This window comes from Ochlerotatus camptorhynchus, unplaced genomic scaffold (assembly GCF_037179485.1).
Source record: "Ochlerotatus camptorhynchus isolate MF236.1 unplaced genomic scaffold, CSIRO-AGI_Acam_v1.1 ptg000188l, whole genome shotgun sequence".
NCBI lineage: Eukaryota > Metazoa > Arthropoda > Insecta > Diptera > Culicidae > Ochlerotatus > Ochlerotatus camptorhynchus.
The window spans coordinates 972505-1116683 of record NW_027040678.1 but is presented as its reverse complement, the minus strand read 5'-3'; the positions used below and the strand labels follow the sequence as shown (position 1 = coordinate 1116683).

The 144179-nt window shown below is 39.5% G+C and overlaps 1 protein-coding gene across 2 annotated transcripts; it reads left to right on the top strand.

Annotated features, from left to right (window-relative positions):
• Positions 1-28445: 28445 nt before the first annotated feature.
• On the top strand, positions 28446-136997 carry Orai (orai). Of its 2 annotated transcripts, none has more exons than XM_065223255.1 (4): positions 28446-28465; positions 96762-97206; positions 121399-121542; positions 135899-136997. In XM_065223255.1, exons 1-4 carry the CDS (start codon positions 28461-28463, stop codon positions 136421-136423), a joined length of 1119 nt encoding a protein of 372 aa, XP_065079327.1. In that variant the 5' UTR covers positions 28446-28460; the 3' UTR covers positions 136424-136997. The 2 variants fall into 2 exon arrangements, with proteins under 2 accessions (XP_065079327.1, XP_065079326.1); XM_065223254.1 differs by lacking the exon at positions 28446-28465 and adding an exon at positions 39493-40281.
• Positions 136998-144179: the final 7182 nt, after the last annotated feature.

Genomic DNA, 144179 nt, shown 5'->3' with positions numbered 1-144179 from the left:
GATCGTTGCACCAGTGGAGCAGCTGCTGAGTGGATGATGATGCTTTTCCAACCGCCGCCACTGCCGCATACAGATGTAGGTATGAATACGAAAGTAAGTCAGGGAACACGAGGCATCTGCTTCTGGGACTGATTTCAAAAAGTTTCCTTTCAAGGTTCATTGTTTTCCCGTTGGTTGGAAGCATAATGGCTTGCAAGTGACAGGTCTTGATTAACTGGCGGAAGATGTTGCTACACGTTCGTATGCCGGTTAGAGTTCTTATGTGAGTGTGCCTGTGATTCAAACGGTAGATGGCTCAATCTTGTGATTGTAGTACTGACAACCAAGGCAACATGAAATGTTTCGCATATGCTTTGAGTCTTGAATTTTTCACCGGAAAATGTTGGAATATGATTTCCAATGGTAGGTCTATGGGCATGAGTGATACAACCCTGACTCCCACCGACATTCCATATCACCAGCGTAAACGGCGCGTCGACTGCTTCTACGTTAAAGATAGGCACAGCTACGGTTCAGATCTGCTACCCACGCTCCAAAACCAAACACAATTCCAGCTGCAGAAATGTCATTTCCTCACCTGTCGCATTTCCAACCGAATTCCATGCTAATCCCTATCAGGTGCATTCATTTGGACACCACAACATCTACTGGTCAACTACGATGATCGCAGTAAGCGCGCTTGAAAGCTGACGAGTTTTTCTTTTGCTGCGTATTTTTCGTGAGCGAATTAAACATTTTTTGCTTTAAATTTGTTAATTTGTGTGTTAATGTTTTTCTAAATTATGAAATAATTAGATGCCATGATCATATTTTGAATTGGAAGGATACAAGAAGAGGTTGCAAAGAATGTGTTTGGCATATTAAACCTGTTTATTTCACTTCATGAGAGTCACAATCAGCGATTTTTCACAACCTCACTCACTCACTCACTCACTCACTCACTCACTCAGCGATCAGAAAATCGCTGATTGTGACTCATAGAGAGCAAAATTTACAGGTTTTATGTTTCCAACGCATACTTTGTAACCTCTTCTTGTAAGTTACAAGTAAAACATGCCATCATACCATCTTTTGGTTTTATTATTCCGAAAAACATTATTTTAGCTGAAATGAGTATTTGCAACCTTAGTGCTGATATTTAGTTTTAAGTGTTCATAAAGTTATCATTTAGTGATATATCATGTTTTGCCTGTGTTTGCCTTGAATGACTCGGTTGACCTTGAATCTAACTTCCAAAATATACGACGCAGCTTCAGTTCCATTGTTCGGTGTCGGTTTTCATTGCCTCTCGGGAGCCCGGTTCTCCGAGTTCGGATGCTACACTTTCGGCGTATAGTTCTATTAAGAGATCGGTCCGGTTGGTGAATTAGCCCGGGAACGTGTTGACAATGTGTCCGTCGCGAGTGTTGGTGGTGATTCGGTGGCCGACGTTGCCGTGAATTAGCAAGTTTTCCGCTTGCAAAAGAGCTCGGCTGCTGGTCTCTCGCCAGTTCCGGAGATTGCGAGCAATATGAAAGATGCCTCGCTGGATACGCCCAAGACTAGACGAGTGGTAGCTGGTGGTTGCGAACGGGGAAAGCACTAGATTCGAACCTCCTCCCAGATGACCATGGCAATGCAAGAAAATTTGTGTTCGTCCAAGGAGGTATTACCATAGAGGTAACTCTAAGACCAGAAAGTCCCGAAGAAACGTTCTTAACTTTTTGGCTCAGCTCTGGTGCTATCTTCGGTCCCAAGCTAATCGATGCACCCCTCGAAACATTGGAAAATCCACGAACCCCTCATTTTATCAGTCAAACTTTCACAGCGAATCAAAACAAACATAGTGTAGTACTGGAATTTACACTAGAATGGGATACGTTAATCGATTTGCTTGAGACCAATAGGCTAGTCAAGTAGTGAGCCAATTTAAAATCGTTAGTTTCGAATTGATTGTTGGTATTACGACAAAGGTGCATCACGAAATGAGATGCAAAGCGTAGAAAAAATCAAAACTACAGAACCCATGAATGAAGGATCAAATTAACATGGTGAGACCAGTCCAAATACATTTTACAATTTAATAAAACATAAACTAAATACATGCCAGGTTTGAAAAGACTATTTTCGAACCTGGAAGCGAGTATGTAATATCAATATCCATTTGATAACGGTGATGCATACATGCGGGGCTTATTGTAAGTGAAAGTAAACTTGGAATGGGCGTGACTCTGCAGACAATCTGAAATGAGTTGCTGAATCTGCAATAGAGCTATCACTTTCTAACTCCCGGACTAAACCTGTCTACAATTACATCCTTGAACGGAATAAAAATGCCATTCCATGCCATTTAACATTATGAATCATCCTTCATAAGATATGGTAAATCATGCCGTTAATCATGATGATTGAATGAACATAATTTTTGCAACTCGTTCAACAACGACGACGACATAAAAAATTCCAGTGAGTATGTAAATGGGAAGCATCTGCTGGGAATGGAGCTGCATTTTGCACCTAGGATAATGCACAAGGAAATTAGGAAAATCTGTGCCAGACGAGAAGGAAACCGTCCCACGTCGGTACTCCCACGGATCCAGTCGCACTGTCGAGCATAATCAACCGACCACTAGAATAAGTAAATAGCTTCCAGCGGAAAAGGCAAACTGTCGTTCACGCGGAGATAGAGCACAGTGGAAAAGCAAACCATTTTTTTGTGAGATGTAGTCTTTGGATGAGAAGCGAGTGAAAAAAAAAATAACAAAGTAGGGTAGAACAACTAAAATTTGCTCCTAGGGGCCAATGTGCCTCCAATTTTAAGGTACTGATGTTAATCATCATTTTTTTTAGATTTGCCCCCAAAAATTGCGTTAGCGATTAACAAAGATGCTGTAAATACGACGAACGTATTGAAAACAAAATGGTTTCCTACACACTTAATCTAGCTCGGTAAAATCTCCAACAGCCGATTAACTCGCATTTACTTTTCCTGATATCTCTGCAAAATATCTGTTTGTTAGCTGATATCTCAGCAAAAAGTTATTTGTTAGCTGAGGCTCGGCAATTTTTTTACATATCCCCATCAAAATAAATTGCAGAATCGCTCGGCTGTTGGAATCTCGGAGAAAAAAATTAAGTGTGTAATAATCGCCCACAGAAATAAAATTAAATTCCTATAAAATATATATAAAATAGTAAAACAGAGAACAACAGAAAACAAAATGATTTAAAACAAGCTACAAACGAATAATCCAAACAAAACAGAGCTCAGCAGTCATGGGTCCAATCTCTCCAGCTAAGATGTCCCGACGGCCGAAAGAAATTCCTGCTATACCAAGTGGTAAATTTTGGCTTCTTTTAAGAAGGTTACTAGTGCTGCCGAGGCCGGAGTATCATCCCCGAGCAGATCCCTGATGCTGTAAGCTAGGCAGTACTACTCCCGAAGGTTTTGGAACTCCGGATAGTTGCACAGGATGTGTTCGATGGTGTAGGGTACCCCGCAGATGATGCAGCTTCTGCGGAATGGCAGGCCACCATAGTTATAGTAGAGTTTGGTGTGCCCGGTCCGAAGCCGCGACATTACGCGTTGATCCTTCTGGTTGTCTAGTTCACTCCATGCTTCAGTTGGCCCTTTGACTTTGCGGATGAAGGCAGTTCTGTTGCGGAACCACTCGGCCTCCCATGCAGCTCGAATGGTCCGCATGATCCACCGTCTGACGTCCTGTAGGGGTACCTTGTCGGTGAGTCTGGGACCCGATGTCCCGGCTCCGGCAAGGTGATCAGCAGACTCGTTACCTAGCACTCCGCAGTGTCCGGGAATCGTACTAGATAATCGCCTGGATCCATGGTGTTTTGGTGCTTCCGAGTTGATTGCTTGAACGACGCTGTGTGAGTCGGTTAAGATAAGAATCGGTTCGTTGGCTGACGTCGTAGCGGCACGGAAGATCGCTGCAGCCTCGGCCGAAAAAACCGAGCACTGTGGAGGAAGACTGCTGCTTTCTGCAATACCGTCTCCGAAAATCCCGATACCTACTCCGTTTATCGATCGGAAGCCTTCGGTGTACCGGTGTACGTGGTCGGCATAGTTGGGCCCAAGTAACTCGGCGACCGATCTGCGCAGAATCACGGATGCATCTCCTGCTTTGAAGCGGTTCTTGATCCAATTGTCCAATTGGATTCGTGAAGAGTGTCAACTTTTCTCTCCATGCCAATGGACTTTGGCCACTGGAGGAGGACGATGTCAGCGGCCGTGCGGAGGACTCTGTTCCCCTCGTCAAGGAGAAAGATCCTATTGTTTCCGGAGATCTTGGCGGAAAAAGCAGAACCGGAAAGGAAGAAGACCCGCTTCGATGCATGCGGCGTCTGCTGGAGTCGATGGCAGGAGACCAGATATGAAGCGGATGTAGCTGTTGTAGACCGGTGCTAGAGTTTAACCAGCTTCTCGGAGGTGATACAAATAATTTCCGTCCCGTAAAGCAACCTACTGTCGATGATGGCTCGCGCCACCCGGAACCAAACATTGCGGTTGTGAAACCGAGAGGTCGTTTGAACGAGGTTGAGTTTACTGCGGCAGTCTTTTTTGACCTGTTGGAAATGCTGGTCTAAGGAGAGCGTTCGGTCGATCAGTACGCCGAGGACGCGAACTGTTTTCCTGGTTGGAATAGCTTGGTCGTGAATCGTTATTGGGGTGCTATTGACTCGGTGATGAGGCGGACATACGTGGCATCGGATGCTCTTACTGGCGGACAGCTGGAAACTCATTGAGTCGGTACATTTGACGACGGTAGAGACTGCCGCTTGCGCTTGCCGTAGGGTTCGGATCTGTGTGGGACTGGTGGCCACAATCAGCACATCGTCAGCGTAAACAAATATGTAAATGCGCCCAGGTAGTCGGTCAAATACCCCGTTCTTTGCTACCAGAAACAACGTGACTGCGAAAACGGAGCCTTGAGGGACGCCGGTCTCCTCGCTGAAACTTTTCGACCGCGTGTTCGCCACCAATACACGGAATGACCGGTCGGTCAAGAAGTTTCGTATGAAATACATCATATGCCCCTTCAAGTCCCAGTTTGTAAGTTTTTTCCAGGACGGCTGGCGTCCACGTCCGCTTGAAGGCCTTGGAGATGTTTAATGACATGATTTCAACGTGGTGTTCCTGGTCGTAAGCTTCCTTGAGAACGTCTTCCAAAGTGGAAAAGTACGTGGACGTACCGAAATCTTGTCGAAAGGCATGCTGTCGGTGGTCGAGCAAGCTGTTGTTCTCAAGGAACATCTTGAGTCGACGGTTCACCATCCGTTCGAATACCTTGGTCATGCAGTATGTGAGAGCGATCGGCCGGAACTTAGATGTGCCCCTGTCTTTTTCGTTTGTCTTCGGGATGGCACACCCTCCACAGCGTCGGGTAGGTATCTGAGACCCAGAGTTGGTTGAGCATCTCAAGCATGCACTTGCCCTCAAGAAACAGCTTTTTTAAAAGTGGATACCTGAGATTGTCGGGTCCCGCAGATTTGCCAGATGATGAAAATGTTAAGTGTATTACACACGGGTCTGAAGAAAATAAAGAAGAATTTTTTTAAATATATTAAATTATATTTCAGCTGAGAATTTATTTGCTTGCGAGCTAACTTTTGTTACTCAAAGACAAATATTAATACAGTCTGATCGAAAATGCTGTTATTGATGGCAAACTTATAATTTAACATTGCTCTTGACTTTACCGAAGATATCGATATTATCCAAATTGATTTTATATACTTAGAAATAACTAAATTACACGTGACGGAATCCATTTTGACATAAAGGATGAGACGTAAACAAACATGTTCGTTACCGGCGACGGTGGTGTAGTGGTAAGGCGTGACTGCTTTATTTATCACCCCAATGGGTCTGGGTTCAATCCCAGCCGAAGTCGGTGGGATTTTTCTGAGGCATGAAAATCTCTGGTCACGTCTTCCGTAGGAAGGGAAGTGAAGCCGTTGGTCCCAGCCCATGTGTGTTGAATGTGTGCGATATCCTACGGAGGTGTACAAGCTGCCTGCCTGCACATTCAATTGCCGTCAATGGATGGCAATCGATGTCCTTCGGTGATTAGCACTAGATTGCGGAACAGAGACCGACGTTAAATGAAAAAAAAAAATAAGAAGAAGAAGCAAAGTTCGTTACTCGACGAAAAGTACGTTTGAATGAGCTGCATTCCACTTCTCTTATGATTCAATTTTATTTCAATAATGACGCTCATATATGTCATTCCTAAGTACCTAAATTTTCATGAATTGGATTGGTGTGTAGGCAATGGAAGAGGCGTTCGCTCATTTCAATAGGAAAACAGTGAGGATTGATATCACGATAAGCCTGACCAAAACGAAGTAGTTGATCACTGGTAGGCAACGTGGCATCAATAGTGATGTTGATATGTCTAGAAGCTTTATAAATCAACATATTTCTTAGCTCAACTTCAGTTAACAGTAGAGATCATTTACATTTATTTGTTCACCATCTTTGACAGAATAGCCACACACACTGTTTAAAAATCCTTAATTATTATTATTATGTAACTTTATTAATGAGGCTTTCAGCCTTGGGCTGGTTCGCCTCCACAATCCTTAATTATATTATTGCAAACTAGTCTACTAATATTAAAATCAAACACCTCATACACGTCATTATTCCAACTACCTGCCCTTACGTGATGACCTTTGGCTTGACGAGTTCTAAGGCTTGTAGTTGTATTCTGGAAAAATCTGGAATGCTCTGAAATAATCAAACAAACTTCAATTTCATTTATCTCGAATTTCATAGGCCTTCTTCGATATTCTTTGATAGCAGATTGACGTGAACAATTAAATTAATACTGGGGGCAAGACAGCTTTTGATCATGAGTAAAATTTGAGTTAATTTTGAGCAACTCTGAGTAACTCGAGTTGCTCCACAAGCGATGCACGGTAACACAGCAACCTTGTTGCGTTTATTCCCCAACTGTAACAGAAAGACGTTCAACGGTGACCAATTTTCCTAAATTCTGCAGCTTCCCATTGTCGAAAAGTGAATCCTGATGAATGTGGGCGTCTAAGTGGAATAGCTGTATAAATAATGAAAGAAAATGGTGGTTTACACTGGATAATCATCCATAGATAGATCCCATGACCTTCCTACTACTTCGTGCCAATCCTTTGTAAGCCGTTTTCATTCAAATCTAGTGCAGGCTGTTATGGGTCGACGTTGAACATAGCATTTGCAAATTTTAAAATATGATAAATTTGGTTAAATTGACCACAGTTTGAATATTCGAACGGCATCAAAGTTACGACTACTACTTTGCAATAGTATTCTCTTTTGTCTGAATGCCCAAAAATTAGTGCAGAACTTTGAGGCAGTAACCTCATAATTCTGCACTAACTACAAGCATTTATAATTACCACAAGGTTCGACCCGAGATTAATAGAAAGCAATCAATTGTCATCGTATAGCCATATTTAAAATTTTAAGTTTCCATAAAACCAAATCAAGCTCCCATCTATCTTGAATTCTCAACTTATTCATTTCTATTTGAGATGATGAAATTTGCAATTGTAGATGTGCAGAACCTCTGATTTGCCAAGCACGTGAAGGCCTCATAAATAACGTCTAGCTGGGTGATACGGATACATTTTTCATGTTAGACCATCTTCGGATATGGCATTTTTTACCTTATTTCCCTTCAAAGCAAAATTCTTAGATTTCATTTCCGATTCAACACATTGTAGTTTCATTTTTATACCTGTGATCTTGACTTTTATACCTAGGGATGAGTACTTAAGGGGGTCAGATTTTGATAAGTTGTTTAGTGGGAATGACACTGATGAAGACGGCACATTGTAATCGAAATACGTATCTGTCATGGATACCAAAATTAATGAAGTGGAATTAAATGGAAGATAACCTTTTTTTGCTGTTTTATTGAATTTCTTGTGTTATCTTCAGAAGAATCAGATAGTATAAATTTAAATTTTTTAGATACCCTAAGTTTCTTTTTTTCAGTCTTATGCATCAACTCCAACTTATGGGTTAAGCTTGAGGCCTTATTATTCCAGTTAGCACGTGTTATCTTCAGAAGAATCAGATAGTATAAATTTAAATTTTTTAGATACCCTAAGTCTCTTTTTTTAGTCTTATGCATCAACTCCAACTTACGGGTTAAGCTTAAGGCCTTATTATTCCAGTTTGGAGGCCTAAGGCTGTGCTTAACTTGATGAAGCATTGAACCTTCTGTATACACATGTTGAATCCTAGTTCTATTTACTTCAGGACTGTGAATTTCAATCGTCCATGATACTCACACACCAAAAAATTCTGAATTTTACTGGCGATGTAAACATTCATGCATGCAAATATTCATACATGTAATCTCTTCACGTAAACTAGCAGCTTGCTAGAAATGTTGCAAACAAAAGTGGACAGTTGCATACAATGTATGGAATATTACATGACATGTCTCATAAATTTACACGATCTATAATCTAAACTTGTATGATATATGACGCTCCATTTATGTGCATCATAGTAACGGAAATTTACACTACTTTTTTTTTCTTTAACTTTAACTGCAGGAGAAGTGAAATTTTGATGTCATATAGTGATCGTGCACGGTAGGACCCGATTTTCTACGTTGTGTGATTAATTGAAACAGACCGATTTATTGGCCGTCCTGCCATGGCGGAGGCATTTGAACTATATATTTATTGACGACTGTGACAGCCCTTGGAAATTGCATTATTTTTATGGAAATTTGTTAAATTACAGTGCTAGTTCGTGTAAATATTCTATTAAAATTAATGAATCTTGTACAAAACCTAAAAAACTATTGTGATATGTGTCTATCCTAAAATAAAAATTATTAGTTTTCAAATTAAATTGAAAAAACATGCTAAGGTTATGGACATAGTTATGTTAACGGCCATACCACATCGATTAATGTTGATATGGAGACGCCCTAATACAAATGTAATGGTTAATTTGCTTAACGACGTGTTCAAGGTATCATCCAAACCATTTGTGGAATAGTTCAATGATTTAGGTTATCGTTCGTTTATGGTAATTTTGTATTAGGGCGTTAGCAACCAAATTAATAAAAATAGAAGAGCCCCTTTGTAAAATGTATTCCAATGCAGGCACCCGATGCTGGTTGTTGGTTTAATACGGTAGGATTGTATGTATTTGGATAAAATTTGCAACCATCGATCGAAGCATGCAGGGATTTAGTTGGTTTTATCATGTTTGTTCTATGTTTTTTTTTTTTATTTCAATGCTATTTCAATAATTTAGCACTTAAATATCTAATTCTACTTACCAGAGAGATTCTATTTATGCCAGAGAAGAAAGGGTTTCCGTTCAGCTATATTCCTTCAGCTATAGGAAAGATGATGCTTCTGCGGATGGAACAATATATTGTTTTGATTGCTTCAATATGTCAAATTGTTCTAACAACTCACCTCAAACAGCAAAACTAATTGATTTAATTCAATATCCGATGGGATGATCCTGTAGGATTGCATTCTCAGTTTGAATCCTGTAAAAATATTGTTAACATTATTTGTTGATGTTTTGCAGGGAGCAACATATTTTTCATTTTGAAGAAATCTCAATAATTTTGCTTTTAAAAATAAGGATTTACTTACCATTCACCGGCGCTACTTTTCTGTTCATATTTGCTTGCTGTTATTGTATAAAGCAATTACAATAACACGTAAAACATAGTTTTCTTATCACAAACTTGAAAATATATGCAGTTTGACAGATGATCTCAAGTTCATCACCGCTACCGCGGCGGCATAAACTTGGATTTATCAATTGTTTGTTTTTACATACAAGTACAGCACATTACAGTAGATACATGATAAAAGTGACAATTATAGATGGACAAGTTGTGACATCTATGGACAGGTTCATTAACTGTGTTATGCTTAGGGTAAAGGCGGTAATCGTTGCTTGCACGAACATATAGTTTTGTAATACAGTACTTGACAATAGATCTCACTGGAGTAGATCATAAGAAACAAATCCAGACACAATATTTATTTTACCGATTTTCGACAAGCGTGGACAATTGCACCCATTTTACAAACGATGGCAATATTAAATGGATGGGCTTTTATATGATGCAAAAATTTTTAGTCCGTGTTTAATTTCAGAAATTTCATAAAAACAAAACAAATAACAGATGATAATCCATTTAAAAAAAAATCACATTAAAGCTTCTTATAATGCTTGAATAATGGAAGAATTACCCTAAACTAGATGGGACGATGTCATAACGCTTCACAAAAACCACCCTTGCTCATTGCAGCTGTTATATATTTATGAAAAAGCATCTTTTTGAAATTTCTATTTTGTTGATTCCAGATTTCCAGCAATCCCGTTGTTTGCCACCGGTTTCGCTTGGTTCCGGTATTTTCCTCCTATTCGTGAATACTCTACCCATTCATCTAGACATGTAGGTAGATACCAAACTACTGCACAAGCGAGAGAACAACAAATGGCATCCGTCTGTGGCCGCGTCCGATGCGGTTCTTTTGCATACCATTCCATTTTTCATTGCCACATTCCAACCATTCGGTCCCGTGGTCGTCCGTCATTCTGGATCCCCTTGCTGAGAGCCGGGAACTATACTTATGGTGAGCATCACTTTGAACCGTTTTTTTCCGACGACCCCTGCAACAGGCTTCAATCCATACACAAAAAGTTGTAAATTCCGGTACTTATTCTGGCCTCTTTCACTGAGTCCCTTCCACCAGAGATTCACTTCAAAGCTATATTGTTGAATAACTGTCACATCCTGATGGTGTATGTATGTGTGTGTGTATGTGTCCACCCCGTTTTTCTTAAACATCCTTGGGTGCGCTATACCCTACCAACGACGGCTTTATGCTTCGGGATGCGCATTATGCGGTCGGATTGTGAGCCATCTCCTCCTGTTGCTACTGACTGCATAGGGGAGAACAGCCCATAATGCACCCCCTGGGGTAAAATGCTCACTTGTAGAAAAAAAAACGATAACTTTTTCTTAGATGCTTTTTCCTGGTAACGGATTGTGCTTGCATTCTGGAGGTTATTTCAAAATCATCGACCACAATTTAAGCATAAATCGCAAAAGAATGAAACGAATTCACTTTTCGTATATTTTTTAGATGTTTTACTTTATGAATAACATGAGACCTTATTTCTTATGCAAAATAAAGAAATAATCATTTGAAATACCTCATGCCTTTGTATTATCTACTTGCAGGGTGATGGTTTGTCTCTATCATGCGGTGAATTTTACCCCAATGTTATGGTGCGTTTTGTCCATTGTTTACGTGTGTCTCGCAAAAATGTTTTGGTGCATATTGCACCATGAAACAGGCGTTTTACCCGCTATGATTTTGAAATCGATTTAAAAAATGCCTAGAAAATAATGAAAAGCATCGTTTTGGAGTTTTAAATCACTCGATCTTCGTAGAAAGCCTTGTAAAGAACCATCCTCAATTACTTTCTCCATGATTTTAGCTCCCATACGCAAGCAATTGACAATTTTGCTTAACGGTGCGTTTTGCACCATCCTACTCTACATGCAACTGGGCAAAGACAGACAGAGGAAAACGAAGAAAGATACCAAACGTTTGTGCCAACATAAACACCCACCCACCGTCGTTGTACTCAGAATGAACGTTAACAAGTGCTCGAGAATAGGTAGACAACACAACATCTGCATTCAGGCACATACTGTGGGTTTTGCTACACGGCCAATGATAGTACCTCAAAATTAAGTCTTATTTGACTGAAAATTGCAAAACGTGAGATTACTCAGTGAATGAGTAAATTGGACCTAGATTTTCCTAAAAAAAAAACATCTTGAATTTGAGGAAAATCGAGAGACATTGCACTCCGTCTACAAATGCCTAAACGCAATGTGGGCGGAAGCGGAACGGAAACGGAGAATCACAAATGACATCAAGATGCCTAACCGAAGTCGATTTGGGTCAAACTAAAGAGGCTGAATTTATAAAGAGACGACATGTCAAAATTCGAACAATCGATTATCTGTCAAAGTCATAGGAAAAGTTATTCCAATCGAGCAGAAGACCTGTCAAATGGATAAGATGTCACCTCTTTACTCAATCCATTCTCTTTAGGTCTAACTAGCTTTCAATCTGACAAGTAGGTTTACTCAGATGGGGCTATTTCGCTTCCGCTGTCATTGCGCTTGGGCCTTAAGTATAAACCTAAACCGGTTTGTTTTCCTCACATTCAAGCAGTTTTTCCGCGAAAAGTTCAAAAAAATTCACTCTTTCACTGAGTAACGCCACTTTTTGCAATTTTGAATCGAATTACTGAGCTACTCTCATCGGTCGTGTAAGTTATGATCGAATGCGAGTGGGTGGGTCGCTGGGTTTGCATTCGCCTTCATGTATGCATACATATTACCCATCCCTTGCACGGCCGATTAAAGTTAAGATTCATTCACTCAAATTCGCAATTTTCCTCGAATTTTCAGGAATTTTTTAGTTCAAATATGTGGAAAATAGAGAAAGGTTTCACTCAGTGTATTAGTATACTCCTAGACTGTGTAAAATTTTCGTTGATTTTTCTCATATTCGAGCAGATTTTTAAGGAAAAGCGAGGAAAATGTGACTCAATCTATGAGCGACCTACACACTTAGAAATATCTAATCTTACACGTGATGGAATTCATCTTTGACATAAAGGATGAGACGGAAACAAACATGTCATGTAAAATTAAGTGCTCCGAGACTGAAAAGTTCGAAAGTACGTTTGAATGAGCTGAATTTCGCGTTTATTATGACTCAATTTTAAGACAAAATTGACGCTCGTATATGTCAGTCTTAGAGCACCTAAATTTACATTTACTTTTCTAAGTGTGTACGTTATTGCGATTTCATGTGAAAAACCACTCAATTTTGAGTCGATCTCATCGGCCGTATGCCATTCTTCTCGAAATGTTGCCAAGCTTCCGTCCGTTGCGCGTTGGTTGCCGAGTCAGAAGGGGATGTAGATTGGTTGCGTCGGTTGGAATTAATCTACGACTTGGTATAACATAATTAAGCTCGACAAGTGGAATCCATGTGATTTCAATATAGGTACCTAGCATTGTATATTGGACTTGTGAGGACGAGGTGGAGCTTGCGGTATTATCTTTGGCCCGATTCCAAAATTGCATTGCTTTAGAGCCATTAAATGTGGTGCTCTAATTTCAATCTTGCTATCTTATTCCTAATCAAAATGAGGATTAAGTTAAAGTAACTGTATATTTTAATCAGGGAAATGTCCCAAGTCATCAATTTTATATTGCAGCTTGCAAAGCTTTTGGGATATTTTGTGACAAGTCTTAGAGTGTTATTTGTAGAATTGTTATGATTGTACTGTATCTTATGTATATATATATTCCTATGAGTCAGTCAAACGAGTAACGTGATTCAATCAATTACTATGATCGCACTCTTAGGCTGAATGGCATTTTCATAGTAACATGATACGAGAGTGTTCTCAATTTTACAAATTACACGATAATCGCCTCTCAATAATCGTATTATTCATTTTGTTGAGCTACGGGAAAAGCAGCGTACCCGACGTTAGGCATACGGACGTTAGGCATAATGTACGATAGGCATAATGAACGTTAGGATTAAAGGACGTTAGACATAATCTACCCGATGAATTCCAAAAGGATAATAATGGGGACCGTCTATTGATTGCTGACATCGGTGACAATAATGAAAGAGCCTTAATTTTTAGGACTCACGAAATCTTGCGACGTCACTTTTCATGGAAGTATTGCTCCCTCACATCAGCTAGTTTTCGCTAGTTTTCATTCTGATGACAACAAAAAACAGAATCGTAGTAGTATCGAAAAGTATGGCAGGACATCCTGAAAGCGGCAGGTATGTTTTTTTTTTGTTATTGAATGAAAAACCCCAGAATTCACCATTCTTCATTTCATGAGCTGTTCTTTGGCATCATCTTTTATTCAACCTTAGCGTTTTTTTTTTGTTATTGAGTGAAAAGACGCAGAATTCAGCCTTCTTTATTTAATGAGCTGTTTTCTTCTTTGACAATTTCAATATGTGTGTAAGGATATATTACAACAAATGTGCGATTGATTTCAAGATAAAGTTCAAAACTAAGCTGAGTTTTCATTACCAGATTACTCAACCGCTATCGTTAATAATCTTGGATCTAAGTAAATATGCAGCTACGTCACTTATGATATGATAAATAATGGATTCTAAACTGTTCTTATCCAATAAGCTGTGTTTGTATAACTTGTATTATCATTTATTCTACGTTTAGCCCAATTTAAGCATTGTTTACCATGCTCGAAACAGGGTTCTAGAGTTGCACCACAGCAAGGTAATTTATGCCTAACGTATATTATGCCTAACGTCCATTATGCCTAATCACTTTATGCCTAACGTCCGTATGCCTAACGTATTTATGCCTACTGGGGTACACTCGGGAAAGCCAACCATGCAGTTTCAGGAGCCTCTTCTATCAAGTGGCCATAAACTGTTCTGGTGGCACAGCGCGTCGCTTATGACGATGTAGCATACATAGGCAACGACGACGCATTTACAGATGAACGTAGCTTTTATCGTAAATTATTCAATACCCCAGAGCAGGCATGCCTTCCGTGCCGGGTTTGATTTGTTGGATCGTTTTCTAGTACTTTGTATGTGATGTTAACTTCGGGCATTGTGTTACGTTGAATATTAGAGCGTGTTGTCCGAGATACGTTGAATCATTCTTGCACCTTTTAGATGTCGATGTTATCTCTATGAGATGCGTATTTACACGATCGTTATTATCAAGTTGAGCTTTTCAATGACGCGTGCATCAGATATCTATTTGGTGAGATTTGCTTAAACTTTTATCGCCATCAATTAAAATAGGGTATTTCAACGCTCAACTGTCTGCTCAATTCCTATCTATCCAGCACTTGAATGAAATCTTCTATTTTTTATGCACCCATGTGTGCTGATTAAACATCCGTGTATCATGTAACAGTTTTTCTAACCATCATTTAATAATCGCGTGTGTTCGATCGGAGAACAAATAAATCTAGCACCTTTAATTGCGTAACACACTGAATTTGTGGTAAGCACGCTATCGGATTATCCCTCAACTAGTACGAGTTTCTTTATACGTGAAATTCTATCTCTAACAGAAATTAACTAGAACTAATATGATTGAATCAGGTGTGCCAGTTAAGAATTAATTAATTATTATCTATTGAAGAGGGCGATTTGTGCTACACCATGCGAACAATCTTTTCCACACTGACACCGAGCAACAACAACAACAACACCAGCAACGACCCAGTCAAAGACATTATGCAACAGGTGCATCGGGGTCTGTCTAGAGTGATAAAAGGCATACGTTCGTGTGTGCTAGAAGTTCCCACATGTGCTGCCCCTTTCCGATCCAAGTGCTTTTCAATTGAACACACTCCCCCGTAGTCTACCTTACCCAACCGCAAAGTCATCCTCTACGTAGAAAGCTGCAACGTTTAATTAGGTTGCCAACCTCAAGTAATTACAGTTATCTTGAGGGCAAATAGTCAGTGGCTATGTGATGGGAATGTGCACACAAGTATGAACGTAACTACCTGTAAGTTGTTTGACTGCAATTATTTGGGTGGTTTCTCATTATCTGCGATTTACTGTGGTTTATGACACTGACCACACGTGTGGGATAAATACTGTAGACAGAAAGAACGCTCATCAGTTCATGATTGGATGGAATACTGATGTATGAGTTCTAGGGAAAATCACTTAATCAAGCAGATTTACGAGCGACATGCTCATCTCACTTGAATTTATTGTCCTTCTCAGCGGCAAAATGCTAACTTTTCGATGAACACGACCGGATTATCTGTAGAATATTAGAATCAATTGTCATTCTTCCGGCATCCATGCTACATGTTCAACCCACCGCATGTCATTCACGGTCTTTGAATTTGACTCTAAGTTGAGATCCTTTTTCGCAACTTCGTGAAAAGCCATTCCCAGAGTGTAAAAATAAAAAAAATAAAACGAATAAACTTTTCACGTGACCTATATTGTAGGTTGTTAGTCTAGTCGAGTACACCATGAAATAAAATTTGAAATTGTTCTAACACGCTCAAAATTTAAAGTTATTGTTGAAAACCCGATGTTTGGTAAGTGACATTTGGGACGTTTGCAATGCCACTTTGTGACAAAACTTTTAAAGTGCTGTTTTTATTAAACATTTTAAACTTCAAGTCGCAAAAAATAACTTCAAATAGGTTAAATGTTGACCAAAGCTTCAGGATTGCAAAGAAAACAAGATATATTATGGCGAGGAGGAAAGGACATATTTTGATCGCCCTGACGGCGTTTAAAGTTAGAAAAAATGCTATTTGTTTGTAATAAAACCATATTTACTTAGAAAAATTTCCACAAATTTCAGTAAAATCACCATAAATATGTGTATATTTCGAAAGCTCTGAGCTTAACAACAACTTTTAATTGTGAGAGCATTAGAACAATTTCAAATATGATTTCATGGTGAACTCAACAACTACAATAGGTCCCTTGAAAAGTTTTTTTTTTGTATCACCGTGTTTCTTAAGTTGCCATGAATATAACTTGAAAAAAACCAGATCTGTGCTATCCACCTTTTCTACCTTTTTTTTCGCATAAACTAACAAATAATAATGTTGTCAAAGGTTGAACCAACCACACAGTTTGCAGCTTGCAATTTCACCTTCCTTAAAGAAGGGTTATAATCAGGTTTGAGAAACGCTCGTATCTTCGGATAAAAATGTTTTTCGGTTTTAGGAAATCATTAGATCAGGGCTGTGGAGTCGAGGAGTCGGAATCAGAGCCGTTAAAAAATTGCACAGAATGAGAAGTCAGAGCCAGTGAAATTATACCGATTCCAACTCTGACTCCAACACCTTGATCAAAATATTGAATTCAGATTGAACATGATAATATTCTACAATCTTTATGTTTTGCTCTTGAACCATGAAATTCTATTCAGGATATACGGGTGAACGATTGTGCTCCTTTTTTATTCCTCCAACAAGCTCCTTAGTACTTTTCTGTATCTTAATATTTGGTCAAGTATGGTAGGTAAATGATTTCGACCAATTTTCAATTAAAAGTAATAATAACATCATAAGGTTTAAAGATAAAAAATATTTAACGTTTATACGAGTTCAACTATCTATGCCGAATACAATGAATAGCCATTTGATTTGCTTACTTGATAGATTGTTCATCGTTCATCTATTTTTAAAACAATTTCAGACGTCTAATAAGTATCATTTATGACTCTTCGAGAATGGAATTGAAAAATTCAGTAAATCGAATGTATTGTGAATTCTGTGTGTGATTCAAGACGAATTAGCCATTCAGTCATGCTTCTGCATAAATTTTCCATCAGATGTCACTGCTGTTGTTTGCTGTGACATCTATCGGAAAATACGCATCATCTGTTATACGTAAACAATTAACAGAGGACAGTGCAGTCAAAATAGCTAGAAATCTTTTTCACAGACTACAAATTAGTGCACCTGACTCTGCAAAAAATGTCTGGTACTTCTATATATGCATTTAGTATCCCTCCTTTTTGCATACCTGGCACACAAAATACTTTCTAAGTCGCTCCCTAACAGGATTGTTTGCCTTTTTTTTTTCATGAATGGGACGGGGCTTAGAAAGAATCTTTTGTGCCGAGTATGAAAAAAGGAGGGACTTCGGATGATAATCTGAGTGCATAAATAAGGGTACCGACAACATTTTCAGTGTGAAGTACTCTATTCTGAAGCCTGTGAGAGGGAAATCACGAATCGAGAGTCATTTTTCGAGATTGAGTTCGTGAGAGAGAATCTTCTCTCTTGAATTTGAATGTTTTGGCTCTCTGAGGACTGGTAAGAAAACGGGTAAAAAATGTATGGGAAAGAACTTTTTTTTTATTATTGTCGCATGTTTAACAATAATTTCCGGGGAAAATTAAGCGACAATGCCCATGTATGATGTCTTTAGGTTGTTGTCAACTTATTTCCAGCTAAATATGCATCAAATGCGCATTAATTTCACTTCTGCAAATTTATGTGACTTACTACCAATGAAACAAGGCAATTTGTGTCAAAAATAGCCTTAACTAATGGGTTCATTGGAATGACCAAACTTTAACTTAAAATTCTAAGTTCAGGTTCTTGAACAGTCCTGACATAGAAATTTCGTTCAAAGATAAAATTCTAGAACAAATAAGCTTACACAAGATATGCAACCGTGGCAAAAAAAATGTTCTGAATAAATTGTTTAAAGATGGACATTATAAGCCAAAATAGATTTTCCAACAAGTCTCATATTATTTTCTTAATTGTTCTAGCAAGTCTTATTTCTAAATAAAAAATCCCAGGAGTTATTTTTTTGTTTGTGTTCATATTTATAAATATGTATTAACGGCTTTCAGTCTTTTAGCGAGCAAAATGATGTTTTTCCTATACTCCCAAACAGGCATGGAAAATCATTTGCATTCATTTCATACATTCATTTACATTCATTTGCCTCTAACTTTTTTCATCAACAGCATTCCGCAAAATGATGTATGGAGCTTTTGTAGGTTTTGTTATTAGCTACAAGTTTTGCTCATAACTCAAATCTGTATCTCATATGCATCACGAACTACAGCGGGCAGAACTTGTTACTGTTTTTCAGTGAATGTAAAATACATTCACTGAAAAACAGTAGTGGCTTCTGTTAGGTCTGCTTCGTCATGCATAAGAGATACGGATTTGACTTGCTGATAAAAGTTGTAGCTAATAACAAATCCTACAAAAGTTCTATACATCATTTTGTGGAATGCTGTTGAAGAAAAAAGTTAGAGGCAAATGAATTTAAATGAATGCACGAAATGAATGCAAATGATTTTCCATGTCTGCTCCCAACGTTTCAATGGTATATTCCATCTTTTTCAAGGGATATCCCTATCCCTTTAAAATAGATGGAATATACCATTGATACGTTGGGAGTAGAGGAAAAACATCGTTTTACTCGCTAAAAGACTGAAAGCCGATAAAATTTATTTACAAAACAGTTCACAAGTCGATAGCATTACTATAATATAAATATACTTTCATTTTTTTTCCATTTGATCAAATGTTTTTAATAGTTTTTTTATTTTTTATTTTTTTGACATCTGAGATTTTGGAAATTTTGATCGGTCTGAAAATCTTGAAAATCGTCACAAGTCAAATAATATTCCAAGTTATCCAAATGTTCCAACCCAACGATTAAAAAACACAAATACGGTTTCTTCGACATTTTTCTACTTCAAATATGAACTTCCCAAGTAGCAATCAGGGTTTTATGAGGGTTCTGCAGACTATGATTTGGACTTGTAGCATGCTTTAAAACCGTGATAAAACTTGCAATGTTACTTGGGTTGTTATGAGGTATAGAATTGGATATTCAGTCTTTAAATAGATCTAAAATTAGTGTTATATCTGTATCTTACACACTTAGATTTTTTTACCGAGATGGGCACCACGAAGCAACTCGGTATTTTATGTTGCATGATCTCAGTGAAAACTTGTATGTTTGTTAACTGAGATTTCGGCAAAATTCCCGTTTGTTTGCTTAATCTCGGTAAGTTTTTCACTGAGATATAGCAAAATAAAATGCCAAGCCGCTCGGTGGTCCCATCTAGGCAAAAAAAATCTAAGTGTGTACGTTTCGATCCTTTAAGGTGTTTTGCTGTGAAATCCTTATTCTCGTAACCCCTTCTAAACTTTAAGTGCAAACATATTAGCTTCTACAATCCATACCACAATGAAACTGTTACTCCACATTTGCTGTACTGAAGTATCAATTTCAGGTGAAATTGGGCATTAATTTCCGAGATGTGTACGTGGTGACCATTTGTGGACTCTACAAGGAATCAACTTAAGGACACGATTGACAGGATTCGCTTTCCATACAATTTGCATTACCACTTTGCATTTTCACGGGCCCACATCTGGTGAATTACTGAATGTACTGAAGCGCTTGTCATAGGAATCCATATCGTTACATATTTAAATAATAACAAATAAAATCAGGCTTCGATCCCAGCTGACAAGCAATTCTTATATTATTAAAAAAAAACCCACTAAATAAATCATAAAACAAATCTATAGCGGCAAAAACAAAGAAAAATCCGTAGAAAAGTTAAAAAAAAATCATTTAAGTCTTTGAAAATCACCTAATTTCTTTGTATACAACAGAAAAAAACGGATAGACCAATAGCATAAAGCAGAGAAGAATAGCAGAGAATTAAACTACAAAGTGAAGAAAATAGTTATTCAAAGCATAAGAAAACAAAACACTCGTAAAGTTATAGTTTACATCAGGTTAAATAAAAAAAAAACAAATCAAAGCACAGCCCTTTTGAGAGACAACGAACGAAATAGATATCACCAGATGACATGGTAGATCGAAGCGGTATAGATACAGGAGCTCGGCTAGGAAATCATATATCACAGGAATGGAGTACTATTGAATGTAGATCATGTAGAAGGCTGAAGATTGATGGTATCAGGATGGATCAACACAACATAAGGAGAAAGTATCTCACAAACCAAAGTAACAAGAAGTCAAGGAAGAACATCCATTACAACCTTTTATAAACCGAATACGATTTAGGAAGGACATCCATTAGTACCATTATGAATCCAATATGATGCGATGCACTGTTTCATCTGGTACAATAAATCCAATGTACCATCAGAAGAAGAGACCAGAGTGTACAACCCCTTCAAACGAGGATATCGAATTGGAGCGAGAAGCGCTGCATGGTGCATTGCGAAGTGAATGTTTCGACTGACAAGCAGGCGTTATAAGTGCTGATGCAGGTTTAAACAGGTGGAAAATATTGAACGTAAACTCACCAAGACAAGCGTAAAGGAAAGCCAACCGTCGTTTAAATCTAATTCGAGAACTCTGCTGATAAATTCTATTCTGGGTGATTTGACCATTCTGGACGAATCAGCTAGAGATTTAGGACAGATGACCAAGATGATCGAGGTTGTGCGAACCAAAGTGGCCGCGAACACATCATAGGGATGAAGACATCTAATATGCTACAGAAGTCGAGGAGACGGAACGGCGCAGAATGGGAATCACGTGTGAGATGAACGACGGCGATATAGAACGAACACTACTTCACCACACATATTTTTTGACTTGCACCCCAGTATAGTCGACAAAGACGTAGTTTTAGGTGAACAAAAATCGACTATATGAATTTAAGATGTTTATTACCTGGAAAATTGGAAAACCGGGAATCCTCAAGGAATTTTATTGTTCCTAAAAAAAAACTGGAATTCTCAGTGAATTTCATAATTACTCAAGAAATTGTAGAATTTTCTAACTAAGGATTTTTAATGAATATACCTTAATTTACATTTAACCTTCCTTGTTATTTTTATTCACTGATTTAACATAAAAGAGTCTGAGCGGATTTATCTTCAGTAACACAATAAATTTCAAAAAATTCTGAGGCTTGAATTGTTTGTTTTTTAGATTCTGGAATATGGATATTTTTCTCCATTTCTAAATTCCATTGAAGAAATTTTCAAGAACGTATTTCCTAGGTGTTTTCCAAGATCACAGATTTGGAAAACATCAAGAGTAAGAACCTTGCATAATTTTCAAGGTTTATGAATTGGATGATAGTTTCCTAAGGACCTCATTCTAAGGGAGTCCTGGGAAGAACTGTGAGGAAAATATAAAATATCAAAATATCTGCTTTCAAGGTAATCCTGAGGAACTCCAGACTCAATGTGAATACCAATGTAGTTCTTAGTAGAATTCCAAGTTAATCCTAAATAGGATTTGAAGGAAATTTTCATCGAAATTCATACGAATTTCTAAAGTAAATTCCTAAGGAATGCTGAAGGAAATTCAAAGATGAATTCTGAGGATAATTTCAAAAAGTTTCAGGGAGAAAAAGAAATCGGAGCATAATTCCATGGGAATTTTCGGAGAATTCTTCGAAAGTATCATAAAAGGAGGATTACAACCAAGCCTGACAATAAATCCAAGAAAACTTCAAAGGAGCTCGAAAAAAGAATTCCAGGAGAGTTCAGACTTGAATGCCAAAAATGTTTTAACTAGAAAAATATTGGAATTTTTTAGTTCACTGCAAGCGAATTCTTAGGAAATTTTAAAAGTGAGTAGAATTTTCCAAGGGAAGGAGTAAAGTGCAAAGAGCATTCTGAAATGATTTCATTTAAAATTCTGAGAATAATTTCATAGGATATCTTACTGAGGAGCATTTCAAGTTAATTCAGAGGAAAATTCCGTGGGAATTGCATTCCGAGGATGGTTCCAACAAAACGTCCAGGGAATTACACTCATGGTCCGGTGATAATTTTTAGAGGATTCAAAGGAGAGTTCCAAGAAAATTCTTAGGAGCATTTCGAAGATTTAAGCAAATCCTGAGCAAAATTAGAAAGTAATTCCTAGAAAAGTGAATGCTGAGAAAAATTCCAAGTGAAGTTTCCAGTGAAATCTCCGAGGAATTCCTATGATATGCTGGAGAAATATTTAATACTTAATAATTATTATTAATAGTAGAGTAATTGCAGCTTTAATTCAAAAAGTGTTCTGCAGAAGATTTTCAGGGATGCCAGATTTGAAAACATGTCTTCATTTTGAAGACATTTGAAATTCTGTTTCAAAACATGCTGACATTGAAAATGGCTTCCGAAGATTTTTAAAATTTTCACAGCAATAGTTGGTCAAAGAAAAATATTCAGAGGACTTTAGGCTGGAATAAATCCATATATTTATTCCAACTTTTCGATTTTTACGCGATTTTGTCAACAAAAAATGAACTTTTTTATCGAGCGCCGGCATTTTGGTAATTTTGTGAAATTCATAAAAATTCTATATTGATTTTAGATATTTGAATGAAGAACTCAAAACAATAATGCAAGCATAACTTTTCAAAAGGACGTACGTCGCACAAATAAACAAATCGATATTTTGCTTCTAACCGAATATAATACATGCTTCCAACAAAGTTGGAAATTTCAATAAATTATGGGAAATATATTTAATGAACACCTTATGTGATCTTCTTTCATTGTTGTTAAAATGGTGTCCCTTTAATTGACAACATGACTTAACTGTTAAAATTTGATGATAACACAAAAACTGCAGATACGCTCACAGTGAAGCGTCGTATTAAAAAAATAAAGCAACCCTTATCAATCAGCAGATGCGGGATACAAAATGGATCTCAACGGGATTCAGCTACTGCTAGGTATGTTTTTTTTAAATATTCTTGACAAAAACATAGATATTATAAATAATTTGTTTTACATGTTGCCGCCCAGAGATGATGCTGAATTAAAACAACAACACGAACTACATCAGATATCAGCCAATGTAGTGTACGACGAGAAGAAGAAAGACAAAGCGCTTGCCAAAGAAGATCCCACTGTTCGGACCGCTTGTTTCAAGAGACGTATCTTCGCTGCAAAACAAAAATCGGTGTATCTGATTTGACGTATATGAAAACCATTCTGTCAAATAGACGAATCATGCAGGGTGTATGTAACAATCAAGGTGTGATAGCGACGAATCAATCAAGGTGTATGTGAGTAGTACAAAAGTAACAGGTGTATCATTTGTTTTATAAAAACTCAACATTTTTACAATTTCCTTAAACGCAATCCCTTTATCCAACTAATAGCAGAAACAGCTTTAAAAAATTGCAATAACTTTTAAATAGGATTTATAAACTCATATGAACATTGCTATCCAATGTTTCTAATTTCCTATCCATCGTATGTAACCGTCATTTAAAAAGTTATGCTTGAATTATTTCTTTTCTGCGATGTTTCAGTGCTGACAATGCTATCCTGCAAGTGACAAAAACCTGGGGGAGGTGACTGTCAAATACGAGCAATCGTCGCCTACCTCGCCTAACTGGTTTCAAACGACAACAAAGCAATAAGTGCAACGTGTTTTGTTGCTGTTTGGAACCAAATTCACAGATGGAAAATCAATGTGTGTAAACAGGTAAGGCCCAGTAAATATGTCGTCTCTTCCGTTCTCCGGCTGATTAAATGGATGACGTTTGACGTCACACTCCTTGAACCGTTTAAAAAGCGGGAGAACGAAAGAGATGATAAATTCACTGAGCCTTACATATTTCCATCTCATTAATGGATTTTCAGTAGGCCGATTTGATAACATATCCCTTGACAAAAACATCGCTTGTATCTGTCTAGTTGCAGCGCTGCCAACAGCGGAAAAAAATATTTTGGGCTGAAAATTTTCGAAAATAAAGTTGAAATGTTGCTAAATAACATACAAAAAAACCCAAAGTTGCATGTATTCTAATGTTCTAAAACAAATAAAAACACCCTTTTTAGAGCTTTCAACAGGTTTCTCCCCTTAAATCAAAACGTCCAAGTAACACAGCTTCATGCAATTATGTTGAGTAAACTTCTTTACGACCAAAACCTGTGATATAACGGCTATATAAACTTCATGGGAATACTCAAATCTTAAAATCTTAGAATCTTTGAACATTTGGATAGGTACTGAATCTCGGACAATTAGATGTTCTAATGGAAACTTTCATTGTGATTAGAACTCTAGGTGAATTTTAAGGAGAAGTTAATAGTCTTCTGATGAGAATTTATAAGGAATTCTTTAGTGAATATATTTCGAATTCTGAGGATAAATTAAAGGAATACTATACAGAAATCTAAGAGAATTGAACTCAGAAGATAGCTATAAAGAAGTTCTACAAAAAATTAAGGAGAGTTTCAAGGAATTTCAGGAGCAATTCGAAGGGGAAGGGCACCTTTGCTGAATACATGCTTGGCATACACAGTTTTGGTCACGAACTGCTCATTTGTTAATAACTTTGCACACAGTTGACGGAACATAGTTCTTTTTGAAGCAGTAGATAGAATAGAGTGTAAGTTTGTTATAGGTATGTAAAAAAAGTAGATTTTAATGCTAGTAGTAAACTGTATTTGTTTTGCGTTGTAAAAATGAGGTGATAAATGCTCACTACACATCTCGAAATTTAAGTGTTAAATTGATTAGTGTTGATTCAAATGTTAAGCTTTACCTAATCTTCGCATATCTATAGTAAACTATGAGCCTAATCTATCAATTACTTTAAAGAAAAATAAATTTCAACATCTGAGTGAAAAGTTATTACCAAATGAGTAGTTGGTGTGTACAACTGTGCATGCCAAGCATGGCTGAATACATCAACATATTGATTGATGTTTTCAATTTCTTGAATTAGACTAAAAACCAAAGTGCCGTAGAACCAATATTGTTCAGTACAAAAAGCTCTATCATTTACATTTGAAAATACTTAATTATTTCGTCGATATTTAAAAATATGTTATTAAATTTTCAAATATATCTAAGTTGTTCTGCCCCTTGGAGTATTCTAAGGGAATTCCACGAAAAGTTAAATTCCTAGGTAATTCTCGAAGAGTTTCAACGGAACTCCGAGAAGAGTTCCCAGAGAACTTGGAAGAGTATTCCAAGAAAATCTAGAAGAGAATTTTGTGTATTTTTTATGTCATATACTCGAAGATAATATTGGCCAAAACATCTAGGGCAATTTCAGGAGATTTTCAAGACTACTCGGAGTATGATTTCAAGACCATTCCATAGCGACAGGATTGCGGATAGAAAATTGATCAACTTCTTTTGAGAATTGTACAAAGTTCGAAAAGAATTATAGAATCAATACGAAGAATTGTAAAGGGCCACTGACTTCAGATCCGCTTGCGTTGCGTTTACGTACATTTGACAGTTAGGCAGCTGTCACTTTTATGCCTTTACAAATCGGTAGCTAGTGTCATCTGCAAAGTTGGTTTTAATAATATTTTCTACAGTTTTTCGCTAGCAACCAAAATTACCCATTTGCATTGTCCAGAACTATGCGTTCTAAGCCAAATTGAATAGCTAATTTTTTTATCGATGGGTTCTATCTTTAGATGCCTAGGCCAACATTAGAGCTACTTCCCCTACCAACTCGTTTTTGGAAGGTGTAAAATAATGAAGCTTAGGAAAGTTCTATATGAATTTTTTTTTTTTTTTTTTTAGAAAGCGCATATAAGACCTTCCTTTGTCGAGCTTTAAGAAAAAAATATTTCAAAATATTGTTCCACGATAAAGTTCGAGCGATAGGAAATTTCATTTTGAACTGCCCGAATTATATGATCCATTTGAATGAAAGGTCAGATCTCACCACTGGTGGATACGTTCAGGTCTTCACGTTATGATCTGCTCACTTCAATATGTTTGGCAAAGTGTTCTCATGCCATTCGTTGTTTTGCCGTAGCTCGTCAGTCGGGGGCTTCCATACTATGCCGCACCAACATCGCACTGAATATTCAATTAAAGCCTAAATGAAATTATTTGTTTCAACCACCGTTCCCTCCTCCTATTCGTTCTGCAGCCGGCAGGTTGTCGGAAAATAAAATTAAATTGAACTCTGCTGACATTTCATCAATTAGATGAAATGGTTTTACGTTTCTGCCGTATTTTTTATTCTACTGAAAACGCCATAGTCATTCCAAGAATGCATAGCTGATGGAACCTAACCTTCTGAATATGCAGCAAAAAGCGATACCCCTCAAGGGCTCTCAATATGACCAAATCGACGTGGAAATTATTCACACAATTCCCAAACCAGACAAGCAAGTTCAAAAATGAAAGTCATCATCGGGATTCCCAAAATGTGCTGCTACCAGAAACAAGCCAGGCAAACAAACCGAATGAGGTGAGGGAAGGGAACGATATTGGGATTCGATGAAAGCACTTGATGAATGTTCCTCCAAGGGGTCATACAGCGACGTCTATGTGGGGCGCGCGGGAGTGATAAATAAATCAATGGAAGAATGGAACTACGATTGACGGTTATGAAACTAACATCAGTTCGTATCCGGAGAATGCTGTTTGACTGGGGAATGCTCATCATTGTTGTTGCTCGCCGTAAGTGGACTTTCGAGTGTGATTCTCGGGGTCGTTAGTAATTGATCTATTCTCGGAGGTACTCCTTCGAATGTAAATTCATGTTATGAAAATCGTTAATCATATTTAACAACGTAGTTGAGAAACACTCATTGAGATGTTGAACACAGGTGAAAATCTTCAACAGATTGATATGTAACATGCTTGCCGCTTAGCTACTAGCAAAAGCATACGGCTTGTATACCTGAATTGTACCGAAAAAGAAAGCTGATGCGAGAATAGTTGCCCTCCGATAAAGTTAAGTTAAGTTTTCTTTATTAAGGAGGCTTTCAGCCTGGGGCCTCCGAAAAACACACATGCGAAACGTAGTAGTAATTGAACTGAATGTGGTTCTATTCTTGTAACCAGAACTAGCAAACTCGATGGTCAACGTCAGTGTGTAGAGATGAAAACTTTTGCGATTCTTCTACCACTCTTAGGTTCAACATGGGCTACACGCTGTCTTGAAAGCATCCAATAAGTAGTAAAATTTCACCCATTCGAATGGGGGGATAAAACGTTCCCACAATTATTCATTTGTGGCACTGAGTTAATTCGCTTTTGTTTCAAATGGGTGAAACACACTCATTAAGTTGACGGGTAAGAATACTTGAAACATACAAATTTAACCTTTCTAATGCATTAGGAAAAAATAACACAGAGTCTCCAGGCCAAAAATGACCGCAATGCAGGAAGGTTAAGCGAGAACTAAAAAAAAATTAAAAAATATAACCTATGTCAATAAAACAAAAACATTTTTTTTTTTTTTTGTATAATAAAAGCATTTTAAGGTTTCTCTCTCACACCTTACCGTGCATAATTTTGAAACCATCATATTTTTTCTAGGTAGACCAAACCACTTTTTTTTCGTATTTTATTGCTAGCAATATTTGCGAACCTATTGCCAGCCACTTTGTTTACACCAAGCGAGACCACATTTGCAAAGCATCACTCTCGCACCCGCAACTCATTGTAATTTTCCAATCCATTATCAAATCCCGTTTGATTGGCTCTTGACGAGGTGTAGATTGACTTTAACCACAATAAATAAACACAAAAAGATGCCTGCGGTCCCACATCGAATTGTGCTTCCTCGATCGATACATGGCGTGATTTGAAGTAGAATTTATTATGAATGGTAGAAATTTCATTCTGACCACCAAACACTGTTGAAGTTCAAATAGTGCAAGTTAGTGTACTTAACGGGAAGCTTACCGCCCAATAAACATTTATTATTTAAGATGACGTACTCTGCGTGATGAATCCGACTCTCAATTGGTAAACTCATCTGTACCTACCAGAAAATTGTTCTTCGATTCCGGGATGCATCGCAAAAGCAGATAATTAAAGGCACTGTGCTACCTGCGCTCACCATAGTTGTCCCGTCGCGGTCCTCTGGTCAGAAGTAGAGAGGGAGCTACTCTGCCTGGTTTATGAGGTAAGTACGGTGTGAATACAGAAGTTTCTCTTTCTGATACATTGCAGCGGCTTCATTCGTTTTGTCGGATGCATCATCCTCAGCTATTATCTGCAGTTCACTGAGGCTAATAAACTTAAGAATTATATAAGGCATGATTTATGAATCTGGTCAATTTCGATTTTATAAGACACTTATGAATGCTTATCGTAGTAAATTAGATGATTCTTAGACGTCTTCTGCTTATCCTATTTCCCAAGCGCTGATAGCCGTGAGCATCGATCACGAACTCAATAAAATGAACGCTCAAGGTTTGAATCCAGGCTGCTTCAGTTTATACGACTTTTTTATGTTTGTTAAGCTGATTTATGAATTTCCTTTTTTTGACCTACGAATTATATTTCATATGTTAAACTTATAATTTCCATAATAAATCCTTGTGGCGGAAAATCATAACCGGTTCTAATGGAATTCTTAAGTTTATTTACCTCAGTGTAATATTCTGACTTACTACCATAATGTCGGTTGCATTTATAAACTTCAGTGCCAATGAATTTCTGCCAGCCATCTCTGATCTCGATTATGCCGTTATAGTTCTGACAAAGGCATGGCTCTATGGACGCACCATATCTAGTCAGTTATTCTCCGAACATTGTCAGATCTTCCGTTAAAGCAGCCGAGAGGAGCTGACGTGTGTGTTATTGGCATTAAAAGTAATGATTCGCCGGATTTTGAGCACTAAGTTTGTTTTGCTAATCCCAAGCCCCATTCTTTGTGCAAGTTTCACCAACTGAGAAATATATGGTCGCCATCGCTCATGCTCGTGCTCCCATGGTGATCATTATCAGGGTCTTCCCGTTGCAAGCGCAATCCAGCTAGCACCCGTGGGCTGGGTCTAACGGCTTTAATTCCCTTACCAAGGAAGACGTTACCAGACATTATTTCGTCTCAGATAAATTGCAATGACTCCAGCTGGGATTGAACCCAGACAAGACTAGGGTGAGGTCACGCTTTCCCCTACACCACCGACATCGTCAGTAATCATATAGTACAAAAGCCTGCCTGATGGACACAGTCTGGGCAATGTTGATAATCCGAAAATAACAAAGTGAGGAAGTGCGCTATGAAAACTGGTGCGCTCCGGTATCCACGTTGGTGTGACAATAACAGGATGGTGCTAAACGCTTCTAAATGTGCCAATTTGGTTTCTACGTTGCTTGTTCAATTAATGCTGGAGCAGGAGATTGTAATTTAATGAGTAGTTATGAGTTAAGACTACTGTTTAGATAGCACAAATCAATCTCCGGTGTAAAAGAACAGCAACTATAAATCTATGTAGATCAATGCAAAATCACACATCCCATTTGACTGTTGTACAAAAACCTTACTTTCGTTAAGGAAACTTTTATGTAGAAAACCTCGTTGACTTTAGTCAATTTTAGTAATTACAAACTCACGTGTAATGCCTCTAGCATGTGGGCTTGTCAATAACGCAAATCGCACTTTGTCCGGAGATCAAAAATGACTTGGGCGTTGAAGGATTAAAATAGATACCCAAGTAACCATGAAGTCCGCTAATAGCCCGATATGATGATGATAAACTACCACTCACTGTAGCCAAGGTTGCAAATACTCATTTCAGCTAAAACAATGTTTTTTTAATTATGAAATAATTAGATGCCATGATCATATTTTGAATTGGTAGGATATAAGAAGAGGTTGCAAAGAATGTGTTTGACATATTAAACCTGTTTATTTCACTTCATGAGAGTCATAATAAGCGATTTTTCACACACTCACTCACTCACTCACTCAGCGATCAGCAAATCGCTGATTGTGACTCATAGAAAGCAAAATTTACAGGTTTTATGTTTCAAACGCATACCTTGTAACCTCTTCTTGTAGGTTACAAGTAAAACATGTCATCATACCATCTTTTAGTTTTATTATTCCGAAAAACATTATTTTAGCTGAAATGAGTATTTGCAACCTTGACTGTAGCAAGACAACTGTCAGTAGACTGTGAACTATCATGGCTGTTCGACTTGCTCATGTTTAATAACCTCTAATTGTACTTAACCGCCATTGTATGAAGGGCCAAAAACGAAATGGGTGAATCCGTGGGCAACATCGCCTACGTGCATCCAGGGATAAATGAGAATCTCCTTCCAACAACCGGATAAAAAAAAAACGGATAAAAAAACAGGCCATCCAACAGGAGGATGCCCAAATGAGTGGGGAGAAGAGTCTGTCCTCTATTCACGAAATGTTAAAGACATGAATTTTCACACTCGCCATCCATTTCACTTCAACCGGGTGCCCTGGTGGATCCTCCCATACTCAGCTTTTAATGGTTCATATATGAATGAAATGAAAGTTAAGTGGATATGTTGCAAAGGAGTCAATGACATCACGATGATTTCGAAGAGCCGCCAATACTTCTTCAACCGGTGTTAATAACAGCATTCTTGCCTTTCCTTCCTTACACAGCAGCAGAAACCTCCAACAACCACGAAACACACACATACAGTAGCCACTTGATAGTCGACACACTAATCGAAACAATCGATTGATCTCGAACCAAGACTACATGGCTGTAATCTAAATAGATATTTTGAGGTACACCTGTGCATTATATATTAAATGTTTAGATATTGAATATTTATGATGAGCATTTAATTACATTTCACTCTAGATTTATTGATTGATAAACCCTTGGAAACGACGTACCTGAGAGTTTTGGAAATTTTCAAACAAAGACTAGACAATTTACTAAATAAGGACCAAGGAAATGCATATGGCTGGCTTTTAAGACAATTACCTGCACCACGGAGACCACCAGCCCAAACGACAAATTATGTACCTCAATTAACAAAAAACGCGTACTAACTACATAGTAAACATCCTTAACGACAAACACCATACCTGAAAACACAACATACATATATGCACACAGCCTATACACGTTTATAAGGCATGGAAGTGATGTTTTTTCTTTAAGTCTATGGCTAGACACTGAAGAATTTTGCAAGTAGTAAACAACCCAAGTAACAATTTTGGTTTTATGAGGGTTCTTTAGACCATGATTTAGACTTGTAGAATGCATAAAACCGCGATAAAACCAGCAATGTTACTTGGGAAAATACGTATCTGTTATAGTTTTTTTTAAGTTATAGTGATAGTAGTTGAACTATATATTTCACAAATTATTACAAAGCATGCGTTCATAGTCGCTCACATCCGAGCATGCAAATAGGTTTGAGGAAGCTGCTGCTTGAGACCGATGCCAAATGTACTATGATTGAAACGCTATATTTTTAATATCCTTGGTCGCCAAATCTTTGGGACATGATGTTTCACCACTAATTGTTGAATCCTGATAGCTGGTAAATATCACGGCCGTCATGTGATAATGAGAAAACAGGTCCTCTCACTATCAAGAGACGAAGCGACCGATCATTAGCTTTCTTGTCATTTTCCTATGATCAAGCACTCATGAGAATAATTCTTATGCGGTTTTGACATCAACATTTCTAACTGATTTAGATGAACTTAAGCAAGGAACCATATGAAATCGGTAGAGTGAATATATTTTTAAGATTTCCTCGGTACAAGTAACTTTAATAGCAATACATGAGCTAGTAATCACGATGATCACAACAGTGTCACGTTTTGTCATGATAAAAAAATCGATGATATTTTGAAGAAAATCTCTGTCATCGTTTTCTCATCCGATGATAGTGACAGAAGTATCTCTTTAAATATCGCGTGAGATCTTTCATTGAAAATGACATTTGTCAGCCCTGATCCTGATGAATGTGGGTGTTTTAGTGGAATACCTGTATAAAGAGAGAGGGATAAGTAATTTTCATTTAATACCACTACAATGTGCAGACTTCTTCAGTATCTTGTACCAATACTCAACTTTGCTAGGTGCAGTTTTTTAACGACATCCCGTTTGAAGGAAGCATCCACTTGCTTGTGATCTTCTACGCCGTACGGAACACTTTTTCTTGCACTCACTTGCTTCCAATCGACAGATCTCCGAAACGTTTTATGACACGAGAAACAGTAGATTGTTGAATTTCCAACATGTTTCCGATGGCTCGGTGCGAAAGATGTGGGTTGTTGAGTGTGCAAAATTTTTTTCACGCACGCGCTGTTCTTTCGACTCCATTTTCAAAACTAGCTGAGGCCATCTCACCCAAACCAAAATTGATTACAATAAACCCAAAGGGCAAGATGTTCCAGTTTTTTTTAAAGTGATGCGATTTAACTGCGGACACCCTTTACACCTAAGATGGCAGTCCCAACACGGCGGATACAACCCGTGCAAAGTCTGCATTTTTGAAAACTAAATTCTATGTTGCAATTCCATAGAAAAAAAGCTGTAGTGAGTGAATTTCATGAAAATTGGTATAGTTCTTCATAATAAAAAAAATAAGACTCTTATTTTTTATCCCGCCATTATGGTGTGGTCCGAAAAATCTTTGATTTTTTCAAAAAAATGGTTTTATTTTAAATATACCGACTTTTCGATTGACCCCTTAAATTAAATATTTTTTAATGTAGTTTTAAAGAAAACTACGAAAAATTCAAAAATATATGATTTTCTTTGAAAGAAATTACGAAACAAATGTTTTTTTTCACTGAGAGCATCTTCAACAACTTCTTATTTCAATGTTTTTCATTGAAAAATCATTTAAAAAATTCAAGCGATGTCAGAGGAGTCGTTTCGGAGACACAACTTTTTAAAAATAAAAAAAATCATTGTTCCGCATTATATGCACCACATGTGCATGTAAACGATGAAGACGCAAGCCGGGCAGAGAATGAAAACAAAATGAAAACTAAATTTGATGTTTTGATATAAGCGTTCATGATAACATATTTTGTCAACCGCGTGGTCGAGTTAACAGTAATCATAACAAAAATGAGATCTAAATGTTATATGAAGGATATTAAAAATATAACAAATCATGTTTTCTTGAAAACAAATCCATGTATGCGTTTTGATATTAGTAATTTCGTCAATAATAATAAAAAAATTAATCAATATGTTATTATAACTATGGTTATAATGAATGGAACACAAACCAACCAAAATCCAGCGATTCTTGGAAAAAATCACAGAGTATACTCCTTCAAATCATTGTTTTAAGTATATCTTTTTTCCTAGATTTTCGATATTTTTAACATAATGTACAAAGTTGTTTGCCGTACAAAAATACATATTTTGCTGAACATTGTAACATGCTATCTCTTAAAATTAAAATATGTATTCAAAAATTAGACATTTGCAGGAGTTTTTTAGTTATTAAAAAACACCTAAAATATCGCGTGCTGCCACATGTTTTTATAACTTTTCGGCTGTAAAATAAGTATAGATTCAGAATCCTTCCTAGAATTTTGCGCCAATTTGCACCGGAAATAGTTATTTGAGGAGCAAATACCCCTAAAAATATCGATTACTTAAGAATAACTTTTTTGTTTCAAGAGATAATTATTTACAATGTTCAGCAAAAGCATGTGTTTAAACATGCAAAATATAAATGTAAAAAAAAACTAAAATTGTAGGATGCCTAGAAAATCAGTTATACTAAAAAACATGATTTAAAGGGGCCTTTCACGAAAAATGATACATACCTCACAATTTATAAGAGCTAGAAATTATACAATAAATCGCTTTTTTCACTATAGACAAATAACAGACTCACCTCTAGTCAAAAACTGACATTCGAAAATTGTGTACCCGAAGAAAACCCAATAGTTAAAATATGACGAAAAATTTAAGTTTATTAGATCCAATAGCATAATAATAGACGATAAGAATGTTTTAAATTTAGAGTTTAGTTTTCATCGCAAATTCTAGTGGAATTATATTCAAAATACGACACACGAATCATGTAAAAATTAGGCTTATATTATTATGAATGATCAATTACCTTGGCATGGAACATATTTTAATATACATGAATGCTGAAATTTATTTTGTTGTGTGTGAACTGATAGTTAGTTAATTAGATTTATGACAACATATGTATGTTTAAATATGAGCTAAGAAATCGACTAAGCCTTCAAAAGTTAATGACAATATTCGACAATGTATTAGTATAGGTATAGGTAAGACGAACAGGATGAATTAAATTTATTTAAAATTTCAAAATATGTTTCATCTTCTTTCCTTCATTTAACTTCGGTCTCTGTTCCGTAATCTAGTGCCAATCACCGATGGACATCGATTGTAATCCATTGACGACAATCGAAAGTGCAGAAAGGCAGCTGCATCGCACCCATTCAACACACATGGGTCGGGACCAACGGCCTACAAAATGAGTATTCAATTTGATGTTCTGCTAAGGCAATGAAAACAATACTGCATATAACATATTGTTGAAGAGCAAATGTTAAGCAAAATTAAACCAAAATGTGTTATCAAATTTATAAAGAAATAGAGTAGGATTTGTGATTTCAATTTAATTCTACTACCTTTTTTGCTTATCCTTGATAGATAGGCGTACAGTCAAGATTCCTATAGTACGGTTAATAGGGCCCACACAATAACAACCGGCATTAACGAATACACGCAGCATGTGGGATTAGAGCTAATTGGGGACAAACACTTATTGTAGGGTAATTTGAAGAGAACTTCCTAGTGTCTTCTGAAAAGTTATTAACAAGATAGATGATCTCCTTTTGGGACAATTTTGCATCCGAGAAGTCAAAAGTCTGGTCCTCTGGAAAACCCGGAACATCCGTAAAAGTGGTCAATTCATGAAACTGACCCTAGAGCTCCGTGGTTTTTAAGAAACCGCTCATAGACATCTTATCAGAGTGAATTCGGAGTTGTGACCAAAATATGGACACTGGGGACTGCGGGATGGTCTACTAGAAGATCTGGAACATCCGTAAAAGTGGTTAATTCATAAAACCATTCATAGACGTCTTATTACAATTAATTCGGAGTTTTGACTGAGATTTGGACTCAGTGGACTACAGGATGGTGCACCGAAAGATCCGGAACACTCGTAAAAGTGGTCAATTCATGAAACTGATCCTGGTGCTCCGCGATTTTTTTAAAACCAGTCATAAACGTTGCATCAGAAAGAATTCGAAGTTGTGATCAGAATAACTAGTAAATTTAAAAAAAAAACTGATCCTATAGCTCCGTGGTTTATTCTAAAACACTCATAGACGTCTTATCAGAATTAATTTGGAATTGTGATCGGAATATGAACCCTGGGAACCACGGGAACCACTACCAATTCAGAGTTATGACCTTAATTTGGAATCTGGGATCCACGGGATGGTTCACCGCTCAATCCGGAACATCCGTAAAAGAGATCAATTCATGAAATTGATCCTAGAGCTCCTCGTTTTTTTTTTCGAAACCACCCATAAACGTCTCACCAAACTGAATCCGAGGTTGTGATCGGAATATGGAAGCAGTGGACTACGGGATAGTCCTCTAGAAGATTCGGGGCATCCGTAAAAGTGCATGAAACTGATCCTAATGGTTCGCGTATTTTTTGAAACCACGTCTTATCAGAATGAATTCGAAATTGTGACCGGAATATAGACCCTGGAGAACACGCGATGGTTCACCGAAAAATCAGGAACATCGGTAAAAGTATTAAATTCATGAAACTAAACATCTGCGGTTTTATCGAAACCTTTTCAAATAAAGGAGATAACAACTTAGTTGCTCTAGCAAAAATATGCGTCATAAAAAATTCTAAAAGTATTTAGAACAAAGTTTTAACGAGAAATGAACGTATGAATAGATATTCAAAGAAATCTTTTTTGTTAGGGGCCACCTTAACCTGCACCGTTCGAAAAAGTAGTGTAAATTTCGGTTCAGTATGATGCACATATATGGAGCGTCACATATCATATAAGTTTACATTATATATCATGTAAAGCTCTGAGACATTTCATGCAATGTAGCAAATATTGTATACAAAAGCCCATTGTTGTAAACAACATTGTTTACAAGTTGCTCGGTTACGTGAATGAATGTTTACATCACTATTAAAATTAAGAATTTTTATCTATATGCTTGTTTAAAAAAAAACATAACTCGTGAACGACAAGAGTTAGAAATTTGATATCTTGAGCAAAGTTGCTTCAAGTTGATTGTTCTACAACTTTTTGGAACATTGCATTGGTCTACCTCAAAAATAAAAAATAAATGTAACGGGTGTTCAATAAAAAATGAGAACGATTTCAGTGCCGTCCAGCGCTCTTGTGAGAGCATCGCAACTAAGTTGCATCATACGGCTGACCAGGGCCCCTATAATATTCATAGACGTTTTTTGAAGAATAAACATTACGTTTTTAATAAAAAAATACTGAATTCGTTGAAAAAAAAATTCTAGCTATATGACTGAAAAAAATTGCATTTTTTATTGAACACCCGTTATTTTCAATTCACCAATTTTATGAACCACCCTCATTTCACTAACATTAAAGAAACTCCGAAAGATCCGAAACATCCGTAAAAGTGGTCAATGCATAGACGTCTTATAATTATTAATTCGGAGTTATGATCGGAAAATAGACTCTGGAGACCATGAGTGATCATGATTATAGACGTCTCATATGGATCATTTCTAGGTGGTATTTAGGTATTTATTATTATGTGGTAAGCGTGATTACCTCTCAACCCAGCAGGCCTGAGGTCAACCCCAGTCGGCGCCGCCGGGATGTTCTGAGGCATAACATCTCTGATCACGCCTTCCTTCGGAAGAAAAGTAAAGCCGTTGGTCCCCGGTTCATGAGTTGATAGGTCGATAGGTAGGATCCAGGTGTGGGCAAAGTGTAGCAGAATTGTTATCAAATTTATCAATCGCGTAAACTGAAAACAAATTATGAAAACAAATTGATGTTTATGTTGAATTTGATATCAATTTGCTGTCGTTTTGTTTCTACCAACTACCCGAGCAAAGTCTATGATCAAATTGAAAACTAAATTAGATATTGTGATGTCGCTGATAATAATTGCTCAGGTTGCTGTCGTTTTGGTCGGTTAAATTAAAATACCAAAATTGAGAACAACAAAATCTCATTCATCACATTGAACACTAATTCTGCTATCAGTGAGAGCAAACTTAAAACTCAATTTAAAGTACATTTTTCCAGTCGATATCAAAACGAGTATTCAGTTTGATGTTCTGCTAAGGCAATTGAAAAAACTGCAACATATTTTTGAAGAGTAAATGTACAGCAAAATAAAAACAAAATTTGTTATAAAATTTGCAAATCGCGTAAACTAAAATCAAATTCTGATTTCAGTTTATTGTAGATATTAAAATTTGATTCGATTTGCTGTCATTTTGATGCTTAACTTTGCTCGGGCTCTGTATCCGAAATCTAATGTTTTTTTTTCCAGAAACAAACAGAGAAATAAAACATAAAGGCTTCTGAACACAAATTATTGATTCTTGAAATTAAGAGGACCCCTACTTTATTTAGTGTCCCTAAATTACTTTTCGGAAGTGTAAAGCAGCGTGAGCAACTCTCACCCGCGTAAGTAAATACTATAGAAACCAGCGAAGGAAAGCAAACGCGAAAATCATAGCGGTTAGAAGTAAACCCCCAACCGCTAGGAGAGAACATCAAGCTACATAATATAGAAACCAAAACCCACCCGACTGCGTTCTGAGAGCGATCAAACGAACTCACGAAGGCGCATCAGGTTCTGCGGTTAACCAGTAGCCGCAAATCGAATGGTGCGCAGCACAGAGCGGCGAGTATAGGGTAAATTTTCATTTGATGGACTTATACCCCTTAGTGGACCATTTACGCATTCACGGGTTAATTCCATCGGAACGTTATTGGTCAAATACTGTTTAAAACATTTAGAAAAAAATAATAATATGCTTGTTTGTCAGGATCTGTCAAATGAGCAAAGGGTCAACAATGTGGAGCACCATTTGTTTTATAATGACAATTTAACAAAACTGAAAGCAATTTGTTCCTCCTTTCGGGTTGAATTAAATGTGAAAATCAGGCGTAACATTTGATAACGGCATAAAAGCTTTTGTAAACAATATTTGTAAGGCCCTTGACACGCGAACCAAAGTACGCTTACGCAAACCAACAACATCATCGGATAGGGGCAACTCTCACCTTTCCGAAAGTGGTATTGGTTTGCGTGGGCGTACTTTGGTTAGCGTGTAAAGGGCCTTAGAGAGTTTGTTTACAAATGCTTTTGTGCCGTTATCAAATGTTATGCCTGAAATGACATATTATTGATTTATTATTGTAAACAAACCTTTGTAACCGAGGGTCGTCCACGCAAACCAACAACATCATCGAGAAGGGGAAAGCTTCCCCTACAAGGTGATGTTGATGGTTTGCGTTGGTGTCATATGGGTGGCGAAAAAAAGATAAAAGAAGGTTTGTTTACAAAAAAAGGTGTATACCCTTTTCACATGTGGCTCTTGATATATTGTTTCTAGCACAGACAAAAATACATAGCAAATTGAATATGTCTCACTGTAAAACATCGTTACTAAAACACTACACTCAACAGATGGCAATAGTCTTTAAACGTCAAACGCAAGGCAATTAGACTATTAGTGCCACAGGTGGTGGAACTACCACCTAAAACAAATTTAGATTGACCTTTAAATGCGTGTTCGATGAGTAACCTACGAATGCTATGCCTATTTGTCTGTTTCTACCTGAGTTCTTATATTAAATGTGTTTGTTTTTATTCTAGAAGTCCATTATATTCGATTGTTAACCGGGTGGTCTATAAAATATTAATGGTGACTTCCATTTGTAACGCATATTTTTTGTGAGTAAAATAAAGCAATTTATTGGTTGCGTAAATGGCTGAAACTGCTACTAGGTGGTCCTTAATAGGCCAATTTACCCTATTTAGTGTGTTGGTGAGAGACCGCCGACTGCCTGCCTGCCTGCAACAGCTGACTGTTTTGGCGATGATCGCGACTAGCAGCGGTGCGAAGCGCACCCGCCGCCGGTAACGATCGCGATCGCGGCTGAGTGCCGCGTCAGACAGTCTTTTGGCGTCGTCGCTGTTTGACCGAACAAGAAGGCACGCGCGAGACTCGATTTTGTGTTTTTTGCTTTGTGAAAGAATATCGAATATCGTTGTGATCAGCTTTTTTTCTCTCACTTCGCGATCAGTGAAACACGGGAATCCCTTTGCAATGGTGATTACAATCGCATTAGGAGGGGATGATTCAGGGAATTAGACGCCTGAGAAGAAACGACTGTTCAACGGCTAGTGATTGATTTGTAGCATTTCCATGAATTAGAATAGGCAGGCTTCGTGTTCTGAAGTGCATCCGCTCTAGGAGACACAACCAAGTGGAACGCGCGCGCCCTTAGCTCAAGTACAGTCAGTCAGTGGATGTTCGAGGACAACATGTAAGATATAGCACGTGCATGCAGTTCGATCGACATGAAAATTCTAACGTGCATCGTATGTAGTGTCTTGTGGAAGTGTGCTTATCTCAGCAAGGGCAACAAGCAACAACATCAACAAGCCAATTGAGCGTGTGTTTGTGTGTGTGTTTCTCTTCTCACTCTGCGGTCTCTAAACAAAGAAAGTGCTCCTCTTGGCGTGTGAATTTTGCTGCCAAATTGCGACTAAAGAGCCAAGTGTATTGTTGGTGTACAAAGTGATATGAGTGTTGCAACACCGCTGGTTCCTCTCAACAACCGTGAAGTCAGCAATTTTATAAAATTAATCTCAGCCCAGCGCCGCCACCTCCCCCGCAAGCCAGAGCAGCAGGGAAAGTGGCTACGACCAACTACCGAAGCTCGGTCAACAAGAAGATGTTGGACACTGGCAGGAAAAAGAGGTGAGAAATTGGGTGTTTCTGTGCGAAAGGGAGGTCGTCCCGGGTGTTTTTTTTTTCTCGACTGTCGGTGAATCGTAAAACGGTGAAAACATGTATTTTAGAAACTGTGAAGGCAGTGTAGTGTTTTAAAGGAATGTAATTTAATTCTGTTACTAATTATTGTTTTGAATATCTGTTGTTCAAGCTTAAAGGCGAATCGGTCTTCTGCAAAAATAGCGCAATCATTAGTCAAACAGTTTCACGTGTGATAGAGCTTGCAAGTCATTGAATTATATTCGTTTCCATAATAACCGTTCTGCTCCGGAATGAGCGATGCTGTTTTGTTTTGACTTGTAACGTTTTTGCGCACGCTTTACTGCAGCGCTGGGTGGTGATGATTAGCACTTAGAAAGATCACACAGATATTTGCGGGCTGGCGGATTGAAATAAATTTCCTAATCTTTCATGTTACATCGACCTATGGCATTTACGACGGCAGACCGTTAGTATTTTGGAGTGTTGATTATCAGTTTGAAATTTGGCTATGTATAATCATCGTTTTGATCTTCAATGAATATACAACATTAATCGCAACAAAATCCCAGATTCAGTCTAGGGGACAACAGTTACAAATGTAACGTAATTCTTGGATTTATCAGGCTAGATTCTTAGCTCCGTGCTTCCATTAAAATTGCTTTAAAGCTTATCTCCGAAATGGGAATGTTGTGACTAACTCAGCTCAAAACGCGTTGAGCTAACCGGGAAACCAGTATGTGGCCACGAAAGACTAGTTCGATGTTTCAGAGTCCCTCAGGAAACAGCAAGAGATCAAGTTCCCCAAGAAATTCATGATTTGGCAGACGATTTGTTCGTACGGAAAATGGAGCAAGCCTTTCGTAAAAACTACAACCGAAAATGGTCAAATCTACATGAATGAGTGCCTGAGGAAACGACTGCTTCCGTTTCTCAAATCACACAAAGTTTCTACAATTTTTGTCCGGATTCAGCCTCTTGTCACTTCTCCAAAGACGTTCTGGAGAGGTACAAGACGAATGGGGTCAATTTCGTGCCGAAGGATCTCAATCCCCCAAACACACCGATCGAAATATACTGGGCTATAATGAAACACGAACTCCGTCAACATCCTAAAGTTGTCACTACGGAGTAGGAAATGTTTAAATAAGAAAAAATGTCGATTCAACCGTTGTACTAAACCTTATGGGTGGAATTAAGAAGAAAGTTTGGGCATTTGGATTTGTTGAAGAAATAAAGTGAAATAAAGATACGTAAATCAAAATGTTCTTGACTATGCGATAAAAATTTAAACTCTGATGAGAACTCCTTTGGAAATGTCCACTTAAAATGTAATTCCCTTGATAATTTTCGCATATCCTGAAATCCTCTTCACAATCATCATGGAATTTTTCACAGAACTTCCTGAAAATTCTACTCTGATCTCATACAATTGCCTTCGCGATCTAGTTTAAACTCTCTTAGAGTTTTCCAAAACCCCCAAAAAAAGACTAATTATGAGAGGGTTTAGGTAATTCGAACTTGTGACAATATGTGACAGAGGAGGGGGGAGTGCAAATTTTGCGTGACATAATTAATGAACTCTCCCATTTGAAGGCTTAGATAGGTCATTATGGGCCATATCGACAATTTAGCAGAAAACATTATTTATTCTTATATATTAAGTTTTGGTGGATGGTGTTTTCCTGGTGGTTGTTTCAAATTAAATTGTCCTTCTTTTGTTGCAAAAGGTGATTAGAGTGGTCCCATTCAATTTTAAATCCAAAATCTTACTGCTGTTTATTTAAGAAAACGTATAAACAAAAAGTTTAAAAAACTATAAAAAGTTGATGATTTTTGTCCAACTTTAAATTTTCACACAAGATTGCATGCATTATAATCTTTTTAATAAAAAAAAATGAACAAAGTATATTGAAGAGGGTCATTTTATCTTATATAATTAACTTTTTTAAATTGTTTATCTAAAACTACTTAAAATCCTTTACCGTGTATATTTTTCCTGAAAAGCAATTATTGTATCCTACAACTTTGTCTGCGACGTCATTTCAATTGGAATAGGAATGTTATTGAACTATGATTTCGAAAAAAATATCGAAAACGTAATTTTGAAATTTTAAGATACATTCAAAATGGCAAATTTTAGCTCAAATATGAATGATTGAGCATAACAAACAATTAGGCAAAGTTACATACTCGGAGAAGGTCGAGTCAGAAATTAATTCCTTTTTTGCTATTAACGAAGACTACAAATCGAGAAGACTGGCAACTGATCCCTTCTCCCATACAAATGTTAAACGTCACTGATAACAGTGCCTCTGTCAATCAAAGGTGGAACTTTAAAGCACAAGTGTTAGTGAGACTGCTCATAAACAGTGACTGTGTTTGTGACCTAATGTCTCCGAAACTCGTTGTTCTTTCTGTTTTGCTCTACAAAATTTTACGGCAAGTTGTATCCTAATCCCAGCAAACCGGTGGTTTTCCAACTCCAAACCGAAAAACTTGTCATGGTGGATCAAGTAGAGGATTAAATCGCGGATCGATACTTAGTGAAAGTAACTTTTACTTGTGAACGAGGAACCGAAATATTGTTTATTTTGCTTGTTGAAAGCAATCAATTATAAGGATTTGGCAGCTTCCACCACCACTAAGCTGCTGAAAATTCAAGGATTTAAAAAGAAGAAAAATCCGGTAGCTACCTACATCACGATCCAACGGAAGGCGTAGCATGTTGGAGAAAATGAAAATGAAAGGTTAAAGATCTACAATCCCAAACGGTACGTATTGATAAAGAATATATTTCTATTATACATGTTGTCAGAACATGAAACCACCGGATAGTGATCATCTGTATACTTTAACAATTCTTGGAATCGACCGACCACTTCCAGAGAATGATAACAACAGTGTCGGATTGGCCAGTGACATTCAACTGGTCAGCGAGTACTGTGCTAAGTTGCCGAGCGTCACAACTTAAACCCCCCACTGTGGCCAGGCATGCTTGGCATGCACAGTTTTGGTCACGAACTGCTCATTTGCTACTAACTTTGCACACAGTTGACGGAACATAGTTCTTTTTGAAGCAGTAGATAGAATAGAGTGTAAGCTTGTTATAGATATGTAAAAAAAAGTAGATTTTAATGCTAGTAGTAAACTGTATTTGTTTTTGCGTTGTAAAAATGAGGTGAGAAATGCTCACTACACATCTAGGAAAAGTGTTAAATTGATTAGTGTTGATTCAAATGTTAAGCTTTACCTAATCTTTGCATATATATAGTAAACTATGAGCATATTCTATCAATTACTTTAAAGAAAAATAAATATCAACATCTGAGTGAAAAGTTATTACCAAACGAGCAGTTGGTGTGCACAACTGTGCATGCCAAGCATGTGGCCAGGTGCCAAAGCCGTTCGGAACGGGCATGGATTTTACTAATGCACCATACGAATGCCCATAAATGCATCACTAAAGAGTTTAGGAAAAGTGGAAGACAATTCTGAGATAGCAAATTAATGCTCGATGCTCCCACCAACATTGTGAATGGCATCATTGCCATAGTTTTAATATTTAAAACAAATTTACTTACGCATCTTGTTCGCATGAAGCAATCTTTTTACGACAATCATAACAAAACCAATAATTGACAGCTATTTATTTCTATCTATGTGTGTGATCGCACTCGTGAATTAACACAAACCATCATAGACTGGTTCCGCTTTTGCTCAGAAGAGGCGTTGCCGTTACTGTCTCCTGATTTTTGGCAGAGTTGCCAGTCTTCTTGGTTTGTAGTCTTCGCTATTAGGCATGGACATGGTCACATCAAAACAGTTTTCATTTCATGGTTCATTTGTTTGTCTGCAACCGTCTGTTGGAGCGTTGTGTTCATTTCAAATGTCCTTGTCTTTACTATATTTTACGATTCAACGACTAGAAAAACCAAAATAACATAAACATGATCATGGTGGGTCAAGTTCAGGTGGCTAATCACAACTCCCCGCTCCCCGATACTATTCCGATGTGAATTGAGGTTCCCAACAACTGTACCAAGTTCGAACGAATTTGATCGCGATCTGGACTTGTGGTAGTGCTGTAAAGTTTGTGTATAGAAACATGTATGGGAGGCAGTAGTTTCATTCACTTATGCTTTGGAACGCGATCAATTCGAGATCTGATCAAGAGATCTGAGCTTGCGTTCAAGTTGAATGAACGCCCGTGCAGTTCATAAGAAAGAACTCGAGGAGGCTTTGCCAGAACGGAAAATGAACGCTGGATACTTATGTGTTGCTATGGTTCGTTTCACTGTTATTTTGTGTTTTCCTATAGCCACTTCCACTCTATGGATAGAGCTGATTTGGTCATCTTTTGCTGTTGATGTGATCATTGATGGTACGGATGGTGCCTCCTCTGCTGGTGAATGTTCTGTTGTTATCCATATTTTTAATTTTTAAATTGTGGTCAGCTTCCCTGCAGCTGGAATACCCAGCGGCATGACGCTTCTCGTTTGCTGATTTCCATTGGAGGCAATCTGCATTCATATGCTCCATACTGTCACTTTGGTAAATTCGAGCCCTAACATTTCTGGCAAGACTTAGATTACAGCATCTTTCTTCATCTCTCACGGATATCCCGATGACCATCCGTATTCCCTTTCAATAATTCTACATGACTTTATAGATCTTCTGAGCATGAATCTTTGGTGGAAGGTTGAACAGACAAACGAAACATAAGATGGCATTTGTAACGCTGTAAGAGGAGAGGAAAAGGCTGTTAATCTATATGAAAATCATAACGGTCTGCGCCATAATTGAAATTAATAAATGGCAGCCCCATAAAGTTAGAGTTGAGTTCCCACCATGTATTAATGCCCTTCGCACCTACAGTCTGCAGATCGCTTGAAACAATATACAGGCATACTATGATTATATGCACCCACAATTTCACGCACATTTTACCTCGATTTTACGCGCATTTTAATAATTCTGATTTTCCTTTTTTTTAATTTAGCTTAATTAAAATGTTGCGAAAAGTTAGATCAGTATGCTTTACATGCTTAAAATGGTATTTACAATCAATTACTGGTCAACATTTACCATCAACATATTTTCTGGACGTGGTAGTGGTTGTATGTTGTCTGTTGTTAAGTGTGTGCTGTTATTCATTAGTTATTACAGCAATGCTTATGAAAAACTGATAAAAAATGCTGTATTCCAGAACTATGGCATGGGCCCAATTTTGGGGACACTAAGGCCGTCGTAAGAAATAGGTCAGCTTTGTAAAGTTGCCACTTCTACAGATCTTCCGGAAGACCATAGTTACAACCAGATCACGATCCTTAAATTACAAAAACGAGCTATAGGGACCCAAATATCCGCCGCTTTTAGTTCTGGTTCGTGAAGTGGACATTTTTGTGGAAGTTTCGGATCTTCCTGATGATCAGCTCGAGACCATCCAAGGCATAGATTCATTGCATAATCCTTCATTCACACATTAAGCTCGAGTCCTTGTGATTTATAGCTCATCGCTACATTCAAAGTTCTACTGCTTGAAGGGGTTACTTCTACGGATGTTCGGTTTTTTTTTTAGAAGTCAGATCGTGTTCATTCATGGTCCGTATATAGTAACCAATCTTCAGTCCCCACTTTCGCTTCAAGCCGTATCATTTCTACGGATGTTTCGAATCTGACAGAAGATCAGGTCGTAATCATCCCAGATATTCTCAATACTACATGCATAGACTAACTTCGTGTCCTATTGTTCAAATGATTTAAACCAAATCCTTGCACTCGAAGTTCTGCGTCTTGCTGTGGACTTTTTTTTAACGGTTTTCCGGATCATCCGAAAGACCAATTTGTGTTCATTTTATAGTCCTCATTCAATAAAAAAAATCATCAATTTATGCGTTAATCACGAGCCCTTTTGATATTTGTTACATAAATCAAAGTTATTAAAGTTCAATTTGGCAATGTGGCTATTTTCACTGATATTCCAACTCTTCCGTGTGTCCCAATAACGGTCGTTCTGGGTTTGGATCTTGTATATAATTTTCATTGAACACATTTTCCGTTGTTCATAATGACTTAAAAAAATTAAATAATGAATGTTTTTCGTGCTTCGATTTTACGGACAAATCGATTAAACGCACATTTCAGAAACGAAAATGTGCATATAATCGAGGTTTACCTGTCCATAGAAACAGACAGCTGGATTTTAGTGAGCTTACATTGTATGCAGTACTCTATTCTCAAAGTTTGAATTTCGAAGTTTCAACTTGCCACAGCTCGTAACACTTCAAATAATTCCAAGAAGAAATTGCTGGTAGCCTCTCCCAATACTATATCGGTTCATGAACGCCATTCAATTTCTATGTAAAAACTTCAAGTTCAAGAGCAATGCTAAATGTTTGAACGGTGATCAAAGATTGCTATGAGTCCGATCATTTTTTTAATGTGGCTAGCTTGTACTTTGCTCCTGTGCCGTTCAACACTCAACACTGGTTGCATTCTCAGTTGCTTGTCAAAATTTCACACATTTCCGGCGCGATTTGAGATTTGGGCGTAATTGCTTTAACAAACACGTCGATCACCGATCATCGATCTCGTAAACAAGCTATGCCAAATGAAAGAGGAATAATTCCTTCACCTCATAGTGTTATTAGTTTTCGAAATTGAGCTTTCATTCGCGAGAAATCGGCAATTGACGCGTTTGTTTACAAATGCAGTTACGCCCAAATCTCAAATCACTCCGGATTTCTCAATATTACCCATACCTGAGACTTATAGTACGTTCACACTACAGAGTTATAACATGTTATAGCGCTATCTTGATGGTGGTTTCTGTGTTGCAATTAGTTGACAACCGTTATAACATGTTATAACCATAGAGGTAACTCTAATAGTACGTTCAGACTGCAGAGTTATAACATGTTATAGCGCTATCTTGATGGTGGTTTCTGTGTTGCAATTAGTTGACAACCGTTGTAACATGTTATAACTCTCTAGTCTGGACAGCGTTTAAGACTAGTAGGTCCCGAAGAAACGTGATCAACTTTTTGGCTCAGCTCTGGTACTATCTTCGGTCCCAAGCTAATCGATTCTCCCTAAAACCTGAATTGCTTCATATGATGGTAGAGGAAATGATGTCCAACCTTACCCAAGTAACAATTTTGGTTTTCTGAGGGTTCTGTAGACCATGATTTGGACTTGTAGAATGCTATGAAACTTCTATAAAGCTTGCAATGTTACTTGGGTATTTACGAAGGGCATATAATTTAAATTGCTATTGTACTGATTATAATCTTTCTTCGTGCGTGACTTTAAAACAAGACCATACAATGCTGCAATATTCCAGTATTGACGTCACACAAGCAATATATAGTGTTTTAATTGAATATGGGTCCTGAAACTTATAGTATAAGCTCTTGATAAAATCTACTATGTTATTTCCCCTGTGAATAATTGTGTTGTAATGGTCTATGTAAGGTAGTTTGAAATCTAAAGTAATTCCTAAATCACTAATTCTCTCACCTTTGTCTACATTATGATTTCCTAATGCAATTCTAATTTTTGATGTTTTCGTTTTCTACTTAGTAAATTATATTACCCTTGAAGATTTTTTTGCTTTTTTCTACACCATGTTATTCAAATGGGGACTGGGTAGCGGTTAAATTGCATAGTTTACATTCAGTCCCAATTTGTTTAAACCATGTGTAGAATATGTATATTTTTGAACCTATTAAAAGTTTCTAGTTTCATGCCTAGAACCAGAAAGGTCTAGGCTAAGAGATGAGTGAATTTATAACAAACTGCCTTGAAAACCTACGCCTAGATTGTAGCAACACTGCCAATGTAATCAATATAGGCGCTGCGCGATTGGCTCTGGCTATGACAGTTCGTTTAGCTCGAAACAAGCACCATTGCTGCAAAATTTTGACAATACACGGTGATACTCAAAATTCTACTTTGGTCACTCATTTGAGCTAACAGTCATCGTCAAGGCAAACCATGTCAATAATCAATGGCATTTCTCTCAGTGACGAACATGTGCTGATTTGTTTATTAGCTAAATTTGAAATGAAATGAAATTAAATGGCTTGAGCAAAACAATTACATGGAGCCATTTAAGTGAACAAGCATCTACGTCCTAAACAGCTTGGGTAACAAAAATGTGACTAAGAATGCAAGAAATTACACTTTTTGTTACCAGGTGAATCTTTGTCATTGACGAAAAAATGAATGAGAATTGACAAAGATTTTTTTGAGGATCAAGTCTATCATTGACTATGTGAAAAACAATTTTGTCAATATCGCACAAAAGACTGTCAATGACAATGACAAATCTCAGCACTGGCCAGCCAGTCAATTCCTCCGGTGTCCCATTGAATGAAATAGCTGGAAACGACAGTTTGTCATAAATTACTTTACGCAAGATTTCAATACCGCCTTGTGTATTCTTTCAACTGTAAGATATATGCCATCAAACTGCTTGGCTCCCAATGACAGTTCGTGACAGCTTGATTCTGGCTCGGCCGGCGCCAGTGGTATAGTGGTAAGCGTGACTTCTTTCTCACTCCAATGGGTCTGAATTCAATCCCAGCCGAGGTCGGTGGGATTTTTCTAAGGCATAAAAATCTCTGGTCACGTCTTCCTTCGGAAAGGAAGTAAAGCCGTTGGTCCCGGCTCATGTGTGTGTGTTGAATGGGTGCGATATCCTACACAGGTGTGGAAGCTGCCTTCCTGCACATTCGATTGGCATCAATGGATGGCAATCGATGTCCGTCGGTGATTGGCACTACACGGAGATGAAAAACAACCCAAAATTAAGTACTTTTCCCTCAATTCCGGGGTTCAGCCCAATAACCCAAATTTGAGTAAATCGCATATAGTAGTTTCCATTTAACACCAGCAAAAAAAATACCTACTCTTAAGTATATTCTACCCAAAATTAAGTTTAATTCACGTAAATTTGAGAATATGCATTTTACGCAAAAGTAACTTATTGGGGTGAACTATATCGTTGGGTCGAATCTCTTATTCCTTTTTTGACAACAATAACGAGTGCAAGTGAGAGGCTGAAGTCAATATTAAGTAAAAAGAACTCAAATTTTGGGTAGTATTTTTTCTCCGTGTAGATTGCAGAACAGAGACCGACGTTAAATAAAGGAAAGAAGAAGAAGAAGAAGAAGAAGATTCTGGCTCCTTTTGACATTCAAATTTTTTTAGTCTGCTTCTTCTTCCTAGGTTTTTGTGGATCTCGAAAATCTAGTGGCCCGGTATAACGGAATTTTACTCGCTGAAAGCTTATTAACAAATTTGTTGCTTATACCAAATTAAGTTTAAAATTTCACGAAAGAAAACTAATTTGCAATTAGTTTGTTTTACCCTTCACTATATGTCCAATTAATTTAAGCGATTGCATCCATACGGTAATGACCCAATTTTGTCAGCCACTTTTTTGAAAATATATTCTAGTATTCTGCGAAACCCATGCGCTTTTCAGTGGTTTAATTGCACCAAAGTATAGCTTAAACATCCATGAAGATGAATGAGACAGATTTGGAATTACGATTATGTGAAATTATTGAAAAATTAAAGTCTGATGCGTGGAGGGGCTGATAAAATCGGGACATTGCTCTATTATGACAATGTAGCACTCTGTTAGAAATACATCGCCATTAATAGAATTCCTTTCAAACCCTTAATCTTGTTTAAATAGCTCAGGTACTAGCGCTATGCATTTCCGCATGTTAATGTCGACTTTGATATGAGATATGAACCGTTTGCAGCATCACTGACGATCGCAGTTGAACTTACAAATAGCAAAAGCTGATTGAATGGATCCCGATTCTTATATATTTTGTATTCCTTTATTCAACTTGAAATTAATACCAGCAATCAATCGACTTTCTGGTGGTGAATTAATTTGCCCATGGACGTCAGCAAGAAAACATTTTTTTTCTCAGTGCGTGGGCTTCAGGGGGTGGCAACCACCGTGGTACAATAATAACAACAACCAGCAGCTACCTTGTGCAATACGTATTTGCAAATTGGAATCGATTAAAACTGGATCTCGTGCAGTAGATTCGTTCTGCTGGGAGGGTTGGGACAGAGGCAATAATGCGAATAAAGCACCAAAGATGCAAATGCGGCTGATGCATGTGTGCAATAAATCGAACATGCAAGAATGCAACCGTCAATGAAACTCGTGACGCTAGTGGCGATTCTGAAAGCTTGTCAACGGTCTAAAAGCTCGAGCTGATTAAAATGTTGCTATTATTGGATAAACAAAACATGTTGCAGGCACCATCAGTGATGACCGAGAACTGTGATGGATAAGGTCTAAAGTGATCGCCGCCTATTAGACACTACAATGGCCGGTACAGAATTGAATACACGATAGACAGGTGGTGATGAGTTCCGCAAAGGTACCTTTTAAAAGTCTAGCTAATTTGGGTGCATCAAAAGTGTGAAAACGCGTATCATGACACCCATATTATTAAAACTCAATCAGAATCACTTAACGCCATCAAACCAGTCAATCGACCAACTTGGCAAGCAATTAAAGTCAAACTTCTTATAATTCTTTCAAACTGTCTCATCATCATCCCGATTCGCTGAAGCACCGCTTGAATAGTAATTCAAAAGCCGTAATTTTTTTTTACGATCGCTGCTTGGAATGCTTTTCTTTGCGTTTAGCGGTCGCAAATCTGTTGGCGAATTTAACCTACCTAGGACGTTTGACAAAAGAAAACGAATAGTGGAAGATATACAGGTAACATTGGCGAGCCAGGTCACGGGCTAAGTTTAACATGCCGGGATACGACAAGGGTTGTCACCAACTGACCGACCAAATACATTTTCAATGAGCCAAGCAAAGGTCAGGGCAGATGTTCAGATTTGCAGATGAGCTCAGTTGCCCGGTCCGATGGTCGATGGGCAGAAGGAAGTGTAGATGATTAGCCGTTTAGCTGGTTCACATGCCGAAAACGTGGCATCTTCTTTGTTGAACGTTGTTTGCAACTCTTTAATAGGATTCAGTTTCTTTCCACCGCAGTTGTTCGCACTGACATGATCTTTATCAGCTGCCTCAGTAAGTTGAGTGAGAGATGATGGCAGTTTGATTGCAGCAAAACATGAGCAGCGGAATCTGCTTAAAAACTTTTTGTATAGCTGTAGGAAAGCAAAACAATCGAAAAGATGGTCTATAACTGTCTGGAGGAGAGCTTATTTTTAGAATAGTAGTTAGGTGAGGTGACTGGACGAAATGGGTTTTGATTCGGGAATGATGCTAATTGTATCTGCAAATCTAATGCTGCTGACCGCGACGGTGATTCAAGGTTGAAATAAACCATGCACAGTTGTGCAGTAAGAGGCTGGCCATAAACTGACGACACTTGTGGAGGGGGGTTTACAAGTGTCTAAGGGTCCATGTAGCCTTAAGGGGAGGTTTCATTCAAAAATTTTCAAAAAATCAATGTTTTGTTAAAGGTCTAAGTGTCTACTATATTGTGTTGAAAGGGTTTTTCGATCCGCGTACAAGTAAAGTTTCTACAGACGATTGTTCGAAGCGGCGTCCGGGCTGCCATGGGACGCTCTCGGCTCGAGACGCGCGGATATCTCGAAACATTTTTTTCCAAAACTGCGTATAGGGTAGAGAACTACTTCGGCCTAATCGCCCATTTTGGGCTTATCGAGCAGAAAACATCAAATAAATCGATGATTTCAGAGTTAACAAGTCAATTATACGTTTGGTATGATACTTTAGTTAATAAACTACGGAACGAAGTCAATGAGAACGCGTGATATGAACGTTTGCACCCATTATTCCCAAAAGCAAAAGAAGCACTCCGACCGAATCAATTTTTATCTTCATAGGCCGAAGTGAATTCATTGGCGTTTCAATGGCGTTTCAATGCGTTAGCCCGAGTTTAGAATCCGTAGGCCGAGTTTGGCGTCAAGAAGCAGTGTTAGACTTTTGACAATATCTCAACGATTGGTTTCTCTTTATCAAATCTTACGGTACATACAGAAAGGTAAATAAATTTGGAAGCCATCAGTAATAATAACATTAGCGGTGCCGGTGGTGTAGTGGTAAGCGTGATAACCTCTCACCCCAGCAGGCCTGCGTTCAATCCCAAACGGCGCCGCCGGGATGTTCTGAGGCATAGCATCTCTGATCACGCCTTCCTTCGGAAGGGAAGTAAAGCCGTTGGTCCCAGGTTCATGAGTTGATGGGTCGATAGGTAGGGTCCAGGTGTGGGAGCTGCCTCCTTGGCGTCGGTAGCATTGGTGCTCAGCACGGAAAACAAGATCGACGGAAAACAAATCAAAGAAAAAAAAAAGTAGTAATAACATTCCGTTTGGTGCTAAACTGCGCTAGATTAAGAAAGGTTAAGTGCGGGTTGTGCTTAATAGGCCGGAAATGGGGTAGTTAACCCTAATCTCATCTGAAAACGGTTCAATTTAACGACTTCTATCTTTGACCATTCAAAAGAAAACCTTTTTCAATGGAGGAATGTCCTATAAAATCTGCAAATTCTTAGTATTCACTATTTTTTTCTGATACCTTAATGAGAAAAAAAAGGGTGAAAATCAACCAAAAATTGTGAGATTGCAGCATTTTGTCAAATTTGAAGTTTTTACCCGTTCGTAAATCATTCCTCCAATAAATTTAGTCCACTTTAGAGCCTCATTAATCGTGTTGTGTTTCAGATCGATCCTGAGGTACCAGACTGTACGCAGTTTGACAATTCCAAGCGTACACTACCTTACTCAAAACGTGACCACGGGTACCAGTTTGTTTTTTTCGCCTCGTGAAAAATTGAAAAAAAACGAAGTTCTAAGCTTTTTGAATTTCAAAACCACGTCCTTCTATGTTTTTTCATTGGCCCACAAAAAATGACAACCTTTGCTTACTTTTTGACCATTTGAATGAGAACCTCCCCTTAAGGATTTCAGAAATGCTGGAGATGGTGGGTTGGATCCCCGGTCCAATCGAGGAAATTGTACAGTGTTTGCAAAAAGGGTGCAGGCTTTGAAAGCTCTTAACCTTCAAGTACTCGCCCCATTGTACTTTATACAACGCATGTGTTCTGTACGATATCTGTTTGTTGCAGAGTTACCCATCAATGTCTAACTAGGGTAAACGCTCCTATAGTTGCCGTTTGTTAGAAGTGTTAGGTTACTATAGTTGTGCATGAAGACTCAATTCACAACTATTCTGCCGTTAAACGCATAAGAGTCGCACGGTGCATAAGGATTGCATAGAACATGCGACAGTTATGCGTATAACGGCAGTATAGGAACCTATCGCTTCTAACGTACCGCAACTATAGAAGCGTTTACCCTAATGTGTATTCCTCATGTGTGTGCCGCATCACAACTCAAGTCGTCCTTCAGTCCAGGACCCGATGGCGTTCCATCCGTATTCCTGAAGAAGCATATGCCCATGCTTCACCTATTTCGATTGTCCATCTCGAGTGGTACATTTCCATCTTGTTGGAAATGTACATTTCCATCTTGTTGAATTACGTCGTTGAGTGCAGTTTCGAAGTTATTCGAGTTAGTTATCATGGAGCCTCTACTCTCTCATTGTAAGCAGTATCTAAGTGGTGATCAACACGGCTTCACTTCCGGTCGTTCTACTTCCACAAATCTGCTGTGTTTGACATCGTATCTTACGGAAATCATGGCAGAAAAGACTCAAACAGACGTCATATACACCGACTTGTCAGCTGCCTTCGATAAGCTAATCCATGCCATCGCGATTGCCAAGTTGCATAGACTTGGGGTCAGCGGCAACCTCTTGCGATGGTTTCGTTCATATCTCACTGATCGGCAACTGATGGTTGCCATTGTGACAACCGGTCCAATATCTATCTAGCTACGTCAGGAATACCTCAAGGAAGTCACCTGGGACCTTTGATTTTCTTACTCTACTTCAATGACGTGAACTTGGTCATCGAAGGCCCACGACTATCGTATGCAGACGATCTTAAAATCTACCTACGAATCCGCTCGATTGATGACTGTCACTTCCTTCAACGTCAGTTCGAAGCCTTTGCCAACTGGTGTAATTTGAACCGAATGGTGGCTAACTCCACTAAGTTTTCAGTGATCACTTTTACTCGGAAGAAAGAACCAATCACATTTGAATACAAACTTATCGGCACTGTAATCGACCGTGTGAACCATGTGAAAGATCTGGGTGTTATTCTGGATTCTCAACTTACGTACAAGCAGCACATCTCGTACGTTGTCGACAAGGCGTCTAGGACATTGAGATTTATCTTCAGGATAGCAAAGAATTTCTCCGATATCTACTGTTTGAAGTCACTGTACTGTTCCTTGGTGCGATCCATTCTGGAATATTGTTCTGTGGTCTGGAGTCCAAACTACAACAATGGTGCTGAGAGAGCTGAGTCCGTTCAACGCCGTTTTCTTCGATTCGCTCTGCGGAAGCTCCCTTGGAGAGACCCATTTCATCTGCCCAGCTATGAAAGTCGTTGCCAGCTGATTGATCTGGAGCCTCTCCGAACTAGAAGAGACACCTCTAGGGCCCCGTTCATTGGGGACACTTTAAAGGTAGAATTGATTGCAGTGCAATCTTGGGGCAAGTCAACATTAACGTCCAACCCCGTGCGCTACGTAACAACGTTATGCTGAGATTGCCACTTCAGCGCACAAACTATGGCATGAACGGTGCAATAGGTGGGCTGCAACGAGTGTTCAATCGAGTCTCGGGCATCTTCGATTTCCATATGCCTCGATAGCTGCTACGAATATACTTCTCATCGTTCTTTTCAGGCACAGTCAACCGTGAATGATTGTGTGTTTTATTTATGTATTTTATTCTTAGTTTTTATTTTTTGACTTACCTATATAAATTACTTAAATCATCATTGGGGCTATACACAGCCTGTTGATGCAGACAAATAAATAAATAAATTTGAAAGAAGCTAGTTTTGAAGTAAGCAAGCCACAATTTATGATTACAGTTGGGTAGGTGTTCCAGTAATAGTGGTGTACCTATAGTTGCGATATGGGGGTTGACCAGAAATAGTGAGGAAAACCCGGATAGGATTATTTTTCGTCGGTAGCTCTCCTGGAATAAAGCATAGTTGCATATTTCAAACTTTAAATTACTATAGCGCCTCCGAGGAGAATCCCGACATCTTACATGAGCCAGAACCTATCATACAACACACTAAACCAGGCCTGCTTAACCTTTCTAAACTTGCTTTTGTACATGGCTGTATCAAATGACTGACGAACATAAGAGTGGTTCAAAATATCGATTTTGCTCCACCGCTCCAATCGATTTCAAATCAGGTCCTGTTAATTCTACCAAAATTTGAGCTCATTTGGTTGTGAACCCATAATGCACTGGCCTTTTGAAGTTTATATGAGAATTGCTATCGGAAAAGTGAACTTTTTGTTCTGCATCTCCTGGCCTGCCTGGCCTGGTGGGGGACCAAGCCTAATAGGCCAGTGCAGTATAAATTCACAACAAAATGACCTCACATTTTGGGAGAATAATCAGGACCTGATTTAGACCTGATTGAGCTTCGTGGAGTAAAATCTATATTTTGAACCACCCTAATGAATATGTTTCAAGCTGCATTTCTCGCATCACTTCTAAAAAGGTCCTATGTAACAAATGTAAACTAATCGAGCTAAGCGATACAAATTATTGATCTTCTATCATTGTATGTGATACGAAAACACCCATCCAAATTAACTTTCATTTATTTAAGATAATCATAGGTCAAAAATTGATGGGTACATGATTGTACCATAGAGGTAACTCTAAGACTAGTAGGTTCCGAAGAAACGTGCTCAACTTTTTGGCTCAGCTCTGGTACTATCTTCGGTCCCAAGCTAATCGATTCCCCCTCGAAACATCCAATAACCCCTCATTTTATCTGTCAAACTTTCATGGCGAATCAAAACAAACATTGTGTAGTACTAGAATTTCGACTAGAATGAGGTACGTTAATCGATTTGCTTGGGACCAATAGGCTAGTCAAGTAGTGAGCCAATTTAAAATCGTGAGTTTCCACCGGTTGATTGTACTTCGGTCATTTGGACTGCCTAACATGATTGGTGCTCATTTTCTAAAGTCGGGGCCAATGTAAAGTTAGGTACTCTACTTTGAAATCTGTGAAAGGGAATCTTGTATCACGTAGAACAAAACGTCCAATGTAACACTAATTGATTATGTCATTACAACTTGACTAGCCAAAACGTCCTATGAGTTTTTTTAAATTGTGATTTTATCATTTCTACTGAATTTTCAGCGTTATTATTCGCTGACTACATTAAAAATAAGATTGCAAAATGTATTGTTTCTAAACAGTTAAACTAATAATCCGTCGAACTTCAACTTCGATTTTCTCAAAACATTGGTCTATTTGAAAAGTGCGAGATTTGGTTTATTTCGCATTCATTGTAGCCTAAATTCATTACAAATAATAAACTAGGACTAGAACGATAGCATTGCTACACAGCAAAAAAATAATTTTAATATCACATCAAAGTGGATGCACTACAATCATGTCGAAAATTTCATGTAATTTTTATGACCACATAAATAAACAAATTCAGTAAAAGCAGCGTAATGTCAGTTCATGCATTGTATTAATGATAATTTTGTTCTTTTTAGCAAGTAATATTACACCATATATTCGACATGATTGTAGTGCATCCACTTTGACGTGATATCAAAATTATTTTTTTGCTGTGTAAGATCCAGGGACCGGTGTGCCACGTGTTTTGTAGCGCTGCGATAAACGATGCGAAATATCAAGCAGAAGATCAATCACGATCGATTGAGTGCTCAATACCACATTCGACCCATCGGGATATGTTCCGGATGCCCCGGAGGATCTGAAATATGCCAAAATTCATCACGTGACACTTCAAAGCACATGGGAGCCCCAAACCTACACAGCAAAAAATTAATTTTGATATCACATCAAAGTGGATGCACTACAATCGTGTCAAAAATATGGTGTAATATTACTTTCCAAAAAGGACAAAATTATCATTAATACAGTGCGTGAACTTAAATTACGCTACTTTTACTGCATTTGTTTATTTTTGTGGTCTTAAAAATTAGATAAGATTTTCGACATGATTGAAGTGCATCCTCTTGGATGTAATATTAAAATTATTATTTTTGCTGTGTACGTGTATAAATTCAGGTTTTTATTCCAAATCCCCAAACACATCACTCGATTACTTGGTGTGGACAGCCGCTACTGATCTACCGACAAGGAGGTAGTCGAATCAGTTGAAACGGTTTTAACTGAAAGCCGGGTATGCGGATGGGGGATGGAATACGGGTTGAAAAATTTATTATCGCATAGCTTGCAGTCAGGTTATGTTGGACACTTGCCCAATGCAACCAACATACAAACACAACAACAACAACAACAACAACGGTGGTAGGCAAATTGGCTGTGTAGCCTGTGTAAAATGTGTATGTAGGTAGGTTTCTATGTATGGTAGCGGGGCTAAGTAGATTTTTTGGCGAGCACGGGACTTCCCCGCATCGTGATGCAAGAGCAGTTTAGGTAGGTACCAACTACGTGCCCTGACTATGAGCAAGAGTAGCATAGTATGAGAACTGGTCGGTTGTCGCCGCTGCGCTGTTGGGGGAGTCACTGCAACAGTTGGGATTTTTGTATTGTACTGTGCTTCGTCCGCTTATTCCAATAAATTTTGGAACGTGCACACAGATCCTGTACGATCCGCACGGTTGCAGAAGGGACCACTACTGGAGGCCAGTACCCCCGGAGAAGCTGGCTTGTAACAGTACGGAATAATTAAAGAAGTTAATTTATTCATCGTTAAAATTATTTTAATATGCTGTGAACGATGGTGCAAATAATTGGTTGGATGGCTTTGAGGGGAAGTTTACTGGTTCACTCGGTATCAGAACAAGCCCTTTACATCGGTGGTGACAGTTGCTGACATTATCTATTTTGGGGATGTGGATTGGGGCTTTGTTGAGGCAAATGTTTAATTTCACCGGTCTTCCATGGCATCATTACTACGGTTGGACGCCTAAATAGAGCAAATATTCAAATTATATTGATTGTTTCGAAAATAAGAATAGAAGGTGAAAATGAGCGAGAGCAATTTGAGGGCGATATTAATCGGGCAGCTTTTCTTTTGCTACCGTTTTATCATACGATTCGATTTACTCATAAAAGGGAAATGGATTTATGGATCCAAAGATTGAGCCCATCGATAAAAATCATATGTGCTTCAATTTTTCTTAGGAAAATGCGTCATCTGGACAATACAAATGGATATTTATGGGTGCTATTGAAAAAATGACATACATTTCGTAATATTTTGAGTGGAGGTGTGCATACTATTTGTTATATTTTGGAAAAAAAATACTGAACGAATTATTCATCACGGTTTCGAAGGAATTATTGATCTTTTCGCTTAATTCGCCTCAAACTCTGTTTTGACGATTTTATTCCATCAATTTGTCATCTGAGCTGCCGTTTTGACTAATAATAATAATAAGTATTCACAATCGATAAAAAAAACTCGTTGTGAATATGTTCAAAGGAAGATTGATCAGCATCAAAACATCAGCAAGACCTTATTAATGAATTATTGCAAACTGGTTTCTATTCAAAAAGTTGCTGGAACGATTAAAGTCAAAGTGTTTCGTCCCATCCACATGTTGCACACATTAAAGAAAATTTTAGAACTTGTTGTTAAAGGCCAGCTGTTGGAGTATTTAAATAGTAGTAGCTTGTTGATACCAGAACAATCGGGATATCGGGAGGGTCATTCTTGTGAAACCGCGTTTAATTTGGTATAAGCGAAGTGGAAAAATAACTTGGAGTGTAAATGTGGATCTAAAACGCGCTTTTGGAACAATTTCTAGGCCCTTATTATTAAGATCAATCAAGCGCTTTGGAAGTACGAGTACTGCATAGAAATGGTTTGAAAGCTATTTGTCTGACAGATCTCAACGGACTGCTTTTAATGATTCTGTTTCCAGTCCCGTGGGGAATAACCTTGGAATGCCCCAGGGAAGTGTATTAGGGCCCCTGTTATTTATGATGTATATTAATGACTTGCAACGTGTTTTACGATTTTGCGACATTAATCTTTTTGCAGATGATACTGTGTTACTTATTGCAGCTAAGGATTTAGATGATGCCGTTTTACACTTGAATGAAGATTTGCGTTCTCTAAGTATAAGCAGTTGAAATTGAATACAAGTAAAACTAAATTTATGGTAATTTAGCGGAATCGAGTAAATGAGAACGTCTCTGTTGTAATTGATGCTGAGACTATTGATCGCGTTCGCGACAATGTCATCAAGAAAATTGCTAAGAAGTATGGAATTCTATGTCGACTAAAAAACGAATTAACTGTTGCCAGTAAAATACAGCTATACAAATCATCTCTCCTCATCTAGACTTTTGCCCATCTATTTTATTTTTGGCCAATGCAACACAAATATCGAGATTACAGTGCTTGCAGAGTAAAATAATGCGTTTGATTTTGAGATGTAATAGATTCACTTCCTCAACTTTGATGCTGGACTCTTTAGAATGGTTGTCGGTTAAGCAAAGAATTGTATATTTGACTATGGTGTTCATTTTTAAAGTAGTTAACGGTTTTCTGCCTCGATATTTGTGTGATCGAATTGAAAGAGGAAGTGGCTTTCATAGATATAATACTAGAAACGGGGCTGACATAAGATCACCACATTTCTTGACTTGTGCTTCACAAAATTCTTTATATTATAAAGGAATAAATGTTTTCAATTCGATGCCTAGACAAATAAAACGTTCAGCAACACTTACAGAATTTAAAAGACACTGCATTGCACACGTTAAAACTGTCTTTTGAACAGTTATCCACTGATTTTTTTTATGAATTGACAAATTATGTATCTTGACGAAGTTATCTATAACAGATTATTTTGTATGGATAGCTGTCATAACGACTTTTTAATAATTATTGTAGCACTGCAAAAACTATTTCTGTTCGCCACGAGGGTGATGATGGATTTTTAATATTTGATTTAAAAGTAGATTGATTAAAAAAAAAGTAGTCTACAAAGGTTTGAGCCTCGCGCGCGTATTACGGATATAGAGGACTGAATTTAACATTTGATAAAAAAAAAATGCAATTTTGAAGCTTATTTGAAAGATACTTTGAGTTAGTAGTAAGTTTTCTAGCAAATGTTGGGGGTTCGTGAGCATTCCTGACATTGCTGAAAATTATGATAGCATCAGATTGCGGGGTTGCTAGTGTAATAGGATGCTTTGTTGATACTTACACACTTAGATTATTTTACCGAAATCTGTGAAATTTTACCGAAATCTCAACAGCTGAACGTTCGGTAAACAGTTCGGTGATTTTTCACAGATTTCCTGTGATTTTTCACAGATATTCGGTGAAAAATTACAGGAAATCTGTGAAAAATCACCGAACTATTCACCGAACGTTCTGCTGTTGAGATTTCGGTAAAATTTCACAGATTTCGGTGAAATAATCTTAGTGTGTATACTTATGAATATTTTAGGTGGACAAAAAGGCGAACTAAGAGGTGGACGCCTGAGCTTTTCCACATTTATATCGCTGTGAAGCAAAACTGTAAACTCTAGAGAGAATTTATATCTGTAACTGTAACCAGCTCGATTTTGTTTTGCATACCTGGTTAAATTGTCATATTTAATTATCTTAAAGATAAATCGTCCAGCTCAAACCTTTGTAGGGATAAGAGGTGGGACCATCATCATTTATCATTGATGACTGTACATTTTACCTTCAGTTTCCTCTTCATAATTGCCCAGTAGTTTTCAATGGGCCTGAACTGGGACAAGTGGGCGGATTGAGAGTTTTCGGAACAAACTGGACTACGTTGTCATTGTACCATTGTTGTACTTCCCGGCTGTAGTGACAACTCGTAACATCCGACCAAAATACCACCGGACCATCAATTGACTGGATCAAGAGCAGAATTCGCTGCTGGAGGCATTCGGTTTTGTAAATCTCTGAGTTCATCATTTTCTCAGTAACGAAAATTTTTGTCTTCTGGTCGCAGCTGCAAATTCCCCGCCAGATCATATATTTGCGGCGAATTTATCCGCAAAAACAAATTTGACATCTGTAACCAGTTGGTTACAATCCGTGGATTTTCATTTGTAGGAGTTGTTGTTGTTTGGAAAATTCACGTATTTTAATATCGAAGACAGAAGGCAACACACAGCAGCGAGAGGGTTAGTACCGCTGGAAAAACACTCGAACGATACTAAAGGGAGGACAATCGTAGTCTTAAGCTAAAAATGGAGAATGATCGGCAAAAGGCATGCGAGTGGCCATTTTCTAAAAGAAAAAAACCTTCTAATTGGCAGAAGTAATCAGGCGTCCGTGTAGACCGGTATCGTGAAGTGTAGTGCATATATAATACAACCCCCCCCCACTTGTGGGGCTTGGGCTGGAAAGCCTACCTCCGCTTATGTAATTGATTTTTATTATCCTGACGGAAATTTCCCTGACTGAATTTGATAATTCTCAGGACCTCTTGTGCTTTTGTACAACTTGTACACCTCGTACCGTAAATAAAACGGTTTTACACGGCTCGGCTCGGAAGTCAAGATGTAAATGATCCTCGATCGTCCGTCTGGGACGATTCCCTCAGACCGGTGACCTTAATTACCAACGAGGGTCCCGTCTCGGCTCGACCAAGGTGGCCATGCCACGGTCAGCCGATGCCGTCAACGACGGAAGACGCCTGCCAGCCAAACGAGCCAGCAACGCCTGCTGAGCCGTATGTGACTGATGAACGCCACCAGATCCACCATTCTCCCAAAGCGGCAACAACACTGTCTGCAGCCCGCGCCGCAAGTTTCCGGCCACACGGTAGTGCAGGAGCAGCCATGTGGGCCAACGCCAGCGTCGCGACGCCGTAGGAGATCCCGCTGCAGCAGTGAGTACAGTGCAAATTTTAAACCCTAGCATACACGCTACATATATGTGAAAACCCATACCCACACGCCACAGAATAGGGAAATAAATGTTAGAAAATGTGAATGTTCCTGTGTTTCGTACTTTGTTCGGGTAGCCCCTCCGAATACCCAGTAACATTCCGGCCCTGCGACACAGTTCAGAGGTCTCATGCTACTGAGCTAGTTACCCGGGAGTATCTGGTCGTGCCAAAGTCACACATCTCCTCGAGCCTTCGCCTTGCAAAATGTTGGTCCTAGAAGCTGTCCGAAGTTGCAGGTAGGTTTGATCATCCACAAGTATGCACCCACCGGACTTGGTCAGCACAGTAGTCATAGAGCTTTCGAGCACGAGTTCTAGCTGCGGTATTCTGCTTGAGTGATCGATTTGGTTGCCTACTGGCGCGGTATGCCTGTAAGCCTTCGCGGTAGTGAATTCACTGCACTGTACTACGGGCGCGCGGCATTATACTTTTTACGCAAATCGCGATCGGACACACTTGGATTGCTTCGGATGGACCTCAACACCTTTCCATGATGCTGACGGTTAGCAGTTCCACCCGGGCGTTTACTTTGAGACTTCCGATTCGTCATCAAGTTTTCCCTGTACGTTTTGAGCACGCACCATACGGTTTTTCTAAGAGAAAATTCATCACTTTAGCCGGTTTGGACGCGGACCACGGTGGATTTTTTTTTTGGAGGTCCTCTTGCATGGTAACTGTGTCCAAAACACTGTTATTGTTATTGTTGTTGTCAACAAACACACGTCAAAAGCTTCCGAAAACGTCCGCTAGGAGCGCTATAATAGGCAAAAGAGTGTGTTCCATTATTAAGTGGGCCATGCTTTAATTAAATCTATCTGACATCCAATCAAATTAGCGCATCTATCTGTTACCCTTTCCTATTATAGTCGCTGTATTCATAGTCTGGCGGATAGAATTTCGATTTATCAAACAGCGGATCCAATTCAATATATTGTAGACCAACATTTCAAAAGGAACTATAAACTTTTATAAACAAAACGTTGATTATTCTTTTCTCGCCAATCGAACGCAAATTACCAGCATCATCGAATAGGGGAAACTTTCCCCAACCCAAAGATGGTATTAACTTGCGTAGGCGAGTCTTGAGTCACGAGAAAATGGGTTCCGAAGTTTTGTTCGCAATAACTGATGTGCTATTTTCTGTTGTTGGTCGTGATTTGCTCGATTGGTTTCGCTATTTGACAGCTCAATTGGTTCCCGAGATTCTATCCGCCAGACTATGAATACAGCGACTCTATTTCCTATCTGTTATAAGGTATACCCTTCGTTTCAAATCAAGCCACCAACATACGGCTCAACCCCATGGAGAACCACTACACGAAACCGTACAATTCTACTCTCCCCACCAAATCTATAATCACATTTACTCGTAATTCGCCTAATCAATCCGGTAGGCTCAAACAACATCTAATTCGCATACATTGCCGCTTAGCAAAGGCGCAGAAATCTGTCGTCTCGTTCATCAACGTCAACCATCATCGGAGGAGTCAAAGAGCAACCACCCAAGTCGAGGTGCAAGATATACGACGCTCTGCAACGCTGTCATGTTATTTGAGGTGAAGCTTAATAGGAAACGACATTAATGACATAGGTACACAGCAAAAAAAATAATTTTGATATCACATCAAAGTGGATGCACTTCAATCGTGTCAAAAATTTGGTGTAATATTACTTGCCAAAAAGGACAAAATTATCATTAATACAGTACATGAACTTAGGCTGCTTTTACAACATTTATTTATTTTTGTGGCCATAAAAATTACATGAGATTTTCGACATGATTGAAGTGCATCCTCTTGGATGTAATTCAAAAATTTATTTTTTGCTGTGTAAGGTGATGCCTCCGGAACGGATCGTAGAACCAGAACCTCGCTTGATGCACGGTAGTAGGTAGTGTACTACAAAGGAAGTGTTAAATTGAAAAATTTCCTTCATCATGGTCGCTCGCGTGCCTCAACACTCTTCAATATCGCGTGTGAGTGACTTTTCTCCCGTTTGGCCGAAGTCGTTGGCTGGATGGGTGAGGTAGGGTGGGGCATTCTCACCGTGTGCTTTCAAAGGCAATTTTCATTCTTTAGCGACAGTTTCCCCTGTAGGTATACATGAGCTTCGTGCATCTGAGCTAATGAAGTGTGGAACATTAATTGCAGTTAAATTGTTTTATTCGAAATTATCAACTTCGTCATGGTGGTGGTGCTGGTGTGTGGTGTCGCACTGCTAAGTATAGCAGCATCGTCGTCAATGGCATCGAACAGGGCGGTAATGAGCCTGCACTTGCCGGGAGGCACTTACGATTACGATCTGCCTGTATGATCGGGCGGCGGAAGGGGACACTACGCCGATTTCGTTGGTCAATGGGAGTGAAAAAACATTAGTCACGTTTCCGACGGTCGACGGAGATTACGAGTGCAATTTGGCGTCATCTATTTGCAGAATCGCCAGTAAAAAGCAAAGATTTAATACTGGCAAGCAATCGGTAAAAAGCGCGACAAAGGTGATTGTTTTGTAATGCTTGTTCTCAAAGAACTGATTGATTGGATGGCTGTAGATCTTGTCTGTCGAGAAATGTGTTTCGTTTTTATCACGTCACTCAGAAGGTGTGGGATGAAGGTGTATTGAGAGCTTTTCTTTGGCTTAAACTTTCATCTGGGAATCAGTTATGTCAAGGTAGATGAGGCGAGTAAATTAGCATCAACAAGTAGCTAAACTATGTTACAAAATCACAGGGGGTTATTGTCTACGATTGTGGGAACATTCTCATCGGATATCATCTGCGAGGATAATGTTATTCGCGTGCTAATAATGATAACCGGATGATCATAAAGTGAAGCTATACCTGGTTTCAAATGCGTATGACATCTCATTTAGATTGGCGCATGAATGGCAATTCATTAGCTGTGTAACCTTTGGAACGTACATAAGTCCGGTGTATTGAACATTTGTATAAAGGTTATTATTCGAGAAAAAGAACTTACCTTGCTCTGGAAACATTAGCTTGCTTTTCGGGGGATTATGATGGATGAGCCAGTTGTGGAGGAACTAAGGCAATTTGTAACAACGTTGCAAATATACATTTTAAAAATATAAATAAAAAGGAAACCTACAGAACCCTATTGCAATACTAAGTTCACTTGAGCAACACGTTCCTAGTCTCTGGATCCACTCTAAGTATAATATCAGACGAGGGATTCGAACTGAAAATCGGGAAGGTAGAGTTTATGCCAACGGAAATACTTTTCCGAATGGTCATGCATGGATACTGAACTCCAACAAGGTAGACTTCGGTTCGGATAGAGTAAAAAGAGAACTCACTTTGCACAAGACGTACGCCATCCGAACGTCACCTGCAGGTCGATTGACACCTGTTGAGGTGAACTGTAGAGCCAAGCTTCGCGCCAAATTGGTTGGAAGCTCAAGGAAGCCGCGGGGGGTGATCGCATCGAAGCCACGACCCCGTCACGAGGACGTACGCAACCAGTGGAAACCACCACCCACTGGCATCACCCAGCGTATCACCAACCGGTGGAAACTGACGATTTTAAATTGGCTCACTACTTGACTAGCCTATTGGTTCCAAGCAAATCGATTAACGTACCCCATTCTAGTCAAAATTCTAGTACTACATAATGTTTGTTTTTATTATTTTGATGTTTTATATTAATCCAACAAAAACCTATAAAATGAACACAACGACATGTCATTTCAAGGCTATCGACCCTAGGGTTACTTTGAAGGGATCTGAAGCGTAATAGTTTGGTTTAAGCATCTAATTGGAATATTCGCGTGTCGTGTATGTATCCCTGTAGACATCTATAGGCAAACCAACATAGGAAACCTCTTTTGCCGATATGATGAGGCTTTCTCCCTTTTAGTAAGTTTAACTTTTTGGAGTTCGGAAACCACTTCACCGCCTTTTGAGTTCGGATTGAAATTGCCATGAGATCTCTAATTCGGGACGGGTCCATTTGAGCATAGACACGAGAAACTCTATTTTAAAAATATTACATTGTAATTAAATTGCCCAAAATTTGTAGAAAACTCGTTCCCCATTTCTTATGAATTCCAATATTATAGGAACACTACCGCAACTAAAGGTGCAAAGGAATAAAAATCTTAAGGAAAATTGATAATTTTCCGTCACTCGTAGGCTGTTTCTTAAATGCAGGCAAAGTTGCCAGTCTTCTTGATATGTTGTCTACGATTTAAGAAAAATTGAATCGAATTAATAATTTTGTCGAGCAGTAAAGACCTATTCATTAAAGGCTGGGGTTTGAATCCAAACCGTTGTCTCTTATAAAAGAATATCCGAAAATAGATTTTCGCAAGATAGCGGGAATTGCTCTAATGTTGGCCTATGGATGTAAGATTGGGCCCATTGCTTAACATCTGCTATTTATCAATTTTATCTAGATGAACGCGTCATTGGGATGGTACTAATGGATATTTTTGATCGCTATTGAAAATTTAGTCGATTGCTGAATTTATGTATAGGCCCAAATTAGGGGCATTTAGACCGACATTATATCCATTTCCCCTATGTAGTATAATGAATTTCCATGATAAGGAAAAATATGCAGCATTGAATGTATTTCAAAGAAAAATTATGAGAGTTGTCGTTTGAAAGGTCGTTTAATTACTTCGGAAATTTGACGTACTTCTGGTCACGATGACCGTTTAAGTCACACCTATCTGAGGGTTTCTGAAACTCCTACTCATTCACAAGAACGTGTATCTGACCAAGCATCCTGCTAGCGTTATGGTGTTTGGATTGGTGGCTTCCGATGGCAAAAAATGGACCCGGTGTTCATTCCAGAAGGCGACAAGGTCAACACGGAGGTCTACATCGGGATTTTAGGTAAGTATGTTCTTCCGTGGAACAAAGAACAGTATGGTCCGAAGCCAAATGTTGTATTTCAACAAGATGGGGCTCCGTGCCACACCTCGAATCACACTCAGAAGTGATTGCAGGAACATCTTGCGTTCTGGGCGAAGGATATGTGGCCGCCATCCAGCCCCGATCTCTATCCGCTGGATTACTCAATATGGCGCGTCATGAAGGCCAAGGTCTGTTCTAAACGCCACCCGAGTACAGCAAGCCTCAGACAAACATTGACCCGTACCTGGAGAGAAATGGATCCAGACTACATTATTAGAACCTGCCGTGCATTCCGGAAGCGTGTGGAGGTCTTAATTGTAGCAAGTGGAAACTCGATCGATGATTAACATAGCTTAAGACTCTTAGAAACGTCCCCCTTTAAATAAATAAAAAAATACTCGAAATACGAAAATTTTTCAGAATTTTATTAATTTTGACATGGTGCAAGCATTATCACGCATACGGTAGAGTTCAAACGTTAGGTCAGACCAACATAATTGCAGCCAATTTTTAGTGTGTGCAAAGTGTATAGAAAGGTGAATAATGTCTTTTGTGTGGAGATTTGACTGAAAGAGCTGAACAGCCGTTCGACGGCTTTTTTGTACAGGATCTTTTTGTGCAAATTGGATTTTTGCGAGGGATTCCCACCAAGCTTGTAAGGTGATGAGTAATCCAAAATTAGCACAAATTATTAAAATAATTAGTGACTTTTGAATTACTCGGTAATTTCAAAGTAATAAAAATAATTGTGGGTAATTTCTAAGTAACTTCAGTAATTCCTACTGCTTGGAAAATAATTTGGTAATTTTAAAGATAATTAAACAGTAATTCGAGTAATGCCATAAATATGTGAACTCTGGAAATTGAATTAGATATTTAAAAAAATAGATCTGAAAAAATTAGAACCACCTTAAGCAACCCTCGATGCAACCAAATCAAATCGACTTTTTCATATTAGTGCTTTAGAGGGGGCTTTTTATTCAGTATCGGTTGAAGTCCTTTCAGACAAACTCCACGTATGTGGTCTTTCTTCATCAATTAATAACTTTTGTACATGCTCCTCACCGGTTGTGAGGTTATGCACCCACTGATAATCGAAAACTTTGAAAAGCTTCTTGAGCTAGACCCTTAAAACTCGTTTAATGTAATTGTACTACGTGTACATAACACAGGATGTCAGCCCTTCGCAGCAGAATCCCTATCGTGTTTGCTTCTCCGACTTCGGAAATTTTGTTCATTTTGATTTATACATGACGCAAGAGATTCGCGGTGTCCCAGAGCATCATCGTTCCATGATTGCTCCGTCAATTTATGCTGCAAAATTTGGCCAAGTTAATTCCGCAAGATCGTTCTTCACAGATGGATCACTAATAGAGTCGTCCGCTGGTTTTGGTATTTTTAACGAATTTCATAGCGCCTCTCGAATGCTTCAAGCCCCTGTACCGAATATATTGCTGAGCTGGCGGCAATATACTATACGCAAGAAACAATCGTCTCACTTTCACCAGATCACTATTTTATTTTTACGGATAGTCTCAGTTATGTCGAGGCTATTCGCTCTATGAGACCGGTAAAGCACTCCTCGTATTTTCTTATGCTTTATCTTTAAGATCTTTTTTCATCACCTTTGCATGGGTCCCATCTCATTGCTCGATTCCGGGCAATGAGATGGCGGACTCACTTGCAAAGGTGGGCGGTATGGAAGGCGATATTTACGATCGACAGATCGCCTTCAACGAATTTTTCTTTATTTATCGTCAACAGTCGCTCGCCAGCTGGCAAAATAAATGGAGTGAAGGGTGTTTGGGACGATGGCTATATTCGATCATCCCTAAGGTGTCGAAGATTCCTTGGTTCAAAGGGTTGGAGGTGGGTCGAAACTTTATTCGTGTGATGTCTCGCCTCATGTCCGATCACTGTTCGTCAAACGCTCACTTGTTCCGTGTTGGGCTGGGGGACAGCGCAATCTCTGTGAATGTGGACTAGGTTACCAGGACGCAGATCACATTACTTGGTCTTGTGCTGAGCATCGTGGAGTCAGATCTGAGCTATATGATTCCCTTCGGGCTCGAGCTAGACAACCTAATTTTCCAGTTCGGGATGTTTTGGCTGGACGCGATCTGGAGTTTATGAAGCTCTTATATGTTTTCTTGAAGAATATTAACCTAAGATTGTAAATTTGATTAACCTTCCGTTTGCTTAGAGGTTAGAGGGTAAACAATTCCGATGAAATGTCTGAATAGATATAATTTAATACGAATGTCATCTCTTCCCGATTGGAATTATTAAATCACACTGCACATCAGAGATTAAAATATTCAGCAAGCACCCTGAAATTACCAACTAGTAGGAATTTAATAACCAGAAACGATGAATGAATGGGTTCATCACATATGGTCAGGCTGTAATCATTAACGACCCACTCATGAAAGCTCGTGACTGCAACAGCTGGGGACTTCCCGTTCTACCAGGGTGGGATGATTCTTCTCCTAGTAAACGTGATCATTACAGAAAAATTTATGAGCAATTTGCATCACAGATTGTTAACGGTCTATTGGTGATTTCTGAAGGTGCTGGGAGATCTATCGTTACACACGCGGTTCTGGCTTGGCTTGTAACCGGTATCGTGCGGTGACTGATTGATAGATAGTTATCGCTATTTTTACTTAGTAAACACTTAGCTATAGAAAGAATGAGGAGCAATTTTCGCTTGCTTCAGTCCGGCTTAAGAGGGAACACGTGGCTAAAGTGGCTATCTGTCAATCATGCGGTTGCACACTATTGGAAAATTATCGTCAGCAGGTCACTGGCATCCTCTGAGTTGCGTTAATTTTTTACCGGACCGGATCAAGATGTTGAATGCTAATCGCTTTCAGTGCTAAATATAAACTTTCGCTTCCTTCTGAAAACATTCGACCAATTGTGCTGCTCGAAATCTTTCATTCAAAAATCCAAGCCTGAGGGCTACCATTCACAAGTGATTCAAATTAGCTCAAAGCATCAATCTTAACATTGTGTATACAATAGAACGATTCCCGAGAATTTTTTGATTTAAAATCAAACAAACGCTCACTTTCTGCGGAGAGGAACATTAGCTCCCACGAGACGTCGCATCTGGCGGGGGGTTTGCTAATGGTCGGAGTAATGCTGATGAGGAATGCCAATAAATCTACACCTGCTGCAGGTGGCGATTACTACAGTCGTCAGTCACGGAAATCATTTAGACAGGCGGGAAATTCCAGTCGATCTATACACTCGAAATCTAATGACGGCGTCAGGTGGTTTCATTTCCCATATTATATTCGGGATCAGCTATGCCGCAAATACCGATTTTTGTACACGCAAAAAGTAGGCACCCCCTTGTTTATAATGATGCCAGAAGGTACTGTAACAAGTTTGTAGATAAAAAAAATAGTTAATGTATGGACCTTTTTTTTGAGCTTACGGAGTCCCAGCTTTTTCCGTGTACAAAAATCTGAATCCGTGGCTTCGCTGTTCGGGATTCACTTTCACGCGTCGACGTCGTCGGTCGACTCGGTCGAACCCGTAGAATGCAATTAATTCTCGAGTGCACACCCGAACAACCCTACCCGCTTCCAGGTGCGGAATCTTCCTTACCTACCCGTATCGGTAGTTGGACCTGGAACAGAGGATATTGTGATATTGCCCATACCCGCGGGTCCAACCAATAATGAGTTTTCACTGTTCGAGGCATAGACTTTGAAACCGGATCAGTCATTAGATCTGCCTGCACTCCATCGTTCATTACATAGGTCTAGATTCGAGATTAGAGATGATTGAGTTCTATCACTTGATTGGGTTCGGTGAGCTTCATCCGAACTAATGAATAAAACATTTCGTGCCATAAGCGAAGCGGTAATAACCGTCGGCTAAAGTTGTTGTAACTGGAAAATCGTTGCTAATCGTTGCTTTTAATTATGAATTGTGATTAATTTCTTAATAAGCCTAAATGATACTGATTAAGAATTAATGGTACATTATTACAAAATTGATAACTGTAGGTCGCTTAGTGAGGCTAAAAGGAATGAAGACATTATCCAAATATGGTTAGATTAACTCTTCTTATCATTATAAATCTTGACAAAAGTCCTTTGAACCTCCTTCGGGGAGAATAAACAGACAATTTCGGAATGAAGTCAATGTGGGCTTTCCTATATAGGACAAAGTGAGTTGACCCTAATTAGATATGGATAAGTGCTTCTTAAATGATGGTGAAGTTCCCCAACGAGCCTTTCCTACATCCGCTAAAAGAGCCAATGGCCACGTCATCAATCACGAACATAATAATCTAAACGCACTCGACCTTTAAAAATATAATAAGTTCATGAATCTGTTTCTTAAAATGTTTTAGCTTCAGGTTAAATTTTTCCATGTACCGTAATATTATTTTTTTCAAAACCTCACTGTAGAGCTGAGATTTTTCATTGTAATTAAAAGATTCCATGCGAGATTGATCAAATTAATTTTCACTGTAAGAATTGGAAGAAACCTTTGTCAAAATCAAAATAATTTTACTGTCGATAATTGGTAACAAAAAATGAAATTACGTGCGTCCTCCGATTGGTTTGAAGGCTCCATTAATACTAAACTCTACATTGTCACTGATACCCCTTGAAGATCAGTTTTAGTTCCAGTGAGTGACGAAAGCTGTTTTGTCAATATTCCTTTTTATGGTCGAGATTTTGCAACAAACTTCGTAATTTGAATCTTGATGAATGTGGGCATCTTAGTGGAATACCTGTATAAATAGAAAGAGAGAAGCATTAGTAATTTCCATTTAATTCCACTACACTATTTGCTTATCCTTGACAGATACACGTATTTCGTCTACAATGTGCAGTATTCGTCAGTGTCTTGTACTAATACTAATAATAGTGAAATTAAATGGAAATTACTAATCCTTCTCTCTCTCTCTCTCTCTCTCTCTCTCTCTCTCTTCATAATTTGTTTGTAAGTTGCAGAATCCTCGAATTATATCTAAGGCCTCTAGATCGATCGTTATTGGGCTGTATTGACCATATGATCGAATATTGAATAATAAAGCTTGAACTAAGATTATTTCAATCCTTGAATTTGATAAACAAATTTCCAGATGCTAGTCTTCAGAATATTTTCAAATATTTTAGAATAGAAATATATTTCAAGAATCTGGCGCTTCAAAGAAATTTTTGACAATTTTGGATAGACTTCCAAAGGCAGCGAATTTACTCACTTACTTTCGCACCCCAGCATGCCTGGGTACAATCCCAGTCGGCGCCGCCGGGATGTTCTAAGGCATAACATCTCTGATCACGCCTTCCTTCGGATGGGAAGTAAAGCCGTTGGTCCCCGGTTCATGAGTTGATGGGTCGATAGGTAGGGTCCAGGTGTGGGAGCTGCCTTCCTGGCACGTCGGTAGCATTGGTGCTCAGCACGGAAAACAAGATCGACGGAAAAAACAAACCAAAGGAAAAAAATACAAGCGTTCAATCGAAAAACGCTTCGTTTCGACTTCCCCAATGAGGTCTAAGGCAGGGCGCACAAAGTTTTTTTTTTTAATTCTTTATTTGAGAGATTTTTAGGTAAAGACAAACTTACTTTCAATCGAAAATCGTCAAGCGACGACGAAGCTGTCAACCATCACATTCAATTGAAAGTAATTCTGTCTTCCCTTCCTGGAGATCCCCTTCAACGTCAACAGATCCACTTTCGATCGGTTTTCATGCTGTTTGTTTTGGATTGACTCGCGTTCATTTCGTCTTTCATTGTCAAATGAACTTACGTTCGCATTGAAGTGAAGCTGTTCGATCCAAATTTGCGCAGTGTTATTACTTTTGTTGATTATTCACTCGGTTTATTTAAGCGCATGCGCCTAAACGAATGCATGTGATGTCAAATTTGAGGAGGTTAGAAGGAAAGGAGTGTAAGTGACTTTGATCGGTTCTCTTCATCGACTTTCTCTTTTGATAACCACAGCTTTATAAACAGATTTTGCGCTATTTCTGCCTTATAGTTTGATAAAGGAGGTTCTCATGTAGCATCCAGAATGGCACACAAATCAAGGAATGTATTTGCAGCTGAATTATTAAAGAATGAGAAAGTCGATGAAGATAATCGATCAAAGTCACTTACACCCCTTTCCTTCTAACCCTATCATGGGTATTTTTGGAATGGGGGTGTCATCTAAAGATTGACTATCGATATGCGACACCATTTTAAAATCCAAGATGGCGGCTTCCAGTTTAAAAAATAATAATATAGCTCATTCGAACGTAAACAAATAAAAATATTTTGCTTTAAATCGATACAAAGCAATGAAACTAGAAGACCCTAAGCATTTTGGCTCGATTTGATTATAGATATAGTTCTAAATTACATTTTCAAAGCAGTTGAACAGGTAAAAAGTGAGGTTACGCGACGCCACTTATCCGACGCAATTTTGAAATCTAAGATTTCGGGTTCTGATTTCAGAAATAGTGCGAAATACTGTTAAATACCCATCAATATGGGTATTTTTGGAATCGAAATGACGTCTAGAGGCCGGAAATCTATGACCGACGCCATTTTGAAATCTAAGATGTTGACTTCCGACATAAGAAAAAAATAAGTGGGAAAGACTTATGCCAACCCATCAATATGGGTATTTTTGGAATCGAGGTGACGTACTTACCTTACCAATCAGGCTAAGGCCTTGTTGTCCTCTGCTGTCCGAAGAAGTCGTCTCCACTCTACTCGATCCATGGCCACAGTTCGCCAGCCTCGTAGTCTGCGAAGGGTCCGCAGGTCACCTTCTACTTGGTAGATCCACCTTGCCCGCTGCGCGCCTCTTCTTCTTGTTCCTGTTGGGTCGCTTACTAGAACCATTTTCACTGGGTCGTCGTGCGGCATTCTTACGACGTGCCCAGCCCACCGTAGTCAACCATTTTTTGCAATGTGGACGACGGATGGTTCTCCCAGCAGCTGGTGCAATTCGTGGTTCATTCGCCTCCTCCACGTTCCGTCATCCATCTGCACTCCACCGTAGATGGTACGCAATACCTTCCGTTCGAAAATACCAAGTCAACTTCGTGCGGCGGCGAATTTTATTCGACCGGAGCGTCCTCCGGAGTCCAAAGTAGGCACGATTCTCTGCCATAATGCGTCTTTGAATTTCTGGTCACCAGTGAGCCCAAATACACGAACTCATCGACCACCTCGATTTCGTCACCGTCAATCTGAACTCGGGGTGGGAGGCTAACATTGTCTTCCCTAGAACCTCTTCCTTTCATGTATTTTGTCTTCGATGCGTTGATGGCAAGTCCAATCCGCCTAGCTTCAGCCTTCAGTCTGATGTACGTTTCCGCCATCATCTCAAAGTTCCGTGCCATAATGTCAATGTCATCTGCGAAGCCAAGGAGCTGGATGGACTTCCTGAATATCGTGCCACTCGTGTCTACCCAAGCTCTTCTGATCACACCTTCTAACGCGATGTTGAACAGCAGACACGAAAGTCCATCACCTTGCCGTAAACCCCTTCGAGATTCAAAGGGAGAGTGTCCCCGATACTCGAACAACGCACATCACTCGATCCATCGTCGCCTTGACCAATCGCGTCAGTTTGTCCGGAAATCCGTACTCGTGCATAATCTGCCATAGCTGATCTCGACCGATTGTGTCGTCGAGGTGACGTCTAGAGATCGAAAATTGATATGCGACAGCTTCCAGTTGAAGAAAAGTGGGAAATACTATCAAATACCCATCATGTAGGTTTTTTTAAAATCGGGATGACATCTAGAGAATGAAAATCGATATCCAACGCCATTTTGAAATCCAAGATGGTGGCTTCCGGTCTAAGAAAAGTGCGAAATACTATCGAATACCCATCAATATAGGTATTTGTGGAATCGGGTAGACATCTAGAGAATGAAAGTCGATATTCGACGCCATTTTGAAATCCAAGGTGGTGGCTTCCGATTTCAGAAAAAGTGGGAAATACTGTAAAATACCCATCAATATTGAGGCTTTTTCTAAAACCCAACCGCCACCATCTTGGATATGGCGTCGAATATCGATTCGTCGCACCTACGCGTCGTCTACGTTCCGAAAATATCTTAGGAAAAAGTGGGACATACTGTAAAATACCTATTAATAGTATAACATTTTTTTGAAACCCCACGGCCACCAACGAGTTGTTCCCGTTCCGCAAATACCCAAATGTATACGCTATTTTATAACTACCTAACTTTGGATAGAATCAACCCAGATCGGTCAAAACTGAACCTACCCAAAAATGGGTAAACTGTATTGGGAGTGACTAGAGTCGGTGTATAATGAGTCACGCCAAGAGAAAAACAGTTGAACTCGCATCACGGTTTTCGAAAGATTCCCTTTCTTTTTACTTGGCAACAGAGGACTTCTACATCAACTTCCTGCGAGAAAAAAATAGCGGCTGTAGTAAATCATTATATCAGTGATTAAGTCAAATTATCTTAACGAAAAATAGTAGAAATTCTCATAAGTGATCATTATCAAACGTATCCCATGACAATTTATTGCTCACTGCGTGTTTATGATCATTTCTTCGATTATATTTTATATTTTATCGCAATACCTTTCGTGGATCTTTCATAGCATCGTAATATTTGTGTACTTTGCACGATAGGTAGTCGGTTTGACAGTTACATAGGTAGACTTGGCTTCACTCTTGGCGTGACTCAATATACACCGACTCTAGGAGGGACAAGTTGACAAATGGACAACATAGACATGAATCCAATCGAATAGCGTGTTAGATATGGGTATTTGACACTTTTTCTGAAAACCGATGGCCACCATATTGAATTAAAAAATGACGTCGAATGTCGATTTTCGGCATCTTTGCGTCGTTTCAGAAAATACCCATATGTTAGAATATTTGACACTTTTCTGAAAATCGATGGTCACCACATTGGTTTCCAAAATGGCGTCGAATATCGTTTTTTTTTAATCTTGGCGTCGTCTAGGCTCTGGAAATACCCATATTATAGGGTATTTGACACTTTTTCCCGATGGCCGCCATCTTGGATTCCAAAATGGCGTGTAATATCGGCATCTACACGTCGTCTACGTTCCGAAAATACCCATATCTTAGGGTATTCGTCACGTTTTCCGAAAACCGATGACCGCCATCTGACTTCGGCATCCACTTGTCGTTCACGTTCTGAAAATACCAAGGGGTCAGTCATTCAGCACATTGTGCCGGAATAATATTCTACACAGCTTGGGCACATCCATCGGCACATTTTCAACATACCTTTGGCACAATCTCGTAGGCATTAGATTGTTATAAATAAAATGGGAGCACTGCTGGACAACTGTCATTGAAGTTATTCAGAACATTACGTGCTGTTTGACTGTATGTTCAGGAACATCTTCTAATTAACCACTTCATTTGAGCAGTTAAAATGACGTTTACTACCACTTGAACTTTGAAATAAAACATTATTTTGAGACTTTTTCTTCTAGAACCACGAGAAAAGTAGATAATATTTGTGCGTTTCATAAAAAAATAAAAATTAGTTGGTCCAGTTTTGTGTAATCACTGGTAGAAACTCACGCCAAAACTGCTTGACAAAGTGGTCAATTGAATGTACCAGAGGAACTCGAACCAGCAGTTCACTTATAGATCTAAATACGAAATGTAGGTTCTAGAGTGGACTCAAGAGGAAGAGGCAGTTAATCAGACCTCATTAGTACCCTTAATTCAAATAATGTTGCAAATGACACAATACAAACTAAAGAAGTATATTCATCACCCTCTATAGTCGGTCTCTAACAATGCTTCCCACCGGTTCCAACTCTTTCCGTCCGAAAGGCTAGATTTCTGGTCTGCCTTTGAGGGCATTATAAAACACTAAAACACAGGACTTGTATTACCCTATGGATCACAAAACATCGAAAGTTCACACACCCGCCACTTTCCGCGTCAGATTTATCCTTGCGATTTCAAACCAAAACATTCAAGGTGTTAGAAATACCGGGTTGCCGGGATGGGTATTTTACAAACAATCGCAGCTTGCTCTATGACCGGCACAATCGGCATACTTGCGGCACACTGACAAAAAAGATGACCCAAGATTGGTGTGCGGAGTGACCTACCCCTTGCAAAATCCCCATTTGAGACTTTCCCTGAGCCCGATGGCGCACATCTTGGATTCCAAAATGGCGTCGGAAATCAATTATCGGCACCTTCACGTCGACCCCGTTCCGAAAACACCCATATTGTGGGCCAGAATGGCCTCGTTAATTTAATTTTCATTTAATATAAAATAACAATTTATTGCTACGTATAATTTGGATGCCATCCCTATCCCAACCGATATTGTGCGGATACTATTCGGATACTATAGTTTGATGTCTGACGACGCGTGACAAGTCTACGTGAAAGTGGAAACGAAGGAAGCAGTTTTCCAGTCATTCATTGCGTCAATTGAAACAAGTATGCTTCAAATGAAATGAATTGATGATCTTGACGAAAGAACCCAGCGATAGCCAAGTCATGTGGAACAGGAGGAATGTTCATCGTGACTCGATATCAAGAAACACGAAAATGATATTGCTCGAAATGAAACGATTCTGCGGAACCGGAAAGTTCATTTTCTTTTCTTTCTGTCGAAAAAGCAGAACCCTGGTCCCAGGAATTCGGCGATTATGTGATAGCTGAACTCATATTTGGGTTGACCTCATTGGCCGTGTACAATCTTATTTTTTAAATAGTAGCCCTTGAAGCCCAAAAACTCTTATGAAGTAAACAACCGTGCAGCTCAAATGAAATGGCTCAAACGAGCGCCACTCTAAATGACCGGGCGTGAGAAATTACTATTTTTTAACAATCGTCTGCCACGCACCATCTTCTCAACTCAGACAACAAAGATAACCGTGCTTCGTATGCTGTTGACGACTCATCCACCACAAAATTCCCTTTAATGGTCATCCAGCCCGCGCTGACACCTTGTGACGTGTTTCTGACCTTGACTTCCGTCAAGAAACAACGGCAACATTTAGGTTTATCAACTCATTATTCACAAAATAACTTCCTCCTTTGCGGGTGAGCTCACGACCCTACCGTGTGCAGAGGTCCCTTCGCTGCGGATGACAAAGCGCAATAAAACCGATTGTCGACGGCCGGCAGTTCATCTTGTTTTCAAAATATATTGTATGACGATGCCAAACGCATCCAGCAGCATCACCATCCTATTACACCGTCATACTGCCCACTATCTCATAACATTGAATGGTTGGTTGGTTGGTGGCAGGGTGATGATGTTTGGCGTCGTCGTCGGTCGTCGCATTGCGGGTGTTGTAGTATGATGTGTTGGAGTCCTTACTGCAGTGCGATGGATGCTGTGAATGGGTTTCAGTTGGATTCGGAAAATCCCCGGTGGTTTAACCTAACCGTTCACGTCTGTCCGACTAGGCATGGCTGGAGTTATGCCTCTCTCAGTTGGCTGCACTCTTGCAAATTAGCATCCGATGTCCGGAAGAGTCCCCCTGTAATTAAATGGTTTTTGTTCTTATCTATACATGTGGAAAATTTCTGCACTGGAGATACTCGAACCGTCCTGTCAATCAACAAGAAAAAACCTGGTAAATCCCACCTTGGGATTCCATAAATGTGTTAAATAATTCCATCAAACGCCGCAACTTGACAACAATTGGTCGTAATATTTTAACGGTTTACACCGCCGGCCTGCTGGCAATCTTCAGCTGAACACCCCAACATTGTTTATGACCAGCTGCGAATTTCACGATGTAGGCGCATAAATACCTACACTCAGTATTGCATCAGCTGATAATCAACGCAGGTTTTGCCTCTCGCCGTTCGGTCAGCATGGGTCGTCCATATGAGCGTCGGTAGGTACGTAGCTTACTAATTATGCACGACAACGACGCACGTTCTCCCATATTGCTGTCATGCTGCTACCCAAGCTCCCGTTCTACACTCTGAGCGCTTGCAGCACTAATTCAGGTTTCAGTTTCGAGGGTACTAAAATAAATTTCATTAAAACCGACGCACATGAGCCGCCTGACCACCGAGGTACATCGTCGGACCTACGCACAGTAGTCCAAGAATGCAATCTACCGGAACAAAATTAATAACTCCAAAACTTGACCAAAACTTAGGAGCAAAACCACCCAACAGAGGAAGTAAAGTGTGGGAACCCAACGTTGAGTATAATCATATTTATTTACCTACTTTTGAGTACAACTAACTTACTTTTGGGTAGAAAGCGAGTGGAAAATTTCATACGAATTGCTCACAAGAATAGTAAATGAAAACTAATTTGACCCGCTTTACATACAAATAAATTTCTGATCAAAGCACAAAACTGACATGTGCCGCCGCTTTCGCGGAAAATATGTATCCTAGCCACGAACACGTGTACAAAATGTATGAGTTGGTTCGTGTCTAATCTAGTTCGGACAAATTATTTTTATCTAGATAAAACATTTCTATGGTTTTGACAGATAGGATCGTTGCACATTTGAATCAGCCGTTATGGATTCTCGATCAAGAGATAAGTTTCAATTTCATGTCGGTTTGTCGATGAAATGAGTGAAAAAAAAACTTACTTTTGGGTACTTTTTTGTTACCGTGTAATAAACAACATTGTCAAAATCACCAACCTCGACCCAGCGCTGCCATTTATACAGATTTATCTGTATTATTTTTTTAGATTTTTAGATTTTTTTAATCTTAATACAGACCCGATACAGAATACAGATTTATCACAGATTTTTAAATTACAATACAGTTTTATACAGATTTTTATAAAATGCTTGAGAAAAAAAAATCAAAATTTATAAAAACAAAATAACTTTTTTGATTGTATGGGGATTAACAGTATTAATTGAATATTTCCAATATAAGCATGTATGTTAAATACAAGAAAAGTGCCCGAGCACATTAAAATGGTACAAATACAAGTACTCGTAAACACTTTACTTGTATTGAAAATGTATTACGTAAGAAATTGCGGATTTTCTGATATTCTCCATACTGCAAAAATGATTTTACCAGCACTGGCGGGGCGACATCTCTCGACTTTTCGGTGTAACTACCACACAAATGATGTAATTAATTGTATTCATCTATATTAAAAATATCAAATAGTAATGAACTCGTGCACTTTTTTTGCATTTAAAACTGCTTATCAGGAAGATAATGAATAGAAACTAAAATCTCCATACATTTTCAAACGGCTCCATATCACTCTTATAAATAAGTACGGACGATATCACAAATGGCGCAATTATATCCCGTATGGTTAGTACGATAGCCCGAATAGGTGGTTAAGCACTTTTTATATAAGCATTTATTTTTTTAAAAATCGTCAATACAGAAAATACAGATTTTTTAATAGAGTGGATACAGATTTTTTAAAAAACCACCTGGCAGCTCTGCTCGACACCAACTCTCCAGAATGATTAATATAAAAAAATTACAATAGCAGCTTTGTACAAGGTTAGTGCAATTATTTTTTACCGCTTTTTATTTCAAAAACCATTGCCAAGACACGAAGTCAGCCGGCGCCGGTGGTGTAGTGGTATGCGTGACTGTTTTCTCACCCCAATGGGTGTGGATTCAATCCCAGCCGAGGTTGGTGGTATTTTTCTGAGGCTTAAAAATCTCTGGTCACGTCTTCCTTCGGAAGGGAAGTAAAGCCGTTGGCCCTGGCCCCAGTGTATTGATGGGTTCGATATCCTACACAGATGTGGAAGCTGCCTCCCTGCACATTCGATTGTCATCAATGGTGATTGCAACTAGATTGCGGAACCGGAGACCGACGTTAAAGAAAGGAATGAAGAAGAAGACACGAACTCACTGAAATTACTCGTTTTGGAGCGACTAATTTTGTTCCGCTAGATTGCATTCCTGGACCACTGTGCTTTGGCCAGGGTCAGCACTTAGAACGTGTTTTCGTTGCTTTCTCGATGTGCGCTGCATGTTTGGCACTCGGACTTGAGCGAGGGGTGGATACCAACGAATTAGCTACCGCTGGTTCGGTTTGTCCCGTCTCTCGGGGGACTCATGTTGGACACTGGTGCTGGGTGGAGTAAACTCTGAACTAAGTTTTGGTGCTTTCATTACCAAGGCCAGACCGTGTCTGTTTCTTTTTTTTTACCAAACCAAATTTTTATCGCTGGAAATCAACAATTTTTTGCTGAATTTTGCCGAGTTGAAATTTCAGTAATCATTTCAGCAATATAAAATTACTGAAATTTTCAGCAATGTGAAATGTCATTGCTTGACAGAGGTTTACCAACAATCAATACGAAACTAACGATTTTAAATTGGCTCACTACTTGACTAGCCTATTGGTCCCAAGCAAATCGACTAACGTACCCCATTCTAGTATAAATTCCAGTACTACACTATGTTTGTTTTGATTCGCTATGAAAGTTTGACAGATAAAATGAGGGGTTCGTGGATTTTCCTATGTTTCGAGGGGTGCATCGATTAGCTTGGGACCGAAGATAGTACCAGAGCTGAGCCAAAAAGTTGAGCTCGTTTCTTCGGGGCCTTCTAGTCTTAGAGTTACCTCTATGGGTTTACTGAATTATCAGCATATTTAATAGATTTGCTGAAAATTCAGCTAATTCGGCAATCGCATAATTTGACAGCACTTTGCTGATAGAATTCCGCAATATTTATCATTGTACCGAAAAATCAGCTATTTAGTTTTAATCATACTGGTTTATTCAAAACAAAATTAATTTCGGTTTATTTTAATCATTTTGATTTATTTAAACAAATTCAATTTAATTTCAATACCGTATCCGAGGGACGAGGACTTCATAAATCAGCTGAATTGTAAATACACACTTCGGAAAATACACAAAAAAAACGGGAATGTGTACACGCTGAAACAAAAATACCCTAATAAAAATACTCAAAAATACCTCGAAAATACTTTGTACACGAAAAAACATTTCATAATGAATTAAATACGTTTTAATACAAAAATACACAAAACTTAAAAATACATATGTACGAAAAAATACAAAATACACCCTTTCAAGTCGGGTAGATGAATCGAAAATACTCAAGTTGACAGCCCCTCGACCGTATCATAAAGCATTTCAACATTTTGTTAGTTGAGCTGAGAGATAAAGTTATTTGTACACACCAAATTTAAGTTTTCAATATCAGTAAAACGAATTGCTGGATCATGACCATCAATCCAATGCTTTACTGAAAAACAGCAAACGATATTTTTACTGAAAACATCAGCTAACATAAACTAACACCCAGTAAAAGAGCTGTCAAACTGTTAGCATCACAGTCGCAAGTATTTTTGCATTCGTACACCACAATTCAAACCGCAGGAGGTGGAAGAGCTAAAAAAAACTACAAAATTATGGAGGTAAGGACATTGGCTCGGACACTGGTTATATTTAATAAACGATACTTGGAAAGGAGTCTGGCGATTTTATCTTTATTATTCGTATATTTACAGAAGCTGGATTCTCATATAGTGAAAACAAATTCGATTTACTGAATTTAATTGTTTAATCAGCAAAATGCTGCCAAATGTCAAAATTTTTAATTGCCAAAAGATCAGTAAAGAAATATGGCTGTTTTTCAGTAAAAGGTTTTCATTTTGACAGAAGGTGGAATTGCTGAAAAAATCAGCAGCATTATTTTCTGGAACGTTTGCTGATCTTTCATCAAGTCTAAAATCAGCCAAATGTTGCCTGATGTTCAGCGATTTAAATTTGGTGTGTAGTTGTCATCATATTGCCTCAACCTTTTTTAGTGCATGTGAAGAGCACCAGCTCCTTATCACAATGATGTTTATTCTCGTGCACTTTTAGGTGTCGTCGAAGTCCATCAATATATCCCTCAACCAACTGATGGCAGTAGAAACACTTCAGGGTGTCTGCCATTGCTCTCGAGGCTGAAGAAAACACAAGATTATATTTAACTATTTTACTTACCAAACAACTCATCCACATTACAACGGTCAGCTTTCAGATTCAGCAGAGCTTCCTGAGCTTTCGGATCCATTACGCACTTAATTTGTTGCAGAATAATTACTCAAAAATCACACGCGCACTGCACTCAGCGTAGTCGAAAAGCAAAAACATTGGCGGCCTTTTTTTCTTATTTTGACAGAGTGAAAACGAGGCGATGAAATATGCTGAATTTTCAGCGATCTTGTCAAGTTGCTGGTTTTCAGTTGAAAAGAACCAAATTGCTGTGTTTCAGTAAAATCGTAGATTGCTGATTGCTTTTCAGTAAACCATTTTGCTGAAATCTTTGATCAATTTTTGGTGTGATAGGTACATAAAACTAGCTGAAATTCCAGCAGTAAACTCAACTTTGCTGTACATTCTGTAAAGATTGCTGATTTTTAAGTAATGTGTTGTCACTTTGACTTCGATCCAAATTGCTGGTCATTCAGCAAAAATATTTTGCTTGAACTTCCAGATCGGCAAAATCCAGCAAAATTTTGCTGGTTATCAGCAGTAAAAAATAAGTGTGTTCAACATAGAGTTCGCAACAAAAATCAATACACAGTTTGACAGTTCATGAAATTTACTGAGATTCCAGCAAAATGAGCATGTTTGCTGAATGTACAGTAAAATTTGCTTTTGCTGAAAACAAACCAGCAAATCATTTTGCTGGAACTCGATTTCAAAATTTGGTGTGTAGTGAAAACAAATTCGATTTACTGAGTTTAATAGCAATAGTTTTATCAGCAAAATGCTGTCAAATGTCAAAATTGTTTATTGCTGAAAATCAGTAAAGAAATATTGCTGAAATATTTGCCAATTTTCAGTCCAATATTTTCATTTTAACAGAAGTTGGAAATGCTGGAAAATTCAACAGCAATATTATAACATATGTTATAACGGTTGTCAAATAATTGCAACACAGAAACCACCATCAATATAGCGCTATAACATGCTATAACATGCTATAACCATAGAGGTAACTCTAAGGGTACGGCCAGGGTAGACGCGATTCGCGACGCGACGCGACCAATTCAAAAGAATCTTATTATTTATTATTATTCCTTGCGTGAGTCGCATCGCGTCGCGTCGCGTGTCGCGTCTACCCTGGCCGTGGCCTAAGACTAGTAGGTCTCGAAGAAAATCATTATTATTTTTGGCTCACTCAGTACCAGAACAACGGTCCCAAGCAGTCCCAAAGCTATTTCACTCACCCCTGCATGTTCTGCATGAATCCACACACCCCTGATGTTATCTGTCAAACTTTCATAGCGAATCAAAACAAACATAGTGTAGTTATAGAATTTCAACTAGAATAGAGTACGTTAATCGTTTGCTTGGGACCAATAGGCTACTAAAGTGATGAGCCAATTTAAAATCGTTAGTTTCGTATTGATTGTTGCTATAACTCTGTAGTCTGAACGTACTATTATAGCGAATTCGTTTATTATTCAGTTCCAACCTGGATCGGGTATCAAGATTGGGTCTGCTTGTTTTCTGACAAACGTCAGTGTGGTCGTTTATTTTTTAAACCTATCTCAGGTTGAGGTTCGCACCGAGGGGGACGACTCTATCTACGATGCAGGAAAGATTGTATTTTGCTGTGGCTAGCTGCGCGCACGCTGAGTAGATAGAAAGAAGATTGACGACGATTCGGAAGATTTCCTGCAAAAAGATGATGCGCGATGCAAGCATAGAGGTATCCCCTAATAAAAAATTACCATAAACGAACGATAACCCAAATGATTGAACTAATCCACTAATGGTTTGGATGATACCCAGAACACGTCGTTAAGCAAATTAACCATAGCATTTTTATTAGGGTCTCTAAGACTAAAAGGTCCCGAAGAAATGTGCCTAACTTTTTGGCTCAGCTCTGGTACTCTCTTTGGTCCCAAGCTAATCGATGCACCCCTCGAAACATAGGAAAATCCACTAACCCCTCATTTTATCTGTCAAACTTTCATAGCGAATCAAAACAAACATAGTGTAGTACTAGAATTTCGGCTAGAATGGGGTACGTTAATTGATTTGCTTGGGACCAATACGCTAGTCAAGAAGTTAGCCAATTTAAGATCGTTAGTTTCCACTGGTTGATGCAAGTAGATGCGAGAACAAGGGGTGGTCACTCTACACACTTATCTTGTACCAAATTTTTCTCAGTGTATTTCACGTGTGCCAGCAGTGAAGAGAGTGCCAGTCATCGACTTTTGTTTGCTTGTGAATAATGTCATGCTTGGCAACCCGTTTCATTTGACAGTTCGAATGTATTATTTTGAAGGAAGAATACAATAAGCAGTGGAATACGAACCATGGCGATGATCCAGCGGCTGGCCAAACTGACCCGATTGGAGGATCCCCTCGAAAAAGTGATGGAGTTCCAAAGCAAAGACAGATTCTACACGCATCTGATGGCATTCAGAATTTACAGCCGCCAGGGAAAGCTGCTGTTGAAATCGCTGGAACTCTTTCGGGGATCGAAATCGGCTGCGGAGATCCAAAGGCTAACTTGCATCGAACCGGTACAACGTGGATACAAGATTTGAGGAGGCCAAGTGTGAGCGACAGTCTGCGAAACTAAACTAAAACTAGCATATCCGAAACAAGACAGAGCAGCTAGTTGTGACGAGCCGTTTATCTTCCTTATTCCTTCCTTGGCCATTTCTCATCTGCCACATAAAGCTACAGTGAAACTAGCATAATTTTGGCATTTGTCATATCATATCCGGTACTTTGTGGAATGTGGGATTGATTGAGTGGAGTGTCATTATGCATGCGATTTTGATCATTAGCAATTACCCTGATTTTGGTTTGTATTGCGAGGAATGAATTACTGTTCGGACAGGCTAATGCCTGTGCCTGTGCACTGTTGGAGATTCTAGTAGGGAATCCAACTCGGTTTTGGGGAACTAACTGAAAATTCTATGTTGCGTTTCAAAATGTAATAACATTGATTTGTCAACAACAGTAATTTGACACATGCGCTGAGCAGGTGCAGAGAAAGTACAGTGTTGCCAGTAAAAGATCATGAATGTTTCCTACCATGGGTGCCTAACTGTGTTAATTAGCGTGCCCATGTGTGCCCAAATCTGATCTTGGCACACTGTGCAAAGTGACCAACCCAAGGGGTAGGTCACTCCGCACACCAATCTTTCGTCATCTTTTTTGTCAGTGTACCGCATGTGTGCCGCAAGTGTGCCGATGTTGCCGGTCATAGAGCAAGCTGCGATTGTTTGTAAAACACCCATCCCGGCAACCCGGTATTTTTGACACCATGAATGTTATGGTTTGAAATCGCAAGCATAAATCGGATTGAGGATGACGCGGGAAGTGGTGGGTGTGCGAAATTTTGGTGTTTTGTGTTCATAGGATAATAAAAGTCCTGTGTTTTAGGGTTTTATAATGCCCTCAAAGGTAGACCAGAAGCCTGGCCTTTTGTGATGAGAAAAACAACGGTCTATCAGCACGTAATTTTGTGAACAACTTCAATGGCAGTTGTCCAGCAGTGCTCCCATTTTATTTGCAATAATCCAATGCCTACGAGATTGTGCCGATGGATGTGCCCAAGTTGTGCCGAATCTAATTTCGGCATAATGTGCTGAGTGACTTACCCCTTGGACCAACCCCTTGTGCGAGAAATGAAAGTGGTGAGCCTATTTTAAATCGATAGTTTCATATTGATTGTAGGTTCTACAGTTAATAATAGAGAGCTTTGTATGCCAACCTATAGATGAATTTATATATTAGGTGGCAAACCGAAATAAGAGAGTAAAAGCAACAATCAATACGAAACTATCGATTTGAAATTGGCTCACTACTTGACTAGCCTATTGGTCCCAAGCAAACGATTAACGTATCCCATTCTAGTGGGAATTCTAGTACTACACTATGTTTGTTTTTTTTTTATCTAGTTCGTTTATTTGGAAGGCTCAATCGCGTTAGCTTTACGGAGCCGATAATTCATTGTTCACTGTGTGTAACAAAATTCACTTAATTCTATGTCTAGTAGGAGTTGGGCCGATTACTCGCGGCTTACTCGAGGTTAGAAGGGTACATTTTCGAAGGATAGGATCAGGGGAGGAGCTTGGGGTAGGGTTTCGTTGTCTCATCAGAGCGTTGTCGCCAGTATGAACGGTAGTGCTGTTCTAGCTTCGTCTGGAGTTCGACCGGCTATGGTGGGTGACCAGTGGGCGACGATGAGACTCATCGAGACGGGGGGACAAGACAAACAAAAACTAATAAAGAGAGACAAAAGACAAAAGGAATTAAATTCTTATACTAGACATTTGAAGAAAAACATAAACGGACTGCATATAGCAGAGATCACGGGTTGCCAACACGTCTCTGATAGGAACATAGGGTTGTCTTCCTTGGGCCTCGAGGGTATTCAAAAGTCGCTCTCTGGCGGCGTCATTATCCGTACATTGCCAAACTGCGTGTTCGATGTCATCGTAACCGTTTCCACACCGACAGATGTTGCTGTCCACGAGGTTTATTCTATTGAGATGAGCATCTAGCGAGTAGTGGTTGGACATAAGTCTACTCATCACGCGAATGAAGTCACGACTTAAGTCCAAGCCTTTAAACCACGCTCTCGAAGAAACATTAGGAATAATTGAATGTAACCACCGTCCAAGATTTCCAGTGTCCCAATCGGTTTGCCAACTCGAAAAGGTACTCTGACGCACTAAATGGTAAAATTCATCGTGTGAAATTTGCCTGTCATACAATTCGCCTTCCTGTGCGCCCACCTTTGCGAGAGAGTCCGCCTTCTCATTGCCTGGGATTGAGCAATGTGAGGGGACCCATACAAAGGTAATCATATATGATCTTTCGACCAGCACACACATCTGCTCCCTTACCTTTGAAAGGAAATAAGATGAGTGCCTACCTTGTTTCATCGACCGAATAGCCTCAATCGAACTGAGACTATCCGAGAAGATGAAGTAATGGTCTGCGGGCATGTTGGAAATCATCCCCAATGCGAAGTTGATTGCTGCCAGCTCAGCAACAAAAACGGAACAAGGTTCCTGGAGTTTGCGGAAGGCGCTAGAGTTTTCATTGAAGACACCGAAGCCAGTGGATCCACTGAGACGAGACCCGTCTGTAAAATATCTTTTCATGCAATTGACTTGTTGGTACTTTTCAGTAAAAATACGCGGAATAATAATAGGTCGAAGTTGATCGGGAATCCCATGAGTTGCTTGTTTCATGGTCAGATCATATTCAATTGAGGAACTGCGATTGGTGAAGTGAACACGGTCTGGAGTATAACAAGGAAGACACATATCTGATGATATGTAGTGGTGGTAGATTCTCATAAATCGAGATTGTGTGTTCAGCCCAAGAATTTCTTCAAAATTTGCAATTATAAGTGTGTTCGTCACTCCGCATTTGATTAGTATTCTGAGAGAGAGCTCCCAGAAACGGTTCTGGAGGGGTGTTACTCCTGCCAGAACCTCGAGACTCATGTTATGCGTTGAGTGCATACAGCCTAGAGCAATACGTAGACAACGATATTGAATTCGTTCCAATTTTATTAGGTGACTTTTTCTTGCCGAGAGAAAGCAGAAAGAGCCATACTCTAGAACAGAGAGAATAGTTGTTTTATAAAGCGTTATGAGGTCTCCCGGATGAGCACCCCACCATGTGCCGCAAATTGAACGGAGAAAGTTGATCCTCTGCTGACATTTTTGCTTCAAGTACGTAATATGAGCATTCCAAGTGCACTTTGAATCAAACCAGACCCCAAGGTACTTGAAAGACAATGATTGGGTAATGGTTCTGCCCAAAAGATTAAGCTGCATTTGGGCTGGGTACCGCTTTCGAGTAAACACTACCAGTTCAGTTTTCTGCGGCGAGAATTCGATCCCTAGATTCATAGCCCAAGAAGACAAGTTATCTAAGGAATTTTGCAATGGTCCTTGCAAGTCCACGGCATGTGGACCTCTTACGGAAACCACACCGTCATCTGCAAGTTGTCTTAGCGTGCATTGTTCTGCCAAACAGTTGTCGATATCTTTGACATACAAGTTATAAAGAAGAGGGCTGAGACATGAGCCTTGGGGCAGGCCCATGTAGCTAATTCTGGAAGTTGTCAGTTGTCCAAGGGAAAAGTTCATTTGCTTTTCTGACAACAAATTGAACAAGAAATTATTTAAAATTCCGGAAAGTCCACATCTGTGCAGATTGTCTGACAGAATTTCAATGGAAACTGAATCAAAAGCCCTCTTAATGTCCAAAAATACTGAAGCCAATTGCTCCTTGTGCGCAAAGGCCAGTTGAATATCTGTGGAAAGCAGCGCTAGACAATCGTTTGTTCCTTTGCTCTTGCGGAACCCAAACTGTGTATTTGATAGCAAGTTATTTGTTTCGACCCACTGATCGAGTCTCCGAAGGATCATTTTCTCCAACAATTTCCTAGTGCACGAAAGCATCGCAATCGGACGGTATGAGTTATGGTCAGACGCTGATTTGCCAGGTTTTTTAATGGCTATTACTTTGACCTGTCTCCATTCAGGCGGTACAATGTTGTTTTCTAGCAAGGAATTGAATAAATCTAGCAAGCGTCTTTTAGCGATATCTGGGAGATTTTTCAGAAGATTGAATTTAATCATATCGCTTCCCGGTGAGGAGTTGTTCGATGAAAGAAGAGCCATAGAGAAATCCAGCATTGAGAATGGTCTATCCAGAGAGCCGCCGCTAGGAGACGCTTCTCGAAGAATATTTTGTGCTGGAACTGAGTCCGGACAGACCTTTTTAGCGAAATCGAATATCCATCGGTTGGAGTATTCTTCACTCTCATTGAAAGATGAGCGGTTACGCATGTTGCGAGCCACCCTCCACAAGGTGTTCATTGAGGTTTCTCGTGAGAGTCCCTCGACGAAATTGCGCCAATAACCGCGTTTTTTTGCTTTGATTAATTGTTTCAGCTTTGTCTCAAGCTTTGAATATTCCTCGAAGTAAGTGGAGGTTTTGTGTCTACGAAAAGCTTTGAAAGCATCAGATTTTTCTACATACAATTTTGTGCATTCTTCGTCCCAACCAGGTGTGGCTGGTCTCCTTTTAAAGGGTGCACTTGGAACTTTTCTTTTTTGTGCTTCCAGTGAGCTTTTGTAAATCAAATCGGCTAGGAATCGATATTCTTCCAATGGTGGAAGCGCATCTATTGATTCGACACCGATTGTCACCGCCGTTGCATATTTCTGCCAGTCGATGTTCCTTGTAAGATCAAATGGAACCCGAGATGGTTCTGCAGAGTGAGGGCCACACTTTATTAAAATGATGATTGGCAAATGATCGCTACCATGGGGATCATTGATAACCTTCCACTGACAATCCAATGATAGCGATCTTGAACACAAAGATAGGTCGAGTCGGCTTTCTCGAGCCGGAGGTTTTGCTATACGTGTCGCTTCACCAGTGTTCAAAATAGTCAAATTGAAATCGTCACATAAATCGTAAAAAATAGCCGCTCTATTGTCGTCATATAGATCGCCCCACCCAGTACCATGGGAGTTCATATCACCCAGAATTAATACTGGGGATGGAAGAATCGAAACTAGATTCCAGAGTTGACTACGGCTAATGGAGGTTCTTGGTGGAACGTATACTGAAGCTATGCAAAGATCTTTGTTCTTCACATTTATTTGGCAAGCGACGATTTCGACGCCTGATAGAGCAGGAAGGGAAATTTTGTAGAAAGGGTAGCACTTTTTGATCCCTAAAAGTACTCCTCCATAAGAATCGTCTCTATCCAGGCGAATAATGTTAAAATCGTGGAAGTTGAGTTCTTTATCGGAAGAAAGCCATGTTTCACAGAGAGCAAATATATCACAATCAGAATTGTGAAGTAAAAATTTGAACGAGTCTAGTTTAGGCACTAGACTACGGCAGTTCCACTGTAGCACAGTGATCATATCTTCAACCTCGTTCGACGAATTATCCATCGAAAGATATGATTGATGCAAGGAGGGGCCATGAAACAGTCAATTGCTTAAGATATGATTCTAGTGTTGGAAGCAAGGCAGAAACTAAGCTTCTAAGAGGGTCTTGTATGTTGAACATATTTATTATGAATTCCACAATGTCCGAAAAAGCTAGCAAACCGCGTTCGGACTTGGATTTCTTTTGAGAAGTTTGAGGAGCAGCTTTTTTGTTTTTCTTTTCTTTGTTGGGTAATGGCGGAAAATCCTTACTGCAGCCAGGAAGTGGAGCAGTAGGAGCCTTCGATTTAATTTTTTCAATCCCATTACCCTGGGAATTTTGCAATCCTCTGGGAGTGACTTTAGTTTTCTTACGGCGCACTTTCGGGGAGGAGCATTTTCGTTTTGAGGATCCGTTCGTTTTCAAAGGTGCGTGTACCACCGTAGAGTCACCCTCATCGGATGAGTCAGAGTCCGATTCTTCAACTGACAAAACCGAAAATTGGTTTGCATCTTGGACGGCTGATGCAGCCTTCAACATTTGAGCATATGTCTGCTTGGAGCGTCCAGAGATTGAACGCTGCACTTTATCGGAGTGCTGCTTGTACATCGGGCACTCCTGCAAGGGGTGAGGATTCTCGCCACAATAAGCGCATTTTACTGATTCTTTGTGGCAAGAATCCTCTTTGTGGTTTTCACCACATTTGCCACAACGAGTTTTGTTGCCGCAATGGCTGGCCGAGTGTCCCAGCCTTTTGCAGTTGGTACAATTATATACCCTCTGTACAAACAACCGCACCGGAAAAAAAGCACCATCAACTTTGACAAAGTTTGGGAGAGCTGAACCAGCGAAAGTCACCCGAAACGAGTCTGAATGCTGATAAACTTTCTTGTCATCTTGCAAAGATACTGAATGCAGTTGCCTAACATCCAGTATCTGTACCTGCTGACCGATTTTCGAGTTTTTGAAGCAACCCGATGCTCGTTTTAAATCCTCGACACTCAGACTCGCGTCGGAGACCACACCTTCTATCTCCACATCTCGAGAAGGGATGTAGATGTTGTACTCAACACTAAACAGCTCATGTTCAGCAATTTTATTTGCCACATCATAAGTCGGTGCTTCTACACGCAGTTTATTGAATCTCTCCTTATGTACCAAGATTCCCGGATACTTCCGCAGCAAGTCTCTCGAAATGTCGAGAGTTTTCAAAGGTTTATTTTTAGGCCGAAAAAAGACAACCCATGGTCCTTTCGAAGACGGTTGATAGTATCTAGTTCGCGCAACGTAGGTATCTGAAGACGCCATAAGTGTTGCGCAAACGCGGTGCACAACCGCTTAAAAAGGAAAAAAAAATACTTCAAAAAACCTTCACCAATTAATCTACTTAACTACTAGTTGTTAATATTTTGTTGCCCAGTGTATGAACAACCAAACAAAACAAAAACAAAATTATCAAAAAAAAAAAAAAAAGAAAAAAGAAAAACTTTTCACTAGTTGCAAGAAGTTGCACCACTATAGCCCTCACAACCCTATCAGGGGAGAGAGCAAAGCCACGCGCAAAATTGAATAACAAAAGCGCGGCAATGGGCTAGAGAAGACTATTGTATAGTAGGTATACTTAACACCGGCCGGTGCCGGCTGTGTGAGCTGGTGCAGCCACTCCGTTTGCTGCTTTGTTGTTGTTGCTTGCTGCTTTGGAGTGGTGATGAGATGATGACGGTGAGATGATAGTCCACCTATAGCGTCGCTAAAGGTGGCTACTTCCTCTGCTGACTGCGGTTGCCTTGGGCACTGAACTTCGTCCACGGTAGGTAAAACGCGCGATATAAAAAACCACTATGGTGGGAAAAAAAACTCCACCGGCTACGAAACCAATACCCGCAACGGAGACACGAACAAACTACGTCCGGCTACTTCAAGCTATCGGCGAGGAATGACTATGTTTGTTTTGATTCTCTATGAAAATTTGACAGATTAAATGAGGGGTTCGTGGATTTTCCCATGTTTCGAGGGGTGCATCTATTAGCTTGGGACTGAAGATAATACCAGAGTTGAGCCAAAAAGTTGATCACGTTTCTTCGGGACCTATAGAGTATACTAGCATAGAGGTAACTCTAAGACCACTGGGTCCCGAAGAAAATCATTATTATTTTTGGCTCACTCAGTACCAGAACAACGGTCCCAAGCAGTCCCAAGCTATTTCACTCACCCCTGCATGTTCTGCATGAATCCACACACCCCTGATGTTATCTGTCAAACTTTCATAGCGAATCAAAACAAACATAGTGTAGTAATAGAATTTCAACTAGAATAGGGTACGTTAATCAACAATCAATACGAAACTAACGATTTTAAATTGGTTCACCACTTTAGTAGCCTATTGGTCCCAAGCAAACGATTAACGTACCCTATTGGCGTTGACGGCACCGTCGAAAAATTTGCTCTTCCAGCAAATTTAGACAGTTTCTTATGGGAATTTTCGGTCGAGGGAAAGGATAGTACAAAGTCCGCCATGTTTCACGCACAGTCTGACGTTTGCTTATGGATTTTCTCATAGGAGTAAAGAGCTACAGAGTCGCCGTCAACGCCAATTCTAGTTGAAATTCTATTACTACACTATGTTTGTTTTGATTCGCTATGAAAGTTTGACAGATAACATCAGGGGTGTGTGGATTCATGCAGAACATGCAGAAGTAAGTGAAATAGCTTGGGACCGATGTTCTGGTACTGAGTGAGCCAAAAATAATAATGATTTTCTTCGGGACCCAGTGGTCTTAGAGTTACCTCTATGCGTTAATCGTTTGCTTGGGACCAATAGGCTACTAAAGTGGTGAGCCAATTTAAAATCGTTAGTTTCGTATTGATTGTTGATACTAGTCTTAGAGTTACCTCTATGGTAAAAGTAAACCTGGTTGCACGGCCATCAAAGTTGTTTTGTCTGCAAGGTTTGGAAACGGGCTGTTTTGTGTTTACTTCGAGTGACTTTTAATTTGAGCGCCAGTCGTCTGCTTCAGCGTCACGGTAATACGAATACTTTCTTTAAACCATACACAATTAGAAATTATTACCGTATTCGGTAATTTTTTACCGAACTTTCAACAGCTGAACGTTCGCTAAACAGATTTTTTGATGAGCTGTCAAAATTACCGAACAATTCGGTAATTATTTACCGAACTATTCAATAACTTTTTTACTTAACTGTTTCGTAACTGTAAAATTTATTATTTGCGAGATTTTATTTAATAGTAACAATATATGTTGAAACAACATATATTGCTCGCTGGAGTGTTCATTTTGCAGGTGGCTGCTTTCATGGGGATGCCAGTCCAGAAACATTGACTGGAACCTGATACCAAAAGCACAGAATTGGGTTGTTTAGGGGTATTGAGGTAAATACATATTCGTCATCTGCATTAAAAATGAAACCGAAATCCAAAATTTCATCAATTTTGGTACACTGGAACTATTTTAAATAAGTACGATTACATTAGCAAAAATCACCAAACTAGCGCCCCTCGGTGGGACTTTGTATGGGAGCGATCTGTCAAGGAATAGATTTAGTGTCATCGATCAAAAATTTAAATCTTGATTTAAAAATCGAGATGAATATCTACGGGATTGATAAAAATATCGTTGTGCTCAGATGATGTATAAAAATCGGTATATTTTCCGAAGTTAAACAACCCAATTCCTGGCTGCGTCTGAAGAGCAATCATTAAAATGAAAGAAATAACTGTAATAATCAGTCTCATTAGTAATATTTAAGAGATGTGAAATACATCTGTATTTGCGAACATACCTACATTATTTTCACTGGATTTTCCGGTCACATTTCATTATTACTGTTAACTTTAACACTTGATATAAATATGACCGTCTTTCGATTTGACAGTCTGAAATTATTTACAGAAGGTCGGTAAACGTTCCTGTAATTTGCAGTTTGTTCGGTATGTTTGTCTATGATAGCGTCGTCAGAGAAAAGTGGTTTCAGTTCTGTCGGTTTCCTCCCTCCCCTTTAAATTCTCGATTTTGTAGCGTAATTAATATAACATATTGATAATTGAATTCTAGATAGAGCTGGAATAGATCACATCATTCGAGCAGTTTAAAATGACGTTTTCTACCACTCGAACTTTAATACCCCGTTCACATTACAGCGTATATCACGTGATATACGCTGTCTTGCAATGAGCACTCATACATCTAGTTTTCACTGGAAATCCTATGTATGAGTGTTCATTGCAAGACAGCCTATATTACGTGATATAGGCTGTAATGTGAACGGGGTATAACGTGGAACAATATTTTAATATTTTTTCTTCTACAACCTCGAGAAAATAGGGTCTTATTTGTAAAATGCTTGAAAAATCTGGATTTGATTGTTTCATTTCCGTAAAATCTCTGGTAGGAGGTCGTCCCAAAACTGCTCGACTGTAACAGTTTTTGTAAACAATGACTTCTCTCGATGATTTCTAGAAAGCCTAGATCTGCTCACTCAAATCGCCGTCACCATCGGATAGGGGAAGACTTCCCCTTCCCGTTGTTTATGTTGGTTTGCGTTGGTTTGTTGGTTGAAATCATCTAGAGAAGTCATTGTTTGCAAAAGCTGTTACGCGCTAATTCCAGCTATATCAAGAATTCTCGTTTATATGCTAGTACAAGTCGTAACGACGTTTTCGGGGTATCCTTCAAAACATTTGTGGAATAGTCCTATAATTTGGATTATCGTTCGGTAATGGATTTTTTTTTAATTATGGTTATCCGTTGGTTTATTTTCAAACTACATCATTTTTTACAGTTCTTGGTGTGTTAAAGTTTCATGCCGGCCTGATGGAACAGTCTTATCAATATTTATGCATACTTCAATCCCTAATTAATTCAACGATTTGTTGTATTAAATAAAATTATAAATATTAAATTCAGTGCTAACATTTGAAAACGGCACAAAAGCCATTTGTAAACAAATGGTTTGTGGGCCCTTTACTCACTACTTGAAGTACACCCACGCGACACAACAGCAACATCGGGTAGGGGAAATTTTCCCCTTCCTGACGATACTGTTGGTTTTCGTGGGCGTTCTTCGGGTAGCGAGTAAAGGGCCCACAAACCATTTGTTTACAAATGGCTTTTGCGCCGTTTTCAAATGTTAGCACTGAAATAAGTAAAATTTTTACTCATTATTTACCTCCTCGTATCTCTTAAAAAGATATTTTTATGAACCACCCTAGTGTCCATTTGTGTGAAGCACACTCTGTTGTCGAACACTGGAAGCATCTTGTTCCGTGAAACTTTTTCAGCGAGCAACTCGACATCTAATCCGCCGATGACAGCTGATCATCCGTCAGTGTTCAATTTCCAGTTCTTGTTAGCGACTCGAGCAAAACAACACCACTTTCAAAACATTCCAGCGCATCCCCTTTCGCTACTGTGTTTACTCGAGCTGTTATCAGTTTTCTATTTAATTTTCTAATACTCATCTCGATAGTTTTTTTCTGAATGTGATTTCGCGACGTGTTGTTCGCGCAAGCGGCTACGTACTTTATTACATTCGAGTTCGGTTCGGGACGTTTTCCATTACGAAAATCGTCGATCTAGTTGTAGTGCTGTGTAATCTCACCTCACCCGGGCTCCACCATGTCTGCTTCCATCTTCCAGGAATGGTGCCATGTCCGTCTGGAGCACTAGCACGGCCGGAATCGATACAGTGCTCGCAACCACCCTAGGAGCAGCCATCAATCCGAAAACCTTCAGTACAAATCACCTGCCCAGTGCCGGCCTTGTGGTGACTCAGATTCCGAACGGAAACGGAGCTTCGACAACCCCGGGTGCCCAACAGCAGCAACAACAGCATCATCATCATCAGCTAAATTTCGTCAGCGCTGCCAGTAACAACAGTCCCAGCGGGAACGGGTTCACTCACGTCCATCTGCTGACGACACCGACGGGGAATCTGACCGGCAACGGTGGCGGCGGACCGTTCAGCACTAACAGTACCAGCAGCAACAGCAATCACAGTCATTCCCCACCCAGTCACGGATCGTTTCCGCACAACAATTCCGCGGGCTGGAACCGAACCAGTATTTGCAGCACTCACAACAAGGTAAGAAATGTTTCGTTATATACATAGGTCATATTGAATAACAATTGTTATTTGTATGTGCTGCTCGATAAGCAGCGGAGATAGGTAGTTGATTGAAGTCGCTTGCAATCGTAGATGCTGACGCGCCATGCAGTTAATTGGTACCATTTATTTTCAAGTTTTATTCAGCATCTCATTTTATTGTAAATATGTCCTCGTTTCCGGGCATTGATTAATGGCTACTTGCCATCAATCTCTATCGCTTCAATTTGGCTAATCCAATCAAAAGTCTGTTTATTTACGCTGACCTAAAGAAAAATCACCAACATTTCACTCTGGGTGTTTACGCAGAATGCAACGAAATGAAACATCATCATAGCAGATCAACGAGAAGCAAACAAAAGTGCGAAAAAAAGTAAATCACGCCGGCCGGCCAACTCGGCTTTTAACAACGGATACATACAAGTATTTTTCATCAAGCTCGCACCATTAGACAGAGGAAATCGTGTTGGCGTTGCTTGATCGTTCTGGTTTGGTTTTGAAAATTGTGAATTCTTACTTCCCACATCCACACTTTTTTTTTTAACCGAGCATCAATCTCTTTACGACTCGCGAACAGATTGAATGAGACGAACATAAATTTAAAATTTGTCAGTTTTCAGCCGAAAGCAGGTTTCTTCTGATTATTCTTCTTGGGGTATTACTTCCCAAATGGGGCTTTACGTCTGCCCTCCGCACTTCCACAGTTGATAATTGAGCGCTTTTGCTTACTATCGTAATTTCATAGACTAGGCTGGAAATTGAACCCTTCACATCCGGTATGGTATGCCGTGCTTTTACTGATTAGGCTATCGGGAGGCCCTGGTGAAAGAATACCGTAATACATCGAAATCCGGACACTTTTTAAAGGTTCTACCATGTTCAAAATTACACTACATTTCGTGATGGTGTGTCAGTTAAGTTTAGAATCATCGCACAAATTGATTAGGTTGTTGAGTAGTTAATAAAATAATAAATGTACGGATTAACGAACTGTCCGCTATTACGGTACATTTTATTTACCTCAATCTGGACCGGTGCCAGGTGTGAGATTGTGAAATTGAGGAACAAACGAAAAACGTTTCGATTTGCCATGAACTTGGCTTTGATTGGTTGGTTGGTAATCTTTGTTTACTAGGCTTTCACTGGCCATAAACGTATAGCAGTCCCATGTGGATAGAGCGTACCGGTATCTGGTGACTGGGATAACCAAGGTTTTGGTATTTTTACGATATTTTCAGAGTAAAACATTCAGTCAGTAATTGATTCTAGGAAATGACCAATTGTTGTCAAATAGTACTGACACGTCTCGGAAGATTAACTTGATGTGAATCCTTGCAATGGTGATATTTTGGAAAAAGTAGATCAGATGACGTTAGACATAAATTAGTTAGGCCAAATTAATCATTAGGCTGCAGTACGTTAGATAGAATGGGTAATTAGGTCGAATATTTTTCAGAAACTTGAATTTTTAACTTATCTAGGAACCACCGATCAAGATTCTAAAACTCATTTTTTCCAAGACTCCGAGCTTTATACTTAATTGCATTCTCGATGTTCGGTACTTTTATTAGCGGACTAGACTCGGCAAAACTATTAAATTGCTACACATTCGGCTATTTTACCATGTTTATACCGAAAACAGTAACGTGAGTAACTGAAGACCAGTATATTCTAAAATCATTTACTGTGTTTTGCTATTTTCATTACTGATACGTTCTGTAAACTTAAATTCTCTCCTGTGGCCAATTGTTTCAGTAATAACTCTTACTGACATCTCGGTTATCATGCTACTTTTACTGAATGTTCATCACTTCATTACCGAACATTTGTTTAAATTTACTGAACAAACTGCTATTTTTGATTTCACGTGGAACATCTGTCAAAAACTTCAAAAGCGCGCCATTTTGTATTGCTAATTTTGTCATACGCAGTGAACATTGAACTGTTTTTATTTTCCCAAAAGTTTTAACTGATCTTTGTTTAAAAAAAGGGAATATGGACGGAATTTTTGAGCGGATCGAAGCGATGTAGGAGCGAAGGAAATACTTTGTAAGTAAATTTACTTTCATTATGATTTCTCCGTAGAATACTGCGACGGTAGACGACAACATAATCTGTTTTTGACGTAGGACTACGTCTTTGATTTCTATATGGGGGTACATTTTGTGAAAACTAAAAATGGAACATGTAACAAATTAAGAAAGATTTTGAACGTTAATAACTCAGCTGCCTCTGGTCCAATTTCAATAATTTTATCACCAATCGATCAGAAATATGACGAATGTTGATTTTCTTCGAAAAACTATTGAAAAACTGGTAAATGTCCAGCATTGTCCAAATGCGTCGAATTTACTAACAAATCTACCAATTACCTACATGCATATGCTGCTTCCCCAGCACAGTCGTCAGAGAGTAGTAAGTAGACGAAACAAGTCGAAGTGGCATTCGCCTCCGATCCTCGGGCGCGTGCGATTAGGGAGGATGGAATTGCGTAATATTTTGCGCACTCATCGCCATACTCAGAACACGCTCCTAACGACCACACCACTGTGTGGTGGTGTTCGGTCGTCGAAATTAGTAGCAGCAGTAGCAGTGCTTTCGGCGTGTGGCGTTGAAAATTGTTCTCCAGTAACAACGAAAGGCTGCCTGCAAGCAGCGAGCTGCAGAGCCCACATAAGCAACCATCAAAGGAGGAAGAAGCTGCACCGCTATGCTATGGATCGGAATCAGTAGCTCTTCGTGAGTCGCTGCGGGTCGATCATCTATGCCAAGCGTGTCACCCTCGCTCCAAACGACATACAGCTCGACAGCCTCATCCGTGTTGAACACCCAGCTCAGAATTACTCAACCATCACTACAAAACGGTCCTTTTCAGGGCCACCAAAAAATTTGTTGAAGAGTATTATTTGGACATTGGTCAAGGTCATCAGTTCCCGCAAGCAGCTAGCTATCAAGGCTCAACCTGTCTATAGAAGGTGTGGAATTGTAGGCCTGAATATATTGGTGCAATTAGTTTTTCCTCGGCTTTCATTCCGCACGATTCGTTTCTTTCGTTTAATCAATCACTCTTGTAGTGACGTCGAAAAGATTGTTTCAATCGGCGCTTACATATGAAATTTAATGTGGATTATAGAGTTTTTTGTGTGTTACCAAAATTTATGAATGGTTTGCCACTAAATGTTGAGATAATTTATTGATTATTGAATTATCACACTGTATACAATTAAAAAGCAGCATGTTTGTGAGTTGTTACCTGTTTTCAAGTAAGGAGTTATCATAAAAAACAAATCGCCAGCTGGTATTTCCCGGCGACTTTACAAATAAATAAAATCAACCAAATCATCATGCAGAACTAGCTAGGATTTGTTTTACTTCATATTCCACAAAATTGCTTTCGAGTGTTAAGACATCGTCTCCCGCAAAGTTTACATTTTTCCCTCTACCAACACATACATCAGGGCTAGATAGATCTCCACAGGTTCTATAGAATCCACGCAATTTCAATAGATAGATTTTAATTCTAAACAAGCCAAACCATTGGAAATTTATCTATTAATCTGCTAAAATGAACACTTAGTTAATTTTCAATAGGTCACTATTAAAAAATACCAGATGTCCAACTGTTGCAATGGTGATCAAATTTATCACCGAATGTACGAAAACAGCGCATTCCCTAACACAGACTTAAAAATCGAATTCGATGCGGTCCCACTGAACGGTGCTCATTCAATTACCGTAAGTGGTGGTGTCCAGTCCAGCAGCAGCAGTAGTAGCAGCAGCAGCAGCAGCATCACTACAAAACGGTCCGTTTCAGGACCACCATAAATTTGTTAAGAGTATTTGTCAACATGGACATTTGTCAAGGTCATCAGTTCCCACAAGCAGCTAGCTATCAAGGCTCAACCTGGTCTCTATAGAAGGTGTGGAATTGTAGGCCCGAATGTATTGGTGAGATTAATCATCGTCTGACCATTTTCCAGAACACGCTGGTAGGAAGTGTTAAAAATCCATATAGAATTTGAGAGAAGTGGGAATAATTCGCTTTGGGTGTATATTTAGTCCCCAGAAAGCCAATAAAATCAAATTTGTGAAAAAATTAGCTCTCACGAGTTCAATCTCTCGAAGTCCCTCCTTTTTTACATATTCTGCACAAACGATACTTTCCGCCCGCCCCATTTATATAATTCAGAAGGAAGTCCTGTGAGGGGTGAATTGAATACACTTTAATACCAAAATGCATAAATAACAATCAAAATACACATTTTAAAGTCGGGGGATGAATCGAAAATATTCAAGTTGACAGTCCCTTGGATTCTCTTCATCAACTTTCTCTTTGAAATAAATACTACAAATTTAATACGCTTACAAATAAAAAACAGAAAGAGTTAAGATAATTGATGATTGATCAATTAAAAGAACTAAATGTTCACATTTGTTCCGTCCACTAGCGGTCCTACGTCAAGCTTCCGATCGTGCCCCTAGGCACAGACCATTCTACTTTTTTCTTATGTCGGCGATCGGTTCCCAGATACTTGGAAGGCTTAGGACACCACTTATCTTGGCACACACAAACCGGGACTTTTAAAATTTTGCATTTTTTTTTTTATCATTGCACCTTCCAGAGGTGTCATATGCGGTACACAAACCAAAAATCGCTCAAGCGGCACATTAAGCAGAAGCATCCGTTGCTGTCGGAAGCTTCTTCTCCAAAATTTAAGGAACTCCGGGAACCTCCTCTCATTGAGGAGGTCTATCTAAGACAACATGAAAGTAACACCGGGGGTAAAGCACAACCGTCCGAGGAAATGCTTTCTCTCGATGAAATTAAAAAATAGCTTCGTTGAGCATTTGTCGCTTAGCTGGTGACGTTAGGCTTCCGCAAACCAAGGTTTTGGAAACTATCAAAATTTGCGAAAATGTTGTTTGGCAAATAGGAGAATACTTGGAAAAGAAGGCTGTTATGTTCCTTGCATCAAAGGGCGTTGATATAAACAACGATGAGACGCAACAGTTCTTCAATTCGTTCAGGAATATGGATCTGTTTGCGGATGTTAAAACGTGTCCTCTTCGAAAGTCGTTTCTTAAAAGGATGGCAGTGAATATACCAGAGCCAGAACCAAAATGTGTAGGTAAACGAGCCGTAACGAGCCATGCACAAGATATGCCGTACGAAATGTATGTCAATGAGACATATTCATACATCATTAAGCTTATTTTTCGAGCCCCGCTCAACCGACTTTTGTTGGCTGAAACAGATGCACTAAACACTAGAGAGGTTCTAGAGTACAGCGCTTTCAAGACAGGTTCTCTGTTCAATAGTAATGGTTATTTTATAGAGCATCCAAATGTGATCCGTTTCTCTGTATACCAGGACGACGTAGAACTGGGTAATGCCTTCAGTTCTTGAGCAGGGAAAAACAAAATATCAAACGTATGTTTCAAAGTTCAAAACTTCCCAGAAAAATGGAACACCTCACCCAGTACGATTTTTCCAGCAATGTTTGTATCGTCGAGTCTCGCAAAAAACACGGTTATAACAAAATCCTAGAACCTTTAGTTGCTGATCTAAAAAACTTGAACAAGATGTAACTGTTTACTATGGCGAAGAAATATTCGTACTCCAATCAACAGTTACAGTGTTCTGCGGAGATTATTTGCCCATACATGACGTTTTTGGTTTACTCGGACCTAGTGCGAAATATTTTTGCAGAGTGTGTACGATTTTTCGCCCAGAGTTTCATGAGGTTCCAACAAGAGAGTGTTCTTTGCGAGGCACTGCATGGTATGAAGCTAACATAAAAGCTGTTCAAGATGGTGAACAAAGTACCTCCGAATGTGGTCTCAAAGCTTGTGGAAGTATTTTCAATGAGTTACAAAACTTCCACATCACAGAAAACTGGTCACTCGATGCCATGCATGACCTGGCCGAAGGCATCATTCCGTTGACGTTACAACTGGTGTTGAACCGCTATGTAAAGCAAAAGGTGTTATCCTTCACTAAATCATTTATTAATTATCGAATCTCCACATTCAATTTTGGTTATGTGGACCGCAAAAATTGACATATGGCCAACATAACGGATGAAATGAAATCTGCCCCGGGCGTGCACAGATTGAAGCAGAAGGCAACCCAAAACTTCGTGTTTCTCAGGGTTTTTCCATTTTTGTTTGGACACAAAGTACCAGTGGACTGCAAATATATGGTAATGATTGGACATCTAATAAATATCACTAGAATCCTTCTTTCACCTGTCGTGTTGCTTTCATTTCGTTTGTTTGCCAAAATAAAAATGCTTGTATTTGTTATCCTTAAAATTCTGCACCTGAATGATTATTTTCGCGGAATATCCATAACATTTATATTATTTTTTGCAGCATTTTTTTTTAAACCATAGAGAGACGAACCAGCATATGTAACCTTTCTATAAAAGAAACTTACGACTATCCTTTCCCATATATGTCTATATAGGAATCCCCCAAATAGTGTGGAGGGTGGTGAAGTCCACTTACAGCGATTTATTGGTTGTTTTCCTGTCGATTGAACTAATAATGTGTAGATGAATAGTTTTTAGTTGACATTCATCATAATTATAAATTCAGTTAAATTTGGTGGAGTTTTCTATAGTCCTTCAAAAATTCCATATAGTCCTTCGAAAATGCAACCCGGATTCCTTCTCTTTGGAGTTAACATACGACGAAAAACTTTTCGGGTTCGTGCGTCCCACTTGTCGATTGTAAAGAAAATAATTATATAGCGATGACAAGCGAAATTGAACGGTCGTTTATAGGGAGCTGCACCGTCGGGTTAACCTCACTTTTTTGACATCTGGCAGTGGTTTGTTTCCATAGACTTAGAAAAAAAAAATTTGAAAAAAAATTAATAAATATGTTTTTAGATGTTTTTTTGGAAAGAAATATTTTTTAAACGAACATGCGGGTTCATCGCGTTCATTCGTGACGTCAGCGTGCAGCATCCTATAGTACGGTGAACGAGAGTTGCAGTAAGGACTGTATCGTTAATTATGAATACACCACAAAAGTGATATATCTATGAATGTTTCCTGAATGTTGTTATCCCGATTCAGTAAAGAAGAAACAAATAAAATAACCTATTTAATTTTTCGTAGATTTGAACTGGCACGCACTTTTTTCTTAAGGTGATACTCCAAGGAATCCGTTTCTGAAGGCATTCCTTCCTGTACATTTCAGTATTCATGCTCTCAAGGGTGATAAAAGGTGATGGTGTTATACCACATTGGCAAATCGCTTGCCAAACAAACACTTTTTATCCAAGCTTTTCGCAGTTTGAGACATCTATTCCTTCCTTTACAGTGTAAAATTTTGTCCCTGAAAGCGTTTTATAGTCCTGCTTGACGTACGTCTCGTCATCCATAATGATGCACATGTATTTTTTGCTCAAAATAGCATCGTTCAGCTTCCAAGCTCGAGTTTTCACTGAATCTGCTTGAATTTTGCTGCGTTTGGGACATTTTTTCTTTCTGGAGGTCTTGAGGGAGTTACGTTCCTGGCACGTTGGACCATTCCAATCGACGTTCCACACTTTTTCGGGCAAGCCCGGATTGACACTTTTTTTTTCAAACAATTTACAAATCTTTTGATCCAAATCAGGCTTATATGGATCAGCTTTTCGACCGCGACCGGGTAGATCCTTCAAGGTGTTATGCATAGTGAACCGCTTGATTGCATTTTGGACCTCACATACACTAACTCCTTCCATCTTGGCCAATTTTCTTATTGATAACCAAGGAGTAGGACACTCCGCACACCAATCTTGGGTCATCTTTTTTGTCAGTGTGCCAATTATGCTGTTCATATGAGACCTACTGCTGTCATGATTACCTGGATTTTGTCAATTAAGGTAAATATTTACTACTTATTTGCTTGTACCAAAGAATTTCTGACACGTTGAATGTTTTGGTTTGAAATTGCAAGGATAAATCGGATTGAGGATGACGCAGGAAGAGGCGGTTGTGTGAAATTTTGGTGTTTTGTGTTCATAGGATAATAAAAGTCCTGTGTTTTAGGGTATTATACCTAATGCCCTCAAAGGTAGACTAGAAACCTAGCCTTTCGTGATGTGAAAAGCAACGGTCTATCAGCGACCGGAACCGGTGGGGAACATTGTTGGAGACCGACTATAGAGGATGATGAACAGACTTCTGTAGTTTTTTTTTGTGTGAGTTGCAGCATTATTTGAATTAAGGGTACTGTAAAGCCCTGGCGTCGGTAGCATTGGTGCTCAGCACGGAAAACAAGATCGACGGAAAACAAACCAAAAGGAAAAAAAGGAGAAACTCTCTCCTTCTCCGTGCAGTTCGTGCGTAGTAGTGAGTGACCGTGGCGAATCGGTTCACTACAACTAGCCACCACACTAAACCGATTAGTAGCACCGTTGAGTACCTAAATTCCAGTCAGTGCGTTTTAATTGGCTGCATCCGCTGTGTTTCTTGTTGCTCGCAAACACGTTTTTTTTAGTTTTATCGCAGAGAACAAGCATCCAAGCTTAAGCAAATTTTTCGAAAAATGATGTGTAAGAATTCAAATTAAAATACGATAGAAACACTAGCGTCGCCATACGGAATGTTGCGACTTGAGTTATCACTTTGTACGATTAATGAGTAAATTGAACTAAAATTTGGGTTCACCTTATTGACCGTGTATTCAAATGAACTGTCAAATCAGTTCAAAACAAACAAGAGAAAACAACGGAAATCAGTCGAGTTGCGTTGTCAATGTGGTGAGATTTAAACACTGCTTACCCTGCATCCGTTCTTCCAGGAATTCGAAAAGCCTCCGGAACATAATTTTTTCGTTGCAAACGCTTGGACTCCACGTGAGAAGAAAATCTCCTGTAGTTCGGGCAATTCAACAACATGGTAACACTTTGGATATCTGCGCATCAATAAAACTCGCACTTGCGGCCCATGTTTTGATCGGTTTTAAACAAACAATGTTTTGCTCACAACAATTTTGACATTTATGTTAAGATGACGTCGACGTCGATTGGGAGCGACACTAGCGCCACCACGATATTGCTAGTTTCAAATGTCTATTCAAATTAGCAGTTAAATTTCTTACACACTTTACGAATTTGACTTGGAGTCTGTTCTCTGTGGTTTTATGGTATTAAAAATGATTGCGCTGCAAGCAAAACAGTAAAATATGACAAAAATTATACTGTCATGGAGCGACTGTCATCTTTCGTCTTCGCTTTATTTTTGAAAAATGTTGCCGCGCACTTCATTTTTGTTCAGTTCCGGTCGAACGTTCAAATTTTCTCAACAGCATTGCGGCACTGTATGAAAATCATTTGAAGCCACTCGAAGAAACATGGTTGCCAGACACATTTCCCAAAGAACCCTCAAAAACCGTGCTGCTGTTTTGACAGAAATTTTCTTTGCGCGTCTCTATCAACGTCTCTGACAATGACAAATCTCAGCACTGTCATGGAGGCTTTTGTGGGGGTCATCGTACCGGGACAATGCGGAAAATATCATCTTCCAGCACAGTACTGAAAAAAGCCTCAGCATCATTGACACTAGCGGTCGATACGATAAATTGTCAATCAATGTCCGCAAGCACACTGTTCAATGCAGCGTAATCGGTCCGGTGAAAGTCCAGAGAGTAGCACTCAGATGGCGGCGTATAAACAATCAGAGTAGGTAAGGGCCTGTTCATAAACTACGTAGACAGTTTTTTGTTATTCTTGAGCCCCCCCCCCCCTGCGTAGACAATTGTCCATACAAAAATTTTAAAATTTGTATGGACCGTGGATAATTGTCAACCCCCCACCCCCTAAACTGTCTACGTAGTTTATGGACAGCCCCTAACCTGAATGACACGACGAGACTAAAGCCCTACAGTAAAAGTATGGACGTCTGTCAAAAGTTGTTCCAATCGAACCGTCAAAATGCACCGCTTTGCTCGATTGGAACAGCTTTTTTCAGTTTTGTGGTGACAGAACGATCAGTTGCTCAACCGGCAAAGAAGTAGAAGTTGTCGGTAATGCGGAATCATTTGCCAGGACAAGATCTAGCAAACGTCGATTAATGGTGTGCCGCTGTCGGTGAAGCGCCACTGCAAACCCGGGACCAGCGTTGCCAGGTCATTTTCAGAAAAATCTGGACCAGGTAAAATATAAAATCTGGAAAAATCTGGAATGCTCCAAAAAATCCTCTTTTCAACATAATGCTATTGAAATCAAAGTGATGTGCCAATCTTCCATAAAAATAGGTCAGTATGATCATCTGGAATTTATTTAAAATCCTAGAATGGTAATAAATTACATGTTTAAATAAATTATGTAAGCAAATAACTTGTTAGCATTGCAAAAATCATCCAAAAGTTGAAAAGTATTGACACGGTGTTCCCAAAAAGTTAAAATATCCATTACGCAGCATTTCAAAAATTGAGTTAAATGTGGGTAAAATACAGCAGAAAAAATGGTTGGAATTGTTTTTAAAACTGTAACTTTTTTTAAAAGAATGAGAAGCAAAGAATCAAGGAAATTTGATGGGATGGATTTTTTGAACTAATAGTTGATGTAGTCCTTACTATTTGTTGCAGTACCAGAATTTAAAGATTTTATTAATTCTTAATAATTCTAATATTACTCTGAGGTTGATCAGATTTACAGTTAATTCTTTACATCATACAACACACAACACCCAGCAGACCAGTAGGCAATTTTATTTTGAAGCGAAATTCTCCGGGCTGAAGTGGGAATCAAAGCCTAACATCGTGGAACTCACACACAGTTTACCTAAACTACGGGTAGCTCCACTATTCACATGACCATTATGCCGAAGAATAATTTTATTATATTACTAAAAATGAAAGTCTGATAGCTTCATTTTTAAAGTCTCTGGATCTTGCAACGATTCTAAATTCCGGAATTTATATTTTTCCTGCGTCCCAGATCCAGTGCTGCAAAATCTCGACAGTACACGGTGATATTGACCATTCTACTTTGGTCACTCATTTGAGATAACAGTCATAGTCAAGGCAAACCATGTCAATTGTCAATGACAATGGTGTCAGTGACGAACATGTGCAGATTTGTTTATTAGCTAAATTTGTAACGAAATTAAATGTCTTGAGCAAAACAATTACATGGATCCATTTTAGTGTATCAAGTATCTACGTCCTGAGCTACTTGAATAACAATAATGTGACATAGAATGTACTAAATTACACTTTTTGTTACCAGGTGAATCTTTGTCATTGACGAAAAAATGAATGAGATTTTGACGAAGGTTTTTTTAGGATCAAGTCTGTCAGTGACTATGTGACGAACAAATTTGTCAATGTCGCGCGAAAGTCTGTCAATGACAATGACAAATCTCAGCACTGCAGATCATGCATTTTTTTGTTAGTCTGAATTTACTTGGAACTCTTCACAGGATATATTCGCCTTTTTTTGTTCAATTTGAATCATCCTATAATTCCTTCATATTTCTTTTATATATTCCCCTTAAATAATATTGAAAATATCTAAACTTTTCCAGTAACATCCTAAGAGTTCTTAGCATTACCTCTTGTAATCTCTTATAACCCCAGTAACATTTATGGTTTTATATGGGTTCTGTAGACCATGATTTAGACTTGTAGAATGCTTTAAACCCTCTATAAAACTTGCAATGTTGCTTGGAACATCACTCTCCAATTCCACAACTCAATCAAATTGGTAATAATTCCCAAGAAATGGCACAATTTTGTGTTCATTTTTCTCTATGAAATTCTTAAAATATTCCTAACAATTTCCTTGGTACTCTCTTCAGAATGACGGTCACACTCTTCTCAGACATATCCAATAATTCCCTTTAAACTGCTTTGTAGGTAAGTTCAGAATTGTTTTGAAATCCTTTTCAGTACTACCTATGTACTCAAGTACCTTGTCAAAATGGGTTTGAAAGTGTCCCAGAAATTGCGCTTAAAATTTTTATTAAAATTAATCTCCATAGAAACATTGGACAGAATTCCATTGAAATTATTCTCACGATTCGTATCAGCATACTCTCTAGGCACAGACAAACAGACGTAACTCTTCTTTGTTTATCTTCGTTCATGCATTTAACGGTTGATTTGAATATTATCAGTTCCGCGAACTACTCGCCGCAGCGCTGGCATCGGATCACTTTGACGTTTCTATACATTCTATAGAACTTGTATGCAATATTGTTTGCGAGCTAGCGAGCAAGCTTGTTTTCCGCGAGAAGCCCGAGAGATGTCGTTACTGAGGTCATATGTTTTGAAATACTATGTTTTCAAGAAAAACTTTTTCAAAGAGTTACGTCTGTTTGTCTGTGCTCTAAGTTTCATCATAAGCATTTTCTATGATTTCTCTTCCGGATTGTAATTCCTTTATTGACAAAATCTCATCAGAGTTGACAAGACAATTGACACCGTCTTCAACACTTAACTGTGAACTTTTTTTCAGAATTACCTTAATGAATTCCAATAATGTCCAACGTTGATGGCCTATAATAATTAAAGTAACAAGTTTAGATTTTTTTTAATTAGAGGGTAAATCAATAGCAGTGATATTTTTAAAAGCAATGTGTTAAAAAATCTGGGAAAATCTGGAACACATTTAAAAATCTGGAAACATGCGTGGTCAGTCTGTGTATCTGGCAAGACGACTAAAAATCTGGAAAATCCAGATAAATCTGGAATACTGGCAACGCTGCCCGGGACTCAATCGAAATGAAATCGAGCCCAACGATTCCACATGCTCTGCAGCCGTTTTTTTTTGTCGGGAGGCATGTGGAAATTGTGGAAATTCTTCAGCAATCCAGAGCTGTTCTAGTAGATTGGAAATGTGAGGTACTTGGGTAGCTGGTTATTCTCGTTGAGACAACAATCAGAACGCCTCCACCGATCGGAACCCAGGCGAGCTGGGGTGGGAGATAATCACGCTTACCACTACACCACCAGCGCCGCTTTGTTGTTTTCCTTGACGGCAGCTATTTCTAGCAACACTGCCAATGCAATCAAGATAGGCGCTGCTCGATTGGCTCTGGCTTTGACAGTTCGTTTGGCTCAAAACCAGTCAGTCTGTGCCTCTCTTATACTAGACCCTCTTTAGTGTGCACTATCGACTATGTCTTACTCGATGTCTTAGTCCACTGCCAGCCCTGACTTAGTTGCTTTCAAGCTTGATAAATTCAAACTGAACTTCTCCAACGTCTGCTCTCCGGCCGCTTAGTCTCTCTGAGTTTTCATTGGAAATCTCACTCCGTGACCCATAGTAAGTGAAACCCGTTGTCCCACACTTTGGCATAGTTTTCCGTTGGGTCTCGGTGTCTCTGAAAGAAAATCTTTTGATTAAAAAATCACACCCTCGCGCCTTCAAAATGTTCTAGGGGGGGTCGTATTCGTATTGTTTAGTGTAAATCACGTCCAAAAAATAATGTCAAACCCCTTTTCAGCCAAAAAATGTTTGGAAAATTGACCCCCGATAGAACATTTTGAAACTAGTCTCAAATGAAAGAGAACCTAAGATTTCGTTTGATGAGAGTTTCAGCGATGCTGTTTTTTATATATTATCGGTACAGATGAGAACCGGAAAAACTGACTAGAGACAATCGATTTGACTCTCGTTCTATACGTTATACATAGTTTCGGACGTAGTGCGCTGTATACTCCCAATGATGCGATTATAACGTACAGAACGAGAGTAAAATCGATTGTCGCTAGTGGGTTTTTTTTTCGGTTTCCAACTGTACCGACAATATTAATATTATTATGCCAGGCACACCGTGGGGTAAAAGTGCGTTTTTGCTCAACGCACTCAAACACGCACTTGTAGCCTCCTCCCGATAGAAATATTGGCGATACGAAGAGATTCAACTGCCCATGCTCACTCGCTTGCAACAATTGCTGGGGAGAGTCACTCCGCATTGCGATCGCGACCCGTTCATAAGCGAATGTTTTACTTTTCTCGTTGCGTCGTCGTCGTCGTCATCGTCGAATACACTTTTGTGTGATCGTTGCATCCGTTTTGTTTTGTATATATGAATGCAGCAGTAGGATCGAAAAACACTGTGAGAAAGTGAAATATGTTGTGAGTAGGTGTGTTAGGCCGTGTGTCACTGACTGGCTGATCTGGTGGTGAAATGGGGAACTTTTCCTCTGACGAAAAACAGCATCTCATTAGTCTTACTAATCTATCGCTGAAAACCGAGTTGAGAATCTTTGAACGACGAGAGCATGAGAGAAACATTTTATGGTGCATAAATATACGTTGCCTATATGCCTAACTGTGAATATGTGTGTGACTGTCGAAAAAATTGTTCGTTGGTTCAATATTTTTCAGTTTGTTTTGCACGATCGATCGGGTGTTGTTTAGTGTCTCTTGTAATGGTTTATTTTCATTCGGAACGATCGGTGCTGGTGTTTTGTTTTCCCCGCAGGAGTTGGAAAGTGCATCGCACCAACTAGTTTCACTTATATTTAATTCAGTGTTGCAGTGATAAAAACAATACTACTGAACGAACTATTGGGAATGTAATTAAGTGCCGACACTGTCGATCATTCGCATTCAACGTTTATTGAAATTGCGTGATTAAATTTAAACAACACTCTCAATTAGTGACAGCGTGCAATTGAGAATGATTTCAATTTGATTCCTATAATCGTCGGAGGGGAGCTTCTGCCAAATACGGTATTCGTTCGAACTCATGTGCTTCAGTTTCTACTTCGTTGTATTTGCGGCTTCCCATCTGTTTGCAACGGCGCGTGCAAGTCAAGTCGTGGAAGCGGTTTTCAGTGGATTGGCGAGTGCTTAAACTGTTTTGAAATTAATTACCTCAAGGCTTAAGTGGTACATACTGATAGTGACAGCTATGCCGGGAGTGGTTGTTGGTTCTATTGTACTGATAGTGAAGAAACTGGAACACGAAATAAGCCATTTGTGGCCTCCCGTTATCCTCTAATCAATGTATTTTGACTCAATTAAAGCGTACCTCTGATTGATATGCGAAGGGTTTATTATCTGTAAATGGAGCCTTAACCTTGAACGATTCAGGGCAAATAAGTGGCAACACGTGAAAGATGATCAACGGCACTAACAGTTGTTTACAGATTCGTCTCCTTCTTTATCGCTATTTAAAATTCCCTCGTCAGGCCTACGTTTGATGTATTTGAGTAGTAAAGGCTTTCGATAAAGATGTACAGTTTCATTTTGGAAAAAAAGGGTGGTGAAAAAGATCTATGAGCTTTATCCAGGCAAACGAAAAGCAGCACCTTGTAGAGGAAGAATTTTCTATCATTTGGTGTAGCTAGTTTGCGGGGGAGTGTTGTGATTCATTAGAAATGGACACTAAAAGTCATTGATTACATTTGTAGCGGACCATTTAGCCGGGGATTGGGTTCTTTAATTTTGAAAAAAATAATATTTTAAGTACGGCACGGTGCCGACGAACATTTACAGGGATGTTACAGCAGATTCCGCGAAATTCTCGATTTCGTGGAAACATTAAATGATGTCGCTAAAATCACAAAAAAAAATTAATTCATTTTAACCTTTGCGTCCCGGATTACTTTGCTGTGATTACTGTCATAAATTTTGTTGTTCATTTGGCTCTAGTTTTCTCAATTTTTTACCGATTCATACCAGACACCCTGCAAATAATCGAGAAATTATCAGAGTTCCATAAGTCACACTTGTTGGTCACGTCGGATTAAAGGTTCCAGATTTACACGGAAATACCTTGGGGTCTATCCAATGCGATACATTTCATGATTTTGACGTAGTATTACGTCTTTCGGCAACATATTGGGGGTGCAATTTAAAAAAAAACCAAAATCATTCGCGTTACAAAAAGTTGTCAGATTGCCTGCAAAAAGCGCTTTTTCTAACACAGATTTTAAAATTTCGAATTCCATCCGGTCTCGCCGAACGGTGCTTATTCAATCACCGTGTGTGGAGGGGTCCGGTCGGTCGTCATCAGTAGCAACAGCAGCAGCAGTGCTTTCGGTGCGTGACATTGTTCTGCAGTACACAAGGAAAGGCTACCAGCAAGCAGCGAGCTGAACCGGAGCCAATCAGACTAAGGCCTTGTTGTCCTCTGCTGTCCCAAGAAGTCGTCTCCAATCTACTCGATCCATGACCACACTTCGCCAGCCTCGTAGTCTGCGAAGGGTCCGCAGGTCGCCTTCTACTTGGTCGATCCACCTTGCCCGCTGCGCGCCTCTTCTTCTTGTTCGTGTTGGGTCGCTTTCTAGAACCATTTTCACTGGGTCGTCGTGCGGCATTCTTACGACGTGCCCAGCCCACCGTAGTCGCCCAATTTTTGCAATGTGGACGATGGAGGGTTCTCTCAGCAGCTGGTGCAATTCGTGGTTCATTCGCCTCCTCCACGTTCCGTCATCCATCTGCACTTCACCGAAGATGGTACACAACACCTTCCGTTCGTAAATACCAATGGCGCGTTGGTTCTCCACGAGCATAGTCCAGGTCTCGTGGCCGTAGAGAACCACCGGTCTAATCAGCGTCTTGTAGACAGTCAACTTCGTGCGGCAGCGAATTTTATTCGACCGGAGCGTCCTCCGGAGTCCAAAGTAGGCATGATTCCCTGCCATAATGCGTCTTTGAATTTCTCTGCTGGTATCATTTTCGGCGGTCACCAGTGAGCCCAAATACACGAACTCATCGACCACCTCGATTTCGTCACCGTCAATCTGAACTCGGGGTGGGAGGCTAACATTGTCTTCCCTAGAACCTCTTCCTTTCATGTATTTTGTCTTTGATGCGTTGATGGCAAGTCCAATCCGCCTAGCGTCAGCCTTCAGTCTGATGTACGTTTCAGCTATCGTCTCAAACATCCGTGCCATGATGTCAATGTCATCGGCGAAGCCAAGAAGCTGGATGGACTTCCTGAAGATCATGCCACTCGTGTCTATCCCAGCCCTTCTGATCACACCTTCTAACGCGATGTTGAATAGCAGACACGAAAGTCCATCACCTTGCCGTAACCCCCTTCGAGATTCAAAAGGATTCGAGAGTGTCCCCGATACTCGAACAACGCACATCACTCGATCCATCGTCGCCTTGACCATTCACGTCAGTTTATCCGGAAATCCGTACTCGTGCATAATCTGCCATAGCTGATCTCGATCGATTGTGTCGTATGCGGATTTGAAATCGATGAACAAATGATGTGTGGGCACGTTGTATTCATGGCATTTCTGCAGAACCTGCCGAATCGCGAAAATTTGGTCCGTGGTAGCGCGGGCACCCATGAATTCCGCCTGGTATTGCCCTACGAACTCTCTTGCAAATGGTGACAGGCGGCGGCATAGAATTTGGGAGAGTACCTTGTAGGCGGCGCTCAGCAGTGTGATCGCGCGGTAGTTGCAGCAATCCAACTTGTCGCTCTTTTTGTAGATTGGGCATACGACACCTTCCATCCACTCCTCCGGTAATATCTCCTCCTCCAAAATCTTGGCAATTACCCAGTGCAGCGCTCTAGCCAGTGCTTCACCACCGTATTTTAATAGCTCACTTGGAAGTTGATCTACACCAGTTGCTTTGTTGTTCTTCAACCGACCGATCTCCTCAACTTCTTGAAGATCAGGGGCCGGTAGCCTGTCGTCTTCTGCGCGTGCTCCAAGGTATGTTGCCGTGCCACCTTCCTTTTTTGCTGCTTCACCGTTAAGGTGCTCGTCATAGTACTGCTTCCACCTCTCAATCACCTCACACTCGTTCGTGAGAAGGTTACCGTCCAAGTCCTTGCACATATCGGCTTGCGTCACGTAGCCTTTGCGCGAACTATTTAGCTTCTCGTAGAACTTCCGTGTGTCGTTTGCGCGGTACAGATTTTCCATCACCTCGTGATCTCGGTCTCCCTGCTGACGCTTCTTCCTTCGGAAAACCAAGTTTTGTCTGTTCCGCGCTTGTCCGTATCGCTCCACATTCAATCTCGTGCAGTGTTGCAGCATTCTCGCCCGTGCTGCATTCTTCTCCTCTACTAACAGTTTGCATTCGCCGTCAAACCAGTCATTTCTTCGGTCCGGGATTGCAGTACCTAGAGTCGCTGCAGCAGTACTACATATGGCGGAACGGATATCAAGAGAAGCTGCGCCAAGCTGCTCTTCCGTGGGTAGTGCAACTTCCAGCTACTGCGCGTAGTCCTGGGCAACTCCGGCGTCCCGTAGTTGCTCAATGTTGGGTCGTGGCGTTCGACTTCGACGGGTGTTATGCACCGTCGAGAGTTTTGAGCGCATGCATACTGTAACTAGGTAGTGGTCCGAATCTATGTTCGCACTGCGGTACGCGCGGACGTTGGTAATTTCGGAGAAGAATTTCCCGTCGATTAGAACGTGATCGATTTGGTTTTCTGTGTGTTGGTCAGGTGATCTCCAGGTGGCTTCGTGGATATCCTTGCCCACATAAGCGCCCATTCACCAAATAAGGAGAAAGAAGCTGCACCGCTACTGATCGGATTCAGTTGCTCGTCATGAGCCGCTGTGAGCCATCTATGCTAAGTGCGTCACCTCCAATTTTCACTTTTTTTTTTATTATCTATTGAATAAACCAAAAATTCCGTGCATTTTATACACGAAAATGCGTCATTTTGTCATCCGAAAACGAGGCGTTTCCGTGATGGGAAAAAGTGGTTTCCCTAACACAGTCGCCGAATATTGATACCGAGCACGTAATCATTCGTCTAATCTACGGTCGTGTATTGGATTCAACCTCCTATTTTTTTTTTTTAAAGATGAGCATAGCATTTTTCGTTGTCAAATCATAAACGAATCGTATATATGCGACTAATTGCCATGTATACCGGATATTTTAGCTTCTCCAAATCGTCCTGGAGTTCAGTTGATTTGTTCTACTAGATCAATCAAGACTGGAATAACGGCTTAAGTATCGAAATATGTTCAAACAGATTCATAGTGTCTATGTGGATCACGCACGACCTATTGCTATATATACAGCATGTTATACGTTCTGAAATCATTCTGCAGATCGGATTATTTGTTCTTCTAAATCACTCAATATCAATATATGTAGTATCGAGATATGTCCAAAAAGATCTGCAGTGTCTTTGTGCAGTGTGTCCAACCTATTTTCGTGTATGCCAGATGTTATAGGATTTCCAAATCGATATTTCGCTACTACAGATATTATCCCAGTCTTTTTTGATATAGTAGACCAAATCATCTGAACTTCAGGACGATTTGGAGAACCTAAAACAGCTGGTATACATGGGAATAGTTTGTGCATGAACCACATAGACACTATAAATCTTTTTGGATATATTTCGAAAATACAGACATTGTCCAAGTCATAGTTGATCTAGTAGAATAAATCATCTGAACTCCTGGACGATTTAGAGAACCTTGAGCATCTAATATACATGGCAATAGTTCGTGCATGAACCACATAGACACCAAATAGCGTTTGTTAAAAGTAGGAGCTGTTTGAGAAAAACGCCTTTTTATTGAAATACCTTAATATCTTGAAATACAATGAACTTAACTTCGGAGGCAGTGGCGTCTCGTCCATATGTGCACCTCGTGCACTGCACAGTCTCAAATTTTCAAAAAGTAAAATTTATATTTCATAAAAATTTAGAGGCAAAAATTTAATACTCAATTGAAACCATTTTTGTCCGCCCTATTTATTGGTTTCATATGGATAATAACTGAATTATCCACCACATCACTGGATAGTAGCTGAATTGTTTACCAAATCGCTGCTCAACCTCCGTTTTACCCACCACTGAAAGAAATGTACGTAAAACAGAAGCGAGGCATAGCGATCTTGTTTTCACGTACGGGCACGCTGGGATTTTACCACGTGCAGACAACACTCTTTTTGGACTTCTATGGCGAATGAGCGACACAAAACAAGCAAGGAAAATATGCCTTCGTTCTACCAAAGCCACCGCATACTTAGTTCTCCCAGTCTGAGCACTTATGCTTGTGCACCAGAAACGCTCGTATTTACAACCAGATCAGTTGTATATGTATTGAAGTCCCGTAAGCATAATTGCCGCTGTGTTAGTGTTTATTTTGTGCACTTCTATCTTTGCACAGTTTAAAGAGAAGAGAATAAATTGGCACGTATAGGCTACGTCGCATTTGAGTTTCTCTCTGAATTGATCGAATCTTGGAGAGCCGTCATTCGTTGTATACCTACCTACACGCACACATAGAATTTTTAAATTTTTAAATTTTCTCACTACCATGTCTGCATTTCATTCAGTAGCCTCAGAGCATTGATGGAATATTGTTCATAGCATAGTGCAAAATTAAATAAGAATCATACACATGAGACTTAAAAAGAAAATCAATGTTTCTATGCAAGAGTAAGCCAAACTGGTAGCAGAACTGTTTCCCATCATCATTTCGTTTATTTTTTATGCAGGTACCCCCGTCGAAAGATTTGTATCCCATTTTTTTTTTATTAAAGGGCGAACACGAAATTATTGCGACACTGAAAATGTCATGCCAATTTTCTTATAATGTTTAGAATCAAACCAAAATTTTAGGGTAGTTTTATACATATATTTACTTCAAAAATCAAAAGAAAAGTTAATCGATGGAGCCTTGAGTGTTAAATTGAACGCATTTTCGCTTGATGCCCTCCATCAAAGTCTTTACAGTGCCATCCGGTACCAGTTTCTCAGTTTTTTTTTTTTCCATTATCTTAACATGTCCTTCTCGTCTTTGACTGTCTTCTTGCTCTTCCGAAGTTCCCGCTTCATTATTGCCCAGTACTGCTCCACCGGGCGCAGCTCCGGACAGTTTGGCGGATTCATGTCCTTTGGAACAAAATGGACAGAATTGGCCTCATACCACTCCAGGACACTTTTAGAATAGTGGCATGATGCCAAATCTGGCCAAAATAGCGGAGCTTCGTCGTACTGCTGCAAGAACGGCAAAAGGCGCTTCTCGAGGCACTCAGATTTGTAGATCTCGTCATTTACTGTGCCCTTTGTCACGAAAGGCTCACTCCTCAGTCCGCAATAGCAGATGGCCTGCCAAATGAGATATTTGGAGGCGAACTTCGACATTTTCTTCTTCTTAAATTTGTCGTCCACATCGAACTTGCTCTTGCCGGTGAAAAACTCCAACCCCGGAATTTGCTTAAAATCGGCTTTCATATACGTTTCGTCGTCCATCACACAGCAGCCATATTTTGTCAGCATCTTCTCGTAGAGCTTCCGTGCCCGAGTTTTAGCCGTCGATTGTTGCCGCTCATCGCGGTTTGGGAAGTTCTGTACCTTGTATGTATGTAGTCCAGCTCTCTTCTTTGCATTCTGGACGTAGCTCTGCGACATGCCGATCTTTTTAGCCAAATCACGGCTTGAGACGTTGGGATTTGCTTTAATCATCCGCTTCACCTTTCCCTCCGTCTTTTTGTTCTCCGGTCCCGGTTTTCTTCCAGCTCCTTTGCCGTGGTCCAACGTCAACCGCTCCTGGAACCGCTTCAACACTCTGGAGACGGTTGAATAGAGAATGTTCAACATTTTTTCCTACTGCCGGTGCGACAGGTCAGGAAATTCCAGGTGTTTGGAAAGAATTTGTTCTCTCAACTCGCGTTGGTTCACCTCCATTTTCGTTGAATCGAAAAACACGACTTCGAGTTTAACAGCATGTACACAATACACATCAATGAGAAAGTGTGCAAAATTTGGTTGATTTTTACCCAATGGTAAAAAAGTTATGCCCTGTTGAATGTGTCGCAATAATTTCGTGTTCGCCCTTTATGCATCAAAATTGGCTTCTACTGTTACAGACAAAATATAAATAAACTAGGTGCACAACTAGTGAATTTTCTCACGTGACGCCACTGTTCGGAGGCGAACCAGCCTCAGGCTGATAGCCTCCCTAACAAAGAAAACTTAACTGAACTAAACTTCTTGAAATTTTGCTCAATTTTAGTCATTTCGTAAAATTTGTCCACTTGGTAAAAAGTTGAAAATCGAGCATTTTACTAAAATAAATCTAACTTCTTACTGGTTCTTCCAATGAAGTCCAAAACTATAGCAAAAAATCAAAAAAAAAAATATATCTGTTTAACCACCAGCCAAGATTAAAAAAAAAATATGTATATATATTAAAATGTTTCAAACACAATCCATAGTATATATGCGAAGAGAACATATCAAGAAGACTGGCAACTCTTCCATTTTTTCAAACGACCGGCATGAGACAGGCACAATCGCGTCATCTGGCGGTAAAGGTCAAAGGTAAATGCTCCGAACGAATTGGATAGCAGAGGTTCCATCCTCAGAAGAGATGTTTATGCATTTGCTCATTTTTCTATGCGTTGCTTCCACCTTCGCTCGAGCACAGCGCTACTGTGTCTGTCGCTCGGATTCAGGCAAAGTTGCCAGTCTTCTTGATATGTTGTCTTCGATATATGGCAATAGGTCATGTATGATCCTCACAGTCACTGTGAATCTATCTGGAAGTATTTCGACATTAGAGACATTGCCCCAGTCTCGGTTTATCTACTAGATCAAATTATCTGAACGATAGCACGATTTGGAGAACCTAGAACACCTGGAATACTCAGAAAAAGGTCGAGCATGTCTATGGGGGCTGCTCATTAACTACGTAGACAGTTTAGGGGGAGGGGGTTAGCAATTATCCACCGCCCATACAATATTAAAAATTGTGTATGGACAATTGTCTACGCGGGCGAGTTAGGGGTCAAAAATCATAAAAAATGTCTACGCAGTTAATGAACAGCCCCATATAGTCTCTATGAATCTGTTTGGACATATATATCAGGGATGAAACTATAACAAACTTATCGAAAGCGTCTCATCTAAATCGAGATATGTATTATGAAAAAAAAACCTGAGTGCACAAGAATTAGGATTCACATAAAGTATAGCACGGTACTTGAAACTTCGTGCGTTTATCAATATTTCAAAGAGCATCTACTCACCCTGTACGCTTATAAATAGTACTTTTATCGGCAAATCTAGTGAGAACCTGTCTGTTTGAATTCTCCTGCTTAGTGCACAATAAACTCACAAGAAAATATTTTCGACACGTGAAAAATGCTTAATGATGACGTTTTTGGCAATCACTCATGGTACCAGAAACATTTCTTTCCCGCTAAAGTGCTTCCATTCATTGCTGTTATAGAGGCAGGTGCCATAGCAAAACATCCATTCTCAATCTTATAATTTATTGTGAGAAAAGATACGTTTTTACTGGCACTCTCTCACCATTCAACGCTCTCGTTTGCATTCATATTTCATTCGAGTTCGGTAAATCAACAATTCAAACGAAAATATGAAACCCTCCCATCCCGTACACGCACACCGCCCCACACAGCTACATTTGGATTATGAGTTTAGTTTACGCTTAGGTTAAACGATACTACTACAAATGTCTACATATCAATGCCGGTTTACTCCCAGTTGGATTAATACCTACGACTAGTAAACGACTAACATCGCCGCTGGCAGTACGCAATCTACAATCGAGATCAAGACGATCCAACTAAACATCATCGCAGCAGTTGTTGGAAGCTGCGCTGCTCTCACCTGACATTTCCCCCAGAGAATAAGCATGAAGAAGCGCGAGCAAACTGAGTGTGAGATATCCGTCGGTGTACGTTTGAGTGCTATTAAGAGGAAATCACACCTGAAACGTGACTTGTGTAACTGAAACTTGCAAACTACTAAGTGACTCGGGGAAGCCGATTTCAGTAAACTTCATCGGAAAAATCTCCCATTCGACACACCGTTCGTGTGAGAAAGCGCGCACGAGAGAGATCATCGGGCAACGAGCGCCGGCGCAAACCATCCGAACGTCGACCGTGGACACGCGCGTCCCTCCCAAATGAGACAATGCATTTACATCCGAGCTGCTCACAATCGAATCTCTGTTTGAACTCACCGTACTACAAGCAATTCAGCAAACCTGTTTCCGCTGGTGGTGCTGCTGGCAACAAACATTCGTCGGCAGGAACCGCCGGGCTAGTAAACTACAACGGAATTTCATCGATCGGTGGTGGCGCCCTGTTCGCTGGCGGAAGTGGATCCGGCCACGGCCTAGGCGAAGAAGTGCTTGTGAGCGATTTCAATAAACTGTATTATTCATTTTCAAAAAAAAAAATAGGTTCTAATCAATCCAATGCTAACGATATTCTCTTTTCTCGACCATTTTCAGAGACGATCGCACATCAGTACAATGTCCCAGTCCGGCGACGAATATAATTCCCCCAACTACCTATCCTGGCGGAAGCTGCAGCTCAGCCGAGCCAAGCTGAAGGCATCCAGTAAAACATCTGCGCTGCTATCCGGCTTTGCCATGGTAAGTGCCGTTCAAATTCAAAATCATACGCCATCGCAAGAACGCACCGTACGCAGGGGGGTGTGTAAATTCATTCGCCTCCATCCCACGAATGAAACCGCGTGAATTCCACCGCGCAAATTTTTGTTGACGAAAGAAGAGCAGGTGTCATGGTCAGTGTTACTGCATGTTGTTGCCGTTGCTTGTGGGATAGACCATATGATTTGCCGCGAGGGTCTATGTCGCACTGGGCAGCTCATTCACCTCTTCACCTCGATTTTGCCATCGCGACGCGACGGTCTACGTACGACGACGGAAGCAGCGTCTTCCTCTTTTCTAGGCATCTCGTTTCATCACATTGCTGTACACAGGACAGGACATTCTTCGAGCGATGATGCTGATGATGATCGCGATGAAGATGCCGCCGTGGTTTATAAATAATTAAATCGTAGAATTAAAATTTCGCGCCGGTGTGACAACCACTGCTGCTGCTGCTGCACACTCACACCCCTGCCCGGTGAGTTGGTCGCTCTTGTTGCCCTTCCCCGCCTGGTTGGGTTCGGTTTTGTGTTTTACTCAAGGAGCCAAGTACTATCTATCAGGGCATATGATGCAGTCAACGGAATTTGATTTGATCGATGATGAAACTAACTTTCTGCTTCTTTTGTGATATTTTAAGCCATTCGATGTCACAATCAATCTAGCAAACATCAAGTGCAAATCTGGAAGATTTGGTGATCTTGATCTTGTTTCGTTAAATCTACACTGAACGAAGCATTCTTTTCCCCGGGACTCGGTCCTGAGAAAATCGCTTCCAGTCGCCATAAACGTTATGGGGAAAGGGGACGTTATTATTTTTGGGAAATTCAAAAGCAGTTTTTTTTAATTCTGTCCATTAAAAAGTGTTCACTGTGTTCCGGTAGGCAAGTAATGCAATGAACACATTTTCATAAACTTTTGTTTTTAAAAAAACAACTGCTTTTGAATTTTGTTACACCTTAATAAGGGATCTAATTTCCAGAAAAGATCGAAAAGTGCTGTGCTTGTAGATGGAAGCGAACATTTTTCCTCCCGTAAATTTTTTGGATTTTGCGTTCCGGATTTTGTTTTAATAAAGTGATATTGTAATCGCCAGCAGGAATCTATTTTTGCAGATCCCTTTTTCAATGGATCCACCTGATCCTCAGTGACACCACTGAAGAACCAGCCTTTAGTAGCGGAACGCTTTCGTCGCATTATTCAGAGTCACCGTCTTCAAATCCTCCGATCAAACAATAAAGCCGTTCCATCCCGTTTCTTTACATCCAGTTGGTACATGACCTTGACCACCTCAAACTATGCATTCGTGCTGTCGCGATTCTCTGCAGGTAGCCATCGTTGATCCCCACAGCCGATTTTGATCCCCGGAAGAGTACCAGCGATTTCAATATTAGCAGCAGCATGTCACATGTTGTCTTTGCAAGCACCCGACCAACCGTTCGTGAAACTTCTTCAAAGTTCTTTATACATAAATAAAGATTTATGTCGGCAATTCTTTACTTTAAATTTTCTATGATTACGATGTACACATTTAACAATCTTTATTGATCTATACTTACATTTAAGATTATTTCTTTATCGGTCATATGATAGTAATCTATAAAGGTGCCATACTAAATTTCTTTTAATTTCGATATGACACATGGACTTGAGTATTCTTTACAAATATTCATCAATAAATATTTAAATACTGATATCATCGTAGCTTTGAACTTTGACAAAGAACAACAAAGATTGCCATCGATGCACATTTATAATTTCCTTGTTATCGATTTGCATCGCTGGTTAAAGAGTGTTCGAGACACACCAGGTGACAGATGGCAATGTTTATATTATTTATCGACATATTCAGCATTTCATCGGAAGAAGCAATCTGCCGGTAAATGAACGAGAAGACCGATGGCCGCGACGCAGCAAATGCTTACCATTGTAGTTCTTCAAGTTTACGTCTATATATTTAATAACCCGTGATAGCATGCGTGGTGGGATTCTCGGCATTTGGAACCCAATGAGGAAAATTGATAGCTTTTTGATCTCTATTACACCTACATGGCTGGTTATGGCAAATAAATATTGAATTCATGTATGAAAAGATTTACATAAATTTCAATACACCACATACTAGAGTGTATTTGCCTGTCGTTGATAAGCTCATCAACAGCAGCCGTGGACCCGAGGATTAGCAACCAATAACGAAATCAAGTACACCCCAGATGGCATGGGATCGAAACTAGAAATTATGCAGATAAAAAATCACAAATAAAATCAGCAGTGTTGTATCGATATTTTGATTTTACAACCGAAATCGATATTTTGATCTGGCAACACAATCGATATTTTAACATTGGTAACGATTGGTGGCAATATTTTGAGAAAGATCTTTATAAACGATTCACGATTAGACTTTTAGCATCTTTACAATTATTCATAAAATGGTGACGATCGCTATCGATTTTTCTTATAACTGGCTTTGAAGATCGATGTATAGAAAATTTAAGGAAATTAACGAAATGGTGTTCGGGCAGCTGCAGCGAGGAAATCGATCGCCTTCTCGGTGGGATCCTCCAGTCGAGCCAGTCCGGTATCAGATTCTACTGCTTCATCGCATTTCACTACTGTTCCTTAAAAACAAAACCTTTAAGCTGTCAAATTAACCGGCTTGTCGAACAAGCCATTCTTCAAATGCAAACAAAGTCAGTCCAATAACAGCACTCTTGGCACTGCCGTTACAGCTAAAGTCTGGAACGCGCAAAAATTGGTCAACTTCAAATTGGTGTATTTCTATTAAATGAGTTTTCACCGTTTGCTCTGCAGTTTTCAAAATGATGTCTAAGAAAAAAGGGCCACCCACAATAGTCCGTCACCGTCAGAGTCAACTGACAGCTTGGTTTGAGCCAACGCTATTCAGTTTAGCAACCCACAAAGATGCGTTGCGCTCACTGCGCACCAGTACTAAAACGCTGACGCTGTGCTAAACTTTGAAAATTTTCAAAATTGACGCTGCGGCATGTTGCTGTTTTGTCACATCAGCGTAATCAGAAGCGTATTTTGTGCCGTGTTGCTTTGAACAATCATGAAAAACATTGTTAGTAAGAATTTGCATTTGTAAGAAGGGCCAACCCCAATTTCCAAATAAATGTCAGTGATTTTTTTTTCAATAAAATACAACTAGTGAAATAGCTTTGTAGACAATTTAAACTATTGCAATGTTTTTTTTTATATTTAACAATATTGTGTGAATACATGTTTGACCAACACATTTCGGTTAACGTATGCAGATCGTGTCGCATTGTTGCCTCTCTGAAGGGCCGCAGAGTTAATACATCTCAGAGGATCAACTAATGTACGCCATTCACCAAGTTCACTGACGTTCCCATCACCATCCCTCCTGACTCTGGACAGCCGTTGATATAAATTGACTTGAATTGGAGGTAGTTCAACATCTGAATATGGCCGGAGCAAGTTATTCTTAAAAGGAAATGCAGCCCCCCCAACAATGAAATACGGCATCACTTCATTTGAGCTTGACAACTTGCCCGGTGCTTGCAAATCCAACTCGCCATTCACCAATCGCCTCCCAAATTCAGAATTTTTGGACTTATTTTTTAAATATGAAATCTTCTACCAAAACAAATGATTAAAACGAGATTATGCTACTGTCAAAACGCAATGCGTGACGCATGATTGTGCGCAAGCGCTGCGTCAATGCGTCCGTCAGCCTTTTTGTACATGACGGATGCGTTGACGCTGACGGTGACGGACTATTGTGGGTAGCCCATAAGAGGAGCAGCGTGTCAAAATTTTGCTCGTGCTGCAAGAGAATACGACGTTCTCACACGCCAAGTTGGCAAAAATGCTGGATGTGGCCAAATCGACCGTGAAAAACGTTTTAAAGGTGTTTGGGGAGCGTCTGTCGACCGCCAGGATGCCTGGAAGCGGCGGCAATCGTAATGCGGACGTGGCAGCGACGACGAAGAAGGTGGTGCTGAAATATAAGTGGAATTCTAACCTCTCCATCCGGCCCGTCGCTGGCAAGCTCAATGTCTCTATTGCGTTTTCCTATCAAAATAATGAATAAAGAGCCAAAAGTTTCCAATGTGAAGTGTGTTTATGTCAGACCAGATAACACTAAGGCTCTACTAACTTAACCTGCCAATCCTCATCCTTAAACAGAACACTTATGATTTTTTCCTGACGCACGGCTACGCCTACATCCGCTTCTGTCTTCTACATGCAACGCAAGCAAGCGGCATCAAATTTACTCACCGGATCCAGACGTCAACCAGGATTGCGACGACACTGATGTGGCCCTCACGAAGGTACAAGAGTAAGCACAAGTTGTGGAAATGCTGGTTACCATCGCCGCTACTAGGTCAACGCCGTTGACGCCTTCTGCGGCCTCCTTCACGCACTGGTTCGATGTCGGCTGGACGTTGACCCCTTCCCACGACGGCTGTGTGGACAGCACGTGTCCCTGTCGTTGGCCTATCGGCTGACCCCCGGATTTTAATTGTGTCCAGGCTCTACCGTCGGTATGGCGTGCGCCGGTCGCTAGACTCGTTCGGCGTGATAGCTATCTAGACGGGGAAAAAAGCCCTATATAAAAGTGCGGTTAGTGTCACGCTTTTTGATCTCCATGAGCAGGAAGAAAATACCTCTTGTTGAGGGCTTCCTTTGTTTCTTGCACGTTCGTCGGGTACCAAACGATGGGGCCTTGTGTATGTCGTGCCAGTCCTCGCTGTAGAAATATTGGTTTCTTGGTCAATCAAAGCCACTTGATTTGTGCCATTTTTGGTTACCTTTTTGCCAACTCGCCTTTGCGGTGCTCCAAATTTTCGTCTGCTATCGGGTTGGTTGGTGCGGCGACGTGGCTCTGCTGCTGCTCGGGAACTGCAGTGCAATAACCCGTTCTCAACAGACTTTCCACTTTCAATCGGATTAATGTGGCTCCGCCGATCTTCCGGATCCCTGCAAGCGGACACGGCCCGTTGGTTTTCGGCGCACACCTACGTTGGTGGTCTGTTACTACACTGCACTTTCACTGCGGGCCATACAAATTTTCACCGCGACCTGACGACTTTCACTGCCACCACGTTGAGCCACCAAATCAAGACTGTGCTGTTCCTCTTCGTTTTCCTCTTTCCCTTTTTCAGCGGAAACCATCTCGGTTCGCCTTCTTTCGATGCGTCAGCAGAAGACAGTGACAGTGACGTTGACTAATTTCTCTTTCTTGCCAATGTTGATTGTGGCTGCGTTCTTTTTGCTTCTATGTTAGCTTACACTCTAAAGGTTTTTAATTTGATTTAGAGTTAAATTTTGATCGTATTAACATTGCTAAAATTGAACGCTACATCTCCCATACTACTGTGCAGCTGGCCAAGACGAGCCGAGTTTAAGAAGGTGAAGGTGGCGAACCGAGATTACAAACAAAACACGTTGGCAAAGCAGCGGTCCCGAAAGCTGTATACGAATCTGCTCACAAGGTTCGACTGTGTCTTCATGGACGACGAAGCCGGATTTCAAGCAACTTCCGGGACAGGAGTTTTAAACCGCATCAGAAAAAGGGAAGGTGGCTGAAATTTTCAAAACCATCAAACTATCGCAGTTCCCGAAAACTATCTCGTCTGGCAGGCCATATGCACGCGTGGTCTAAAAAGCGTCATTTTCATTACTACGGGAACCATGAATCAAGAGATCTACGTCCAGGAGTGCATGGAAAAGCGGCTGCTACCATTCCTAAAGCAACATAATAGACCTGTGCTGTTCTGGCCGGACTTGACGTGGTTGTGGTACCCAAAGACCACAACCCTCCCAACAGCCCAGAACTCCGCCCTATCAAACGGTATTGGGTCTTGGTCAAACGGAATCTAAAAAAAAAAAACTAATAAATCTATGGAAAACGAGCAGCAGTTTAAATCTAACTGGCGTTCTGCGGCGAATAAGGTCGATGAGACCGCTGTGCAAAATTTAATGGAAGGGGCTTAGCGGAAGGCACGGCAGTTCGGATTTGGCAAACCAAAAGAATAAACGAACATTTTTTTTTTCCTTTAAGAAAAATAAGAAGATTTTTGTGATATGAATTTTGAATGAAAGAAGCGATTTTTTTGTCGACCAATTTTTGCGCGTTCCAGTCTTTATGACACATGCGAGGCACACTGAGAAAAAAGTTAGCAGTGTTTTTGATTATGTGGAGAGCTAGCTTAAAATAGTCCTTCTTTGGTTTGAAACGGATGTGTTGAAAAAACAAACCGGCACCGTCAAAATCATCACACTCAAAGCTAGTGTCAATTAGCGCACATGATTAGATAAAATCAGGAAATAAAGTTGTAGGGGAAACGCTCCTATAGTTGCGGTACGTTAGAAGCGTTAGGTTCCTATAGTTGTGTACGGAGTCTCCATACACAACTATAGGAACCTAACGCTTCTAACGTACCGCAACTATAGGAGCGTTTACCCTAAGTCGTGTTAATTCGTATTTCATGATATAATTTCTATCGACATGTTTAAGCATAAAGATCATTAAGATTTGGGAAATATTGATGAAAATAACGCAAACCGAAATGTCAGATTTTTAGCCGAAAGCGACCCTCTTAGGGAAGCTTTATTTTGAAGTCAATTCCAAACTGCTGAATTGATCATTTATCACTGATATTTTGTCTATTTACTCTTCTTCCTTGATTTGTTTTCCGTCGATCTTGTTTTCCGTACTGAGTACCAATGCTATCGACGACGCCAGGGAGGCTTGCTCCCACACCTGGACCCTACCTATCGACCCATCAACTCATGAACCGGGGACCAATGGCTATACTTCCATTTCGAAGGAAGGCGTCATCAGATATTTTATGCCTCAGAAAATCCCGGCGGCACCGACTGGGATCGAATCCAGGCCTTTTGAGAGGCAATCACGCTTACCACTACACCACCGACGCCGCTGTCTATTTACTTAATACATGTCGCTTTATTCAAATAAACGCGCACAGAGCCCAATTTATTAATTTCTTCTTACAATTAGCTATAATTGCCACTAGGGCCAAATACTATAGCTAGGGCCAAAACTGGCTCACTTACCCCTATCTTGATATCAAAAGTCATACCTACGATTATCGGTGAAAATTTTACGTATGAGTGCTCATTGCAAGACAACCTAAATTACATTATATCAGCTATAGTCTGAACGTTAAGCGTTACTTATCCCTAATAACCCGTTCACATTACAGCCTATATCACGTAATATAGGCTGTCTTGCAATGAGCACTCATACATAGGATTTCCAGTGAAAACTAGATGTATGAGTGCTCATTGCAAGACAGCGTATATCACGTGATATACGCTGTAATTGGAACGGGGTATAATGCAGGGTTGGTAGCGAGTCACTTTTTAGTGACTTGGTCACTTTTTTCAAGCCAGTCACTAAAAAGTCACTTTTTTTTTAGGCCAAGTCACTAAAGTCACTTTTTCTTGTAATAAGTCACTATTTCAAACTTTTTTAAATGTGAATTTATTTCAAGATTGATCATTCTTCTGGATAAGCCTACAACAATTCGCCTAGGAACAATTCGAAATTGACGAACTGGTAAAGAGTTTTTTTTTTACGTTTAATCGTTCTTCTCTATCTACAGGGTGTCCACTCATTTGGCTAAATAAAGTTCCCTGGGTTTTCCAGGTTTTTCCATAACTTTGGCGGATAATTTCCAGGTTTATAATAAGAGAGCTATTTATGAAATGCGTTAAAAATATGACTTTTTTGTAAAACAATATTTTAGTAAGTCTAAGATCACAACATTTTTAATGTCTTGCAGTTTCGTACTAGCAAAATTGTGGAAAATTTTTAAGAAGTTCTATTAATCTCAGAAAAAACTAGATCTAGAAATCTTTGAGGAATTTCAGAGATCTTAAGCGGAAGTCCCCAAAATTTTAGCCCAGATTATGGGATTGATTTAAAAATCTATAAGCAAGATTTTAGACAAATTCAGGATAGTTCCATGAGGTGCTGAAATAATATCGAGAACCCATAAGATGTTCCGAAAGATTCAGTACAGAGACCTTCAGAAAATTTATGAAAACTTCAGAAATATTTTAGGAACTTCACGGAAATCCAGAGAATTCCAGGGAAGTTTGAAGGTGTTTACGAGAATTCCATTTATTTTAAAGCAGAACCGAGATCTTCATTAGGGTTGAGAGTTTTAGGTAAGCTCCTAGAACATCAAGACAGATCAGAGAATTATAGGGCAGTTCAAAAAATTTCAAGGAAATTTCAGAAACCAGAATTTTCGGAAACTTCGGATTGCTCAGAGAAAATTTCTGAAACACAATAAAAATTATATGAACATCCGGAAAATTTGAGAGTATTTCAAGGGTGTTATATCATGAAAATTCCAAGATCTAAAAAAAAAATTCAAAAATTTAGCTTAGTTGATTAGAGAATATCAACGAAGTTCCATTAATTAAAAAAAAGGCGAGAACTTTTAGCAAGCGCCGATATTTTCAAGAAATTCCAGAGAACTTCTAAGAAATTTAGATATTTTTATATTGTTTTATTATATTCAGTGAAGTTCCGAGTACGTCGAAGATGATCAGATAACATCAGAAAACTCACATTAACTTAAGGAAATTTGCAGTGACTTACAAGGAGTTCCTTAGAATTATGGGATATTCCGAGAAGTCTATTATTGATCCGAAAACTTTAGAAGCTTCAGAAAATTATAAATATGTTTATATCAGAAAATTTACCGGAACATTTGATCAATTTAGATAAATTCAGCAAGCCTAGAAAACTTCTTGCAGGGAAAATTAGTGATTTAAGGCAAAGTTCCATGAGCGTTTATAAACTTTATGAAACTTAAGGAAAATTGTAGAACTTAAATGAAATCAATTAAATCAATTCCAGTAAAATGGTGGGTTCTCTTTAAAAAAATACTGAGGCAGGGTAGTCTAGAAAATTTTAAGGAAATTGAGAAAGATTCTGGGCAATTCAGAAAACTCTAGACTATTGAAGAAGTTATGAATTAGTTTCGATACTTTGAACTTCAGACAAATCTTGAGAACTTCAGTGAAACTCATAGAACTACAGTAATGCCCCGTTTTTGTCAGCCCCCTGATGAATTTAGGGCTGACAAAAACGGGACACTGACAAAATCGGGACATTTTTTTTCGCTTAATTTTTTTTAACATAATCACCCTTATTCTGTATTTCGTTTCGAACGAAATTCTCATACAAAAAAATATTTTTTTGTATGAGAATTTCGTTCGAAACGAAATACAGAATAGGGGTGAATATCTTTAAATGCTGTTTGATAATGCAAGATTTATGTTTTAGGAATCATTCAATATATACGAGCCCATTTAGGGGGGCACGGGGAGCTGGAATTTCAAACTTTTCGTAAGTGTCATATAAGGAAAGACATTCTTACATTGATGGTGTGGAGGGGGGGGGGGGCTAAATGGACTTAGATAAGAATTGAATGGCCACTCAATGCATATGTTGTTAAGCATTTTCAGTAAGGACAACAATAATACTACATAGTGCATAATAAAGACTTGCATATGTCCCATGGACCCCATATTAAAATTCTCTGAATGAAAGTTGTAGAGATTTTAACACACACACACACACACACACACACACACACACACACACACACACACACACACACACACACACATATATTTTTTTTTTTCATAAAGTTATTGAATATGGTTAAATAATCAATTGACCATTTCATCTCATGGGCGAAAATCGTCCCAAACTACGCTACCAACATTTCGAGCCACGAAATTCGAGGAATTGTTCACAAAATAAATGGTTCTGCTCTCCACTGTCGCACTCTTCTCTTTTGCTCTGCATTTTCTGCCATAGGCTCTACTAGAACTGTGGAAGACGAAGGCTTTCGACAAGGATCTGTTCGTTGAGGCACTTCGTGTGGACAGGAGTCCCGCAGATCTAAATGCGGACGAGCTGACAGAAACGTTAGTGAGAGCATGTGACACGACCATGCCGAGGAAACTGGAGCCAAATAACAGACGGCGTCCAGTCTACTGGTTGAACGAGGCACTTAGCACTCTCCGCGCTAGTTGTCTCAGAGCCAGAAGACGTGTTCAGAGAGCAAGAACGGAAGCAGACAGAGAGGAACGAAGAGAAGTGTTTCGAGCGGCCAGGGTCGCACTTAAACGAGAGATTAAGCAGAGCAAGTCGAACTGTGTCGAGACGCTGATGCCAACCCCTGGGGCGACGCATACCGTCCAACGATGCCCGCTGAAATGTGCCCAGAGAAGCTGAAAGTCATCGTGGAAGGACTTTTCCCAAAGCACGACCCAACAACCTGGCCACCTACACCGTACGGAGAAGGAGAGGGAGATAACGTCGAAGTCACCAACGAGGAACTCGTAGCAGTGGCGAAAGGATTGAAGGTGAAGAAAGCTCCCGGTCCAGATGGAATCCCCAAAATAGCGTTGAAAGCGGCGATCCAGTCATCCCCGGACATGTTCAGGATGGTGCTGCAGAAATGCCTGAACGAGGGTCACTTCCCTGACAGGTGGAAGATACAGAAGCTAGTGTTGCTGCCGAAAACAGGAAAACCGCCGGGGGATCCAGCATCGTACAGGCCTATATGCCTGCTGGATTCACTCGGAAAACTCTTGGAGAGGATCATCCAAAACAGGCTGACGAAATACACGGAGAGTGAGCACGGATTGTCGGAGAGGCAGTTCGGATTCCGGAAAGGGAGATCGACGGTGGATGCAATTCGGACAGTGGTCGAGAGAGCTGAGAAGGCGTCTAAACATAAGCGGAGGGGAGATCGATATTGCGCCATGATAACGATCGACGTCAAGAATGCGTTCAACAGCGCCAGCTGGGAGGCCATCGTCGAAGCACTGCATAGAATGAGGGTCCCTGACTACCTGTGCAGGATCCTGAGGAGTTATTTCCAGAACCGGGTTCTGGTCTACGAGACAGACATGGGACTGAGATCGATTAGGATCACAGCGGGAGTTCCACATGGCTCCATCCTTGGTCCAACGCTCTGGAATGGGATGGACAACGGCGTGCTAACGCTGAAACTGCCCAAGGGAGTTGAGATCGTTGGCTTTGCGGACGACGTCGTCTTGAAGTTAACAGGCGAGACGCTGGAAGAGGTGGAAGTGTTGTCAACCGAGGCAATCGACATGATTGGTAACTGAATGCAAGGAGCGAAGCTGCAGATAGCCCACCACAAAACGTAAGTGTTATTGGTCAGTAACTGTAAAGCGGTACAGCGGGCAGAAATCACCGTCGGGGAGCACACCATAGCCTCGAAGCGTGTGTTAAAATACCTGGAAGTGATGATCGATGACCGGCTAAACTTCAACAGCCACGTCGAATATGCCTGTGAGAAGGCTTCGAAGGCCATCAACGCGATAGCTAGAATCATGCCAAACAACGCTGGTCCCTGCAGTAGCAAGAGGCATCTTCTGGCCAGCGTGTCATCATCGATACTGAGATATGGAGGTCCAGCCTAGGTTCCAGCGCTGGAAACGAAGCAGAACCAAAGGAAACTGAGCAGTACGTTCCGGCTCATGGCCATGCGAGTCATGAGTGCGTACAGAACCATCTCGTCGGAAGCAGTATGCGTTATCGCCGGTATGATCCCAATCGGCATCACCCTGGCGGAGGACAGCGAGTGCTACAGGCGGAATGAAGCCGGAAGAGTACGGAAAGTTGTGAGAGTGGAGTCATTGGCTAAGTGGCAACAGGAGTGGAACACGACGGAGAACGGTAGATGGACACAAAGACTAATACCAACAATCAATACGAAACTAACGATTTTAAATTGGCTCACTACTTGACTAGCCTATTGGTCCCAAGCAAATCGACTAACGTACCCCATTCTAGTATAAATTCCAGTACTACACTATGTTTGTTTTGATTCGCTATGAAAGTTTGACAGATAAAATTAGGGGTTCGTGGATTTTCCTATGTTTCGAGGGGTGAATCGATTAGCTTGGGACCGAAGATAGTACCAGAACTGAGCCAAAAAGTTGAGCTCGTTTATTCGGGACCAATTGAATCATATAGGCTGACAAAATCGGGTCAAAAAGCTGAAAAAATCGGGGGTAGACAAAATCGGGGGCTGACAAAATCGGGTCACCACTGTATATTCATTATTTCGCTGCGGAAGCATAAAGAGGTTCCTGAAATTTCAGAATAACTTCGAATACTTCACAGAAGTACAGAGATCTTCAGAAACATTTCGAGAACTTCAGGAACTTTTATGGACATTTCGGGAGCATCTCAAATAAGTTTAGTTTGGAGCCTTACTAACAAAGTGAATTTCAGGGGAGTTCAGTTCCATTAGTTTCACTAAATTAGCGAGAAATTTCCAGAAGTTCCCAGATTTTCGAGAACTTTAGAGATGTTAAGAAAATTATTGAGGTTTTCACATAGGTTCATAAGTTCACGCAAGCTTAAACATTTTTAGAACAGTTCAATTAAATGCATGGTAGTACAACGAGCTTCATGAGAACTGAAAACACTTTAGAGAAGTTTCGAGAAATTCGAAGAAGATATTGAACTCGCTAATAAAGCTCTAAACACAGAAAAAACTTCAAGAAATAACAGACATCCTCAGAGCAGAGATGTTCCAGAGCAGGAAAATTACATACATTTTAAAAAAGTTTCGAGAAATTCAGTAAATTGTTAACACTTTAGAGAAGATTCATGATCGTTAGGAAAATTGTGGAAACTTTAGAAAGTCCGAAAAAGTTTAGAGAAGTAGTTTCTCAAACTAAAATAGAACTTCAAGGCAGTTTAATTAAATTCAGGAATATTTCGGGAACTTTCAAGTAGTTATGAAGACCTCAGAATAGTCCATTCCATATTCAACGGAGATTTCTCATGAAAATTCGCTTGGAGTTTACTATCTTAGGCTCAGGCTTCACATGAAGTCTAAAATTCCTCAGAAGTACCATGAAAGCAGATTGCAGTTGATGTTTTTCTCATAATTTTTTTCCCAGAACACCCGTGGAATGGGTCGTTAGAAATTATAATAAAATTCCATGAGCCTTAAACTGTTCCAGGAATTTGAGTCCAGATTCTTTAAAATTTCTTGAAGTATTATAACTTTTCAGTTCAGAATTTATAAAATTGGTGGGAAATATGCATATTCTATAAACAAAAAAAAAATCATTTGAAGCCTCTGAATTCTAAAAATGTATTTTTTACTGAAGATTAATCCATTCTGGATCTATAAAGTTCAATTTGTGGAAGAAAATAGCTAGGAATATTAAATGTTTTTATTTTAAAATTCCCTGATTCTTCCAGGTATTTTCAGGAAAAATAAAATTCCCTGCGAATTCCCGGTTTTTCAAGTTTTTCCAGGTAGTAGGAGCTTGGAGGTTTAGTCATAAACTATCTATTGAATCTTTCGCTTTAAAGGTTCCTATCGTACATGTGTAAGTGTTTATGAGAATCTAATTGAATAAATCTAAAACATCAAACATTTATTTGGAATGCCATCAGAACGACTTATTTTCTTCCCTTGGGTCACTTTTTAGTCACTTTTTTACAACTATAAGTCACTATTTGGTCACTTATTTCTTCAACATGGTCACTAAAATCACTATTTTTGACAGCATTGATCGCTACCAGCCCTGCTAATGCTGTGTTCAAACTACAGAGTGATACCATGTTTTATAACAATTATCGACAAGAAAAATTTCATCAAGATAGCCTTATAACATATTACAACTCTTCAGTCTGGGCCAGTGTTTGATCCATTCAGCGTCACACACAAACTCACACATTATTTGGTACAAGAAAAGTAAAATGAAAATAGGCAACTTGACAAACAGTATCAACCGCGTGCAAAACAAAGCATCTTCAGCTTCCTTCAACGCCTTCAACAGATCAGTGCACTGCATACCACACAATAAAGAATGAAAATCATGGTTAAGGTCACGCACGTAACACACTGCACGACGCGCCACACCCGTCTCAGTGACCGCACCATACCCGAAGTGGATGTGTAACGAAATTGGAATCATCATCGTTGGCTCGTCGGGCATTGAACATCACCCCTACACAGCAGTCAGCACCCACAGACTCCCACTTGTACGATGATGAGAAAACCGCAACATGGCCGATCATTGCCCTCAGCTGTTTTTCTTGTTGGGTGGGAACCGAAGGAAATGCCATCATTATGAGTCGGTCTTCTCTTTAATGGCGTAAATTTTGTACCTACCTGAAGACGATTGATGGCGGCGTTTTTTTTTTTCAAGGCTTAGGAGGAGGGAGATATATTTTAATTATTTTTAAGTTTAATGTGACTGTTAAAATCTAAAATTTCTTCCTTCTCACTTTCAGGTCGCCATGGTTGAAGTCCAGCTGGACGAACATACCACCGTCCCGCCCAGTATGCTGATAGCATTCGCCATCTGCACCACGCTGCTGGTGGCGGTTCACATGCTTGCCCTCATGATCAGCACCTGCATCCTGCCGAACATCGAAACCGTGTGCAATCTGCACAGCATCTCCCTGGTCAACGAGTCGCCCCACGAGCGGCTCCACTGGTACATCGAGACGGCGTGGGCCTTCTCGACCCTGCTCGGGTTGATTCTGTTCCTGTTCGAGATTGCCATCCTGTGCTGGGTCAAGTTCTACGACCTCAACACGACGGCCGCCTGGTCCGCGTGCATCGTCCTCATCCCAGTGCTCGTCATATTCGTAGCCTTTGCGCTGCACTTTTACCGATCGTTGATGACGCACAAGTACGAGGTGACCGTTTCCGGCATCCGGGAGCTGGAGATGCTCAAAGAGCAAATCGAACAGGACCACTTGGACCACCATCACCACCACGGGCCACCTTATCAATCCGTTCAGATCGTTTGATTTTTGAAAGGCAATTTGTTTCAAAATATATTCATCCACCTCCACGGCGGCAACATGCGCGTGAATCTGTGATTGTGATTTCTATTTAGTTTTTCGTTGAATCTTTATTAAAGTCGATCTTTATCTTTATTTTTTTACTCTCGTTAACGTAATAGTTTTAAGCACCGGATAAAGTAACCTCATTTCCTGTTTTTCCTTCTGCATGATAAACCAACAGAAGATGAACCCTTCCACCCTAGCCACTACTAATATTGTGATTATGCGCTTATTCGAAGTGAACGAAAGACATATTATACCCCCCATAGTTAGACTACGAATGATCCACTATTTTTATGTGTTTTTTTTTCGTTCAAACTAGTAAGCTAATGGAACGAATGTTACGTTAAGTAAGTTTCTTCCCTTGTAGAAGTTGCAAGTAAAATGCGGTGTCCTGTTTTCAATTGTATTAGACACAGGACGCAACCATGATGGAGCAAAGTTGAAATGAGTTACGTTGGTTGTAAAATAATTTTCATCAAAAATAAATCCACTAATTTAAAAACTATAAAACAATAAAAAATATTTTATACAAAAACGATGTTTGATTTCACCTGTCATAACCTGATTCGATAAAATCAAAATAGGCGTTCCACGAGCCAAACGACGAATCGAGAAAAAACTAGACTTTCCCGATTTTCATGTTTGTTATGGACGATGATTCTTTTAGCGGCGCCGGTGGTGTAGTGGTAAGCGTGATAACCTCTCACCCTAGCAGGCCTGAGTTCAATCCCAGTCGGCGCCGCCGGTATGTTCTGAGGGATAACATCTCTGATCACGCCTTCCTGCGGAAGGGAAGTAAAGACGGTGGTCCCCGGTTCCATGAGTTTGATGGGTCGATAGGGTAGAGGGTCCAGGTGTGGGAGCTGCCGCCCTGACGTCGTTAGCATTGGTACTCAGCACGGAAAACAAATCAAGGAAAAAATGAAAATTGCTAAACGTCAGCCATTCTAAATTATTGTAAAGTTTTCAAAATGTCGTCTTAAGGTTAAGCGCTGGCCAGACTGAGCAGACAACTGTTGCCAATAGGCTTGTCAAGTAGTGAGCCAATTTCAAATCGATAGTTTCGTATCGTATTGATTGTTGGTATTATTAGCATATTTCAAGCTGAACATTGCATTAGGTCCTAAGTAACATTGATCGATTCTCTTCGTCGACTTTTTCATCCGTTAATAACTTGAGCACATAACCGTTTCTTGTTGTGTTTGTCTTATTAGATGCTAGATAAAAGCTTCTTTTATCGATCTGTGTGCTGAAAATACCTGGGAATGTCATTACATGGCCGTCCCAACAAACAATTCAAAGTCACAAATAAGCATACATATTGAATAAATGCTGTATAACAGTGTACAATGCTGAATAAAACAGGATGTCGAAATATGTGCTGAAAAAAGCTCATTGAGATCGATAGATGCGCCTTTATTCCGCCGTTTGCTCTGATATGATTAATTTCCTTATTAAAAGCTTTATAAACGTTGACTGTCTTCCTTATTCAGAACCAAAAGTTTGATCTAATAACAAACTGAATAAGTGTAATTTGCACATACATTGTCGCTTTAATTCGACTGTTTTCAATTGATTGAATAGAATGCTTTATTAAACGTCTTATAAATGTTTTCTGGCTCCATTATTAGATTTCATTGCATTGCTTTACAATATTGCTGTATAAAGGTGAATACACTCAGCAAAATAGCTCTTATACCACCCAACAAACAATTCAGAGTCACAAATAAGCATATATATTGAATAAATGCTGTATAATAGTGTACAATGCTGAATAAAAAGAGTTGTCGAATTATGTGCTGAAAAAGCTCATTGAGAACCATAGATGCACATTTATTCAACTGTTTGCTGTGATCTGATTAATTTACTTATTAAAAGCTGTAAAAGTGTTAAATGTCTTCCCAATTCAACGCCAGAAGTTTGATCTAATAACAAACTGAATAAGTGTAATTTGTACATACATTGACACTTTAATTCGACTGTTTTCAATTGATTTAATAACATGCTTTATTAGACGTCTAATAAATGTTCTCCAGCTCCTTTATTAGATTTCATTGCATTACTTTACAATATTGCTGAATAAAGGTGAATACAGTCAGCATAATAGCTATTATACCACTATGCGCCCATGTTGTAATCAAATGATTTGTAAATGCTTTATAAACGACGTATTAGATTCATTATTCGACAACACTGATTCAATCTAACAACAAGGCGAAATCAGTAGAGTAGTGGTTACCGTTTCCGATTTCCAATTAGAAGGTCGTGAGTTCAATCCCAAGCTTAACCCTTTTTTTTATTTGTTTTCTACATCTAATTAATTTAAATAGTAATCATCGATCACATGACTCACGATAATGAATGCAAATAGTTAAAAAAATAACCTTCCTTGGGATTGGAGTGGTGAAGAGGTAACATTGGTCTCATGTTAAACAACGATGAATGAATTAATCATTCCCACAGGGCCTTGAAGGAGCTAGAGTTGCGATCGGGAGTGCTGATAGGTATTTACTTTCATGCAAGCTTTTATTGATTATTGAGTTGCCCATATGATGAATTCTAGGATAGCTCAGATGACAAGGCAAGCGGCTGGTGATCGAAAGGTACATGGTTCGAATCCCATACAACAACATGTATAAGTATTTATAAATTTTCTAATATCTGTGTGGTGCGAGCAACGTCAGAAATAATGGATACAATTAAATTACACTTAAGAAACACACCCTTCCTTCCCTGTCTGTCCCCGTCCCATCTTATTTTCTGGTTAATTTTCCCACAGTTGAATAATCGTTTAATAAATGTATAATAATGTCTAATTAAACGTTACTTCACATGAAAATCAAGCGTATACAGAGCAATCACTGTTTAAAAAGGAAGCAGTGATGTCTAATAAACGCTGAATAATCAAAAATTTTATCGTATGAACTCTGTTACAACTCATATAAGTCGAATAAAAGCTTCTCGACATACCTTATACAACAACACCAAAGTAGTTCAATGTTGTGGTTGAATAAATTCTCCAGATTTGTGTTAACAAAGCCGGAACAGAAGTTGTTATTAAAAATAGTACAAGTACTATTAAGCATGCAGTTGAATAAAATGGCTAAGAAGTCGTTTCTTCAATAGACGATTGTTTGTTGGGGTGAGGTTACAAAGAGAAAGTCGACGAAAAGAATATGTCAATGTTACTTAGGACCTAATGCAATGTTCAGCTTGATTTATGATCCTGCATATAGCGTAGTACTAGAATTTCGACTAGAATGGGCTACGTTAATCGATTTGCTTTGAACCAATAGGCTAGTCAAGTAGTGAGCCAATTAACCATTTTATTCGAGCACTTAAAATGACGTTTACTACCACTCGAACTTTGAAATAAAACATTATTTTGAGATTTTTTCTTCTAGAACCTCGAGAAAAGTAGCCAACATTTGTGCGTTTCATAAAAAAAATTGAAATAAGTTGGTCCAGTTTTGTAAAATCACTGGTAGAAAGTCACGCCAAAACTGCTTGACAAAGTGGTCAATTTAAAATCATTAGTTTTCACCGGTTGTTATAACTCTGTAGTCTGAACAAGGCATTATACCAACCGTTGAAAACTAACGATTTTAAATTGGCTTAATCTTGACTAGCCAATTGGTCCCAAGGAAATCGTTTAACATACCCCATTCCAGTCGAAATTTTAGCACTGCACTAGGGTTTTTGATCTAATTTCCGTCTTACTAAGCACAACCCACGCTTTACCTCTCTTTCTTGAACGGGTTTTTATCAATAAATGAAATGTTTCTATTAAAGATGACTTCTAAATTTATTCCCCTTCCCAGAAGGTCCCGAAGAAACGAGCTCAACTTTTTGGCTCAGCTCTGGTACTCTTTTCGGTCCCAAGCTAATCGATGCACCCCTCGAAACATTGGAAAATCCACGAACCCCTCGTTTTATCTGTCAAACTTTCATAGCGAAACAAACATAGTGTAGTACTAGAATTTATACTAGAATGGGGTACGTTAATCGATTTGTTTGGGACCAATAGGCTGTGAGCCAATTTAAAATCGTTAGTTTCGAATTGATTGTTGGCAATAGTCGCTTAACTCGATTTGTTAACATTTGTTAGTAAGGACCTTTTGAAGAGTGACACGAGAATTGTAAATACACACTTCGGAAAATACAAAAAAAAACGTAAATCCTGAGAACTTCGAGATTAGGGCGTAATTGACCACTTTGTCAAGCAGTTTTGGCGTGACTTTCTACCAGCGATTTCACAAAACTGGACCAAATAATTTCTATTTTTTTTATGAAATGTACAAATGTTGGCTACTTTTCTCGAGGTTCTAGAAGAAAAAATCTCAAAATAATGTTTTATTTTGAAGTTCGAGTGGTAGTAAACGTCATTTTAAGGTGATACTCTAAGGAAGCCTACGCGTGAAACTTTAAAGGCACAAATGTCAGCTTCCACAAAACATACAAATTTGAAATTGCTACTCCTTGTTTGCTGTGCTCAGTGGTGGCACGAATACTGGAGTTTAACATTTTTTCCTAAACATTTGATACTTTTTGCGATAACCATTGTGACGACACACAAAAACAAACTGGCAAGCGGCAAAAATGTCAAGACCGGCGGCGCGCGCGACATAAATTTATGTCTTGTAGAATTTTGCTGATTTCTGGCTAATTACTGCATTTATTTGATGTTTATTGCATGGAATTAAAAGATAAGAATGAAGACTGACCACTCATAAGCATTGATGTTAAAATTATGCGTAAATAAGGGAGTTGGTAATTTACTGTCACACGCAAGCCTGCAGCTAAAATTTCATTACAATAGACTGTTTGGAAAAATCAGTCTGCGAGATTTTATTTATTCTCTATCTCTGCTGTTCGCTTGGAATGTAGTTATAAACGGCCGCCCGTGTGCTGGCTGTTTTGTTTCGCTCTGGACGATGGTTTTTCAAAAAATGTACTGTTGCCACCTCTGGCTGTGCTACTACAAACAGAGAGTCGCAATTTCAAATTTGTATGTTTTGTGGAAGCTGACATTTGTGCCTTTGAAGTTTCACGCTAAGGCTTCCTTAGAGTATCACCTTAAGTGCTCGAATAAAGTGGTTAATTGCTTTTGTAAGCAAACACGTCATTTGCCGATTTCTCGCGAATTAAAGCCTAATCTAAAAAATTAACAACACATACAGGTAGAGGAATGCTTCCTCTATCGTTTGGTATAGTTTGATCGCGAGATTGTGATTTTATACGTGAGAAATCAGCGATGGAAGTGTTTCTTTACATACACCCCTATTCTGTATTTCGTTTCGAACGAAATTCTCATACAAAAAAATATTTTTTTGTATGAGAATTTCGTTCGAAACGAAATACAGAATAGGGGTGATAAGCAATTACACCCAAATTTCAAAGTTCTCCGGAAATGTGAGAAACCCTAGTTACCCAAATTTCAGTTGTTTTAATTAGTCGTGTATTTGCATTTGGTCTGTGAATAGGTCGTATGAATAAAAGCGTTTACTTTACTTTTCCCGTAAGAAAAGCACGGGAAAGTAAAGTTAACTTTTTTTATTCACACGGCCCAATATTTTTTTCCTCCCTTTTTATGACACAGACCTGTTGGTCCTGTGAATCTTCGCGGCGAATGAGAACGACCCAAATTTGAATTTAGTTCACTCATATTCGCCAAAAGTGGTTTCCTGTGAAAAACCTAAAAAATCTGCTGGAAAATGAGGAAATTGACGAAAATTTTATTCAGTCTCGGAGTAGTACCAATAGACTGAGTGAATCCAATCTTTACTTTTCTCAAATTCGGGAATTTTTCCCTGGAAAAACATGAGGCAAATTTACTCACCGCTGAGTTCCTGCACTTTTGGCGATTGTGACTGAACAAAACTCAAATTTGGGTTGTTCTCATTCGCCGTGTTCTTGTTCGAGTGCTCACACAAAGATGACGTTGCGATCGAAGCAGTTGTCAAAAATTCACTGCCAACATTTCAAAGGGGCGTAATTGCATTTGTAAACAAAGGCTTTAGCCGTCATTTTCTCGCGAATAAAAGCTCACTCATGAAAAATAATGACACTACCAGGTAGAGGAATGTTTCCTCTACGAGTTAGCATTGTTATTTTGGAAAGGTGAGCTTTTATTCGCGAGAAATTGACGGCTAAAGCCATTGTTTACAAAAGCAATTACGCTCCTTTGAAATGTTGGCACTGAATTAATGATATGAATTAGAATTGGGCGATCTTTTGGAACTTATCGACTCAATGAATCGACTTTTTAAGAACTATTGGCGTCTTGCAGTGAAACTTTTCCAAGCTTTCGCCACCTACATTTCGAAGTGAGAACTACTAGAAGGAGGATAGTTTCCAAATTTTCCAAGTAAAACAGACGCTTTTAGGGGCAAATCGGTTCATAAAGAAAAACAAATAATTTCCCGTGGAAACTTTTGCTTGAATCGTGTAAGAAAACGTGTTTGAAAACTATTTGTTATTATTTCGGTATGGATCGGAGATGTTTTCATGGCAAATTATGCATAACAAGTTTGTACCCACAGGGAGACGTTACCTCCTGCGCAGCCTAGGGGCATCCCACTTTAATACCCCGTTCACATTACAGCCTATATTACGTAATATAGGCTGTCTTGCAATGAGCACTCATACATAGGATTTCCAGTGAAAACTAGATGCATGAGTGCTCATTGCAAGACAGCCTATATCACCTGATATACGCTGTAATGTGAATGGGGTATAAACTTCATACCTAATATCAATAAAATATTTGTAAATCCCGCGTAAGTATTCTTAAGTATTTTTAAGTATTTTAAACCATGGCTACTAATTTACATCAAAGTAACACTTATTGTTTGATGACCGGTTGCTAGTGCAGGTGTTTGTTGTTGTCGGTCGTCTTGTATTTATACAAATAGGAGTGTTAAGTATTTTTATTATGTGTATAAATTAGTATTATTTAATTTATATTTTTCAGCGATTCAGCTTGTAAAAATGCTTCGAGAGCTGATTACAAAGAATAATGTTTTCAGTACAAGTTTAACAGTGTTACTGAATCGACTGAACTCACAGTGTGTATTGGCTCACATATACCCTTTCGGTGCACAAAGATCCTGCGATGATGAGTATTGGTATATTCAGATATAAACGTGCATTAGCTGACTGGAGCAAAATTTGCGATGGTTTTGCTTCTAGCAAACCCCACACGCATCAATATATTGACGCGAAGGGGAATTATTGACAATAATATTGATGATGTGAATTCAGAAATATTGTCAATCTCGATGTATTGACGTCAATATATATTGTATTGACAATACGACTATCTCTCTATCTCTCTCTCTCTCTCTCTCACGTACCTTCGCAAAATCTCGCCTCGCGCGTGAAACATCGCTCAGGACGGAATTCACCTTATTCCTAAACATGTTAATTACCGTTGACCTATCTAGCAGCGAATCATCTGACTACAATTTTGTTTTTGCAGTATCGAGGAACTGAAGCCGTGGAAACATGTTGCAGGCCTGAGCAAATGCAGGAAGAAAAGTTTGTCGATCAGCCGGGTGTTGAATGGGAATAATCGTGATTCGTTTCTGACCGGAAGCTTTTGGCCCTTTTGACTCTGCAATTATAATATCACATTGAACACAACGTTTTACTTGTTTTAAATAATTATACGTAGGAAAACAACCCTAATAAAAAATAACCATAAACGAACGATAAC

Excerpts from the sequence above, each read along its gene's own strand:
- Orai (XM_065223254.1), top strand. The coding sequence starts at position 40,256 with ATGTTGGACACTGGCAGGAAAAAGAG. Across the intron at positions 40,282-96,761 it reads GACACTGGCAGGAAAAAGAG|GAATGGTGCCATGTCCGTCT; the intron begins GTGAGAAATTGG and ends TCCATCTTCCAG. Across the intron at positions 97,207-121,398 it reads TTTGCAGCACTCACAACAAG|AGACGATCGCACATCAGTAC; the intron begins GTAAGAAATGTT and ends GACCATTTTCAG.